The 144,179-nt window shown below is 44.5% G+C and overlaps 4 protein-coding genes, 1 non-coding gene and 1 pseudogene across 12 annotated transcripts in view; 4 read left to right on the plus strand and 2 right to left on the minus strand.

Moving 5' to 3' along the window:
• Positions 1–9,639, plus strand: part of topbp1 (DNA topoisomerase II binding protein 1) — a 37,005-nt gene extending 27,366 nt beyond the window's left edge. For 2 of the 4 annotated variants that reach the window (XM_088373296.1, XM_088373299.1), the window contains 14 exons: positions 541–717; positions 839–963; positions 1,033–1,156; positions 1,231–1,377; positions 2,089–2,176; positions 2,256–2,430; positions 2,520–2,749; positions 5,071–5,213; positions 5,285–5,372; positions 5,561–5,724; positions 6,229–6,357; positions 7,013–7,102; positions 7,177–7,338; positions 9,417–9,639. In XM_088373296.1, the coding sequence (XP_088229422.1) occupies positions 541–717; positions 839–963; positions 1,033–1,156; positions 1,231–1,377; positions 2,089–2,176; positions 2,256–2,430; positions 2,520–2,749; positions 5,071–5,213; positions 5,285–5,372; positions 5,561–5,724; positions 6,229–6,357; positions 7,013–7,102; positions 7,177–7,338; positions 9,417–9,545 (1,971 nt within the window). In that variant the 3' untranslated portion in view covers positions 9,546–9,639. The remainder of the gene's footprint in view (positions 1–540; positions 718–838; positions 964–1,032; positions 1,157–1,230; positions 1,378–2,088; positions 2,177–2,255; positions 2,431–2,519; positions 2,750–5,070; positions 5,214–5,284; positions 5,373–5,560; positions 5,725–6,228; positions 6,358–7,012; positions 7,103–7,176; positions 7,339–9,416) is intronic. The other 2 variants (XM_088373298.1, XM_088373297.1) reach the window with 2 other exon arrangements.
• A 7,118-nt stretch (positions 9,640–16,757) lies between these two features.
• LOC148398632 (uncharacterized) lies at positions 16,758–20,167 on the plus strand (annotated as a pseudogene).
• Positions 20,168–28,793: 8,626 nt separating this feature from the next.
• LOC148398633 (microtubule-associated tumor suppressor 1 homolog A-like) lies at positions 28,794–111,888 on the plus strand. Of its 5 annotated transcripts, none has more exons than XM_088372402.1 (18): positions 28,794–28,940; positions 58,115–59,444; positions 59,523–59,969; positions 63,092–63,290; positions 74,019–74,240; positions 79,982–80,197; positions 83,665–83,829; positions 93,567–93,679; positions 93,786–94,097; positions 100,863–100,929; positions 106,555–106,678; positions 106,754–106,844; positions 107,770–107,875; positions 108,008–108,081; positions 108,182–108,274; positions 109,629–109,745; positions 109,820–109,917; positions 110,733–111,888. In XM_088372402.1, the coding sequence occupies exons 2-18, from the start codon at positions 58,329–58,331 to the stop codon at positions 110,944–110,946; spliced, it is 3,774 nt and encodes a 1,257-aa protein (XP_088228528.1). In that variant the 5' UTR covers positions 28,794–28,940; positions 58,115–58,328; the 3' UTR covers positions 110,947–111,888. The 5 variants fall into 5 exon arrangements, with proteins under 5 accessions (XP_088228528.1, XP_088228529.1, XP_088228527.1 ...); XM_088372401.1 differs by lacking the exon at positions 28,794–28,940 and adding an exon at positions 37,316–37,580; XM_088372403.1 differs by lacking the exons at positions 28,794–28,940; positions 93,786–94,097 and adding an exon at positions 37,314–37,580.
• On the minus strand, positions 111,835–114,488 carry LOC148398634 (fibrinogen-like protein 1). The gene is made up of 7 exons (XM_088372406.1): positions 114,327–114,488; positions 113,724–113,892; positions 113,242–113,401; positions 113,065–113,162; positions 112,880–112,968; positions 112,355–112,542; positions 111,835–112,250 (listed from the first exon to the last, which is right to left on the minus strand). Exons 1-7 carry the CDS (start codon positions 114,381–114,383, stop codon positions 112,025–112,027), a joined length of 987 nt encoding a protein of 328 aa, XP_088228532.1. The 5' UTR covers positions 114,384–114,488; the 3' UTR covers positions 111,835–112,024.
• Positions 114,489–114,833: 345 nt separating this feature from the next.
• On the minus strand, positions 114,834–114,919 carry trnar-ucu (transfer RNA arginine (anticodon UCU)). Its single transcript is given in 2 exon segments — positions 114,834–114,869; positions 114,883–114,919. It is a non-coding gene; the product is annotated as a tRNA-Arg (tRNA).
• An 18,136-nt stretch (positions 114,920–133,055) lies between these two features.
• On the plus strand, positions 133,056–142,404 carry LOC148398636 (scavenger receptor cysteine-rich type 1 protein M160-like). The gene is given in 6 exon segments (XM_088372553.1): positions 133,056–133,068; positions 133,330–133,650; positions 133,784–134,085; positions 141,349–141,401; positions 141,403–141,586; positions 142,232–142,404. Coding segments are annotated over 6 exon segments (921 nt in total). The 3' UTR covers positions 142,280–142,404.
• Positions 142,405–144,179: the final 1,775 nt, after the last annotated feature.

Here is a 144,179-nt window from a genome sequence, read left to right on the forward strand (position 1 = left end):
CGGTGATGCCCCTGACCACGATTGTCGTAATGCTAAAAGCGATGTGACCTTGTAATTTACTAGTCGTACTGAAACATACTGAAATATTTTGGCAGAACGCTGTGTACAACTTGTATGGATCAACAAATTCATCAATTGATCCATATATAAGGCGCTCTGCATTATAAGGCGCACTGTGTTTTTTTTTAGTAATTTATAAGCTTTTAAGTGCGCCCTATAGTGAGGAAAATACGGTAAATTATTTCATGATATTGCTGAATAAAAATGGATAAATGATTTATGCAATTTAACAGAAAACATCTCAATTCTAGTTCAGAGATTTATCTATATGTAATGTAATGATAATCAATTTACAAAAGATATAGTGAAATGAGTTTTGAAATACAATATACAGTATTGGTAAAATTCTTTATTTAAAGAAATACTCATCATTTACAACTTAATTCTCCAGAGTTGAAACCATCGTTTTCAAATATAAAAAAAATAAATAAAGAAATGAAAGTTTCTTATTTAACTAAGAGTTCTGTATATTGGCTCCAGGACGCCTTGGCGGCATTGGACACGCCAGGCGGGACCGGCGAGAAGACAGAGACACCACTGACTGACGTCATCAACAGAAACCTGAAGGTGGCGCTGGCTAACAGCACCCGTGGCAGCCACCTTGCTGACATGCAAGTTCTCACTTCCAGCCCGCAGCTCAGCATCGCCAGGAAGGAGGTTGTTAACTGCACTACATTTCTGTATTTTCTTTCCCTGTTTTTGCTCTACCCCTCTCACTTGTTATTTTTACCTTCTGTATATGGTATGAATCTAACTTGGCCAACCTCTGACATTTTAGTATCTCAAGGTGGCAAAAGAGGTGGCCGGCCCACTCACGGGCGTTGTGATCTGCGTGGGGAAGAAGCTGAGCAAGATGCAGAGCGAACTGAACGCTGTGGCCGCCTCACTCGGAGCCGAATACAGGTAGCCACAACTGACTTTTAAGTCTTTGCAAGCAGAGGCATGATGGCAAAAATGTTTTTGTGTGTTAAGATGGGCATGTGACGAAAGCGTCACCCACTTCATCTACCAGGCCCGAGCAAGCGACAACAGTCGGGAATACCAAGGCGTGAAAGAGAGGGGGCTGCATGTGGTCTCGCATCACTGGCTCCAAGCCGTGAGTCGCCTGCTCTGTTGTCTGCGTTCCCTGAAAGACTTCGGTCCCAACATTGGTCTGTTGCCGTCTTTTAGTGTGCCGAGGAGCAGAGGCACGTCCCGGAGTCTCTGTATCCTTTCACCTACAACCCTAAGATGAGCCTGAACCTCAGTCAAGTTCCCAGCAGCTCGCCTTGCACACGAACGCAACTGCAAGAAAACACCGAAGCCTGGGATACCAAAGTAGGCCCAAATGTTGTCATGCTGACATTTACTCGAGTAGATTCATTGGTGCACCCCAATACAAGTGTTGGACATTCACAGCAACAAATGTTTTCATCCCCCCTGTTATGTGGTCAAAATGACCCACTATAAAATAAAAAACAATTTATTGATTTAACACTTTCACAACAGCTGTCGCCTTAACAAAGTGCTTACAGGACATATAACATCAAATAACAATAAGAACAGACCACATCATATAAAACATTGTCAATAATACAAATATAAGATATACACACACGGAACAGCGACAATTTTCCTGAGTTAGTTTCCATGATGAAAATGTTTTGGAAGTGATGAAATCCAACAGAGTATTGTTTATGTCTTATTTATTAACTCATCCTACAAATATGAGCAATTTCTTTAACACAGTAAACACATAAAAATCCAAATGTTAAAAAAAAAATAATTGATGTCGCTCTTAAAAATACCTATAACTGCTTTTATAAAAGGTTGAAACCATAAATACATAACAAATTAGATTCCCAAGTCAACTTTCTAAATGGCTGACAAATGATTTAATTCTGAAACTCTTAACTTAGCTCCTCCTTGACATAGTTACTGCGCGACTGGTTTTACTTAGAGTGGCAGCATTTTGTGGAATCGTGGGACATTTCAGAAAGAGCAACCAAAATTTTGTGACATTAAAGCATTTACGCATTCATCCTCCAGCCTGAGCACAAGGTCGCAGAGGATGCTTCCACCTCTCGCCGTGCAAGTGATGGGAGCAGAGAGCAAGATCAACTAACGGACAAGAATGGTGGATGTTACTCCAGTTCTCTCCCTCAACTTAAAGAAAGCCACACAAAAAAGTCATTTGTTTCAATGTCTTCCACCAGAGGTCACAGAAACGCTGCAGATGAGAGAGAACCTGCAAAAAGCACTCCAAGAAATCATGTCGGCCACAAAGATGACAACTGGCAGGCGGGCGTCGCTACGGCTCTGTCGGACGGGGTCAACAGACTCCACCCCTAACACTTCTGCCGTCAGCAGACGCACTCTGGAAGCATTAAGGTGAGGAGAGAAGGCTGCAGATTAAAAAAGGAGCGCTTGATGACTGAATAAAAGGCGATGTTCCCTCTAACCTTACAACCTCATAAAAGGGTCTCTAGGGCTGCCGCTCTTGATGTCAATGCGGAGCCTTCCCAGAGCGAGCAGATTATTTGGGACGATCCCACGGCCAGGGAAGAAAGGGCCAAGCTGGCCGACAACCTGCAGTGGCCCGGTAGTCCCTCACAGCACTCTGAGCCTCTGGCGCCTCCTCCGCGGGCCCTGGCGCAGTACGACAGACAGCTTAGCGACTCCATGACCGACTCGGAGCTGGTGCAGATGGGTACGCAGTGTTGTCAGAGAAGAGAATTTTCTGCGGATTTACGTGTTTTTTTCCATCGGAAGTATCATTTTCGTGAATCGTGTAGAGCCGTTGAGAAAATTGTTTTTATATATGGGGGGGCTGGCAGAAGTATTCCGACAACAGCTGAATTATTTTCGGCAGCATTTTGGCGCTACTTTCGTCACATAATTTGCCTACTCATTTGCCTAATCAGCAAAGGTTTTCGCCAGCATGGCGAAATTCTTAGAGAAAAAAGACAAAGATCATGCCAGGGAAATAGACAAACGGGATCAAGAACTGCTTCAGATAGGAATGGCTCGAGAGCAGTGTCATCTTACAACTCGGAACACAGTCCGTAACCACCTGCCTGACGGAACATATCCGTAAATTAGATGTCCCGGGGAAGGTTTTATGCATTCTTTGTCAAGATGTGATAAGCTATGAAGGTCGCGGCGCTAGGAACATTAAGGAGCACATAGAAACAAAAAAACACAGAGGTACGTTTTTACTTTTACAAGCACGTTGGTTTAGAAAGTAACATGTTACATGTAAGCTAATATATAGAATATATATATCTCGTATTTTTTGGACTAAAAGTCGCTCCGGAGTATAAGTCGCATCAGCCACAATATGCACAATAGGGAAAAGAGAAAAAAACATATAAGTCGCACCGGAGTATAAGTCGTATTTTGTGGGAAATTTATTTCACAAAATCCAACACCAAGAACAGATATGAACCAGCAACAACAGGCTAAACTATACGGTATGCTAACGTGATATAAACACAAACGAGGAGCTGAGAACGGGCCTGACGTAACATTCACAGTTATTCAAATAACTATAACATAACACGTTTATCAAACCATCTGATCTGTCACTCCAAATCAATAAATCCATCGATCGAATCCTTCGTCCTTTCTGTAAACAATGCCGAGTGTGCGGTGCGGCGCTGACGTTGGACTCATTGTCGTCCGTTGCAGTTTACATTATTCCACAGGCCCATATAACAATATACAGTTGAACCTCGGTTTTCGAACGTCCCGGTTCTCGAACAAATCTGAATTCGAGCGAAAAATTCGAGATTTTTTTGCTTTCAGAGGTCGAGATGAGACGAAAGGACCCGAGAAAACCCGACCACGCGGCCCGGATGGCGACTGACTCCATTTGTTATTGTATTTTTGTTACTTTGAGGATTGTATTAACCCCTAATCATGCCTCCAAAGAAAGCAAGTGGGAGCAGTAAAGCCATCCTAAAACACAAAGACGCTCATAAAGCAATGGAACAGTGAGCGCCCGGCGCGCTGCGGTTGAACGATCAGACCAAATTAAGCTCCCTGCGCAATGAGGTCCACTTAAATTTTGGAAAGTACATCAGGCCTTTAAAAATATTTTCAAAATTTCAGCAACGACTCTGTCACAATAATGCGACCAGCGCGGTGCAGTTGCGCGGTCGGCGGCGCGCTACAGTTAAGCGGTCGGCAGTGCACTGCAGTTGCACGATCGGAAAAAAATGCGCAAATGAAAAAATGCTTAAAAAAGGCGTTTTTTTTTTTTTTTTGTCTTGGAACGGATTAAAATTTGTTCCATTATTTGTAATGGGGAAAAATAGATTCGGAATTCGAATGATTCACTTTCAAACCGCCTTCTGGAACGGATTGTGGTCAAAAACCGAGGTTTGACTGTATAACCCTGTACCAATAATATAAACAACAATTTTATCGAACCATCCGTGTCTCTCCAAATCAATAAATCCATCGGAATCTTCGTCTTCCGTGTCACTTAAAAAAAAAAAAAAAACACAGCTGTTGACTCCGGAACTACATGCGCCGCTGACGTCAGACTAGATATATCAAATAAATGTAATATAAACAACAATTTTATCGAACCATCCGTGTCACTCCAAATCATTAATTCCATCGGAATCTTTGTCTTCCGTGTCACTTAAAAAAAAAAAAAAAACACACACACACACAGCTGTTGACTCCGGAACTATGTGTGCCGCTGACGTTAGCCTCGTCGTCAGCCTCGTTGTCACTTGCGGCTCCAATTATTCCACAGATCTACGTACATATTATAGTCACTCCCCGTATGCCGCCGATTGCGGCCAGGACTAATTTCACATAGTCGCTCCTGAGTATAAGTCGCAAGTTCCACCCAAACTATGAGAAAAAACGTGACTTATACTCTGAAAAATACGGTATGTTAACACCCCCCCCGCTACCTTTCCGTGTTTTTTCACATTTGCCATTCTCATCCCTGTGTTGTGCATGGACCCCCACCCTCAAAAAGATCATCTTGGTCACCCTTCTTTCTCCCATCAGCAGCTTGTGACGTCATCGACCAGCAAATGAGCAAGAACGCCACAGAGCTCCCGACGGAGGAGCCACAGAATAACATCATGACTCCTGACGCCCACAGCATCGCTTTCCCACTCACCAAGCCCATGATAGCTCCTGAGACAAAGGTAAGAGTTCACATATATCGTGATGAGAGGCGGCGTCTGGCAGATCAAAAACCTTGTCTTCCTGCTTTAAGAAGGAGACCAGGACACCACCCAGATTCCAGATGTCTTCACTTGCTCCTCAGGAACGCATTGATTACAGTCACCTCATTGAAGAGCTTGGTGGGTCTTGCTTCCTTTAAATGAGCCCTTGAGAGTTTAAGAAGTTCAGGAGTGTATTTTTTTTCTTCTTAATCTATCAGACAATTTTGGGTTATGGGTCAGATAGAGCTGAATTTTATTTTCCTTGAGAACCAATAGTAGCAGAAGGCTTCATTCGCTCTTATTGCTGTGTTCTGCTTCGCCTGTAGGTGGCATCATCCTGGACAAGCAGTCCTTTGACCCCACCTGCTCCCATATCATCGTAGGCACACCACTGCGCAACGAAAAGTACCTGGCGGCCATGGCAGCTGGCAAATGGATCCTACATAGATCTTACTTGGAGGCCTGTCGATCGGTGGGCCGTTTCATTCCGGTGGGCTCAGCGGCACCTCCACATTTAGACTAGACTAGACTAGACTAGACTAGACTAGACTAGACTAGACTAGACTAGACTAGACTAGACTAGACTAGAATGCCTTTATTGTCATTGTTCCACAGGTGTACAATGAAATTGGAAGCACCACTCTATTGGTGCGTTTTAGGGGGAAATGGGGTGTGGAACATAGATTGGGACAACATAAATAAATCCACATATATAAGGAGGATAGTGTAGAATGTAACTTAGTCCACTGGTGCAGGAATTGGAATTGTTGTATCTAGGGTTGCATGTGTTTTCCAAGTAATAGCAGCAACAGGCAGGTAGGGTGACTTTGCATCAGGAATTGCACAAGATATTATACATATTGTGTTTCAACATATTGATATTGTATTACATGTTGTTAAAGTAACGAGTCATATTGCACTCCAGCTATAAACATTTATTAACACACCATAATTGGGATTACTCTTGATCATGTTTTTTTGTCACGCATTCCAGGAGGAGGACTATGAATGGGGCAGCAGTTCCATCCTGGATGCTTTGCCCTCCATCAGCTCGCAGCAGAGGCGCTTAGCGTTAGCTGCCATGCGCTGGAGGAAAGTCCTGCGAGGACCCTCGGAACAGGGAGTATGTGGCAGCTCAAGTTGAATCATGTCAAAAACATATCATTTTCAAATGTGGCTGATGTTAAAGGGAGGCAGAAATATCTAATTTATAGAAATGTGCACATCAATGCATGTTGATTCAAACAAAACAAGTTAAATCTTGTCACCATATGGATAGAACTTAGTTTCAAATTGTACAAGTACAAGGGGATCAGAAGATCAGGGGATGTTTGAGAATATTAGTCAATTTTCGCACATGTCCTGAGTGTTATTAGTCACCTAAATGTTGAACAGAGGCTTAGATGTACCGAAGTCAATTTCCTTGTTTGGCATGCTCAAACATGGCCAATAAAAATTCTTGAATCTTGAAGTTTTGGACTTTAAAATATTAGATAAATATCTTTCTGGTGTATTCCAATAATTGCAAAAAACATGGTTTTATGAATAAAAGTAACTGTTGTTTTAGTCATTTACTTGCATTCTTAAACAAAAATAGTTTTGGAAGCTGAATGTTAGTTGATTACATTTTTAGGTATAAAAAGATACGTCCTGTTTAAATTCATTTCTGCATTCAAAACCAAAAAAAAAACCATCTCTCAAGTTTAAAGAATCCTTATTGCCATGATGCTGGACAGTCTGGTGTATTAAGCAGCACTCTTGTGGGTTTTTTTTCCCAGGGAGCCTTCAGTGGCTGGACGGTGATGCTGAACATCGACCAGGGCCGAGAAGCTGGCTTCAGGCGCTTGCTGCAGTCAGGCAGGGCCAAGGTTTGGCTGCCACCATCGTCTTCAAAACGACAAAACATTTTGACTAAATCACATTTTACTTTGATTTCCTCCAGGTGATGTTGAGTGCCTCTCCTTCTATGTACAAAGAGGCAACGCACTTGTTTGCCGACTTCAGCCGCCTGCGGCCAGGAGACTTCAGAGTGGACGTGTCAGACGCCTCCGCTCAGGGGGTGATGTGCCTAAAACCCGAGTACATCGCCGACTACCTCATGCAGGTCACTTAATGCACTCCCCTGTCTTTACGTGCAGATTGTTTTAACTAACCCATATATCTCCACTGTTCACATTTTTTAAACCTATTTGCTGTTTTTGTGCTTCTGTCTGATTTAAAACTATTGTTTTAGATCAGTGTTTTTCAACCGGGGTGCCGCGGCACACTGGTGTGCCGCAAAATATTGTCAGGGGTGCCGTGGGAAATTCTCCAATTTGGGTGCCTGTGCGGTGTAGGGCCCGGCAGAGTAATCATGTAGTACTCTTCCATATTAGAGTATATTCCATATTATAAGGTTGCAGCAGCAGGGAGCGATTTGCCTTGTGCTTGCAGATGAGAAAATTGGCGACGCAGGGATGCAGCGGCAGGTATAAGGGATGCCCATGCAGGTAGCATTGACAACGACTTTGTCATTGCATATAGCGAGACGATTCGATAGTGACAGTGATGAAGTTTTTGAAGAGAAAAATGCTGACACTGTACTGCAGTGTTTCCCAACCACTGTGCCGCGGCACACTGGTGTGCCGTGAGAGACGTTCAGCTGTGCCGTGGGATTGTCCAATATTAATTACGGAGCGCATTGTAAACAGGCTCGCCAAACCACTGGTCAGTTCGCGCAAGGCCTGGTCAGCCACTTGCTAATCGTGCATGCGTGGAGAATCTGAGAATCTTGAGATTTCATATTATGTCGTTCTGATTGTATTGCATCGGCACATATTCAGTTTATGTGTGTGTTGCTGAGTGCTTTTGCTAACAGTGACAGACACTATGACGGTTGTAGTGCGTTTGTTGTACAATGGAAATCAGAGCGTGCAGTTCAACCGGAGAACTTGGATTGGTTATTTTTCACATACATAAAATAAACAGTCAAGTCGAGACTCCTCGACTGTGATAGCCACTCAGCTGCTGTCAGAACAGCAGAGCTTCTTTAAAAGTGACTTTGTTTTTATTGTTGCAATATTTATAGACCTAGTCTAAAACAGTAAACAAAATCACGTTGATTCTTTTATTTTAAGCACTATCACTTTAAATAGTTTTTCTTACACTGTCTAAAACCTTTTTAAAAAACTGTCACTTTTATTTAAAAAAAGGAATACAATTTAAAGAATATTTAATATTTATTTCTATTAAATCATTCAACTCTCCGTACATATATAGGAATAGGACTTTACGTCCCTCGTTGTAATATAACTGATTTTAATATAGGAGCTTAACAGAATTTTGTTGGCGGTGTGCCGCGAGATTTTTTCCAATGAAAAGGTGTGCTGTGAATGAAAAGAGGTTGGGAAACACTGGTTTAGATGCCATCTTATGGCATCTAGTGACCAAGAACTTTATCGAAGTGCGGGGTGGGGTTTCATTTAATCAAGCCACAATCCTGTCTAACAGAAAACTAGTGCTTTACTGCTGTCACCTGTAAGATAAACTAACCTTTATTGGTCCAACAATGGGAGAACTTGTATTGTTTCAGCATCAGTTGTGTTTCCCGAAAATAAAACAAAAAACATGCAAAAGATAATGGCAATTCTAAATGTTTTTGTCGGTGACGTCACTCATGGATTTTCAATATTTACTGTCAACTTCACAGACACGTGAACGTCACACAATAATACTCAGTTCCCACCTCTTACAGGCGCATGTTCACATATTTTCATTTTACAACTGTAAGTTAGGTTTTGTATGTTCAAATATGTAATTTTGTTTGTTTTGTGTTTAAAACAAGTTTAAAATATTGTGGAGTGGTAAAACAATCCAAGAAAATGTCTCTCTGAATTACAGATATTCATTTATTGTGGGGGCGGTCTGAAATATGTTCCGAGCTGTGATATATATGGGGGTTCATGGTCAAATCAAATTCTGTCCTATGGCATGTTTTGACATTTTATATATTTTTAACCATGCCTAAAATTGAAATTGAATTGAATCAGTCTCTTTTGTTTGTTTTTCTATTACTGATTAAAAATGGAATGAGTAAATGAATATTAGTCAGATTGTAATGATATTAAGAAGGCAATGGGCCTAGTCCCGTGTCTTGTGAACACTTTGATGTGTCGAGATTTACCATGTTTTCTCTGCCTGCAGGATCCCATCCCTCCCATGGCGCTCTATCTCCTCACTGAGAGTCACCCCGAAGAGGCACCTGGCACGCAGTCACTGAAACGCAAAACAGCAGAGCACACCTCCCGGCCCAAAAAGTCTCGTCTGCTCTAAAAACACCCCCTGACTCTCTTATCCTTCACATGTACAAAATATTGTAAATAAGATTGGTTTGTGTTCTAAAATAAAGTAAGCGTGGCGCATGTGACATCGGTTTGTTGTGTCTTGCTGAGGAGACTGCAGTGTGGGTGCGGGCTGTGATTGGCGGCTCTGAGAGCCCTGCTGAAAATCCAATCCTGAAAATCCAAACCAATCATTAAAGTCCAATGCTTTATCGGTTGCAGTAACAGTGGCGGGTCTGCAGAGGGCGTTACATCATCCAGCTTCTGTTGATGGTTAATTTGCTCTATTTTTTGGGCATGTGGGTTAATTTGATTTATTATTGGGTGAGACATTTCTCATTATCTCAGTTTGATTATCTTTTTGGTCTTCAGCATTCATTCTAGCCTACTGTAGTTTTGGCTTTTTCATGCTGTGCAATAATCACTAGATTGTTTACATGTGGGAAGTAAAAAAAACTGTTAATACTATGTTACTGTATTTAAATCTGTTTTCATGTTTTAGCACTTGAGTATATATTTTTCTGTTTTTGCACTTCCTACACTTGTATCGCAAATCATCTTACTCCACTGAAATCAATGGGAATTCACTTAATGCATTCCAGGACACCCAAAATACACAGCACCTCCACCCCCTCCTTCATTGCGTTTAAATGGCGTAAAATTTACTTGAAGTTTTACTAATTGTGGGCTACCCTCACCCATCTTGCCCGCTAATAACAGGCTGGGTCCACTGTATACTCTAGGCCAGGGTTCACTAACTTTATTTACTACCGTCAGTGTTGACAATCCAGGAGATGGGGCCATGAAATTTCTAGTCCTTACCAACCTTTGAGCCAACACCAAAAATGTCACAAGTGCATGCACAGGCCCATTTTGCTTCCATCTAGTGCAGTGCTTTTTCTGCTATGAAGAAGATATCGCGATTGGCTGGCAACTAGTTCAGGTTGTCTCGCGCCTACTGCCCGATTACTGCTGGGATAGGTTCCAGCATGCCGGCGACACCTGTGGGGACAAGCGGTATGGATGGATGGAAGAAAATATTTCATACGCCCCAGCTCTCCTCAATGACTATAAATTGTATAATGTGTCTATTAAAATGTTAAAAGTACACCTCTGCATGACATTGCATCCTAATTAATGACTTCCCTGGGGTCACACACAGTGTCGGAATATGCCTCCCTGGAGGGGAGGGGGGCTGCCCCACTATTTGAGAACACTGATCTACTCAAAAGTGTTTAACATGTTGCTTGTATGAATACGTAGATGAACAGTACTACTGTCCACTGTCAGTTGATACAACATTTCAAGTAAATTAAACATTTTTGGACCATCGAAGGGAAATTAGACAATTTCCCATGACATCCACACTGCTTTGACAGCCATGTTAATTATAGGACCTTCATAATAGTAACTCAGGCTCAAAACACCTATTCAGAACTCCTTCACTATAACGTTGCCCATATTATTTCCCATTTTAATCTATTATCCAGCACACCCGGGAGCCTCACGAGAGTAAGCGGTTCAGAAAATGGATGGATTGATGTTTCTTTTATTTATTTGGTATGATGCTGGAGCCTATCCCAGCAGTCATTGGGCAGTAGGTGGGTGACACCCTGAACCCGTTGCCAGCCAATCGTAGGGCACACAGAAAGGAACAACCATCCGCACTCACACCTAGGGACGATTTGGAGTGCTCAATCAGCCTACCATGCATGTTTTTGGGATGTGAGAGGAAACCGAAGTGCCCGGAGAAAACCCATGCGGGCACGAGGAGAACATGCAAACTCCACACAGGGTGGGCCGGAGGTGGAATCGAACTCACATTCTCCTAACTGTGAGGCAGATGTGCTAAAAAGTGCACCACCGTGCCGCCCTTGAACTAAAACTACTACTACAACATCGGTGCAAAATGTGCTGCCATCATTCATTCATCCATCCATTTTCTGTAGAGCTGATCCCAGTTGACTTGAGGCTAGACAGGTTGCCAGTCAATGGCAGGGACATACAGACGTGTACGTACAGTCACATCTACAGGCCATCTTCAATTAAACTAGCATGTGAGGTGTTTTTTTTGTAAATTTGAGATAAATTCTATGCAGGAAGGAGGAGCCCAGATTTGAACTCCACTTTGAAGGGTTAAAGGGTGTTTTTCAGAAAGCAAATGTATGTCAAGTGGGGCTCGCCGTCAGGAATGATTGGAGCAGGGCGACCAAGTGCAGCTTCAACCAGGGTTTATTAAAAGGGAAAGGGAGTTGGAAGGGAGGTAGGTGGGGAAAGGGAGTTGGAAGGCAGGTAGGTGGGTGGGGAAACGAAGACACAGACGGGATAAAGACTCACGGCCAGCAGAAGACAGAAATCCACTCGGACACAGATAAAATTCTGACCGTGAGCCTCCAGACAAGACAAGTCCAAGGTGGCAGCAACAGTCTGAACCGCGCACAGCGGCAAACGGGGAAACAGAACCGTGCGCAGCGGCAATCGGGGAAACAGAACGGCAATCGGGGAGTCAGAACCGCAATCGGCGGCATTTGGGGAGTCAGAACCGCAATCGGCGGCATTAGGGAGGCAGAGCTGTGCGCAGCGGCAGGAATCAAGACGTGCAGTAACCGTTGGAACGGGGGTCGGGTGATGATCCTGGTCCGGCGCCGCTGGATCGAGGTTCAATGGCGGCCGCAGGTCCGGCGACGCCGAGGCCCGATGGCGGCCGCGAGTCCGATGGCACTGGGACGCCCTCCGACGGTAGCCACGGGTCCGGCACCGCTGGGGCGCAGTCCGGCGATGGCCGCGGATCCGGCGGCGCCAAGGTGGGTCCCGATGGCGCCCGTGGGTCCGGCGTCGCAGACGGGGGCTGGTGGCAGAGGTTGGTCGGACGGGAGACAACAGTAGACACCGACAGGGAGAAACACACAGGCAGGGCTTAAATACATAAGGTAACAAGAGGAAGCGGGTGCCAGACATTACGGTGTTGAAAGGGGTGTGGCTGAGGGAAGTTCCCGGCCGAGCGTGCTCTGGCACGGGCGTGACACTTGCCAGTCTGTTGTCTTGAACAAGACCACTGATGCAGCTCTTCAGCCCTCAGAGCATCTCTATCATTGCAGAGGATGAAATACTCGTAATTGGACCCAGAGCCGTGCTTTACCATTAGGCAGACCAGGCAACTGCCTGGGGCCCCCACTGACCAGGCCACTAGGGGACCCCCGAAGGCCGACAAACTTTACTCCACAGCAATGTCTCAATGTGGCAAAGACGCAAACGCAATGACCGCAGCAACAATTTATTATTAACTGTTTATAAATTGACATTTATAATTAATTCCTTCGTTTCAAGCCTTTTTTGTATTTCTTTTTTTTACTTAACTACACGATATATGCCTGCCATATAGTCTATTGTACTCTAATTTTGTCAGCTCTCTGTTGTCCCCTAAATAAACTATGCCAAGAGCGCTTCTGGTGCCAGCAGGGGCACGCTTTGTTCGCGCACCAGGGGGCCCCCATAAACTTGTTTGCCTAGAGCCCCCAAAAGTCTAGGCCCAACCGTGATTGGACGTTCATATCTGGCTCATTTTCCCCGCTTTTTACAAATACAGTCGTATGCATCACCAAACAGGCAAACGTGTGAGGAGCGTCCTGGGCATGTACAGTCGTATGCAAAAGTTTGGGCACCCCTGATCATTTTCATGATTTTCCTTTATAAATCATTGGTTGTTCGGATCAGCAATTACAGTTGAATATATCATATAGCAGACAAAACAGTGATATTTGAGAAGTGAAATGAAGTATATATGATTTACAGAAAGTGTGCAATCATTACTGTGGTGAATAGTCTTTGTTGCTTCGCTGGTCTCCAAAAAAAGACTCGTGACACACTGCTGACTGGGAAAATATTTTATTCAACCGATGTCAGAGTGAAGTCTCTCCAAAATTCGAGTGGCCCCAAAGCATAGATGTCAAAACAGCCCAACAGCAAAGAATCTCGCCCCTGTCAGGCCCATAGCTTTTATACCTGGCAAGAAGCTGATGTCATGGCTTTTTGCATCTCAGTCTACAACTTGTTTTTGATGCCCCTAAAAGGGCATGTACTAGGGGATCTTCCCTGGTCGCGGACAAAATGGTTCATCCATATTCTAAGTACCTATACATTACTGAAACTAAAGCCTCTCTGCGAAGCCAAAATAGCTTATGGTAGTCTCACTGCTGCTAGTTGACCTTCTATGGCAACATACAGACATGCATGGAGTCCAAATTATACCACATTACCTAAACAAAAGTAGGCACGTGCATAAATATGGGCACCCCAACAGAAAAATGACATCAATATGTAGTAAGTAGATCCTCCTTTTGCAGAAATAACAGCCTCCAAACACTTCCTATAGCTTCCAACGAGAGTCTGGATTCTGGTTGAAGGTATTTTTTACCATTCTTGACAAAATATCTACAGTTGAGTCAGGTTTGATGGTTTCCGAGCATGGACAGTCCGCTTTAAATCACACCACAGATTTTCAATAATATTCAGGTCTGTGCACTGATGGCCATTCCAGAACGTTGTACTTGTTCCTCTGGATGAATGCCTTAGTAGAATTTAAGCAGTGTTTGGGATCGTTGTCTTGTTGAAGTATCCAGCCCCTACGCAACTTCGTCACTAATTCTTGGACATTGTTTGCAAGAATCTGCTGAATCCATGTGACCTTCAACTTTAACAAGATTGCCAGTACCTGCACTGGCCCCACAGCATGATGGAACCACCACCAAATTTGACTGTGGGTAGCAAGTGTTTGTCATGGAATGCTGTGTTCTTCTTCCTCTATGCATACCACCCCTTATGTCCAAATAACTAAATTTTAGTTTCATCAGTCCACAGCACCTCATTCCAAAATGAAGCTGGCTTGTCCAAATGTGCTTTAGCATACCTCAAGTGACTCTTGTTTGTGGCATGTGCGCAGAAAAGGCTTCTGCCGCATTATTCTCCCATACAGCATCTCCTTGTACAAAGTGCACTGAATAGTTGAACGATACACAGTGTCACCATCTGCATGAAGATCATGTTGTAGGTCTTTGGAGCTGATCTGTGGGTTGACTTTGACTGTTCTCACCATCCTTCACCTCTGCTTATCTGAGATTTTTCTTGGCCTGCCACTCCGGGCCTTAACCAGAACTGTGGTTGTGGTCTTCCATTTCCTCACCATGTTCCTCACAGTGCAAACTGACAACTGAAATCTCTGAGCTAGCTATTTGTATCCTTCCCTTAAATTATGATGTTGAAAAACCTTTGTTTTCAGGTCATTTGTCAGTTGTTTTGAGGCTCCCATGTTGCCACTCCTCAGAGAAGATGCAAAGAGGAGAACAACTCGCAACTGGACACCTTAAATACCCGTAACTGGAGATGTTTTGTAAAGACGAATGGTCAAAATACCTTCAACCAGAATCCAGACTCTCATTGGAAGTTATAGGAAGCGTTTGGAGGCTGTTATTTCTGCAAAAGGAGGATTTTTCTGTTGGGGTGCCCAAATTTATGCACCTGCCTACTTTTGTTCAAGTAATGATTGCACACGTTCTGTAAATCCTATAAACTTCATTTCACTTCTCAAATATCACGGTGTTTGTCTGCTATATGACATATTTAACTGAAATTTCTGATTCGAACAACCAATGATTTATAAAGGAAAATCATGAAAATGATCAGGGGTGCCCAAACTTTTGCATACGACTGTACATGCCCAGGACGCTGCTCACATGTTTGCCTGTCTGGTGATGTTTTACCGATTCACAACCACGGTCCATTGGGCGCTGTTGAACTTGACTGCCCTTACACCTGTTTATGGACCCCGTGGAGGCTATTTTGTGTGTTTTGGGGTGTTCTTTAGTATTGAGGGGGGTTGGTTGGCCGCTGTTACTTTTTTCCTTTGTCTTGTTGCTTTGCTTTGATGGCTTTTAACTTTCGTACTTACTGGCTTTCTTTGTGGCGCCGTTGTGTGGCAGCCTTATAGGAGCCTATTGAGTTGCGCTCATGTCATCTGTGTGTCTTTTATGTACCCGCTCTGTGGTATGAATACTGCTGGGGCCTGTATTTCCCCAACCCCTAGGATCAATAATGTTTCAATCAATCAATCTATGTGCTTGACCTCAGGTAACCCAAGAATCTTGAGCATTTTTAATGTGTCTTGAGGACAACAAGCCACTGACTGAAAGGTTGTCGACTGACACTGAAAATGAGTGAATCACAATCCTTATTAATTATTGAGGTTTAATTTTTATTGTTTGTTTTTGCTCCCTCTCCACACAAATTGGCTCTTGTTGCACATTACCTCAGATTTATACTATGTTCAAAGATTGAATAACAATAAATGATATACAGTAGCGCTATTTTCCTTTTGTATAGTATTATACCGGCTTTAAGATGCTGTGCTTCATGTCTAGTTGCATAACACGTACTCTGTATGTTATCTGTAGAAGTACTGCACAGAGGTTCATACCTTGTTTTGTATATTTAGTATTATGCTGGAGTTATTTACTTTTCCTTATATTTTGCTATTGTAATCTGCAGTTTTTTGTACATTTTGTGTTTTATAATCACATATTATTTAGGTAAAATACTTGTTTAAAATTCTTTTTTCTGACATTAGATCATTATAGATATGGTGTTGTCACGCCCACCTCTCAAAATCCAACCCTAACGTCCCCGTTGTCAGAGGTGGTAACAGGTGTTAGGTTACGGATTTTAGTTATTGATCTGACTCCAAATTGCGATCAACACTCAACACATAAATTGCTATGTCCTAATCCACACACTGGCGCACCTAACAATTTTGCGAGTTCGTTCTGTCAAAGAGAAGACCAGTAGATCAATTAGACCAAATTTACCAATTATTTATTCCTGACAAAGCGCACTAATACAGGCCTGGGTCCCGGGTCCCGGGTCCCTCACACTAAAACTCGTGCGTTTTTGTGACCACCAAAAGACGACACATTCTTCCGGGTTGCCCAGTTTTAAAGAAACACAATATGAATATTAAAGCATGCAAAATATTGTGAGATGATTGGTCGATGGCCATCTCCTCCCCGTCCAGGTGTCGCTGAGGTCAGGCGGTTGGGTTTTCCCCTCAAAGCCCGGCCTCATAGACTTGCTGTTGTTCTCGTTCCTCACCGACCTTGAGGTGGTCTCCTCCGGTACTCCCTATCCGGGCCTATTCCACAACACTTCAAAGAAAACAAGTTCATGCAGTTTGCCTGCACATTCTTCGCCCCCCACCAATCCACACGAGCACTCCAATACTAGATATTAATATGATTATAAGTTTAACACAACCTTAAAAAATATGTTTGCAAACTCCCAAAAGCACATTTCCCTTTACAGGTCAAGCTGGCAAATAGGGCAATGGTAAAGCTCATGGGCCAATCACCCGTGTAGTGGATTTAAAAACGATTACAGAAACATTGATGAAGAAAAAGAAACCCCACAACGTAGGAGATGTAGACTCTTCAAGCATACAAGCTGAAGAGGAAATGAAGCCGCATACTGAAAACCATTTGGAGAGGGTGCGGTGGAATCTGCTATCCCCTAGGAAACCGACCAACATAGCAACCTGGAACATCAGGACCATGTTCGCAGCAGGGAAAACAACAGTCATTGCTGGAGAGATGAGAAGATACAAGGTTTCCATTCTTGGCCTGTGCGAAACCAGATGGACCCATACAGGTGAAGTCAAACTAGCCAGTGGCGGGTACATTCGCTACTCTGGACATGCAGAGGAAGCAGCACCACACACAGAAGGAGTGGCACTCATGCTCTCCAAAGAAGCACAACAGGCCCTCATCAGTTGGGAGCCCATCAGCTCAAGAATTATCACTGCAAGATTCCAAACCACCCATAAAAGAATCAACCTTCAAATCATACAGTGCTATGCACCTACCAACAATGCAGAGGAGGAAATGAAGGATAATTTCTATAACCAACTACAACATCTACTCCAGTCCAGGAAGGAAAAAGACCTAACCTTACTCATGGGCGACATGAATGCCAAGGTGGGAAACAACAACAATGGATACGAACTGGCCATGGGAAGACATGGACTTGGCACCATGAACAAAAATGGGGAAAGATTTTCAGACATATGTGCTGACACCAACCTGGTCATAAGAGGCACCATATTCCCCCATAAACCCATTCATAAAGCCACCTGGATATCTCCCGACCACACTACCGAAAACCAGATTGACCACATATGCATCAACCGGAAGTTCAGACGATCTTTCCTGGATGTGAGAGTAAAGAGGGGGGCAGACGCTGGATCAGACCACCACCTACTGGCTGCAAAACTCCAACTCAAGCTAAAGCACCGCAATACCCCTGCTGGGAACAGAACAAAGTACAACATCCACCTCTTCCAGGACATTGGAACAACTGAGCTGTATAAAACCACCCTCCAGAACAGGTTTCAAGCCCTGCAAGAACAACCAGTGAAGGAATACTGGAACAGCCTGAAAAGTGTATGGAAGGAAACCTGTCTAGAAGTTTTAGGGAAAAGGACAACAGATCATAAACCTTGGTTGTCAACAGAAACCTGGAAAAAAATAGAAGAAAAGAGGGCCAAAAAGGATACACTGAACAAATGCAAGACACGAGCGAGAAAGGCCGCAGCCTACAAGGACTACGAGGAAGTAAACAAGGAAGTAAGGAAAAGAAAGGGACAAGAAAAACTACATTGAGGCACTGGCTAAAGAAGCACAGGAAGCAGCAGCACAAAAGAAACTTTACATGACCACCAGGAAACTAGCTGGGAAGTTCTGCTGCACGCTACGCAGAAGGGGGTAGCGAGTTCAGGGTCCTAACAGCCTGGAGAAAGAAGCTGTTGGCGAGTCTGGTGGTGCGGGAGCGCAGGCTCCTGTACCTCTTCCCAGAGGGCAGAAGAGAAGAAGAGATCTCACCAGCAGCACACCAACTCAAAATCAATTGCGCCCCCCCAACAAGATCTGAGGTAAAGAGGGCTATCATGATGCTCCAACATGGCAAAGCCACAGGGCCAGATGAAATTAAAGTCAAAGTCAAAGTCAGCTTTATTGTCAATTTCTCCACATGCCAAAGACACACAAAGAAACTGAAATTTCGTTCCCCCCTATCCCACGGTGACAAGACATGGCCCACAACAGACAAACAAGTAAACGTAGTAAACGTAAATCCCAGCAGAGGCCCTACAGGCGGATGTTGAAACTACAACCACCATGCTCCACACACTCATCAGGAAAATATGGGAGGAGGAAGAAAACATACCAGCAGAATGGAAAGATGGGCTTATTGCTGTCATCCCCAAAAAAGGAGACCTAAGAGACTGCAACAACTACAGAGGCATCATGATGCTATCAACACCGAGCAAAGTGCCAAGCCGCATCATCTTAGAAAGACTACGGAAAGGGGTTGACGAGGAGCTCAGAGAAAATCAAGCTGGTTTCAGAAGTGGAAGATCGTGTATTGACCAAATTGCTACCCTTAGGATCATCATAGAACAATCGAGAGAATGGAACACCCCAGCTTACGTAAATTTCATAGACTTCGAAAAGGCGTTTGACAGCATAGACCGGAAGCTATTATGGAGCTTAATGGCACATTACGGAATACCCCATAAGTTCATCAACATAATCAAAAGCTCATATCAGGACATGCAGTGCCAAGTGCTGCACCAGGGACCAACACAGAAAACATTCACTGTGCTCACTGGAGTGAAACAGGGATGTCTACTTTCCCCCTTTCTATTCCTCCTATGCATTGACTGGATCATGAAACAAACTAACCACAATAAAAAGACAGGCATCCAATGGACTTTGACAGAACAACTAGAAGACCTGGACTTTGCTGACGATATTGCTCTACTCTCACACAGCCACCAACAGATACGGGAGAAAACTCAACTACTCGAAAAAAGAGCAGCTGGACTGGGACTAAAAATAAACGGAGCAAAAACCAAAGTAATGCGAGTAAACAACAAAAACACAAACCCCATTAGCCTCAGGGGCTGCCCACTGGAAGAGGTAGACAAATTAACATACCTAGGAAGTGTAATTGCAGTGGACGGTGGAACGGAGGAAGATGTGAAATCAAGAATAGAAAGCAAGAACAGCATTCAACATATTAGAAAAGATCTGGAAAACCAAAACCATTTCACTCGATACTAAACTCAAAATCTTCAACTCCAACGTCAAAACAGTGCTGCTATATGGAGCAGAAACATGGAGAACCACCAAACACATCACCGCTAAACTGCAAACCTTTACAAACCACTGCCTAAGACGCATCCTCAGGATCTTCTGGCCCAACCGCATCAGCAACACCAGCCTATGGGACCGCACCAAACAAGAAACAATAGAGATACGGGTTTTGAGGAGGAAGTGGAGCTGGATAGGACATACCCTGAGAAAAAACAACATGGCTATAGCCAAGCAGGCGTTAACATGGAACCCACAAGGCAAGCAGAGGGAGACCCAAAACAACTGGAGAAGGAGCACAGAGCTGGATGTCAAGAAGATGGGACTGTCGTGGAAACAGCTGGAGAAAATGGCACAAGACAGACGAGGGTGGAAACTCTTCATCGATGGCCTATGTTCCAAAAGGAATGGAAAGGCTTAAAGAAAGAAAAGAAGTTGTCACGTGCAGGCGCCGCTGACCGCCCGACCACGTCCCCTTGTCACCGGAATCACCGCCACCTGGCACGGGCTCATTGAGAGCGCTATATCAGTGCAGCCAGCGCAAAATCTCCGTCAGCTTGTCCCGTGATGTCCGTGTGTGCACTGGTCCAATTACGCTTGACTGTCTGAATTGTTCATACTCGATACTTGTCCCGTTTGTCTTGTCCGTCCTTCTCCCCAGTCAGCCGCTATCCTCTTCAGATCACTCCTGTCTGCGATCGGCTCCTGGTCCGCCATCCAGCCATCCCTACCCGACGAAACCTCCTTCGCCCGTGCACCGCTCCAGCCCTCCACCGCTCCCCTTCCCCTTGACAATAAACTGTGTCACCGCACTTGGCTGTACTGTCCGTCCGTTACAGGTGTGGGCATCAATTTTGTTCAGAATTAATTTTTAGAACATGTCTACAAAACTTCACTTCTTTCTTTGATAGTCTAGCCCACATACTGTGCCTTGAAAAATACTAATGTTTTGAGTGTATCTCGTGTACTGTGTTAAGAAATATATAGAAAGTACGATGTTTCATGTACTATGAATTGAGAAGTGTAAAAACTGAGTGTTGCACATACTATGTGTACTGATCTCCCTGTGCGTTATGTTAGGTTACGGATTTTAGTTATTGATCTGACTCCAAATTGCGATCAACACTTAACACATACCGTAATTTCCGGACTATAAGCCGCACCGGACTATAAGCCGCACCAGCTAAAATTCAGGGATATTTTTGTTTTTTTCTTACATAAGCCGCACTGGACTATAAGCCGCACGTGCACATGAGTTTTTTACAAAGAAAGACAGTACACAGAAAGCCGTAAAAATCCATAAATACGCCGCGCCGCCATTTAAGCCTCAGGGTTCAAAGTAACCTTCTGAATAAAATGCATTAAAAGTTCACATTCATTACAACTTGTTTTTGGTGAGCAAAATGTCAGAAGAATTGAATTTAAATGCTGACTGCTTTGTGTAATCTCTGAGTCACATGGCAGAGTAAGAGAAAGGGTTTAGAGCCCTTTGACGCAGGTCACCTAGCGTGCATTCCTATTAAAGCTCATTATAGTCACAAGCAACACAGCCAGAATAAACAGCAGCCATAGTAATGTTTCAAAATAGTATTTTTGTTGTTGTTTTTTTCTTCAAGATAACGCACAACAGTGGTCCACAGCCTTTTTACGAGTGTATAAAAGTGATCAAGTCATCACAAAAAAATTATGAAAAAAATCTTATATAAGCCGCACCTGACTATAAACCGCAGGGTTCAAAATTTTGGAAAAAAGTCGCGTTTTATAGTCCGGAAATTACGGTAAATTGCTATGTCCTAATCCACACACTGGCGCACCTAACAATTTTGCGAGTTCGTTCTGTCAAAGAGAAGACTAGTAGATCAATCAGACCAAATTTACCAATTGTTTATTCCTGACAAAGCGCACTAATACAGGCCTGGGTCCCGGGTCCCTCACACTAAAACTCGTGCGTTTTTGTGACCACCAAAAGACGACACATTCTTCCGGGTTGCCCAGTTTTGAAGAAACACAATATGAATATTAAAGCATGCAAAATATTGTGAGATGATTGGTCGATGGCCATCTCCTCCCCGTCCAGGTGTTGCTGAGGTCAGGCGGTTGGGTTTTCCCCGCGAAGCCCGGCCACATAGACGTGCTGTTGTTCTCGTTTCTCACCGACCTTGAGGTGTTCTCGTCCGGTACTCCCTATCTGGGCCAATTCCACAACACTTCGAAGAAAACAAGTTCATGCAGTTTGCCTGCACATTCTTCGCCACCCACCAATCCACACGAGCACTCCAATACTAGATATTAATATGATTATAAGTTTAACACAACCTTAAAAAATATGTTTGCAAACTCCCGAAAGCACATTTCCCTTTATTCCCTCTCATGACCTCATTTATGAGGTCATCACCCGTTACTCTAGCAAACAGCTACCAGCGCGCTGTCGATCCTTCCTTCCCCCCGCGGCTCATGTTGAGTCACCAGCGTATATTGGCCCATCGGTGGCCACGAGCCAACGGTTTTCCTGATCAATCGGACAGTGAGTGACCTAATACATGGAATACAACAACAACCGCATAAAATCATTATTGTAGTAAAAATAGCCACAGCAACAAGCACAGACATGATGAGGCCTTTCCAGCTTCCGAACGTTTTCATCCAATCAGACCAAATATCGGTGTGTACGCCTGAATGATCTTTCATCTTTTTGTTCAGTGTCCTTAGTCCTTCCAACGCCCTGGTCAGTCGGCCTCCTGGTGCCGTGTTGTTTGGGATGAAAGTACAACATGCATCACCAAACAATCCACCCACACCATGTTCCTTAGTCAATAGCCTGTCCAACGCAATTCTATTTTGGAACGCCATTAACGACGTTGCAGCCAATTGTTCATGAACTGCGGCAAATGATTCAGCTGTATAATTACCCAGTCGTTGGACATTGTAATGAAAGTAATTAGTGCGGTCTACATTTTTATTGGGGGTGATCCATAGGAAGATACTTTCGAATCCCGAGGACACTTGATTAACGAGTTTATACTTATCTGGCACACCCCGGGGCACTCCTATAGTGTCAATATATGTTGGATCGTCGTCGCTCAACCACGGGGGCAAAACGTCTCTTTTGGCTCGCTTCAGGAGCCCCGCCAGTGGGGACTCCAGGTTCCAATTGAGATTCTGTATTTCAATGGGGACAACCACCATAGGCATTATCAAAGACACGAGGGCACAGATACCTGATGCATTCTTCGGCAAGCGATCCTATAATTTGTCATCACCACACCACAACCAGATGTCACTGGTCTTCCTCTGCTCCTTCCATCACTGCTGGGCGAATTCTGGCATGTCCTGTTAAAGCTTGAAAACAAGTGAATTTGGAAAAAACTTTGTATATCACAATTACAAATTGAAACCTACTCACCCATTTCTATTTTACCACTCCCCCCTTTGACACATTCACCCAATGTGTCATTACGTATCAAAAGGAACCTGCAAAGCGTCCCCCCCTCATCACCACACTCATTGTAGCCAGGCCCGTGGAACCTCTAGCTACCATCTGGGCCCCGGGACCATCACCCCAAGTCCTTGAAACTTGACTGTCCACCACACACTCGGCAACACAAACAAAAATCATCGCACTCCTGTGAGCTTATAGCCCTGCTGACAGCGGACATTTGTACACACAAAAACAAAAACAGACATCAAGTATCAAAATAAAAACAGTCATAAAATGAATCCTGGCGCCCGCGGATCATGTCCTGAAAACCACGTCAACAAGTTCATCATAAAAACCAAAAGGGCAAGGGTTAACATATTCTTGTAAAGCCAACACAAACTTTCCACGAACACAATCGACAACCTGCAAGAATGAAAACAAGTTACGCAAGCAACGCGCAATCCGCTCCTTGGCTGGTGGCTGATGCTGCAAAAAAAAAATCAAGTCACGCAGAAAAACAAAGCAGAGCGTGCTATTGTCGCAAACACGTTCAAGCGTCAAACAATTGGTCACTGTCCACCTAGTCCGTCACCCCGTCGGGTGAGCTCAAAGTCGTCACACGTCAAATCGTCCAAAGTCTTGCTGTTCGATACTAGTTCTGTCTTGTCTGACCATATCACTGAAATGGGCCTTCTCCATCACACCGTTTTGTTGTCGATGGTGCCCCTGATTGATCATTGAGCCATGGTTCCGGTCAGAACTCATCACTTACCAGTTCCAGACCCTCCAGTCTGTACCACCCCTTCAGGTGAGAGGAATTTTATCCTCAATTGCAAACACATCACCCCAACTTCAGACCTCTCTGGCCAATCATACTGCGCACACACACTCAAAGTTAGTATGTTAGTGTGCAGTCAAACATTGACTCCTAATAGTAACTCTTCACATTTGGACATACTTGTCAACATGACCTATTGTAAAATCTCCAATTCAATTGTCCATAAACTCGCCCATCAGATTCATCGCAAATTGTCATATATGTCTATCTGGGGGGGCCGACTGTGGGACCCGCGTGTCAGGGGAGCCTCCATAACCTCAGATTGCTCCTACAAACTCGATCTCTATTACTTATCCTAATTAAATTCAATAAAGATGGGTCCGACTATTCCCTCTGGATTTTTACGTCATCATTTGGCTCTCCCCCTTTTTCCTGTTGTCTAGCTCAAAGGTGTTTCTCAGTCTGCTTCTCTTTATTGCCCCTCTTGGCGGGTCTCACTCCCCCCTTTTTTCTCTTCCTAAAAATCCTGCCTGTCACACCATCCAGCACCTCTCCCTGCTTCCTTAAGTCGTCACCTATTTCCACTCCTTTCATCCACTCCCTCGCGCGGTCTGCCCCCCTCTGCAAAGCTGCAGCTCCACACAGGGAGCGCCAAGCCCTCTCCCTAGAATGGGCAGTTTTTAATGTAATTTACGTCATTGCTGTCCAGATCTTCTATCCTCAATCTCCCTTGCTGTCAATCCCTGTTAAAATGCCAAAATGCCCCTGTTCCTCTTGACTGAATCCACTTTAGTCCAAATGTCCTATTCTAAAATGTATCTAACTCAACTTCTACTTCTTAAGCCTGACGAGCCAAAATATCAGATCTCGCTCTTGTTCCTTACCGTTTTAGCCTATTTGTTTTATCCAAATCTGTTCAATCTCTGACTCTAATGCTTTTCTCTGTAGCTCTACGCATTATTCAATTTCTTATCAAATCTCCTCAGTTCTGTCAAACTCAGTGCACAATGAAGCTCCTGTCCACCTTGACCCAAGCTCCACCCAGTTTGGTAACGCCACAGCAAGGAGTGCGATTTGGCCGTCGGACACTTCTTTTGCAGCACCTCACACTCTCAAGTTGGTGTTCTTTTGTGGTTGCTTCAGAGCCAACCCATCCATCACTCTCGAATGAGTCCATTGTTCAAATGAGTCCATTTTCATCTTTGTGAGTTCCTCCGCTTCTCACTGTCTTTTCTCGTCCCCGAGGATGTTGTCTTTCCTCCGGGGTGTATTTGCCCCCTCCAAGCACAACAACAATCTTTCTTTGTCCTTGCCAAAGGTCAAAGGTGCCTCAAAGCCAGGCACCGTTTTGTAGTCGTCCACGGCTGCGGGCGGAGTCTCGGGATCGAGTTTCAGGGATCCTGGCACTGAGAGTGACAGACTGGGACATCAAACTTGTAAGACTATTTCCAAATGTAGCTGCTGCCATCAATTCACTAGTAACGTTTGTTTACCAAATGTCAAATTCTCCTAGTATCAGCGATCTCGTCTTTATATTGTAAGTCCTGCAACTCATCCTATTTCCGAGCTACGTTTAGTCTATAGTTCCAATTTAATGCGACAGTACATTGTGTCTTCAGTATCATTATTCAAAATTAACTCATCAAGGTCTGCGTTCTACATCTACCCCTGATCTATGTCTTGACCTCTCAAACGTTATTACCTGTGTCATGCTTGCTCAAAAATGTGCCTTAGAATATGGTGCTGTGAATTTCCAATCTCCCCGATTAAATTGGATCCCGCTTCTCAGCTTTCTTTCTCATGCTCCTGTTAGCCTGCAATTGTCCAAATCAAAAATGTTATTTTCTTTTAATTGTCTTTGTTTTGAACCTCTAAATCGCTCGTGTTGCTAACCTATCTTTATCATTATTTACGAGTGAGCCCCCCTTTCTTGAACATTCTCTGATCCATGCCGTCTTCCTCCTCACACGCCCGCACCCACACAGGGTGTGCACATAAACGCACACACCGAGCGCGCACACAACCGCTCAATCTCACTGTTTCAAACATTCACTGAGAAACTCACACTGTCCCTGCCCCGCCCGCAGCCATAGCACCCCCCGTGCGAGGGGGGCGCGGCATCAATGTTGACCGGTTACAGGCTGGCCATTTCCTGCAACAATCATGATGCCGGCCCACCGCCCGCACGAGCATAGCACAGGCCCACGCGCACAGCACAGACTTGCGACTACGCGCTAGTGCAGGCACGCTCATCAGTCTCAACCTCTCAAAGGGCAGGCCAACTTTGCTGTTGCGCCCTTCATCATGTTCACATTCGACATCTTTTAATGTCTTCTACACAACATTTGTTGTCTCTTATTCTCATCCTATCAAGCCACCGTTCTAGTAACTTTCTGTCACACGCCTTATTTTCTCTACTGCCACACCTTGCTCATCTTAGTTTCTCTAACCAACTTAACCACACCATTGTCCACTTCTCAATTTCCCTATTATCGCTCAAAAGCCTCCTAAACATTCTCCATGACTGATTTCTTCCATAGAACACACATCTCACTCACACACACTCATATACACACCCACTCATGAGGATCCTCTGCGCGCACACACACTCTCCCCCCAATTTGGTTCATTTTGGATATTTTAGCGGTCTGATCTCTCACAGGAGGAACTGTTACCACCGGATATTTTTTGAGGAGGCCTCACTTCCCCTCGTGGATCTCTTTATTAGCCCCAGCTATTTGAATACGATCGTCACCGCACCCTTGTCTGCCACGACGAAGCACTAGGTCCCTGAACTATCCGTAGTACGCGTAAGTCCCTGACTTTACCGTACACGTTACACACGTAAGTTCCAAACTTATTCACCGTATGTATCTTAACTTCATGCACACCTTATTTGATCTGAACGACAGTCTCCTCTTAAATTTCCTCTTTCAATTTGCAGCATTTCGACTTATAGTAACAGGTATTCTGCTTACCTTATCGGTGATGAGCTCAGGGTTGAGGAGACGTCGTACCAGCTCAACGTTGTGCGCTTATTCCAAACGGTTCGCCAACAGGGTGACAGTGTCCCTGACACTGTCCGGTGTCTTGGCTAAAGACCACGAGTTGTCAATTACCCTTCTCTTGACATCACGTCCGCGGTCACCAAGAAATTGTTAGGTTACGGATTTTAGTTATTGATCTGACTCCAAATTGCGATCAACACTTAACACATAAATTGCTATGTCCTAATCCACACACTGGCGCACCTAACAATTTTGCGAGTTCGTTCTGTCAAAGAGAAGACCAGTAGATCAATCAGACCAAATTTACCAATTGTTTATTCTTGACAAAGCGCACTAATACAGGCCTGGGTCCCGGGTCCCTCACACTAAAACTCGTGCGTTTTTGTGACCACCAAAAGACGACACATTCTTCCGGGTTGCCCAGTTTTGGAGAAACACAATATGAATATTAAAGCATGCAAAATATTGTGAGATGATTGGTCGATGGCCATCTCCTCCCCGTCCAGGTGTTGCTGAGGTCAGGCGGTTGGGTTTTCCCCGCGAAGCCCGGCCACATAGACGTGCTGTTGTTCTCGTTTCTCACCGACCTTGAGGTGTTCTCGTCCGGTACTCCCTATCTGGGCCTATTCCACAACACTTCGAAGAAAACAAGTTCATGCAGTTTGCCTGCACATTCTTCGCCACCCACCAATCCACACGAGCACTCCAATACTAGATATTAATATGATTATAAGTTTAAAACAATCTTAAAAAATATGTTTGCAAACTCCCGAAAGCACATTTCCCTTTAGTTATGTCTGTACTTCGTGTACGTTATCACAGTTCATCAGCCAGCCAAACTCAGGATTCAGAGCGTCTTGCTCCCTTTATTTCCGTCCAGTGTAAAACACAAAAAATAAAACTGCAAGTGAAACAACAAAAACACTTTGTTTCTTCTACGAGTATTCTTCTTATAAAGAATAATAAAGTGATCCAACAAAACAATGATAACTTAGAGCCATTGATTCCGTGAGCATAAAGAGAGGAGAAAGATTCGCGTGCATGACGCGAGTAACACTAACTCATCAGTTGTCAAGTCGCTTCAACAGAAATATGCACAATTTTCAGAATAAAATTTCCAGTTTGCTTCCGAACGACAAATAACTCTGTATATGCTTCATTACATAGAAAACATTTCTTAGCTTAAATTATAAATAAAATAAATCAGTTTTAAGTACACAAACAATTCTAACACCAAGAAAACAATTCTGAGGGCAGAACACTCCGAGTTGCGAAATAAAACTGATCGAGTGAATATTTCGGGTACACAATTTAAGGTAATTGTAAATGTAACTTATTTTATGTGAACTTTAAAAGTTTAAGAACAACATAAAAAAATTGTATCACCTAATCTGAAAAAAAAACAGTTCTGTGAAAGAGTTGTATTTTACACAGTGGAGCAAGTTTTCAGTGGTACAGCAAGCGCAGCACAAAATTGTAAGTAGGGATTTGATTGTAACATAATGGTTGACCATGTTTAGCACCTCCTAGAGGCTTTACAAACAAAAACCATTGACTGCTGGAAATCCAAGATTATCTACTTGTGCACATTAGGAATCTACAGTGATTTGATAAAAGGGTGGAAAGGTAATTTAACCTTGCATTTTTATTTACAAATATCTGCTATAATTTAGTTCCAAGTTTGACTGTAGTGGCAACATCGTAAGAACGACGGTCTGCCTGAAACTGAACTTGTTTTCGAATCCCTCTCGAGCCTTCCTGCGTGGAGTTTGACTTGTCTCCCTGTCCGGGTGGTGGGTGTGAGAAATAGGGAAAGCGTAGGCGTGTGCCTGTACATGTGTGGTGTGTGTGTGTTACGTGTCTCAGGTGGCGCTTAGAGAAAGGCTTTAGTTGCGGTGCACATTTTGTCCCAGCAGGAGCAGTTGAATGTCGCGTGCAGCTACTTCGCCTGCCTACTTCAAGTAAATCCTTCTTAGGTCTGCTCAAGACGGTGAGTTAACCTTTCTTGTTTCTTGGTACTCTAGCGACTGTTGTCTTCTTGAGCACCAATAATTTAACGTCGATTCAAAACTTAACCTGGGTATTATGATGTAATTGAAATCTAACAACAACAAACCTCCTTTGAACTGAATAAACGTTGGCGAAACATTTGACGCGAAAGGGTGCAACTCTTTAAGATGATGGGAAGTCAAAGAAAACTAAACCTACAATTCCTGGGTGGAAAATATGACGATGAAAATACTGTGCTTTTTGCAGGGTTCACCGTAAAGGTAGGGGCTATATCAACAACACTTACTAAACTCTAACGTAAATTTTTTAAGTTAATGTCTTTAAGTTAATAATTTACTTGTAAGATGTGGAATACATTGGAACCCCGTCATTCCTCGAAATATGTTGGTTGGACTGCATTTTCAATGACGTCATCATGAAGTATGTTTAGGGATCGCTATGGTCTCTGCAATACCAAATAAGACATGTAGGCTACAGATGTGTTATGTTCTTAAGGTTTTGAAAATTTCAGTATTTCAGTATCCCCTTAAGTTCCCCAATTTGTCAGAAATTCAACAAAGCCCTTTCTGACTGTTGACAATTGAGACAGGATCATCATCAGTATTTGTATTTGTGTGATATCTTTGTTTGGGTGGTGTGCTGTGAGATATTATTATATAAAATGGACAGCTTTGCTCAGTAAAGGTTGGGAAACATTGGTGTAAGCCAGGGGTGGGCAAACTTTTTGACTTGCAGGCCGAATTGGGTTCTAAATTTTGACCGGTGGGCCGAACCAGGAGCAGATGGATGTAGTGTTTGTGTCAAGTAATATAAATGACATGTAAAGGTCATTGCATAAAAGGTTTATGCCTTTAGTAAGTAGTAAAGCATGGATAAAAAAAAGGCTTCTGAAAACAAATGCATTTATTAACAATATTAAAAAAAAAGTATTTCACCAAAAAACTACCATCAGTGATTTTCATTAAATACGACACTGTTATTATAAATAACAGTTTCCATCACTTCAGCGCCTGCAGGTCAGATTTATGAAAGATGTTTATCTTGAAAATCACATCAAAAATCGAAATCACATCAAACGGCAAACATTCTGACCAAATACATCATCTTGAAGAATCTGTGAAAGAATACATCTAAATAAAGTAATAAAGAAATCAAAACGGCAACATGGTGACGGATATCTGAAAATCAGAGTAGAGCTTTAACTCACAAACACCTGGCGAGAAAACGGGAAACACTTCCTTAAAGTCGGCCTTTAGAACTTTAAAAGTTAAGATTGCATCAATGTCCTTGAGCATCCTGCATTGTTTGAAAATGAGAATGGTCGCTAGTTTCAATCCCTGCTATTTGTACAAATTATTTTCAAAATGTATTTTTTTCTATAACAAACTAGAGAAACTCCCCTTCATTTTCAGTGGAAACTGTTGTTGGTCTCCCCTTTTTTTTTTGGTAGTGCATCATAGTCTAGAGTAAAATTTGTTGGAGCACTTTTTAGGATAGATCTGAGGTGTTGGTCCGTTAACCTAGATCTGTGACGGGGCTTTGTTGATGTTCATGTGGCTGAACATCTGCTCACACACGTAGTCGAGCGAAATTGTTCACTCTTCTTTAAACACTGCACTCAGTGTCGACCTTTCTTTTCCTTGGGCCACTCGTTTTAATGGAAGGATTCCAGGGGAAGGTTTGTGGGTAGCTTCAGCGTAAAACTGTATCTGAAAGCTCAGCGCGCGAATTACGAGAATGCTGACGTCACAGCCCACATTCGAAATTCGCCGTTGATAGAAAAGGAGTGCGGTTTGCGCCGGGTCCGTATTACTGAGTACGTACACGCACTTGTGAGTGTGCACTGAGCTTTCTCACACAGCTTCCAGGAGTAAATGCGCGGGCGGGTGTTTCCCCATCTACTGGGGAAACGCAGTCATTGCAGGGAAATTGACCCAAATAAGGTTTACTAATACATAATAAATGACCCCGTGGGCCGGAGGTGGCCTGTGGGTCGTAGCTTGCCTGTGTCTGGTCTAAGCAATCATGTACTGCTTGTGTACAATGGCCATTACTGCTGTCACCGTATTACGGGTTAGATCACAGATTGTCCTTTGCATTGTCCTGTTCTATCTAGATCAGTGGTTCTTAACCTTGTTGGAGGCACTGAACCCCACTAGTTTCATATGCACATTCATCGAACCCCTCTTTAGTGAAAAATAAAATAATATTTTTTCAAATTCAAGACAGATGTTTTTACTCGTGCACAAAAGGAGCTGTGCATAAAATCACCTTGTTCAAAGAACAAAACCAACACAATGCATGAACTCATAACAAATGACATACCTGCAAATCAGTGTGACTTCTGTTACCTTTGTGAGACCAGTTCAGATATGCGTCAGCACGAATTTACACAATAAATCAGGTATGTTCGGACCGCTGTAGTGGAGGCTCTGCCGAACCCCTAAGACCGACTCACCGAACCCCTAGGGTTCGATCGAACCCAGGTTAAGAACCACTGATCTAGATTAAGAAGGAGCAATTCTACACTGAGTCCCTGTCGAGCTCCCTCATGTGATACACCTTAAAAATGCTGTGTTAAAAACAACCTAGTTTGGGTTAAAAATTGGACCTTTTTCTATTACTGTTTATTAACCAATTAGTTTTATTGTTTAATGTAATGTTTCTTGGTTAAAAAACATCCATCCATCCACCCATTCATTTTCTGTGTGGCCTAGTGGTAGAGTGTCTGCCCTGAGACTGGAAGGTTGTTCGTTCAAACCCCGGCCGCGTCATACCGAAGACTATAAAAATGCGACCCATTGCCTCCCTGCTTGGCACTCAGCCTTAAGGGTTGGGATTGGGGGTTAGATCACCAAATGATTCCCAGGTGAGGCTCTGCTGCTGCTCACTGTTCCCTTCGGGGATGGGTTAAATGCAGAGACAAATTTCACCACACCCAGATGTGTGTGTGACAATCATTGGGTCTTTACCTTTACCTTTTTACCAATCGCAGGGCACACAGAGACGAACAACCATCCGTGCTCGCACTCACACCTACGGGCAATTTGGAGTGCTCAATCATCCTCCCATGCATGTTTTTGCGATGTGGGAGGAAACTGGAGTGCCCCAAGAAAACCCACGCAGGCACGGGGAGAACATGCAAATTCCACTCATGGAGGGCCGGAGGTGGAATCGAACCGGCACCCTCCGAACTGTGAGGCGGACGTGCTAACTATATTTAGAATTTAATGTAATTAATTTATTTCAGAAAAAACGCGCTGTGTGTTATGTTATGCATTGTTATAAATTAGGAAATGCACATTTCAAACAAAAATATTACATTAACTAGCAACTCATACTATCTGGATATAGTCGAGACTCATTTTTATACAAGTGCAAGCAGACTTGAATAAAGCAAGGGTCAAGGCAAACGTGAAAGATGTACCAGCAATCGGGCCCGTTTGCTGCCAAAGTGACGCCACCCACGAAGAATACGGCACAGCAAATACTAAACAAATTTGATTGCAGGGCTGCACATACTCTTCTCCCCTCGAGTCGAGTCGTGTGGCTACCTCGGCGTTCACAGGGACCTCGAAGTGTTTATCGAGCGAGGGAAGGGTTGTCTTTAATGCAGAAAGACTTGCCAGACTTAGAGACCCCGTGAGAGTTAGGAAACAATATGGCGTCATTTTGGGGGGGTGGGATTGCTGGAGGTAAAAAGATCTAGTGCGCTCGCTTGAAAATCGACATAAGCATATTTCAACCGTGTTTAGATAGGAATGCAAAAAACAGTGAATATCCGAGTATGACTTTTGTGTCATGCCGTCACTGGTAATGCCAAGTCAACTGTCACGCCCGTGCCACTTCGCTCAGCCACACCCCTTTCGTTACCGTAATGTCTGTCACCTGCTTCCTCTTGTTACCCTGTGTATTTAAGCCCTGCCCGTGTGTTTCTCCCTGTCGGTGTCTACTGTTGTGTCCATTCCTGTTCGTGCCCAGTGTTCCTGTTCGTGTCATCTGGTTTTCCCTCGGTCTGTCTGAAGGCTCATGGTCAGAATTTTAACCCTGTCCAAGGGGACTTCATGTCGGTCAGTCTGTCTGTTTTGCTGGCCGTGAGTCTTCCTCCCGTCTGTGTCGTCGGTTCCCCACCTGCCTCCCTTCCAACTCCTTTTCCCTGCAATAAATCCTGGTTCAAGCTGCATTTGGTCGCCCTGGCTCAACTCCTTCCTGACATCAACGACAGGGACAGTAGAGGAAGATGTACCAGGCACCTCACAAAATCAGAAATATTGTGCTGACTATTTTTAAAATTGGATGGATAGATATTGTTTTCGAAATATAATTTAGTATAGCCAGGCAGCAAGCCTCGCTGTAAACTACTGTAGGTATTACTTCTGCTGCGGAGCCTCATTAAACACCAAATAGCGAAAGATACTGCTAGTATATACCGTAATTTTCGGACTAAAAGTCGCTCCAGAATATAGGTCGCATTAGCCATAAAATGCACAATAACGTGAAATAAAAGCATATATAAGTCGCTCCGGAGTACAAGTCGCATTTTGGAGGAAATTTATTCGACAAAATCCAACACCAAGAACAGACATGAACGAACAACAACAGGCTAAACCAGACCCGGGCAAAATACGGCCCGCGGGCCATACCCGGCCCTTTGTGCGTCTCTGTCCGGCGCGCAATCATAAATTACATTTGATTACAACTTATACAACTTAACAATAAATTTAAAAAAATCAGTGTCGTACATGCACTACAGCTGTTCTGCTTTTATTTTGAAAGGCGGCGCACTTCCGTGTAGCGTGCGTGCATGTGAGCTGTGCGTGTAGGTGAACAGCGCGAAGTAATGCTGCCCTCAAAATGTGTACTGACGCGAAGAAAAGGAAAGTTGACGAGTGCCGTGCTTTCAACAAGACATGGACTGCCAAGTATTTCTTTACAGAACTGAAAGGTAAAGCCGTGTGCCTGGTTTGTGGTACACAGGTCGCTGTGTTTAAAGAATATAATTTGAGTCGCCACGACACAACCAAGCATGAGAAAAAATACATCTGTTTGATAAACAGCGCGCATCAGAGGCTGATGCATTGCTAGCAAAACTGCAAGCCCAACAAGGACTTTTTATCAAACTTCACACCCGCAGAGATGCAGCGGTCAGGACAAGTTTTGTCATTTCCCGCAAAATTGCCAGAAAAAGTAAGCCGTTTACTGACAGAGAGTCTATTAAGGAGTGCTTATTGGACTCTGTTGCACTGATATGCCCGGAGAAAAAGAGCGCATTTGAGAATGTGTCACTCTCCCGACGTACCGTAACAAGGTAGGTTGAGGACACATTGATATGTTTCTATAAATGTGTTGTAATTCACAGTTTGAGGAAAAGTTAAAGAAGTTAAGAATAAATTGTACTGATTAATGATTTTTTTATTTGACCTATACAGCACAATTTCACATAGCCTAATATAAATATAAACAGAATAATTGTAGTCTTCTAATTACCAGTACCAGCTATTTAAAATAAATAATTTAGTGCATATTACAATGGAATAAAGTTGAGCAGGTTTAAATTATCATTGATGTGGCCCTCTGACATAACTCAGGTTTTTCATGTGGCCCCTTGTAAAAATTAATTGCCCACCCCTGGGCTAAACGATAGGTATGCTAACGTGACATAAACACAAACGAAGAGCTAAGAACGGGCCTGACGTAACATTATTTTAGTTATTCAAATAACTATTACATAAATAACACGTTTATAAAACCATCAATCGTCCTTTATGGAAACGATGCCGCGTATGCGCCGCGCCGCTGACGTCTAAATACTCTATATGTTCCACAGACCTATATAACGATATATAAAGTATATATCAAATAACTATCATATAAACAACAATATTATCAAACCATCTGTGTCACTCCAAATCATTAAATCCATTGATCACATTCCGCGTCCTTTGTCAACAGCGCCGCGCGTGCGCCCTGACGTCAGCCTCGTCGTTATTCCACAGATCTAGTATATAACTATATTATAGCGTTAACAAAGTACAAGGAAAGACGTGGGTTTGGTAAATGTCTCTTTATTTAACAAAACAAGAGTTCAACGCGCCAACAAGTACTGAACTGTAACGATAAAAACATATACAAGTTGCTATACGAAATAAAATATATCAAATAACTATAACATAAATAGTTCACCACCACACGGCCCCAAGCACCGGCGTGGACTTCCAGGTGTGTGGCGGCGTGGACTTCCATCCCCGGAGGTGGCACTTCCAGCCGCGGAGGTGGAAGAGAGCTCCATAGAATCGGACCGGGCGTGCGTAAAAGCCATGTCCGAGCCCCATCCACCGTCCCCGGTAGTACGTGAGGCCCTTCGTCATCCTGTGATGGAATCTTTGTCCTTTATGTAAACAACTGCCGCGCCGCGCCACTGACGTCACTTGAAATTCTAATTACAGTAATCCCTTGCTACATCGCGGTTCGTTTATCGTAGTTTAACGTTTTTTTTTTGTTTTGTTATTTTTGAATTTTGAAAATTTGTGAAAAAATTCACATATACCGTATTTGCCGGCGTATAAGTCGACTCGGTGTATAAATCGACCCCCTAAAATTTGACGGAAATTTACGATTTTATGATATATCCTTTGTATAAGTCGAGCTCAATTGTTGCATTATATTAAACTTAAAAATTCAATCAGAAATATGCGAAATTTATTGACGAAATGTGTTCAAAGTCCGGGAGGCCGTGCGCATGCGCAGTGGCCGGAAATAGCTCCAGCCGAGCGGATCGGCTGTTTATAAGCACCGCGGAGGAGATCGCGGAGCCTCATTCGACTTCCAACGGCCGGCGAGCTCGCGCACGCCGCCCGGCACATCCGGGAGGCTGTGCGCACGCGCCAAGTGGCCGAAAATAGCTCCCGCCGAGCGGATCGGCTGTTTATAAGCACCGCGGAGGAGATCGCGGAGCCTCATTCGACTTCCAGCGGTCGGCGAGCTCGCGCACGCCGCCCGGCACATCCGGGAGGCCGTGCGCACGCGCCAAGTGGCCGAAAATAGCTCCCGCCGAGCGGATCGGCACTTTATAAGCACCGCGGATGAAATCGCGGAGCCTCGTTCGACTTCCAGCGGCCGGCGAGCTCGCGCACGCCGCCCGGCACATCCGGGAGGCCGTGCGCACGCTCCAAGTGGCCGAAAATAGCTCCCGCCGAGCGGATCGGCACTTTATAAGCACCGCGGATGAAATCGCGGAGCCTCATTCGACTTCCAGCGGCCGGCAAGCTCGCGCACGCCGCCCGGCACATCCGGAAGGCCGTGCGCACGCGCCAAGTGGCCGAAAATAGCTCCCGCCGAGCGGATCGGCTGTTTATAAGCACCGCGTAGGAGATCACAGAGCCTCATTCGACTTCCAGCGGCCGGCGAGCTCGCGCACGCCGCCCGGCACATCCGGGAGGCCGTGTGCACGCGCCAAGTGGCCGAAAATAGCTCCCGCCGAGCGGATCGGCACTTTATAAGCACCGCGGATGAAATCGCGGAGCCTCATTCGACTTCCAGCGGGCTGCGCACTCGCGCACGCCGCCCGGTTCAAATTTTCTAAGTGCCAACGCACAATGAGATGCATGAGAAACGGCCTTGGTTACCATCACATTTGAAGCGATGAATACGAAGTTAAATTTTATGACTCGGTGTATAAGTCGAGGTCGATTTTTTTCGGTCGATTTTGGATCGAAAAAGGTCGACCAATACACCGGCAAATACGGTAAGTCGCTCCTCAGTATATGTCGCCTGCTCACCCAAACTATGAAAAAAAATCGCGATTTATAGTCCGAAAATTACGGTATTTCATCGGAGATGGGAGAGAATTATAAACTGGTGATGAAAGTGCTTATCACACTATCGAGACAATATCAGGAACAACAATAATTATGACAATGATGATGATGATGATAATAGTTAAATATTTGTACTTTAGTACTGCCACTTTGGCTTCACTAAAACCCCTCTGATCTTTTTCTCTCCTGTCCTTCATTTGACCCGGAACAGGAGGGGGGGGGGGGCATAATTTAGCAGACAGCATTGGCCCCTCCTACGTTTTTGGGTGGACGGTGGACCTTGAGAGGGCTTAGATTACCTGCTAGTCACGCATTCACCTACCCACCAACATCTTGTGTAAACACACAACTGAATCATACATCCCACCCTGGACTGGTCTGTCTGTGTTTGTGTATTGCTTTGCTCTGTCTGTGGCATGCCCAATTTTTTTCCTCCCTCTGAATTGCCAGAAGCAAACCATATAACGCGTTGGCTCGGGCTCACTGCCTCCCCCTTCCCACTTATGAACACGTCACATACTGCGTAGTCTTCCCTCTCTTGCGCCTGCCCACAGCAGTGATAATTTGATGTGACGCATGAGCGTGCAGTGCAGTGTGGATTTGTGTGACTATGTGTGTGTTTATGCGGAGGAGGAATGTCTGTGTATAAGATTGTGTACGTGAGGACACAAAGTCAAGTACTTGCTAGACTGAAGCAGGGAGAGGAGGCGATCTGACGGTGCTTCCATTAATTTTCTCCCCTACACGCACATTTCTTGACTGCACAACTTGAAAGGAATTCTGAGCTAGAAGTTACAGGTTTGGTAAGTTATGTCCTTGATAGGCAAACGTTGCCTTCATGCTTTCTGCATCACTAGTATGTATATGTGATTGTCTGTATGGACATAGTATGTAAGTGTACTTACATTGCATTTGGGAAGTGAATGGTTTATGGACTTTGAAATGTTGACCTGTGCAATGCTAGTCAATCATTTAACATTAACCTGTGTTGGGGGAAAGTTACACATCTCTGCTTTTTGAAAATGTCTTTGATCTTGGAATGTAAATTTCAGGCTTTGATTATGTGGAAGCTTTCAAAGAATTTCTGTAAAGACAGCACACATTTGACATTGGTTACCATCAGTGATAAGTGGATTGGGATCTTAAAGGCGATGCCCGTTTGATGGCCCTGTTGCTGAACACAACTACTGAACATGCACACTAATGTAAATAAGACTTAATCTTTTCAAAATTGTACTATACAGCAGCAGTCCCCAACATTATTCTGTGCAAAAATCACTGGCCATCATTACATTTGTTGTTTCAGCAATGCCTAATGATAATAAATACTAGAATGCCAGAAGTAGAGTTTAGACCTCCACCAAGGATGCACTCTAATAAATGTGAAAATAATTTAAAGAATTTACCATTTGGGTCTGTTTATGTTTTTTTAGTTAGCAGGCTACTTCCTGTTTAATCAAGGATGGGGAATAAACAGGAGGTACCAATATCGTTCTAGGGGTTGGATATTGGCAATTATCATAGTAGTTACTATGTTGACTCACAGGTAATCAAAATGTTATACACCATTATTTAGATACAAATAATGGTAATTAGTTGCTGAGATGTAATAAACTATGCATGCAGCACTTCCATGTTAGGCGAAAGGCAGCTGTCCACCTCCTGTTGAAATGTCAGGACATAATGGAAATGGGAAATTTGCTTTTGATGTATTTTGGGCCTGGAAAAGAACTTGCAATGGATTATTTACAATCCCTGATACACAACCCAAGGTTATCACGCAGAGGTAATTTTACAGTCAGATGGCATTCCAGTACGTTGTAACATATTGACAGCTGAAACTGTTAAGCTATCTGGCCCTTCCCCACAGGGAATGCTTAATGTTTTACCATGCCTAATAAGGCTGTTTGGATTGATCCAAGTATCAGCTAATATCGATCCTTTACATTTATTTCTATGATTTCAGTTATTTTCAAATAATCATTTCGTACATTTTACGTTGAGTCATAGTATTATGCTTTATTTGATATTTTTTATCTACCAGTTAGCTCTTTAATATCTAAAGAAATTTAAGAGAGGCAGGAACTACAGTAGCATATGCAGATTACTACTACTTTGTATATGGTAACTTTCATTACATTATCTTTCCACAGTTAAGAATTTAACAAGAAAGTTGAATTGAACATGTTGTTTAATAGGACAAGCAATCTAAAATTGATTTTTTATTTTTTTTTAATCTAAATCTACTTGGTATCAGTTCAGTATCTGCAATACTGGTGCCAGTATTTATTTGGTATGGATTGATACCAAAATATCAGATATCGCACAGTCCTTTAATGCCCAAGGTCCATCAGTTGTACATTACAAAATGAAGCATTCCTCTTCAAAAGTTCTGTGTATTCATTTGCGCAAACCTGCTTTGTCCTATTAGTTCATGTTTTACAAGTCATAGTGGTAACTTTGACAAAGGCTCATATAAACAAAGCTAGCACTGTCTTCAGACTCTTACACAATATTGTATTGTGTCATGGAAACAAATACTAGTTTTACAAAAGGATTAAATATACAACCAACCATTACACTGAATGTAGTTATAATTAGTGGGAGCGCTGCACTTGTTTCTGCTCGTCAATAAGGCTCATTTACTAAATAAATCCGTAGGATGTTCGTACTGTGCGCACAAATTGAGAATATTCTTAAAATCATTGTCAAATTCAGGACACGTGCGCACCAGCTCATTTTGTTCGCACAACTGTTCGTATGTCGATGAATCAGAATTCATTCTAAATGACCAATTTGTATAAGCCATGCTCATTTCAGTCTGTTTGACAGATCACTGTATTGCGCGAAGGTTAATACGAAGAAATAAAAACAGCTGCGAGAGAAGTTCATAACTTTCTCAGTCTATCCTTTTTTTAAAAGGTTTGTATTGCAAGATCCCTCATTAGTTGTGTGTTCGCATATTCTGTGGATGTTCTTATTTTATTTGCTGAATACACACAAATTCAGGCACAAAGTTATCGATGAATCACTCATTACATCCATATGTATGTTTTCTGCACAAATTGGTCTGCACGTATGTTAGCAAATGAGGGCAATTGTCTCTAGAAAACCGCTTTTTTATTCTAGCACGTCGTTTGCTCGACCCTTTGTCTCATTTTGCCTGTTGCCTATTTTCAAGAAGTTCTGCACATACAGTTTTGCTTTGTTTTTTTTACGAACTTTGAGTTTTCATGGACTTACTGTCTCTGTGTACCAAATAGCCTGTTTTTTGGGGGCCCCTTGTACATTATTTCCCAGTGCTGAATGGTTGCTTTGCATGCTTATGCAAAAACCAAAAGAAAAATCACATACTTTTCATGATACACTTGTAGTATTTGGTTGACATTGATGAGAATCTTGAGCACTTCACTCCATTGATGCCAGTCAAGATGCCACAATGCAGAACTGAGTCGAAACCTTTGTATTTGTGTGCATTTTTGCTTGGTTTCAGCACTAATGCCCTCTGTGCAGCTCACAGCCTGAGCTGCAGAGTTCTGACCATGTATGGCCACTCGATGTGCGCTGGCTTTTTTTAATTTTTTTTTTATTATATCATGAGGGCAAATATTTCTTAGAGAGCAAGTTACCATCTTTGAGGTATTTGTTTAATAGTTAAAAGAAATATCTATTCATTTCTGCTCATCTTTCTGCTAATATTGATGGTGTAATAGTTAAAGAAGATGGGAGATGTTAGCTAGATCTGCACTAGAGTTATTGCAGGACCATTTTGTGATTGGAATGGCAAATAGCCAATCTAATCGTTTGCTACTTTGTGCTTTCATTTGTACATTGCACTATTTTTGTCACTTCTGGGAGAGTGAAGTGATTACTAATTCAATACATTATTAGCATATCGGTCTTGTATTTGCACATACATACCTGAGTGTTTTTACATATTTGTAATATTTTCACATACTCCAATTAATAATTTCCTTGTATTTCTATCATCACCATGCGTATCCACTATTATTTCTGTGGCGCACAGGAGTCCTTTCCTTCATTTGAAAACATGCTGTCATAAACCTTTCATCAGTCATATCACAGTACACTAAAAACTGCCTGTTTAAATCACAAATCAAAATAGACAAGCCTTCAACTGTGAATGTTGGTGAATAGAATGTTAATCATAAACTGACACGAATTTTTGAGTGACTGAGAAGGCTGTTATTTCTATGGCAACCGCTTTTGCTGTGGATGTGATTTCTGTGTAGCTTGGAGTTGCACCACTGCCTCTCATACTCCTGGCTGCATCTCTGCTGACTGCAGAAGTGCTGCTGTAATGTGATGCAGTGGTGTACTTGCCAAATGTTTCGATGAAGTAAAGGTGAGCCTTCTGCTCCCTTACTGTTGTTCTTTGGGTCAGGCTGCAGTTGTAAATAAGAACTTATTCTTAATTGTTTGCCTGGGTAAATAAAGGTTAAATAAAAAAATTTAAAAAATTACTGATCTTTTGGGGGAGGACTCTTCTAGTGTTCTGCCCTCAGAATTGTTTTCATGATGTAAGAAATGTTTTCTATGTAAAGAAGTATACACAATGGTTATTTGTTGTTCGGAAGCAAACAGGAAATGTATTTTGAAATGCACCGGAAGCTGCGCATGTTTTTGTTGAAGCGACTTGACAACTGATGAGTTGAGAGACGTTGGCGTTACTCGCGTCATCTCAGCGAATCTTTCTCCTCTCCTTATGCTCACAGAATCAACGGCTGTAAGTTATCATTGTTTTATTGGATAACTTTATTATTGTTTATAAGATAAGAAGAAAATTTATAGAAGAAACTAAGTGTGTTTGTTGTTTCACTTGCAGTTTCACTCGTTGTGTTTAACACTGAATAGAAATAAAGGGAGCAAGACGCTCTGAATCCTGGCTCAAGTGTTCTATACATGAGTTTGGCTGGCTGATGAACTGTGACAACGTACATGAAGTACATAACGCACAGGGAGATCAGTACAGTGAAAAGCCGTACCACAGTGAGTTGAGGAAACAACGAAAGATTCAAACATGGCCGCCGAAGATGTATCCAGTGTTATCGACATGAAGACGATGGACTTTGAAGAGAATTCGCGTCGACCTTCATCTTCCAAGTCATTGGTCCACAGTCGATCGAGAGCTAGTGCTAACTCCAAGCGCTCGTCATCCTACAATTCCGTTCTGGAGGCAGCTGCCAGAGCTTCGGCTGAAGCAGCGGCAACCAAGGTTGCCTATTCAAGGAAGCAGTTGGAAATTAAAAGGCACCGAGCTAGGCTAGACATACTAGATTTAGAAGAATCAGAAATTGAAAAGGAAGCAGAAGTGGCACGGGTGAGAGCAGAAGTATTGGAAGCAGCTGCAGCTATAGAAAATGAAGATGTGCGAAGCATAAAAAGTCATTTGCCAGCACATGTGGCTCAAAAACGCACTGAAGATTATTTGCAAAGCCAAACACAGCTCAACGCACAGTCCTTTGTAGCCTACAGTGGAGTCTGGCGCCGCAAACCCACGCATAGTCCACCACCTGCGGCAGCTGAGGAGAGGTCCTCACACAACGTCTGCAGACCATCAGTGAATGAGGAACGTGAGGTAAAGGAGCAGTTCCAAGAGGCAATCAACACTCCGTATTATGGCCCCCCATTTCATGGGCCAGTCAGACCTTGTGAGTACAGCCTCCTACGACAGTCATCACCCACACCTACGACACCACCATGCATGGATGACTTCAGGCCTTTGCGTGATAACCTCAGGCCTCTTCAGAGTGACATCGGAACCCTGACTCAGTCTTTACATGCAGCAAGGCACACATCTACCCCAAAGCCACCTGACAGTCCACATATGCAACAAGGTCGGTATTCTCCTCCTCATGCTAGCCCTCCACACATGATAGACTTTGCCAAGTTTCTTGCTCGCAGAGAATTTGTGACTACTGGCCTCACAAAATTTGATGATATGCCAGAGAATTTAAGGGCATGGCAGTCCTCATTCCTAAATGCAACACAAGGCTTAGGTTTATCATATAGTGAGGAGCTGGACCTCTTGGTGAAGTGGCTCGGTAAAGACTCGTCTGAACATGTAAAGAGGATCCGTGCTGTTTATGTCACCAAGCCCAAAGCTGCTCTACAACTATCCTGGGATAGACTGCATGAATGCTATGGCGCACCAGAAATAATTGAAAATGCCCTGTTCAAAAAAGTGGACAATTTTCCCCGTCTGTCTGCTAGAGACAACACGAAGCTAAGATTGCTCAGTGATCTCCTCATGGAGCTATTAGCAGCCAAAAACGATGGATATCTTCCTGGCCTTGCATACCTCCACATGCCTCGTGGGATAAAGCCTATCGTGGAGAAGTTACCTTCAGGCCTGCAGGAGAAATGGCTCGGTGTAGGCTCAAAGTACAAGAAGCGTTACAGGACATCTTTCCCTCCCTTTTCGTTTTTTGTGGACTTTGTGTATGGCCAAGCCAAGGCTCGAAACGACCCAAACTTCAGCCTGTCCATCAGTAGCCAGCCGTACGGCAAAGGTGAGAAAGCTCCATTCAAGCCAAGTGAATTTAAGACTGCTGTATCTGTGTGCAAAACAGACGTGTCTGGTACCACTGATGCAAACACCTTAAACTCTACGGACGATGGAAAGGAAAACAATGATCCGGCTCGCTATTGCCCTGTGCACAAGAAAACACACCCATTGGAAAGATGCAGATCATTTAGAGCAAAAATATTACAGGAAAGAAAATACATTCTTAAAGAACATAAACGCTGTTTTAAATGCTGCGCCCCAAACCACCTTGCCAAGGATTGGCAGGCATCATTGAAATTTGGTGAGTGTGACAGCCAAAGACACAGCTCTGCGATGCACAAAGACACCTCTCTGCCTCCCGATCAATCGGCCCTTCCACAAATAGACACAGTGGCACAAGGCAATTCCCCACTCGAAGTGACGTCACGATGCACTAAAGTTTGTGGCAAGGGCAACCTCCCACGTTCATGCTCAAAGGTGTGCCTGGTGCGCGTCTTCCCTCGGGGACAGCCAGATCGCTCTGTCAAGATGTATGTCATTCTTGACGATCAGAGCAACCGCTCACTGGCCCGCTCTGAAATTTTCCACCTTTTCAAAGTCAAGAGCAGCCTCTGCCATTACCTGATGAAGACCTGCGCCAACACCACAGAGATGATCGGCAGGAAGGCGGCGGGCTTTCAGATTGAAGCAGTGAACAGAGGTGTGTGCCTCGACCTTCCACCTCTCATTGAGCACAGTGAAATAATGAATAACAAATCTGAGATTCCAATTCCAGAGGTAACCCTCACACATGCGCACCTGAAACATCTCGCTCCTCTCATTCCCAAGCTGGATCCTGATGCAGAGATGAAGATCCTGTGCACACACAAAGTGAGTGATCAAGTCAACGGTCCTCATAATGCACCTTTTGCCCAGCGCCTGGACTTAGGCTGGGTCATTATAGGCAAAGTCTGCCTGGACAACGCCCACAAGCCAACCCTGAGCGTCTTCAAAACTCATGTGCTTCAAAATGGACGTCCGTCACTTCTCATTCCTTGCCAAAACAGCATCAGTGTGAAAGAGAAACCATGCTACGGCGGGGAGGACAAGCATAGCCACTTTACACATACGTTGAAAGCATTGCCAGTCGAGGATTAGCTCGGGCAGACTGTTTTCCAACGAACAGACAGTGACAACAAGTGTGCCATGTCCTTTGAGGACGAATTCTTCTTGAAAATTATGGAAAAAGAAGTCGCCCAGGATGAAAGGAATAACTGGGTAGCTCCCCTACCATTTAAGTCATCTTGACCTCGGCTCCCAAATAGAGCGCAAGCCCTGTCTCGTCTCAGCTCTCTACGGCGCACTTTGAGAAAAAACGCTGAGATGAAAGAGCAGTTTTCCTCCTTTATGGAAAAGCTTTTTGAAAACAACCATGCAGAGATTGCCTCATCCATTGACGACACAAAAGAATGCTGGTACCTGCCCTTTTTTGGTGTGTACCACCCCCAGAAGCCTGGGCAAATACGGGTCGTGTTTGATTCAAGCGCCCAACTGAACGGCCTCTCCCTCAACTCAGTGCTTCTCACAGGGCCCGACCTGAATAACACTCTGCTTGGCGTGCTGCTGCGTTTCAGGAAAGATCTCATTGCTGTCACTGCGGACATCCAGCAGATGTTTTATGGATTCCTGGTGAGGCATGAGCACAGAGATTACCTCAGATTTCTGTGGCACAAAGACAATGACCTGTCTAAAGAGGTTCAGGAGTACCGCATGTGGGTACACGTCTTCGGCAACAGCCCATCGCCTGCAGTAGCCATCTATGGACTACGGCGTGCTGCCAAGAAAGGTGAAGCAAGGTATGGCACTGACACAACACAGTTTGTTCATAGACATTTCTACGTTGATGATGGACTCGTGACACTGCCCACCGAGTCTGCTGCCATAGACCTGCTGAAACGTACCTGTGCCTCACTCGCCGAGTCTAATTTGAAGCTGCACAAAATTGCATCAAACAGTGTCACTGTGATGAAAGCTTTCGAACCTGAAAAACTGGCCTCTGGCATTAGAGAGCTGGGGCAGAATGATGATTCTCTCCCTGCGCAGAGGAGCCTAGGCTTATGCTGGGACATTAACACAGACATGCTCACCTTTAACGTAGCCATTGCTGATAAGCCTTACACTCGCCGTGGGGTGCTGTCAGTTGTCAACAGCGTCTTCGACCCGCTGGGTCTGGCCGCCCCAGTGACCATCAAAGGCAGGCTGCTGCTGCGAGAGCTGTCCAGTGGAGTCCAGGATTGGGACACTCCACTCCCTGACGAAAAGGCGAGCATGTGGGAAACATGGGAATCTCACTCAAAGAGCTGAATAGCCTCCATGTGCCCCGCTGCTATGTTTCAATGTCACTCTTGGAGCCAAGGTACACAGAACTGTATGTTTTTTGTGATACATCTAACTGGGCTATAGGGGTGGTTGCATACTTAAGAGCAGTCAGTAAGGAGGGCCATTGCAAAGTGGGATTTGTGATGGGAAAGGCTAGACTGTCACCGCAGCCGGAGGCTACGATCTCATGACTCGAGCTCCGTGGTGCCGTCCTGGCTGTTGAGCTGGCAGAGTTGATCTTGAGTGAACTGGACCACAAACCAGACGCTGTGAAATTCTACTCCGACAGCAAGGTGGTCCTCGGATACATCTATAACGACTCAAGGCGCTTCTTTGTGTACGTGCACAATCGTGTGCATCGTATTCGCCAAACAACCTCTCCTGAGCAGTGGCATTATGTGCCATCGGAACATAACCCTGCTGACTTAGCCACCAGGTCAGTACCTGCATCACAGCTGATGGACACAATGTGGTTCGTAGTACCCGACTTTCTTCACAAGACTCCTAAGCTGGACACGCACATTCAGTTTGATCTGATAGAGCCTGGAAAAGATGTGGAGGTCAGACCGCAAGTGACAGCTTTACTTACGCACATCGAAACCAAGCCACTTACCTCTTCAAGATTCCAGCGTTTTTCAAAATGGAGCTCCTTGCTGAGAGCCGTTTCCTTTCTGATACAGCAGATGCGTTCTCACAAGTCAATCTCCACCTCAGACTCAACAGACACACCACAGCATGCATGCAAAGGCTGGCATCAGTGCAGCGGACCTCGCACTCCTGAGGAGCTTGCAGCAGCCAAGAGACTCATACTAGAGACTGTCCAAAGAGATGTATATCCAGATGAATACGCTGCTCTTAAAGCACACAAAGAAGTTTCTAACTCAAGTCAGATCTTGACCCTGGACCTCTACATGTGTGAGGGCCTGCTGCGGGTCGGAGGGCGCCTCAGGCATGCTTCTCTCGACTCAGAGATAAAACACCCAATCATCCTCCCGAAGCAAAACCAGGTCACCAGACTGCTTGTGGAGCACCATCATGCAGAGGTAAAGCACCAGGGGCGACAATTCACAGAGGGAGCCATCAGGGCAGCTGGACTATGGATTGTCGCTGGCAAAAGGCTAGTCAGCCCTATCCTCTATCACTGTGTGACATGGGAAGGTGGAAGTGCAAAAAATGGCTGACCTCCCTCCGGAGCGACTCGACACCTCTCCACCCTTCAGCTATGTGGGGCTGGATGTATTTGGACCGTGGACAGTGGTGACCCAACGCACTCGTGGAGGTGCGGCAGAAAGTAAAAGATGGGCCATTCTGTTCACATGCATGTGCACCAGAGGAGTACACATTGAAATTATTGAATCGATGGATACTGCCAGTTGCATAAATGCGCTACGGAGATTCTTTGCCGTCAGGGGCCCAGCAAAGCAGCTCAGGTCAGACAGAGGGACGCATTTCGTGGCTGCTAGTGCAGAACTAGGGATGAGGCCCTCACATGAAAAGCAGAACAAGATTTTGAATTATCTGCACAGCAAAGACAGCACGTGGGAGTTCAACCCACCACACGCTTCCCACATGGGAGGTGTGTGGGAACGCATGATTGGGGTTGCACAAAGAATATTAGATTCCATGCTTCTGCAAAACAAACATACTCGCCTGACACATGAGGTCCTGTGCACGCTGATGGCGGAAGTGTCGGCAATAATCAACGTCGGGCCGTTGGTCCCTATTTAATCAGACCTCTGCTTCAGTCTTGCTGTCTCCATCCATGCTACTGACACAGAAGCCAGGCCTGCTTGCTCCTCTGGGCGAGTTTGCGGGGAAAGACCTTCTGAGAGGCCAGTGGAGGCAAGTGCAGGCGCTGGCGAACGAATTCTGGCACCGTTGGAGAAATGAGTACCTGAGCACTCTTCATCCAAGACGTAAGTGGCACGGGACCAGGGCTGTGGACTCGGACTCGGGGACTCGGACTCGGTCGGACTCGGTCATTTTTGCCGGACTCGGACTCGGTGCTGATTTTGACCGAGTCCACCGAGTCCGACAATAAAAAAAATACGTTCAATTTTATTTTCATCATGCTGCTGAGAATGCGCGTAGGAATACTGTCCACAGCCCTGCTTACGATCACTGCGGCCACGTTGAGTTGCACTTAGGCTAATGTTTACATTATGTACCAATGTCAAGGACGATTATGTCACCCAGCTTATATCATTGATGTGTTTCGATAGTTGTGGGGTCGCCACTAATTATTTGTGTTTAGATAAATGTCTGTCAAGTCAGCGTAGAGCGCCTGTTTTCCGGGCTCAAGTTTATCATGTCTGATCATTGCGGCGCGATGAAGGCTGACTTGGTTGAGGCGATTTTGTTCCTAAGAACAAACTCAAGTCGTTGAATTGAAACTTGAAAGTATCTGTTTATTGTATTCGTTTATGTATATGTTTAATAAAGACAAAGCCATCACAAAACTGTTGTAATTATTTAGATTTTGATCTAAATTAGCCTTGAATAAAGACTAAGCAGTCACATGAATTAACAGAAAAAATGGACAGCCGGACTCAGACTCGGACTCGGTGGTCAAGAGGTCGGACTCGGACTCGGTGCAAAAATCCGACCGAGTCCACAGCCCTACACAGGACACACCGCGACCTTCAACCTGGGGACATTGTGCTGCTAAAGCAAACTCAAGTGCCAAGGAATGAGTGGCCAATGGCTATGGTCCTTTCCACCTCCAAGAGCAGCGATGGAAAGGTCCGGAAGGTTGAGTTGAGGACATCATCCCAAGGCATCTTGAAAACTTACCTGCGGCCCATTTCTGAAGTGGTCCTTCTCATGGAAAAGGCGGATTAAAAGTGGACTGAGAAAAAGGTAAGTAGTTTCAAAGGTTAGTGGCATTACATGCCAGACGGGGAGTGTTCTGCCCTCAGAATTGTTTTCATGATATAAGAAATGTTTTCTATGTAAAGAAGCATACACAATGGTTATTTGTCGTTCGGAAGCAAACAGGAAATGTATTTTGAAATGCACCGGAAGCTGCGCATGTTTTTGTTGAAGCGACTTGACAACTGATGAGTTGAGAGACGTTGGCGTTACTCGCGTCATCTAAGCGAATATTTCTCCTCTCCTTATGCTCACAGAATCAACGGCTGTAAGTTATCATTGTTTTACTGGATAACTTTATTATTGTTTATAAGATTAGAAGAAACTAAGTCTATTTGTTGTTTCACTTGCAGTTTCACTCGTTGTGTTTAACACTGAATAGAAATAAAGGGAGCAAGACGCTCTGAATCCTGGCTCAAGTGTTCTATACATAAGTTTGGCTGGCTGATGAACTGTGACAATGTACATGAAGTACATAACGCACAGGGAGATCAGTACATCTAGATATGTACATATATGTTAAATAATGATATATACACATAGGGTGAAAAGTTGCTTTATCCTTATTGAGTTTATTTCATGTGAATGTACATGCTTTGCAGTTTCAGTTTTTTAAAACCATTACGACTATCACTCAAACCAGCTTTACAAGATCTGTCTAATAATGCTGGTGTCATGTAAATAGAAAAACTATCCACCGTTTAGTAGAACCTGAAAGTATCCCTCAATATATATTTACTCTTCTCTTGGCATTTTGGGGAAGCCATACAGAATACTGTTCACGTTTGCTGATTACTGGTGAGTTCCAAAGTACTTCACGGTTCGTGTGAAGTGTGCACTACACAACAGCTAAGCATAATTGCCCGAGCGATCACCGCAAAGAATTATCGTTTCACAGTGCCGTCCGTCACTGGGCTACCTCTGCCACATCTGTGGCCTGTGAGAATGGAGCTCGAACTGCAGTCAATCCTTGTAGCTGGGTTCACTCAGTCACCACTTCCTCATGGACCTTGTTCTATTGCCCAGATCTGTTGAGCCTCTACTTGTTTGAAAGTCCTCTTCCATCTAGCTGTCTTTGAACTGTGAGCTGGTGTGTAACAGAGTTGAGAAGCATGATGGCTTTGCAATGGACTGGGAGATGGATTTACTTCCTTCATGTCAACATTTTCAAGCACACTTCATGGTGGCAGTTTTGCCAGTGATAGTGTGGCTGCTTATCTTATTATGGATACTATATTCCTCTGTGATCTCCAAAAAGGCAGGGAGGGGAAATTCCGGGCTAAATTCAGGCCGATAATCCTGCCCTGTGAACTTAAGTTTGAGTTCAAGAATTTTTTGAGTTGCTTAAGAACACTTTCTCGACAATCTCGGTTAAGTAGGAAAGGTTTGAGATGAGTTCTCTTTTGTAGAAGTGGCTCTGTGTCAGCTACAGTGGGGCAAAAAACTATTTAGTCAGTCACCAATTGTGCAAATTATCCCACTTGAAAGATGAGAGATGTCTGTAATTTTCATCATAGGTACACTTCAACTATGAGAGACAAATAAAAAACAAATCCAGAAAATCACATTGTCTGATTTTTAAAGAATTTATTTGCAAATTATGGTGGAAAATAAGTATTTGGTCAATAATGGCCTCCATCTGGGGCTCCACGCAAGATCTCACCTCGTGGGGTCAAAATGACCACAAGAACGGTGAACAAAAATCCCAGAAAAACACGGAGGGACCAAGTGAATGACCTGCAGAGAGCTGGTACCAAATTAACAAAGACTACCATCAGTCCACAGTACGTCGCCAGGGACTCAAATCCTGCAGTGCCAGACGTGTCCCCTTGCTTAAGCCAGTTCATGTCCAGGAGACATAGTACAGATTTCACAATAGTTCTGAAAGAGTCCGATGGTTTGAGCTCCTGTACCAATTCCGGTATAGTTATTATCATCCACTGTCTCAAATTGTGTCATGGTAATTGTTTTTGTTCTTTTCAAAGACGATTTCCCTTCCCAAAAATGTTTTAGGGGTCTGTAACACAGGTAATGGCATTTCTATTCTTTTTTATAGTAGAGGTTGTTTTAAGAGATGAATGGCTTGATTTATAAGCACGGTTACAAAACTAATTAAACTTGTAAATCAAGGTAGCACTGTATGGTTAGAGTTTAAAAGATTATGCAGAAAACAATGAGAAAGTGAGAATAGCTGTCTGTTTGAGCCAAATTATTAGAAAGTAATTTGGATGAATATTTTCTAGTTTGATCATTCAGAAGAATATTAGGAAAGCTTTAAATTAGTTACCATAATTTTCGGACTAAAAGTCGCTCCGGAATATAGGTCGCATTAGCCATAAAATGCACAATAACGTGAAAAAAACATCTATAAGTCGCTCCGGAGTACAAGTCGCATTTTGGGGGAAATTTATTCGACAAAATCCAACACCAAGAACAGACATGAACGAGCAACAACAGGCTAAACGATAGGTATGCTAATGTGACGTAAACACAAACGAAGAGCTGAGAACGGGCCTAACGTAACATTCAGAGTTATTCAAATAACTATTACATAAATAACACATTTATAAAACCATCTGTGTCACTCCAATTCATTAAATCCATCGATCATTCTTTATGGAAATGATGCCGCGTATGCGCCGCGCCGCTGACGTCTAAATATTCTAAATATTTCACAGACCCATATAATGATATATAAAGTATATATCAAATAACTATCACATAAACAATAATATAATCAAACCATCTGTGTCACTCCAAATCATTAAATCCATCGATCAAATTCTTCGTCCTTTGTCAACAACGCCGCGCGTGCACCCTGACGTCAGTCTCGTCGTTATTCCACAGATCTAGTATATAACTATATTATAGCCTTAACGAAGTACAAGGAAACACGTGGGTTTGGTGAACGTCTCTTTATTTAACAAAACAAGAGTTCAACAAGCCAACAAGTACTAAACTGTAACTATAAAAACATATACAAGTTGCTATACATATAAAATATATCAAATAACTATAACATAAATAGTTCACCACCACACGGCCCCAAGCACCGGCGTGGACTTCCAGGTGTGTGGCGGCGTGGACTTCCATCTCCGGAGGTGGTACTTCCAGCCACGGAGGTGGAAGAGAGCTCCATAGAATAGGACTGGGCGTGCGTAAAAGCCATGTCCGAGCCCCATCCACCGTCCCCGGACAGCCACCCGGCCGAGCGCCGGCCCACGACTTCCATCCACGGAGGTGAAAGAGAGCTCCGTAGAGTAAGACGGGCGTGTGTAAAAGCCATGTCCGAGCCCCATCCACCGTCCCTGGACACCCACCCGGCCGAGCGCCGGCCCCCGACTTCAATCCATGGAGGTGAAAGAAAGCTCCGTAAAGTAGGACCGAGCGTGCGTAAAAGCCATAATAGTTTTTCAAACCTTCTGTGTCACTCCAAATCATTAAATCCTTCAAACTCTTCGTCCCCGGTGTCACTTACAAACAAAGCCGCTAATGATGCCGGTAGTACGTGGGGCCCTTCGTCATCCCATGATCGAATCTTTGTCCTTTATGTAAACAACCGCCGCGCCACTGACGTCACTTGAAATTCAAATTACAGTAATCCCTTGCTACATCGCGGTTCGTTCATCGCAGTTTAACTTTTTTTTCCTTTTTTTTTATTTTGAAAATTTGTGAAAAAAATTCACATACAAGTCGCTCCTCAGTATAAGTCGCCCCCCTACCCAAACTATGAAAAAAACCGTGAAAATTACGGTACGTATAATTTTAGTATTAGTAGGTTTCTATGGGATACGTGTGATTTAGAATAAGAGAAGTGCACAGGCGAGTAGCAATGAAGCACATAGTTTTTTTACCTTATCCGTATCCCGTGCATTATGAGATTGACTATTTTATGTGAAGTCTCTTGTGTTTTTTATTGAGAAGATTATTTTGTTCAGAAATTGATCAAGACGTTGAAGAGTTAAAGAAAACAAAAGCAAACTAAACTGATCCATCAGTACACCACCGAAGCAATATGTATGATGGAAATGCATTGGATAAGGATACGAGTCAGAAAACCTAAAGATGCCCACACGAAGAAGTGGTTTGATTCAATGAACCCCATGAACGAAGTTTGCCACAACACTGTCTCTGTTGCTATTGTATGCATGAAGTGAATAATTTCTGTGGAAACTACAGACAGTTTATTCAGTAGTTATCAACTTCATGCGTTGAATAGTTAAAACATTGGGAAAAAGATAGAAGTAGTAGCAGCACTGCTTCAAGCTCTGTTTGGAATGCAATTAGGTATGAATAGACAGGCAGTGCAGTCTTGAAGATTGCCCCGGGCACATTTTTAAACACTTGGAGGACGACATCCAAGTGATTGCCTGAAGGTTGCCACAGTCCTGTTTTTATGACCCTAATGTGTTGCTGATTGGCTGCGCTTTGCTCTTGGATGGTTCATTTCTGTGGGCTGAGGAAAACTGATACAGATGTCAAGTGAGTTGACAACCTAATTGGTTTAGGTTATCTCCGCCAGTGAAACCTGTGAGGGAACGGACAGTACAGCCAAGTGCGTAGCGACACACTTTATTGTGGAAGGGGATGATGGTAACAGCTGGTGCTGGAGCGGCGATAGGGCTGGAGAGGACAAGCGATTCTGCGGGATTTCCAATAGTCAAGCGAGTCAGTATCTCAGGGACTGATGAGCGAAGCAGCATCAAGGGACAGACTGACACTCAGGTCTGCGCTGGCGGCGCTGATATAGCGCTGTCCATGAGCCTGTGGCAGGTGACGGCGATTCCACTGACAGGGGGGCGTGGTCCTGTCGCCGGTGGCACCAGCACGTGACAGAACCCCCCCCCACAAGGGACGGCTCCCGACGTCCCCAGGAACCAAAAACAAAAAAAAAAAGGAAGGCAATACCCCGGGCGACCAGGTGGGGGGGTCAGCACACCGCCGAAACGTCCGACACCTCGCCAGACGCAGGATCGACGGACGCGGGAGCAGAAGACCCCGGTGCCGGCGGACAAGACCTCCCCGGACCCTCACCCCTGGTCGCCCGCGCCGAGGACCCGGTTGGTCCGGATGGCAGCAATGGAACTCCGTGATGAGCGAACGGTCGAGTATCCAGCGGCTCGGAACCCAGGAGCGGTGCGCGTCGTCATAACCCTCCCAATCCATGAGGTATTGGAGGCCACGACCGCGCCGCCGCGATCGGAGCAGGGAGCGGACAGCGTAAGCCGGGCCCCCATCAATGAGCTGGGGCGGCGGCGGCGGAACGGGCGCCGGCGCCAACGCGCTCTCATGGATGGGCCGCACACGGGACACGTGGAACGTGGGGTGAACCTTCATGGACTCTGGAAGGAGAAGACGGACTGCGGCCGGGCCAACCACCTTCTGAATAGGGAACGGTCCAACAAAGCGGGGCGCCAGTTTGCGGGATCCTGCTCGCAGCGGCAAATCCCGCGTCGAGAGCCACACACGCTGCCCCACTCTGTACTCCGGAGCCGGTGTCCGGTGCTTGTTCGCCTGGCGGGCGTAGCCTGAAACAGAGCGGAGAAGAGTGACCCGGCCCCTCGCCCAGGCACGATGACAACGGCGGACACAAGCCTGGGCCGACGTGCACGCCGCACCACGCTCCTGGTGGGCGAACAAGGGTGGCTGGTACCCGAAGACGCAGTGGAAAGGCGAAAGTCCCGTAGCCGAGCTGGGGAGGGAATTGTGAGCGTACTCTACCCAGGGAAGCTGTTGGACCCACCCGCGCTGGTCCCCGGCGGCCATGCATCGGAGAGACCTGCCTAGTTCCTGGTTCAGGTGCTCCGCTTGACCGTTGGACTGAGGGTGAAACCCCGAGGAGAGGCTGGCCGTGGCGCCGAGGAGTCGGCAGAACTCAGTCCAGAAGGTGGAAGCGAATTGAGGTCCTCCGTCTGACACGATGTCTTGTGGGAGACCGTGGTGACGAAACACCTCCCGCACCATGATGGACGCCGTCTGCTTCGCAGATGGGAGCTTAGGCAGAGGGATGAAATGCGTCATCTTGCTAAAACGGTCCACCACCGTGAGGACCACCGTGTTTCCCTCTGAGGGGGGGAGGCCCGTGACAAAGTCGATTGACAGGTGAGACCAGGGACGCTGGCGGACCGGCAAGGGTTGAAGCAGCCCGGCCGGAGGACGAGTAGACGTCTTGTAGCGGTTACAAATTGAGCAGGCTCTGACGTAATCGCTGGTGTCCACTTGCCAGGTGGGCCACCAGAAACGCTGTGCCACCACCTACCTCGTGCGTGCCGCGCCGGGATAACAGGCCAGGCGTGAGTCGTGCGCCCATTGCAGCACGGACGACCGCAGGCCTTCAGGGACGAACAGGCGACCCTCCGGGCAGTTGCTGGGGCCGGGTTGATCGCGTGATGCGGCTTCCACTTGGCGTTCAATCTCCCATGTAAGAGCCGCCACCCGAACCGAGCTCGGGAGGATAGTGGGAGGCGGACCCTGTCCCTCCTCCCCCCCAGGAAACAAACGCGACAAGGCGTCCGCCTTCGCGTTACGGGAACCCGGTCTGTAGGAAAGAGAGAACTCAAACCGGTCAAAGAACAGAGCCCACCGTGCTTGTCTTGCGTTCAGTCTCTTGGCCGATCGCAGATACTCCAAGTTGCGGTGGTCGGTCCAGACGATGAACGGAGTGGTGGCGCCCTCCAGCCAATGCCGCCACTCCTCCAAGGCCAACTTGACGGCGAGGAGCTCCCGATTCCCGATGTCATAGTTTCATTCCGAGGCTGACAGACGGCGAGAAAAGAAGGCGCACGGGTGGAGACGATCGTCTTGGCGGCTACGTTGAGACAACACCGCCCCGACACCCACGTTCGAGGCGTCCACCTCGACCACGAACTGTCTGTCGGGATCGGGAACCCTGAGGATGGGAGCGGATGTGAACCTCCTCTTAAGCTCCTGAAATGCCTGTTCTGCCCGTTCCGTCCATTTGTACGGGGAGGCGGGGCTGGTAAGGGCGGTGAGGGGCGTGGCCACCGTGCTGTATCCACGGATAAAACGGCGATAAAAGTTCGCGAACCCTAAGAACTGTTGCAATCGCTTGCGTGTTTCGGGAACAGGCCATGACGTGACCGCTTGCACCTTCCCAGGGTCCATTTCGATGGATCCCTCACGCACCACATAGCCGAGGAATTTGACAGAGGAGGCGTGGAACTCGCACTTCTCTGCCTTCACGTAGAGCGAATTCTCAAGGAGACGGCGCAGCACCGCCCGAACATGCTTGATGTGCTCAGGGAGCGAGCGGGAGAAGATGAGGATGTCGTCTAAATAAACAAACACGAATTTGTCCAGCATGTAAATGTGTAGCTCGCCCCCAAGGGTGAACTATTAATAAACGTGAAAACATGTAGGACTTTGCGTTTGGGTTTGTTTGTCCATATGTTTTTTAGTTAACAAGCGACACTGCGAGGGAACGGACAGTACAGCCAAGTGCGTAGCGACAGACTTTATTGTGGAAGGGGATGATGGTAACAGCTGGTGCTGGAGCGGCGATCGGGCTGGAGAGGACAAGCGATTGTGCGGGATTTCCAATAGTCAAGCGAGTCAGTATCTCAGGGACTGATGAGCGAAGCAGCATCAAGGGACAGACTGACACTCAGGTCTGGGCTGGCGGCGCTGATATAGCGCTGTCCATGAGCCCGTGGCAGGTGACGGCGATTCCACTGACAGGGGGGCGTGGTCCTGTCGCCGGTGGCACCAGCACGTGACAGAAACCACCTTTCATGCCAGTGGAATGCATGTTTCAGAGCCTGTTCTCATGAGAATTTGGCAGGATTGTGCGCAAAACATAATTCACTCTTAATTTTCAGAAAACATGATTGCAAACCTGTTCCAATTCTCAATAAATTAGTAAAAGAAAGAAAAGGAAACAACAAAAATAGAAATAATCTATTCCAGGGTTGAGTTAACGCCCCCCCTCCCAAAAAATAAGCACTGTTTATGTAAAATTTTAACATTCCCAACAGTAAACCGTAGTTTAAAACAATTCATTGTCACTTGCCAGATTATTTTTGAGGGAGGATTACTGAAGGCTAGTTAAAACTACATGCAGCTCAACCTTGCAGTGAGCCTGTTAACATGCACATTATCGGATGGAGTGATCAGATTACTTAACTGCTAACATGCACATTATCGGATGGTGTGATCAGATTATTCAAGTACTCATGTCAACTGCATAACCAGATATGCTTTTTTGGAGAACAGTCCTTAACTGTTTATGAGGAATTACTGTAGATAAATACACCTAGAAACTTCTTTGTGCATGTATGCCAATTTATTATAATTATATATCATTTAACTATATTATATAGTTATATATTATAATTATAATGATATTATTGCAATTGTGATTGAAATTGAAATTGGTGGAATGTTCCATGTCCAGTTCTAAGGTCATGTAAAGGGCCAGGTGAATAACATACTGGAAATAGAGACCATAATATTGTGCTTGATGTCACTCGTGTGAAAATCTAGAGGTGTATTTTTCACAATTGCGTTTCAACTTGAAGCATCAATTTGGACGGCACAAAAGTTAGGGGATTCTTATTCAGTGATTCATATGCTCTGTACCTGGAGTTGTCACCCAGAGACCCAACAGTCATTGCTAGATAATGAAGATTGCACACTGTACTTAATCTGATCATCTTTATATACTAGCTGCTCCTCCTTTCATTTTGCCTCTGACCCATATAAACACACAGTCGCACACACACGCACACACATTTACAGTACAGTATAGTTGTAGCACAATTTGTTGATTTATATGGATGAAGAGGGACACTTATTTGGTAAAAATTTGAAACAGTGACCATGCTGTAAATTAATCGATTTGTTGACGTTACATTGAGCTATGCCTCAATCAATTTTAACCTGCAGAGGGCAGCACTGGTCTAGTTATTCATTCATTCAGTAGTCATGCAGACAGACATGCAGGTTCAAATGTAGTTGGTTTTGTAGCATACAGGCTTTTAGCTTGACGTATCCCCATGACAAAATTTGAGAGGGATTGCACATTTGAGACATCTTCTATTTTGTTCTCGTTGTCCATCCAACCACTATTTTATTTTGCTGCCCAAATAACTACATCAGGGCGACACGGTGGAGCACTGGTTAGCACGTCCGCCTCGCAGTTCAGAGGGTGCGGATTCGAGTCCACCTGCGGCCCTCCCTGTGTGGAGTTTGCATGTTCTCCCTGTGCCTGTGTGGGTTTTCTCCGGGCACTCTGGTTTCCTCCCACATCCCAAAAACATGCTTGGTGGGCCGATTGAGCACTCCAAATTGCCCATGAGTGTGAGTGCAGATAGTTGTTCGTCTCTGTATACCCTGTGATTGGCTGGAAACCAGTACAGGGTGTCCCCCGCCTGCTGCCCGATTATTGCTGGGATAGGCTCCAGCACACCCACAACCCCTGTGGGGACAAGTGGTACAGAAAATTGATGGATAGATGGATGGATGAATGAATAACTACATCAGTTTGACAATTAATTTAGTTGAAGTCTGTGTTACACATTTACAAACATTCGACAAATTTCCTTCCTTCTGCTCTTTCAGATGTTTTGGTCTGACGATGAAGCCAATCTCCGAAGCATCCCTGTTGGATACTGAAGTGACGCTCCAAACCTTCTGAGTCCAGACAATGGATTGGACTTTTGATCAAATATCATTGTAGAGTCTGAAGATGTTCACGTTCTGTTTTTTTTGTTCAGCTCAAGGTGGTTGAATTTTTTGCGGTATTGTAGGGTGACTTAATGGTCCTTACAATAAGATGAGTATTTGTAAGCCCAGTGAGAGTGTCGCCGATGAGGAGAAAAGTGACACCAGCATGAAACTCTCTCTTCACAGTGCAGGAGACCACAATGGAAATGCTCTTCCAACTTCCTCATCTTCCTCGCCTTCCATCAGTTTGGGAGAATCATCTCCAGACTTATTGTGCAGTCAGAGCAGCATCAGCAGTGGATATACTGTCAGTCCTCAAGACTATGACATGCTCGAAGTCACCCTGACAACGACTTTATTGACTGAAACAAAAGAAATTGAACAGGATGACATTTTCAACTGTGAGCACGAGGACAAAAATATTTTCGACAAAAATAATGACGGTGCATTTACAAAAATGCAAAAAGCAAATGAGATGTCAGAATCAAATGACAACTCTTTATCAGTTTACCTTGATGCCAGTGCTGGTGAACATCAAGAAACCAGGAATGACAATGACAACCTTGCTCTGTCCCCACCTCTGATATCTGATACTGAGGACCATGGTAATAATTGTGACAACAGAAATAGAAAGAGACATGGCTCATCAACTCCGGACTCAGAAGAAACTGAAATTCTTGTAGCTGATGATATTGCTGATCATGATGATGATGCTGCTGAAGATGAAGCTTTGTATTTTTCAATCAGCTCAGACTTTGGTGCACAAAGAACCAGCACAGCCCATAGAAACTCACTCAATCCAAGCTTGTTTAGCAGAGTGCACTCTGGACTGATACCTGAGCACCAGCTCAATAACAATGAAACTATGAATGATCCGAGATCAGTGGTAGGCGTCGAAGAAGTACAGATTATGTGTCCGCTGACTTCGCTTGGCAAAACATCTGAGGACATTAGTGGCACCACCCACAAATTAACTGTCACTCCCTCTGCAGTCAGTCCTGTCCAAGAAGTCAAGGACAATGTCCGTTTATTAAATTGCACAGAAAAGTATGTGAAACTTTCCAGAAACCCAAGCAGACTAACACTCAAATCAAACATTCCCTTGGCTGGAGCTTCCAAAATGTCAAATGGTGACGAAAATAGGCTATCCAAATTGAACCTTAAAAACATCAAGGCTAAAGTTGGATCACGACCCACACCGTCGCCACCAAAAATAACGGGCCAGGTATTGTGGTTTTGTTTTATCCACATTATGTCTTATTCAATATTTCTTGTTCTGAACTTTTCCTCTTGTTTTTTATAGAATAAGTCTGTATCAGCGATTGAAAGGAAGGCTTCCCCTAGGAAGGAGGAAATTAAGACCTTTTATGGCGGTAAAAGGCAAAGACCATCTAGTGGTACTGTTAAAGTGGCTGATATTCTGAAACCAATCCGAGGACAGAACACTAACAACAATACCAGCCATAAGACAGCAGCCAGTGACTCAAAAAAGTCGAAAAGGCAGAGTTTGGCCTTCAGCGGAACACTTTCACACTGCCTCGGTGCCATGCACACAGAGGTGACTGAAGAGCAATGCACGGTAACAACCAGAAAGCTTTTCCAGGAGCTTTCTGATAAAAGTGTAGTAAATGTAGAGTGTAAGAATCAGAGTTCCATACCTGGTGAAGAATGTGTGGAGGATTATTGGGAGGACGCTGGTGAGGCTCCTCTGACTCTGGTCAATTTGGATGAACCAAAAAATCACTCCTGGGTAAGTACCTTTTTAATAGTGTTTTCATCTGACCTCATCACCATCAGACTTGGGTTAAACTTGATGTTGTTTTTCATCAAATGAGTTCAAGGAAAAAGATCTGTCCTTAGGGCTTATGGATTATGTGTATAGTCACTTTGAAATAGTTTTGTATTGCCATCAGCTGGAATCTATTATTAGTGAGAGCATGCGGAAATTGGGTGGGGTTGTTAGCTCCGTGATGGGCCTTAGAATTTTGAAATTCTTTGTCTTAAAAAACAGCCATTGTCACTCTGTATGAACTAGAGTTGTGGGTTGGATGAAAAACAAATGAAAGGCAACCAAAATTCAAAACTTAAAACCTCCGAATTGACATCATTAAAAGAAAAGAGCACATGCATGTGAATGTGGTCTGTGACCTTCACATCAGTAGTCCCCAACCTTTTTAGCACCACGGACCGGATTACAGAAAATATTTTCACAGACCGCTGTTTGATGATGTCACGATTTTTGCGAAGAAAACTTCTAAAAACAATTCTAGAAAATATAAAATCAAATGTCGAAAGCATCAATAAATCAAATAATCACAGACTGCACATTGTTTATGGATGTTTATGGATGAGGGAATACTGTATGCCAGAGGTCCCCAACCACCGGTAGCGGTCCGTGGGTCATTTGGTACAAGGCCGCATATAAAAAAAAAAATTTTTTTTCATCGACGATCAATTAATTCAGGTCAAGACGCTCGTCCCGACCACGTAACATGTTTCACCAGTCAAGCCCGCAAAGCTACGAATTAGATACTTAATGGTGAGTTTTACTTTTACCGTATTTTTTGGACTATAAATCGCATTTTTTTTCATAGTTTGGGTGGGGGGGTGACTTATATGTGAATTTTTTCACAAATTTTCAAAATTCAAAAATCCGCGATGTAGTGGAACCACGATAAACGAACCGCGATGTAGCAAGGGATTACTGTAAACCGAACTGCAAATGCGGCACGGCGCATACGCGGCGGTGTTTTACATAAAGGACAAAGGATTCGATCACGGGATTTAATAACTTGGAGTGACAGAGATTGTTTGGTAAAATTGTTGTTTATAATTATATGAGCCTGTGGAATATTTTGAAGTGCAACCGCCGTCAGCGGCGCGCACCCAGCCGGCATTGTTGACATAATGGACGATCGATGGATTTAATGATTTGGAGTGACACAGATGGCTTGATAATATTATTGCTTATATAATAATTATTTGCTATATAATTTATATATCGTTATATGGGCCTATGGAATATTTTGAAGTGCAACCGCCGTCAGTGGCGCGCACCCGGCATTGTTGACATAAAGGACGATCGATGGATTTAATGATTTGGAGTGACACAGATGGTTTGATTAAGGTGTTATTTATGTTATAGTTATTTGGATAACTGTCAATGTTACGTCAGGCCCGTTCTCAGCTCTTCGTTTGTGTTTATGTCACGTTAGCATACCGTATCGTTTAGCCTGTTGTTGCTCGTTCATGTCTGTTCTTGGTGTTGGATTTTGTCGAATAAATTTCCCCCAAAATGCGACTTACACTCCGCAGGGACTTATATATGTTTTTTTCACTTTATTGTGCATTTTATGGCTAATGCGACTTATATTCTGGAGCGACTTTTAGTCCGAAAAATACGGTATGCGGTTTTTATTATACATTTATTATTTATTTATATAATTATATAAAGGCCGGTCCGTGAAAATATTTTCTGACATGTAACTGGTCCGTGGCTCAATAAAAGTTGGGAACCGCTGATATATGCGAACACCACAGTATAATATAATAATAAACGTAAATCCACTGTGTATTCTAGGCAACTTTACTCGCAACATCCTCATAACATCATGCCAACAACATATCATGAGTAATGTTGTGTTATGTACACGCCACTGAGGTGTGAAATAATGCAAGTTATTTATTCTTTCTTGTGCGGGCCTGGTACTAAATGATCCACGGACCGGTACTGGTCCACGGCCCGGGGTTTGGGGACCACTGCTCTACACTATCACATGACCATGTGCTGCCTTTCAAGACCTGTGACCTCTGACATGCCTAAAACCTGCCCCAACAGGGTTGTGTCTGCAAAGGGCGTGTTCAAAACTTATCGGCTGTAATGTATTCAAAGACAAACCTACATACAGGAGAAAAATATGTTTATGACTCAAAGTACTCCATGCAACAAGTCTTTTTTCTTTGCTTGCCTTAAATGATCACGATCTTAGCTTAGTTGAATTTAGTATGCAAATATGTCTCCAATTTTTTAGACTTAGATTTAGACTTATCCGTCTTGGATCAATGTGCAGTGGGCATGGGAATGCAAGAATAATTCATTGCCTCTGCCCCCGAAAAGCTTCAAGATAGTGGTTCTTGACTTAGGTGTTTAATTTGCCCAAACTGCAACTCAAAGCACTCAACTGAACTGAAATTAACTCTCCGCTTTGAAATGACATCTAATATCAATAATCTTTTACAAACCTCCTTAAAACTCAGCACCATTTTTTGTTACAACAGCACTGTATTGTAAAATAGGAATGTCAAGAATTTTATGAAATGTAATTCAGCAAAAACACACACTTGCACCACCTGCACTCGCACACAACCGCACACACACCCGCACACACATGCTGCATGCACGCACTCACGCACACATACGCACACACACATGCGCACACACACACACACACACACACACACACACACACACACACACACACACACACACACACACACTACAGTAAATTCACTCCAGATGTGCTGGTGTTGGTGGAGAGAGTCATGAGGAGGGTGGAACATGGAATGCTTGAGCTGAGACTAAAAGAAAAATCAGCCTGGTCAGAGCCTGGATTATTAACACAATGAGATTTTTGTATTCAATCCCTGCTTCCACTTTTTCTCCTCTTCTTTTTCCTCCTCCTTTACTCATTTTACACACACACACTTCCCTCACTCCTCCCCTCTGCTCCTTCCCTGCCTCCCTTCCCTCTTTTCTCATTCCTCATTTCTGACTCTGAGCAGGGAATGGCTAACACTATGGTTTCAGTGCGCAGCTCTGAGCTAGGGCCCCTTGGCTGGAACTCTGTCACTAAGCATAAACTCTTCCTGCAGAAAGTCTCCAATTTGGGGCCCACTGTGAAGCAGCCAGAGAAAAGCATTAGAGTGGATAAGGGACCAGTTCCACCTCCAGGACCAGAGGGCCCCAGGCTCCAACAAAGCCAGACTAATGGACCTATATTGAAGGAAGTTGCTCAGAGTGCCTGGGATGGATCTCCAGTGAGAGTGAGACATGTTCAAAGTCAGAGCCATGGTGAGTCAAAGCTCTTACAGCGCACACCTTTAAATTTATGAAACCTGAAATCAGAAACACAACAATATGCTAGTCATACAATACTTCCGAACTGTGTGTGTACGTATGCGTGTTCTTGCATGCATGCTTGCATGTATGTAATAGAACAAAATTCCAAGTTCCTCTCTGGAGCAGGTTCAGGAAATGAACACTCTGACAGTGGAGCTGACAGTTAAAATACCTTCCACATACCACAAAAACCACACATCCATACATATTGTTTAGCAGCAAGTGCGATGGCTACACTTTTTAGACATGTGACAAGCTGCGGACTGACGCTGAAAGACAGCACATATGGACAGAAACAAGTCTGGATACTTGGAGTTTGTCTGAATTTGCGGCTGGCCATTTGATATCCTGTAGCTGTAGGGTTGCATTAGTGTAGAGATTTCGTTGAAGTCTTTATCAGCATTTACACTATAACTAGTTGGTGTAGCTGAGGTGTAAATGACTCATCATCAAACGGCACGGTGCTTAATATTGAATTTGTTTCTCCACTGCTTTTCCTTCACTGCTGTCGTCCTCATCTTTGTTCTTTTTCTTTCTTTAGTGAAAGTTTCACTCTGTTTATCTGAATAAACATAATGTGACTGTGATGTGATGAGATACTCAGACTCTCAACTTCCTATGCTTGGTGTCTCATACCCTGTAATTTCACTCGTGTGTGTGTGTGTGTGTGTCTGTGTGCGTGCGTGCGCGCGTTTGTGCGTGCGTGTAATGTGGCCCTTCTTTGCCATGGTAACTTACTGTCGGCTGTTGTTTACATTGTGCAAAACACTTATGTCTGTAGAATGAAATTTCTTTGTTATAAAACTCATATTCTGAGGGACAATGACTTGTCTGTCTTGGCCTTGCTAATCCACAACAAGAAACCACTGCCTGTGGACTCCAGAGTAAAATTCCAATCAATAGATTCTTTTGTGCATGCTCAAACACTCTTAATCTGGGTGAGTGATGAGATAATTTTATTACAAATCTATTCTGAAACAATCTTATGGTCACTGGGGTTAGTTTAATTTCCTATTTCAGCATTGTATCATATCCGAGATTGCACTGTATGTTAAGTGTGAAAAACAACATTAACAGCTTCATCTTTCAATGGTCAAATTAACTATATGGCTTCTAAAAATCACACAGTTTACTGTTCTACATGGTAGAGGTAGTTTAAGACAAAACAAACAGTAAGATACTGTCATTACACATCTTTATGCCAGTTTGGACTCTGGGTGGAAGAACCCAAATATATGGGCTGTAAGGGATCAGACAGTACAGCCAAGTGTGCAGCGACAGAGACTTTATTGTGGGAGGGGATGATGGGAATAGCTGGCGCTGGAGCGGTGATGTGGCTGGGGTGGACAAGCAGTTCTGCGGATTTCCGAATTGTAAAGTCAGTTTCTCAGGGACTGATGAGCAAAGCATCACGGGACAGACTGACACTCGGGTCTGCGCTGGCGGCGCTGATATAGCGCTGTCCATGAGCCCGTGGCAGGTGACGGCGATTCCACTGACAGGGGGGCGTGGTCCTGTCACAGGTGCCGCCAGCACGTGACAGAACCCCCCCCCCCCCCACACACACACACACAAGGGACAGCCCCCGACGTCCCCAGGAACCAAATAACAAAAATATAGGAAGGCAATCCCCCGGGCAACCAGGCGGGGGGGTCAGCACACCGCTGAAATGTCCGACACCTTACCGGACGCAGGATCAACGGACGCGGGAGCAGAAGACCTCCCCGGACCCTCACCACTGGTCCCCTCCCCTCCTCAGGCGCCTACGCCGAGGACCCGATTGGTCCGGATGACAGCGATGGAACTCCATGATGAGCGAACGGTCGAGTATCCAGCGGCTCGGAACCCAGGAGCGGTGCGCGTCGTCATAACCCTCCCAATCCATGAGGTATTGGAAGCCACGACCGCGCCGCCGCGATTGGAGCAAGGAGCGGACAGCGTAAGCCAGAACCCCATCGACGAGCTGAGGCGGCGGAACGGGCGCCGGCGCCAACGCGCTCTCATGGATGGGCCGCACACGGGACACGTGGAACGTGGGGTGAACCTTCATGGACTCTGGAAGGAGAAGACGGACGGCGGATGGGCCAATCACCTTCTGAGTAGGGAACGGTCCAACAAAGCGGGGCGCCAGCTTGCGGGATCCCGCTCGCAGCGGCAAATCCCGCGTCGAGAGCCACACACGCTGGGCCGGCGTCCGGCGTTTGTTTGCCTGGCGGGCGTAGCCTGAAACAGAGCGGAGAAGAGTGATCGGGGCCTCGCCCAGGCACGATAACAACGGCGGACACAAGCCTGGGCCGACGGGCACGCTGCACCACGCTCCTGGTGGGCGAACAAGGGTGGCTGGGACTCGAAGACGCAGTGGAAAGGCGAAAGTCCCGTGGCCGAGCTGGGGAGGGAATTGTGAGCATACTCTACCCAGGGAAGCTGTTGGACCCACCCGCGCTGGTCCCTAGCGGCCATGCATCGGAAGGACCTGCCCAGTTCCTGGTTCAGGCGCTGCGCTTGACCATTGGACTGAGGGTGAAACCCCGAGGAGAGGCTGGCCGTGGCGCCGACGAGTCGGCAGAACTCCGCCCAGAAGGTGGAAGCGAATTGTGGACCTCGGTCTGACACGATTTCTTGTGGGAGACCGTGGTGACGAAACACCTCCCGTACCATGATGGACGCAGTCTGCTTCGCAGATGGGAGCTTAGGCAGAGGGATGAAATGTGTCATCTTGCTAAAACGGTCCACCACCGTGAGGACCACCGTGTTTCCCTCCGAGGGGGGGAGACCCGTGACAAAGTCGATTGACAGGTGAGACCAAGGACGCTGGGGAACCGGCAAGGATTGAAGCAGCCCGGCCGGAGGACGAGTCGACGTCTTACAGTTGAGCAGGCTCTGACCTAATCGCTGGTGTCCACTTGCCAGGTGGGCCACCAGAAACGCTGTGCCACCACGTATCTCGTGCATGCAGCTCTGGGATGACAGGCCAGGCGTGAGTCGTGCGCCCATTGCAGGACGGACGACCGCAGGCCTTCAGGGACGAACAGGCGACTCTCCGGGCAGTTGCTGGGGCCGGGTTGATCGCGTGATGCGGCTTCCACTTGGCGTTCAATCTCCCATGAAAGAGGCGCCACCCGAACCGAGCTCGGGAGGATAGTGGACCATGTCCCTCCTCCCCACCAGGAAACAAACGCGACAGGGCGTCCACCTTCGCGTTACAGGAACCCGGTCTGTAGGAAAGAGAGAACTCAAACCGGTCAAAGAACAGAGCCCACCGTGCTTGTCTCGCGTTCAGTCTCTTGGCCGATCTCAGATACTCCAAGTTGCGGTGGTCGGTCCAGACAATGAACGGAGTGGTGGCGCCCTCCAGCCAATGCCGCCACTCCTCCAAGGCCAACTTGACGGCGAGGAGCTCCCGATTACTGATGTCATAGTTCTGTTCTGAGGCTGACAACCGGCGAGAAAAAAAGGCGCACGGGTGGAGACGATTGTCTTGGCGGCTACGTTGAGACAACACCGCCCCGACACCCACGTTCGAGGCGTCCACCTCGACCACGAACTGTCTGTCGGAATCGGGGCTCGGAGGATGGGAGCGGATGTGAACCTCTTCTTAAGCTCCTGAAATGCCTGTTCTGCCCGTTCCGTCCATTTGTACGGGGAGGTGGGGCTGGTAAGGGCGGTGAGGGGCGCGGTCACCGTGCTGTATCCACGGATAAAACGGCGATAAAAGTTCGCCAAGCCTAGGAACTGTTGCAGCCACTTGCGTGTTTCAGGAACAGGCCATGACGTGACCGCTTGCACCTTCCCAGGGTTCATTTCGATGGATCCCTCACGCACCACGTAGCCGAGGAATTTGACAGGAGGCGTGGAACTCGCACTTCTCTGCCTTCACGTAGAGCGAATTCTCCAGGAGGCGGCGCAGCACCGCCCGAACATGCTTGATGTGCTCAGGGAGCGAGCGGGAGAAGATGAGGATGTCGTCCAAATGAACGAACACAAATTCGTCCAGCATGTCTTGTAACACGTCATTTATCAAGGACTGGAAAACCGCTGGGGCGTTGGTGAGCCCAAACAGAACCACCAAGTACTCGTAGTGTCCGCTCGGGGTGTTGAAAGCTGTCTTCCACTTGTCTCCCTCTCGGATGCGGATCAGGTGGTAGGCGTTGCGAAGATCCAGCTTTGTGAAGATGGTGGCACCCTGAAGGCTCTCGAAGGCGGAAGAAAGAAGAGGCTGAAGGTATCGGTTCTTTACAGTGATCTTGTTTATTCCCTGGTAGTCGACGCACGGGCGGAGCGTGCCCTCCTTCTTCTTCACAAAGAAAAATCCCGCTCCCGCAGGTGAAGAGGGACTCCCGGATGTATTCCTCCTTAGCCCGGCTCAGGAGCGGACAGGGAGTAGACGCGTCCCTTGGGAGGGAATGTGCCGGGCAACAGATCGATGGCGCAATCGTAGGACCGGTGTGGAGGAAGAGAAGAGGCCCTGGCTTTACTAAAAACCTCTTTGAGTTCGTGATAAAATGCTGGGACATTGGAGATGTCGGGACTGTACCTGGGCGGGGCTCTGCCGAGTGGGCTGGTGGCCGCCTTCAGGCACACCCGATGGCAGCGTTCACTCCACTGCTGAACAACCCCCACTTACCAGTCCAGCACCAAGGGTGCCCCAGTATAAGCTTCTGTCCTGGGAGGTAAAGAAGAAAAAACTGGATGGTCTCGTAGTGATTGCCGGAGAGCAGTAACTTAACCGGTTCCGTCACGAAAGCCACCTCGCCAATCAGACGGCCATCAATGGCACGTGCGGGAATGGACGGGCTCAGGGGGCAGGAAGCCGACACCCCACTGACGTGCCAGGCTAATGTCCATGATGTTCCCCTCCGCCCCGGAATCCACCAAGGCTGCCACGTTCTGGTCACCCGCCGCAAGCTGGGACTGGGAGAGCTGGTGCTGGTCGAGCTCACGCGGATCCCCCGACGCCGCGTGAGCTCCGGCCTTTTAACGGGCACCCCGCCACATGATGACCCCCCTCCCCACAGTAAAAACATAAGCCCAGTGAGAGGCGTCGACGGTGCTCCTCTGAGGGAACCCGAGCCCCTCCCAGATCCATGGGCTCGGCGGGTGGTGTGGTAGGCGGGTCCCCAGCAGACGGAGGAAGGTGACCACGCGGGTTCCGTGGGGACCTCTGCTCCTGATCGCGCCGCCGCGTCCGGATCCGCCTGTCTACTCGGGCCGCCAAGTCCATCACGCCCTTCAGGGTTCACGGGCGGTCGTAAGAAACTAGTTCGTCTTTCATGTACTCAGCGAGGCCGTTGAGGAATGACGAGCGCCGGCGTGTTCCATCCGCTGCTGCCGGCCAACGTCTGGAACTTAAGTGCGTACTCCACGACCGATCGGCTACCTTGACGCAGTGTCGCCAGTTCCTCGGCGGCGGAGCCCAGGACGAACAGGCAGAGCAATTCCTCCGCGAGGGGGTCAAACAAATCGCAAGCCGGGGCCATCCTTTCGTATTCGGCCAGACCCCACAGCCGCGCCTCGCCCGTGAGGTGGGTTGGGACGAACCTGACCTTGGCAGATTCCGACGCAAACGTGATGGGCTGGAGGCCGAACATTATACGGCAGTTAGTCACGAATGCCCTCACGTGCTTGGGATCTCCGTTAAACTTCTCGATGTTGCCAAGGCGGGGCTCCGGGACGTCCACGAGCCTCCTGGCCTCGGCAGACAGGCGGTGCGGGAGTGCCGTGACAGCCGGGGACGCAGCCACCGACAATCTCTGGAGGGCTTGGGGCCATCTCCTGCTGCTGTAGCTGTTGTTGTTGACCAACCTCGATCAGATTCCGGATGTCGGCGGACAGGCTGCTGATGGCGGTCTCGGCTCACTCCAGTTGGCTCAATGCCGTCTCGTCGCTCGCTGGCTGCATAGCGTTGGTCAGTCTGTACTGTAAGGGATCAGACAGTACAGCCAAGTGCGTAGCGACAGAGACTTTATTGTGGGAGAGGATGATGGGAATAGCTGGCGCTGGAGCAGCGATCTGGCTGGGGTGGACAAGCAGTTCTGCGGACTTCCGAATTGTAAAGTCAGTTTTTCAGGGACTGATGAGCGAAGCATCACGGGACAGACTGACACTGGCGGCGCTGATATAGCGCTGTCCATGAGCCCGTGGCAGGTGACGGCTATTCCATTGACAGGGGCGCATGGTCCTGTCGCAGGTGGCGCCAGCACGTGACATGGGCATACCCTGTCAAATCTGTCCTTCCACATAGTCCACTTACCTACTTTTATATTGAACCTGAAGTTTGCATGCATCTTTGATATATGCTACATGCACTAATCATAAAGGAAAGGAGAGCTATCATATTTCTTTTTCACTGCAGTTTCATTCCGTATGATAACATTCGCATACACCTGTACACTGACCTGATGGCTTAGTTTTCAGTTCAGACCAATCCCGCTCAATGCCTTATAATCTAGAGAAGACGTGGTCACAAAAAGAGCCTGACCAAAAATTATTTGATTGAGTCAGCATTTACACTACACTTTATAAAAAGCAATTTTCTAATTAAATCTGCTTAATCTTCTGAAGTGCCATGAGTTCTTGACAGCCTCTGCTGTCATACTATCAGACATACTTGTCTGCCTTGACTTAAAACACGTGCAGGAGGTGTGTCAGAAGGGAGAATTTGTGTAAATACTAATAAGTGTGCATTCCATGTCATTATGGCTAACTTCTGTAGCTATCAATCGGACCGCCAAGGTCCCCCATGCCAGGGACACCCAATCCTTTTGAATCCTCCTAGACTTTGTCTCCTGACTGGCCTGCAAACGCACGCCTTTGGATACCATCAGAAGAATTAGAAAAAGTGGGCGGGGAGAGGGAGGTCTGAACTTCCATGCTTAAGCTGCTGCTCTTGCAACACTCTGTAAAGAAAGAAGTGATGGCACAATTTTTGGTTGATGTAAATCTAATTTGCAAAATCCTTTCACAGCCACAAAGTTCAAAGCATGTCACTTTGATCTACTGCTGGAGATGGTCATTTGTTGTAAGCTAGGGTCACCGTTTTGTTACCCTAGATGTATTCTCTCTCTCGTGTAACGTCAGAGCTCCAACTTGGTGTCGTGGAGCCACGCCAGCATCTCTGGTGCCAGGTCAAAGAGGCCGGCCTCCGAGGGTGGTCTATATAGGGGGCAGGTGTTGATGATATGGTCGGCTGTCTGCTCGGGGTCTCCGCACTCACATGCCGCACTGTCTGTTAGTCCCCACTGCCACATAGACGTGTTGAAGCGCCCAACACCAGTTCTTAAGCGGTTCAGTGTGGTCCAATGCTGGTGAGGTAGTTCGTCTCCTCCTATGGCACCATCTCCTGGTTCCCAGATATAACGGTGCATGAGGGAGGGGCCAGCTGCCTCCCACTCCTGCTTCCAAGCTGCTGCCAGCCAGGCATCTCTGGAGATGTCTTCAGGGATGGAATTGAGCATCTCTTGTACTGCCATGTTGTAGGGGTGGCGTGCCTTGAGTCTGCTTGGTGGAGCTGGAGTTGTAGTGTTGTGCAGGATGTGCCAGTTGTTATTTTTTGCCTTCCTGGCGAGAACGAGGGTGGCAGCCTCTCGCCGAAGGTTGGCCGGCGCTATTCCCGCGAGGACAGGCAGGAGGGACACAGGGGTGGATTTTAGGCATCCTGTTATAGTTCGGAGGGCGAACTCCGGGTGAATGTTGTCACGGCATGGGGATTTGCCTGGCTTTAGCTTGCTAATGGCCTCACTGAGTTCCTCTGCTGTAAAGGCTCCCGAGAGATTGAAATCGACATTGGCCGCTCTTGAGATGCAAGACACCTCACGCGATATCAGTCGTGCAAAGTCTTTGTCTGCATCCGGGAAGCGGCCATTCTTCAGGAGTTGGGAGGCAATGGAGTCTGCAGTGACTGGGCATCTGTGGGCTGGTGTATTTCTGCCTGTGAGCCGGTTGACGGTCTGCCACGCCTTGCGGCTGGAATGGGTGAAGTGGATCGATTCAATGACTTCTGTCCATCTCGCCTTGCGAGTGGCGTCCAACTTTTCGAGCAGTGCTGCTGCCGTTACGTCCTCCTCTTCTCTGTAGCTGGCTCTCTGGTGTTCCCTCAGAAGGCGGCTACACTCCCCATCCCAGCCTGGGATGTAGTTCCTGTTGTACCCACGTGGGATGGTCTTCTTTGCCGCACGCAGGAGGACCTGGCAGTAGGCTGCATAGGCTGCTTCCACATCTGTGAACCTTTCCGTCTCCTCAGTATACGACTCCCAGTTGGCTTTTCGGAAGTTCCATCTCTTCACAGGCTTCCCTGGCACCGGTTCACCAGTGATGGAACTTTGATGATGGAAGGTCGGTGGTGTGAGCGGGGGAACCTGTCAAGAACACACCTCTCCGATCTTGGGTCATTGCTGCGGCAGATGGCGAAGGCCAGATCCGGGTTGGTGGTGGTGTTCCAGTGTGCAGAGAACAAGGTTGGGGGTTCCTTGGGGTCGTACAGTAGCAGGGCATCAGTGTTGGAGGCCCATTCACACAGCGCCACTCCGCTGGGAGTTGAATGGTTGTACCCCCAGTCTGTGTGCTGGCAGTTGAAATCGCCTGCATAGATTGCGGGTGCAGTTACAGGTGGGAGTGACGTTGTGGTTAGCTCTGATGGTGGGGGCTTGTAGACGTTGATGACTGAGGTTTCCTGGATTTTAGTAACCAGCCACTCGATGTTGGAGCCTGGTGGGGATTGGCTACAGGCCGCCCAACTTATTCCAGTGCGGACGAAGGTTGCCACACCGTGTTGCTTGATGTTGATGGACCCGGCGAGATGAAACCCAGGAATTTTGAGGATGTTGTTGGTCGTGCAGTGCGTCTCTTGTAGGAGCAAGACCGCGGCCCCATTGGAGTCGGCCAGGTGCCGAAGGACTTCGAGTTTGGCGGTGGTATGGCCCTCGACATTAAGTTGAAGCACCGACAGGCCTCGGTTTTCGACGGTCGGGATGACTGCCCGTCCACCGTTCCTTAGTCTGCCGGCTCTGCCTTTGTTTGGCGACATTAGTTTCGCAAGCGGGACTTGCGCCCTGACCTTGCTACTCACAGGGAAGACCGCGTGAAGGTTGTCGTCCATCTTCCCCACCCTAGGTGTATTGCTATGTACATTCATGAAATTATTACATCTTCAAATCAATGATATAGGTTTTCCATGCTCAACTCATTTTTACACTTGTCCTTGAATACAATACTAAAACCAGCCGATGAAGAGCCTTATTTCATGTTAGCAAATGACAAACATTCGAGGGCAGGAACAACAAGCGAGATGTGCATGGGAAAGATGAAAGATAAACAGTGCGGAACATATTTGTTGCCTCCCCCAAGTTATCCTCAATTAAATGACTTGTCTTGAAAAAAGAAAAAAAGTGTGTCTAAACGAGAGCAAAGTGCTCTGCAGATCGAGCTTGCTTAGCTCTTATCATTATTTCTTATCGTTATTTGTAGGAATGTTGGCTAATATAATAGTAATTGGGCCCTTCCTTACATTTCATGTGCCCTGCTAAAGACTGAGGTTTGGAGACAAGTGTGTACTCCTGACTTGTATTGTCCTGTTCTTACTTAACAAAAATTTCTTAAGTAACACAATCCAGCTGCTTTCTCTGGTCTGACATTTCATTAGAATCAAAATTGAATGAAGCCAGATGTTTCCTGCTGGCTTCAGTCACTTAATAGTGCTCTGGCTTTGTCAACAGTGGGTCTCCTGTTTGTGTGACTTAATGTGACTGAGGTGAAAATATGTAAACAGAGTCTTTCTTTGTTTCTTTCTGTCCTTCCTTCTGTCTGTGTCTGTATCCTCTGCCTGTCTTTCTTGCTTTATTGTTTTTTGCTTTCTTGCTTTTTTAATTCCTTCCTTCCTTCCTTCCTTCCTTCCTTCCTTCCTTCCTTCCTTCCTTCCTTCCTTCCTTCCTTCCTTCCTTCCTTCCCAAATCACCTCTCACCGTAAATCCATATTTCAAATGCATTATTTTTCCTTCTTGGGCTTAGGCTTTTGTGTTGTGTTGTCTTCACTGGGCCTTTTCTCCATTGTAAAGAAATTTGCTGTATGGGTGGGTGCGTGTGCAGGTTGTTTGTGAACCCAGCTCGATAAGATTTTTTTTTTTGCATTCTCCATTCCACCCTTGTATTGTCAATGAAATTGAATAAGGTCCATATTTACCCATTTTCCTACTTTCATAATTTTCTGACCTTTCCTTTCCAGTGTTGGTGTTGTTTCTCTTGTGGCCCCTTGCTTTCTTTCTCTCATATCTCTCCCTACTCTCTTGTTCGAGAGGTAGACAGCACACACTTAACTACCGCTCCTCCCCCATTAGCCTAGTGCGGAACCAATCACATGCAGTTTAAAGAGAAAAAAGTTGGTGAGTGAGAGTGAGAAGGGGGGGGGGGCAGCTCGTGAAACTCATGTTGCTGCCTCCAGAGCTGTTTCATTCACTACCAAAACATCACGACCATATACAGCACACTAGAAGTGAAGCTTTGGCCTTTCCATTCACAATGTAGGGAAGCCCAACTACTCCTGCTATTATCATTAAAGTATGAATGTGTTACGTGCGAATATGCTGTCCAAGTATAAACCGAATGTAAAGGTGTTTTACAAATCAGCTCAGAGCTATTGGAAGTGAGTTAGCATCATAACCTCAAATAATAAACAATTCACACTTGCAGGTGTCTCCAAGCCCCGCACCACACCAGAGCAACCAACTTCCCCATCAACCTCTGGCTTTTCAAATTCCAACTCAAAAACGACATCTAGTCTCCAACCAACCTCAGTGGTATGTGGGCGACCAATTTTAAATGCTGCATCCAAGCTTCCTGTTAAAGGATTACCTTCAAGCCTTAATTTTCCAGTGCTAGGATGTAATGAGAATAACGGACCTACAAGCAAAGGTAAGCTCGTGATGCAGTTCTCCGCTTCCCAACCTATTTGTGCGTGCGTGCATGTGTTTTTGTGTGCCTGTGTATGTGCTGACATCAACGCTCTTGTCTTCCTCTGGTGAGGTCAAGGGGCACATCTGGTCAAGATACAGAGAACATTAACACATGTGAGAGGGACTGTTTACCATTTTCAGGACAATAATGCAGTATTATTTGCCAACACTAAGGTTTTTTTTTTTTTAACAAGTGTATGTTTTTATCATGTTCTGAACTTTCACTCTGGAGTTAGCACTCTATTGTTTTATCACTTTAACGCCAAATACACAAAAGTTTTATTTTGAAAGCAAAACAACAAAGTCCATTGTTGGATGTGTTCAGATCAGGCAATAATGATATTAAAAAAATAATTCCCTAGTAAGTGTAGTATATCTTTTATACATGCCAAAGACAAAAATGAAAGATAGGGGAAAAAATTATTACCGTATTTGCCGGTGTACAGGTCGACTCGGTGTATAAGTCGACCCCCTAAAATTCGACGGAAATTTACGATTTTATGATATATCCTTTGTATAAGTCGAGCTCAATTGTTGCATTATATTAAACTTCAAAATTCAATATGCGAAATTTATTGACGAAATGTGTTCAAATTCCGGGAGGCCGTGCGCATGCGGCTGTTTATAAGCACCGCGGAGGAGATCGCGGCCGGCGAGCTCGCGCACGCCGCCCGGCACCAACGGGAGGCCGGAAATAGCTCCAAGCCGAGCGGATCGGCACTTTATAAGCACCGCGGAGGAGATCGCGGCGCCTCATTGGACTTCCAGCGGCCGGCGAGCTCGCGCACCCGCCCGGCACATCCGGGAGGCCGTGCGCACGAGCCAAGTGGCCGAAAATAGCCCCCGCCGAGCGGATCGGCTGTTTATAAGCACCGCGGAGGTGGTCGCGGAGCCTCATTCGACTTCCAGCGGCCGGCGAGCTTGCGCACGCCGCCCGGCACATCCGGGAGGCCGTGCGCACGCGCCAAGTGGCCGAAAATAGCTCCCGCCGAGCGGATCGGCTGTTTATAAGCACCGCGGAGGAGATCGCGGAGCCTCATTCGACTTCCAGCGGGCGGCGAGCTCGCGCACGCCGCCCGGCACATCCGGGAGGCCGTGCGCACGCGCCAAGTGGCCGAAAATAGCTTCCGCCGAACGGATCGGCACTTTATGAGCACCGCGGATGAAATCGCGGAGCCTCATTCAACTTCCAGCTGCCGGCGAGCTCGCGCACGCCGCCCGGCACATCCGGGAGGCCGTGCGCACGCGCCAAGTGGCCGAAAATACCTCCCGCCGAGGATCGGCTGTTTATAAGCACCGCGGAGGAGATCGCGGAGCCTCATTCGACTTCCAGTGGCCGGCGAGCTCGCGCACGCCGCCCGGCACATCCGGGAGGCCGTGCGCACGTGCCAAGTGGCCGAAAATAGCTCCCGCCGAGGATCGGCTGTTTATAAGCACCACGGAGGAGATCGCGGAGCCTCATTCGACTTCCAGCGGCCGGCGAGCTCGCGCACGCCGCCCGGCACATCCGGGAGGCCGTGCGCACGCGCCAAGTGGCCGAAAATAGCTTCCGCCGAGCGGATCGGCACTTTATGAGCACCGCGGATGAAATCGTGGAGCCGCATTCGACTTCCAGCGGCCGGCGAGCTCGCGCACGCCGCCCGGCACATCCGGGAGGCCGTGCGCACGCGCCAAGTGGCCGAAAATAGCTTCCGCCGAGCGGATCGGCACTTTATAAGCACCGCGGATGAAATCGCGGAGCCTCATTCGACTTCCAGCGGGCCGCGCACTCGCGCACGCCGCCCGGTTCACATTTTCTAAGTGCCAACGGCTCTTGCACAATAAAGAGTCCGCCTCGGCTGGTTCCCCGTGTCGGCCACCACAAGTGAAAATTCGGCCTCTTCCCCTGGAAGTCCGGCCAAGTTTGGCGAATATTTTCTAAGTGCCAACGACTCAACCGCCGTAAAGTGTCGGCCTCGGCTGGTTCCTCCGGTCGGCCAGAACAAGTGAAAATTCGGCCTCTTCCCCTGGAAGTCTGGCCAAGTTTGGTGAATATTTTCTAAGTGCCAACGACATTCATTTAGACATGGCGATTGAATGTTTACGTACCAGTAGTTATTGTCGTTGCTTGACGCGCGATGACTCGCACATTCGCTCAATACCCAGTACTTCCCCCTAGCAGTCATCGTCGCTGCCTGGCTTTCGATGTCCGTTATTGAGGTGAGAATATCTGAAATTGTTGCTGAGGATGCGTGTTAATGCGACGAACGCTTTATAATGATTCAGTTTCGCGCTGTTTGATGAGCCTGACGGACGCACACCCACGCACAATGAGATGCATGAGAAACGGCCTTGGTTACCATCACATTTGAAGCGATGAATACGAAGTTAAATTTTATGACTCGGTGTATAAGTCGAGGTCGATTTTTTTCGGTGGATTTTGGACCGAAAAAGGTCGACCAATACACCGGCAAATACGGTATTCTGTTTATATTTACATTAAGCTATGTGAAATTGTGGTGTATAGGTCAAATAAAAAAAACAATCATTAATCAGTACAATTTATTCTTAACTTCTTTAACTTTTCCTCAAATGACAAAGCCGCTGCATCTCTGGGTGTGAAGTTTGATAAAAAGTCCTTGTTGGGCTTGCAGTTTTGCTAGCAATGCATCAGCCTCTGATGCGCGCTGTTTATCAGACGGATGTATTTTTTCTCATGATTGGTCGTGTAGTGGCGACTCAAATTATATTCTTTAAACACAGCGATCTGTGTACCACAAATCAGGCACACGGCTTTACCTTTCATTTCTGTAAAGAAATACTTGGCAGTCCATGTCTTGAAAACACGGCGATCCTTGTCAACTTTTCTTTTCTTTGTGTCAGCACACATTTCTCGGGCAGCATTACTTCGCACTGTTCACTTTCACGCACAGCTCACATACACGTACGCTACACGGAAGTGCGACGCCTTTCAAAATAAAAGCACAACAGTTGTATTGCACGCACGACACTCATTTTATTTTATTTTTTTAAATTAAGTTGTAATCAAATATAATTTACGATTGGCCTCATGCAGGCCAGACAGGGACGCACAAAGGGCTGGATGTGGCCCGCGGGTCATATTTTGCCCAGGTCTGCTTAATACTAATGTCAGCCCTGAGGACTGGAATGTCAAACTTGTTATGCAGAGGTTGGCGAGAACTCTACAATGAATAAATTCATATTTGTGGGAAAAGCTTGATCTGGAAATTAAACAATGGCTTCATTCACCAAAACCTGGGAGCTCTTTGGAACATTATGTTTGCTAACAGATTACTGGCAAACCAATTATTCACCAGTTCTCTGTCACTTTGATTATATTTTCTGAAGAATTAATGGTGGCACAAAATGTTGAATATTAATTAAAGACGAATGACCTCTGGAAGTACACACTTTCCAGGAACAAATCTTTTTTCTAAACAGAAAGTCATTGCAAATGTTAAATTTAGCTAAATTACGAATGTAAATGAATCAAACCCATTTTCCCCATCTTGATTTAAATTTCCCTTCCTTAATCCTCAGTATGTATGCGAAAGTTTCCATTTAAAATATTCTAGTGGTCCCAGCCATTATTCATTTGTTGGTGGATCAATTTTAAATCATACCCTTGTAATGGCTTTCTTGCTGACTACCAGCAGCACTTTCATTAAGTATACATCATTTATACTGGAATATACTGACATACTGCAAGAACAAATACCGTAATTTCCGGACTATAAACCGTGACTTTTTTCCATAATTTTGGACCCTGCGGTTTATAGTCAGGTGCGGCTTATATAAGATTTTTTTTCGTGATTTTTGTGATGACTTGATCACTTTTACTCTTAACACTATTATATACAGTAAAAGCTACAAAACAAACGGACAAATAACTCGTTTTCAAATCAGATGAGTAAAAACTGGTCAAATATTTAAAAAAAAGATATTATTAAAAGTGAAGACAATTTGCAATTCTAGTAATGACACACGAATTTGATGCACAATTTGTCTTCGCGGGCCACATAGAATGATGTGGCGGGCCGTATCTGGCCCCCGGGCCTTGAGTTTGACACCTGTGCTCTAAACCCTTTCTTTTACTCTGCCATATCACTCAGAGATTACACAAAGCAGTGGCGCTGTTTGGACCATCTGCATTGTATTAAAACCCAATCAATCAGCATTTAAATTCAATTCTTCTAACATTTTGCTCACCAAAAACAAGTTGTAATGAATGTGAACTTTTAATGCATTTTATTCAGAAGGTTGCTTTGAACCTTAAATGGCGGCGCGGCGTACTTATGGATTTTTACTGCCTCCGGCCTCCAGGGGGCGCTCTAGCAGGAAGCAAGAGCGAGACAGGCGAAGAAGAGATAATGCGCCGAAGAAGACGTGCTAGTTTGTGTTTACATTTCGCGCATCACGCAGAATGCGATCAAGTCGGACATTACTGAAAGGAAGCCTTTATACACAAACCGTCATCATGGGGGACAAAAGAAATGCATATGATGCCGCTTTTAAGCCAAAGGCAGTCGATGTTGATGACATTATCTTGTGTCTACTCTGAAGCGTACTTATGGATTTTTACGGCCTCCGGTCTCCAGGGGGCGCTCTAGCAGGAAGCAAGAGCGAGACAGACGAAGAAGAGATAATGCGCCGAAGAAGACGTGATCGTCTCGCGGATCACGCACACACCCGCATTCACACAAAGACAGGAAGCTTTTATACACAAACTGTCATTATGGGGGACAAAAGAAATGCATACGATGCCGCTTTTAAGCTACACGTGTCGCTCGCTAGTTTAATGTAATTTAGCGCTTCGTGCATGAGTAAGAGTAGCATGAACAGACCCTCTTCACACTCGAAGAAATGCATAAAACCGACGACGAAAGAGAGACTGAGAAAATGTGAGGCAAAGGATATCTAACGCTATTCCAATTGGACACTAAGGAGGAAGACTTCGATGGTTTCAGTGCACAGGAGGAAGATGAAGACGGCTCTTTTTTTTACTTTTACTGGTATGTTTTTTTTTAACCAGCCCTGTTAGTGCTGTGCTATCATGTTGCTGCTGTGTTGCTGCTGTGTTATCGCCGCGTCTCAGTGACTTTGCTGTGTTACTTCCGTGTGGCTGCGGTATTACTGCCGCGTCACAGGCAGTGTTTGGAAAGAAATGTTAAGGTATGTTATTAAAGCTTTAAAAAAACTTTCTGTGTCCAGTCTTTCTTTGCTAATAAGTCGCGTGCACACTTCCGCGTTGCTGCGGTATTACTGCTGCGTCACAGGCAATGTTTAGAAAGACATGTTCAAGTATGTTATTAAAACTTTCTATGTACTGTCTTTCTTTGTAAAAAACTCGTGTGCACGTGCGGCTTATAGTCCGGTGCGGCTTATGTAAGAAAAAAACTTAAATATCCCTGAATTTTAGCTGGTGCGGTTTATAATCCAGTGCGGTTTATAGTCCGGTAATTACGGTAATGTGTTTTCTCTGTAATTACATCTCTTCTTCAGATCTTTCTGCACACTACCACAAAAAAACTTTCATTTTTGTCCTGTGCAAAGTATTTGTTGTAACATTAAGGGTTGAATAATTTAATAGTTTATTCAATATCCTGTCTCCTTCATGGGACATCTCCTTTAGTTAAGATGATGTTTTGCAACATTTAACAACAAGCTGACAAGCATTTAAACAATCTCTGTCTTTTTCAGCTTCTCACAAATCTTCATGTATCGGTACCAGGTCGGACGAGAGGGCCAGCAGAAGCAATCCTTCCATAGGCAGTCTGAGTGGGAAAAAACCCTGGGGTCCCAGTAGTTCCTGTGACTCTGTTACCTCTTTTAACAGCACTTGTGTTACTGCTGTTCCCAAGTCACATTCAGTCAGAGGGAAAGCTCTTTCGCCGCTGTCCCGAACAACAGCTACAGGTAGGTAGTGTTGGATTTTGTCCACAATTTAGAGAGTGCGTTATCTGCGCCTCACGGCAAAAGCCTTTGCCAATCACCTGTGATCCAATTTGCTCACTGCGTGCTCGTTTGATTTCTTTAGATTTAGGAAAATGCTTAGACACTGAAGCAGAAATTAGACTTACACAGGTTGGTTGAGTTCAATCACAATTCTTGTTCAAAAAGCTCTGTTTTCAGGAAAGTATAATACAGCGCTGGGCCCTTCAAGAGCGGAAAGTCTCCATTCAGAAAAGGCAACGTTCAAGGTTCTTTGGTTAGCTTATATCAGCTGCACATGCCAGTGTGGGCCGAGTTTGATGGGTGATGAGTCTTTTGGGTGGGGCAAGTTCGCCATGGGAGTGGGTGCTGGTTATGGGCGATTCGGTGTGTGTGGGGGCTGTTGTCTTCCATCCCCTTTTCGGCCTTGGCGATCATCTTTGGCCGAGTCCTTGGCTGGCTCCCTCTGGCACCTGCTGGTTTTATCTCCACGTGATCTTCCTGTGAACATTCTTCTCCAATCTTGGACATACACTGTCGTACCTCATTCTTTCAATTTTGTCATTTTGTACGAAATTATGTTAGCTTTTGGCTGTGACATCATTAATCTATTGCTGTTCTTTTGATACTTCATGTCTTTGCTTATTTGTATGTATTTAACCATGCTTCCAACGGTATCTTTTCTTTATTAGGCAAAATATTTCCCTCTGTGCAGAGCGTTCAGTAGTAATCAAAAACTGGCGTCTAGCATTAGTCAAAACATAAGATACAATCAAGTACTGAACGGTCAAGACGACTCTGGCCGTGTCCATGATTTAGAGAAAAAACATCAGGCATGCATTACACAGTTCCTAAAGGGTCATTAAGCTATTTAGGCAATATATCAAAAGTCATTTGTTATTTCAAAGGGCTCAGAAATATATATCAGATCATAAAGTTATAAAAACCTTTCTCATCACCACTTATCAAAAATGTCTAGTTATCTCTTCTTTATTGATTTGGTGTGTAGGTATAATTATATGCTTAAAATGTTTCTTTTATTTATTTAATATGTGAATATACTTGTCTGCTTATGTACTTTATTCAATGAGGTTTGAGCATATCTGTTTTTGTAGCTAGGCAGGACTTTTTGTATTTCGACCTCATTCCTTCACTAGATAAGCACTAGGTGACACATTTTGATGCTTAATAGACTATTCTATATGCTGGACCAAAACCTCTGCTAAATTTTATTCTTTATCTTTTGCACACCTTGAACTTTGAAGGGATGATCCAGCCGTGATATTGTCTATTTTTCACAAACAAGCTCAGTTTATTTACTTTATCAGAATGGAAACAATTATTTTCTATTTTATCCATCTAATTTGGAAAAATGAATAAATGTAATGCCTTTAAAAATGCCCAATTTTAATGATGAATATAGCGACGCCCCCCACCTTCACGTCTTGGAGGAGGCATCAATCCGAATTTGTCCATTCAGAATTCAGCGCTAACAATATTAGAATAATGGTAATCAACTAAACTCTCTACCTAGGGTCATTTCAATCTCTAAAAATATGATCAAACAATTAGCCTTTCCATGGCTGACCTAATCGAGCACGATATGAGCAGCCCCCCTGCAATGAAAGTGCCGCTCCTGTCATGTCTGTTTGTTTTCTTTCATAAGTCACAAAACAATGCGGTCCGAGAAGCTTTTTGTAAGCTGAATTGTTATTAAGTGATTATGCAGTGTATTCAATTTAAATCTGTAGGGATTGATTTGACTTTTATTTCCCTAGAAGTCCACCTATGGGGTACTGCCTTCGCTGCCTATCCAAAAAGGAGGTACTTTAAGTGGTCAGACTCTGCTGAATCGTTGTAAATCCAAGCCTCCGAATCTTATCAATGCCAAATTTTTAAATTTCGACAAGCCGACCCGGTTGTCTTGCTGTTATTTATCTTAAATTGGCGCACACGGGCTGGCAGTGCGACATATGCCGCTGCATCTCTTGCTCTGGCTGGATGATCAGCAGGAAGCCGGCCACGAGAGGTCCAGTGGACAAGATGACCCTGACTGCCTCTTTGGCGGCGGCAAACCCAGTTCTCGGTAGGCTCGGAAATTTTTGTCTGCAACACGGAGCTCGTAATAAGGTGAAATCATTCTGCTTATCCTGTCTTTTTAGTCGTCAAAAACTAATTTGACCTCAACAAGCCATAGGAGCTAGCGCGACCTAACTGCTGTGTTTGTTTGCCTGTCTGACTATGGAGCTGTAACAACTTACTAAATGTCTGAAACCTACGACCAGTCGCCAAAAAAATTCTTATGCTCATTCCTCCTCTTGTTCACTTCGACCTGTAAGAATAATTTTAAAAACGATTAGCACAATATTTGGGATTTTGTGGAGGTCTTAGTGGGTTTTGCTCATAGGAGCTCATATTTGAATGAGTATATCTCAAATATTGACCAGGACACTTTTATATTTTCACAGGTTGAAGTGAACAAAATGATGGGAATGATGCCTATGAATTTTGGTGGCAATTAATCACATAATATTTCTGACTCTAGGTGACAATAGAACATGACAAATCAAACCAGGAAACATTACGAATTAGAAGGCTTGCCTTCCTCTTGTGACGTAGACAGGCTGAGATGGAAAAAAGAAAAGAAAACAGGAAGCCAAGCTCCAAATGTGGACGGGACGGTTTGTCATAAATCCCATCCCCCAAAAGGCTTTAAATCACAGATTCTTTCAGTGGCATGATGTTCTTCAGCTCACGGGAGTGACCCATTACCCTTTACAAGCAGCCATGTCGATCATTCATCTTCCGAACCGCTTATCTTTACGAGGGTCGCCCAGCTGCCTCAGGGCACTAAGTGGGGTACATCCTGAACTGAATCATTTGCAGGGCACACATAGACAAAAACGATTCACACTCACAACCACACCTACACGCAATTTAGTGTGCTCATTCAGCCTATTATCAGTGGAAACCAGAGTACCAGGAGGAAAAACACAGAGGTACGGAGAGAACTTGCAAATTCCACACAGGGAGTCCATATCTTGAGTCGAACTTGCACCTCTGAACTGGGAGGCGAACTTGCTAAACTTTGTGCCACCGTGCTGCCCTCACGGTAGTCATTGTAAGGTTAATTGAACACATGGCTTTACATTAGAAGAGTTGTAAGCAGTAAGTGTGGACTCCTTGCACTCGGTTGTGCATTTTTGGGTTAAGTCAATATCTAATGACAGCTAAACCAACTGGTCCTTTGTGAGTGTCATATCAATGCGCATTGTGCATCTGTGGAATCATAGCCCATTTCTCATAGAGGACAGTTAATTCTTGCACATTGCCACAGGGGCGCTGTATATTATTGGCAAGTCGGAATGTTTTTCCAAATCAACCTGCCTTAACTCTCAGCATTTGGACAAAATCTGCAATAGGATTAAACATCCTCTCTGCTCTCCCCATAGGTGTGAAGGTCCCGTCAGTCAACAACCAGAGCACCGTCAAGACAGCAACGGCTAATCAAACAGCAAAGACGTCATCAACTGTCAATCAGGTGTTGACAAAGCCACCATCTCATTTTCCACTGCAGAGAATCACCTCCGCAAGGCTCAGTGGACTCAGCGGAACAGGTAAGATGTACTTTGTGGTTGTGTGTGTGTGTGTGTGTGTGTGTGTGTGTGTGTGTGTGTGTGTGTGTGTGTGTGTGTGTGTGCGTCTGTGTGTCTGTGTGTCTGTGTGTCTGTGTGTGTGCGCGTGCTCGCTCGCGTGTGTGCGTGTATACATATATTATGCCCAACACATTAAATTACATTGCAAATAAACACTGTAAAAATTTACGCAATTAATCTTGAGCGTTATTTCTCTGCAACAAACCAGGCAGGACAACCAAGTGCAGCATGAATAGTGTTATATTGACCACAGGGGTAAGGGGAGTGGAAGGCTGGAAAGCCGGCGGAGCAGGTGCACCAGCAGAGCTGCGCCGATTGGGCAAGATGAAAGGCGCTGGAACAGGGTTGGTTGCTTGCGAGAAGTAACAGACTGACAGGCAGTCAGGCTGATGAGCAAGCAAATGTTAAGGCGAGTGGCTTAGTCGAATCAGACTGGGGTGAGGCAAAGGCACAGTCAGGGACGAGCAATAGGTCAAGCCGAGCTGGACTTGGGATAGCCGAATGATCGGACAGACGAGAGGCGAGGCGGAGATATGGTCAGAAACATGCAAAAGGTCAGGGCAGCCGGTGTTCAGGGAAGGTCGACAACAAGAATCAACAGGCAACGAGAGCAGGAAAAGTTGATGAGCTGAGAGCAGGTTTTGGTATTCCGTTGATGAGGAACAGGTGGAAGGCAATGAGCGCTTATTAGTATGGGGCGTGGCTTTGAACGATGTGCGTCATAGGCAGGGCGCTGACCAGGGTGCTGGAGGAGCGGGCACGGGATATGCTCAAGCACTCATTTTTATGTTTTTAATCTAGCTTTGTAAACAACATGGCTATAATGCATTGGTTGTCTCTTTAAAGCATTCTTTTTGTCAGTTTTCTGGACTGTTGGAATTCTGACTCAGGGATTTTTATATCTTTCACAACAAAGAGCAGCTTTGGTCCAGTATCTTAATTCATGTACTTTATATTTTCATTATTCTTTCTATGACATTTTTGAAGGAATTGTATGTGTCTTTTAGTCAGAGAAAGGGATTGGCTTCTTTTGGGGTCCTGACCAGTATGTTTGAGGCAGCAGAGAAACATTTATACCAGTGCTCTATTGGGTGCCACTTGAATGAAACTCTGCTTATGTGTGGAGATGACACATGCTGTGATTTTTGTATCAGTTCATACGAGATCATCATTAAAAGTGAGCCAGAACGCTGACTGTTCCATGTAAGTGGAAGTTTATACAAACGTAATTATTATCCTTGTGCAGTCCCTCTGTAATTATTTAACTGCTGCCGGGACACACTCATGCAGGCACAGTTTAGAGCAGAACCACATTTGCAGTAATGTTTAATTTGAATTTCAGCTTTGCATGCTGCTTTATGTGTTTGTGGTCAAATCTTAACATGTTTGATGTTCTGTCATTTAAAAACCAACTGGGAGCTGCTGGAACACTAATTTGAACATTATATTAAGCAATACAACATCCTGGCCTAAAGGATGCAGAGTTAAAATGTCTTAGCAATCATTTCTGACATTGTGTTAGTGAAGCGAGGAACTTTGTTGGCAGCATGCCACCATGCTGTGGCTTTGGGATGAGCTAGAGTGTCTGGCTGTCTCCCCTCTGTGTCCGCCTCTGGAAGTCCCTGTGGGGCCTGTGGGGAGCTACTCGTCACCAAGAAGCTATCGGCCTTGTGTGCAGTGCGCTCACACATAACTTCAGAAGGCCCGCACATGCGTCTGATTCTAGCATCCAGCAGACCTCTGGCGACAGTGGTTTTCAATGTGGGCTTTTCAAGCGGTCTTGTTTCTTTCTTTAACTTTTTGGGGGTAAGTTTTAATGTAGACTTTATTGATTCTGACATGCAGAGGGAGAGCATTTCAAGACTACTTGGGTTGTGCTCTTGAAAAGTCTGACAGCATCTTTTTTGTTTGTTTTGCTGCTTCTGCTAACAATTATGAACAATATCCAGCACAAATATCAACACTTTGGTTTTACAAATAGTAGTGTGGCATTGATTTGGGTTATTGTTTACGAATATCTTAATAAATATTATAGGTACAAATGTCAATATTTATATTAAAATTATTTGTTCAATTGTTTAAGTAGATACACCTGGAAACATATGAACCAATTGTCAATATATGTGTGATCTTAAATGAGAAATGTTACACGTTCCTTTCATGATTTATGCACTCCCCAGTGTGTTAGTCAGTAAGAAAATAAGAAAAATGTACCAACTCCAGAGACTCAAGAATTACAGCTTTTTTTGCACCCCCTATTTTTCGCCTCACTGAAATTAGCTAGTTTTGAGAGGGCAGTCTCATCACATGCAAATAGGACATTCTGTCCTCTATACTGCAGAGGCGGAGCCAATGCCAAGGAAGCCTTCTGTTGCCATGTTGACAAGAGATGGGGCTAGGTACAGGTATGGGCAAACTACGGCCCACGGGGCCGTTTAATCTGGCCCGCCAAACCTGAATAAATTGTATTATTGAACTTGTTTTTGGGTCATTTTCCCTGCAATTAGTATGTTTCCCCAATAGATGGGGAAGCGCCCGCCCGTGCATTTACTCCCGGAAGCCGTGTCAGAAAGCTCGGTGCACACTCACAAGTGCGTGTACGTACTAAGTAGTACGGACTCGGCGCACTCCGCACTCTATTTCCATCGGTGACAAATTTCGAGTGTGGGCTGTGACGTCAGCATTCTCGTAATTCGCGCGCTGAGTTTTCAGATACAGTTTTACGTTAATGCCACCCACAAACCTTCCCCTGGAATCCTTCCACGAAAATGAGTGGCCCGAGAAAAAGAAAGGTGGACACTGAGTGCCGAGTGTTTAAAAAAAAAAAGAGAGGACAATTAGGCTCCACCTTTATTTGGTCAGAATGTTGTCGTTTGATGTGATTTCGCCTCATTAGATAAACATATTTCATAAATCTGACCTGCAGGCGCTGAAGTGATGGAAACTATTATTCATAATAACAGTGTCGTATTTAATGAGAATCACTGATAGTAGTTTTTTGAAATATTTTTTTAATGCTTTTAATAAATGCATTTGTTTTCAAAAAGCTTTTTTGGAATATCCATGCTTTACTACCTACTAAAAGTACAAACATTTTATGCAATGACCTTTACATGTCATTTCTATTCACACAAACAGTACATCCATCTGCTCCTGGTTCGGCCCCTCGATCAAAATTTAGAACCAAATTCGGCCCGCCAGTCAAAAAGTTTGCCCACCCCTGGGCTAGGATTTGCCTAGTTGTTGAGCCCCAAATCTAAAAAAGTGAGCACTCACTACAAAGTGCACACAAGCTTCAATAATGACAGTAGTCATGGAGTTGGGAATTTATCAAGTTTACATTATTAATCAGTTGTGTGTTGCACCTTTAGTAGTACTTCAGTTATCACACTGTCCATGTGTTTTAACTTGTTTTGCAACTTAAACACGGAAAACGTATTTGGGATTTTTGATGCTGTATCCATCAGTAACATGAATCTCTCACAACCACATAATTCCATTTAATTACTAATTATAATGTAAGTCATCAATGTTGTGGTGGATAAATGTTTTTCTGACTGTGTAACTACGTACTGAAACTGTATTTGACTCCTAGCCATGTGATTAGAATAAATGATCCATGTACTTACTTCTATTATCTACTATTGAAAGTAAATGTTTATAGTAGATGTGTTGTGTAAGCAAAAAGCAAGCAATAGGTCTCAGAGAATGAGGGTGAGTGAGGGAGACAGAGAATAAAGAAGAAGGGAAGATTATACAAATCCCACCCAGTCCCCTCCCCCTCCTTTCAATGCCGCATTGCCCTCTGTCTGTATAACCAAAGCATATCGGCTATTCATATCTTACGAGCGGCACCAAAATAGCTTTTCTTGACTGTATCTGAAGGTAACCCTCTGTCAGATCGTTTACGGTACATTTTTTGTGATTAAGTAGAGTTTGTGTTTGGTGTGTAGAAGCGGAGACAGACTACAAATCAGTTGCAGCGTTGAGGATTTCCCCTCCTCCCATTTCTCCCTCCCTCTCAGCACATCAATACTGCCTTGCCCCTTCCTTGTTTGCTCTCTCTCCCTCTCCATCTTTTGTCGGTGGATGTTTCACTACCACCTTGACAGTTGTGGAATCAACAGCTCATTTGGCATCATTTTCTCTTCTTCAATCAGCTACTCAGTTACTCCGACTGCTGTTTTTAGCTGTTGCTGTTTTGTTTTTCCTAATGTGGCTTCTATATGGATTCAGTGCAGGGCATCTGAATGGATTTCCCCTTTTTATTTTCTAGTCATTCTCTTAATCCTGTATTTTTGTTGGACACAATCTGAGATCTGATGCTCTTCGGCAACAATTTAATTCAGGTCATTCGCAAGGGAAATGGGACATTTGTTATTGACATTGTGTTTGTACATATTAATTGGGGGAGATTACAAGAAGCTAACAAGGGCAACTGCTAAAGAAATCAAACAGGTGAGAGGCGCCTTTTGCTGAGACATTTGAGCAGTAGCAAAACAAATATTTCATCTTCCAGCCACGTTGATTTAACCGACGTGGATTTTTAGTGTTGGAGTAAAAGCAAAGAAGATGTTATGGTCTCCAAGACTATCACTGTCCGACTTCCATGTGAAGCTGACAGCCAAAGGACTTTTCCGAAATCTTCAGCTGCTGTCAGGATACAGGAAGAACACAGTGGTCTTTCACGCAGGTCTGGAAATGACACTGTGCTCTGTGTCCCCTCAATCATCCCATCGGCCACAATGTTGTTGTTGTGACTTAAGTACAAACCATTTGAGAAAGTTGTAATCCCCCCCACCATACATTCCTGTCATTTTTAGCCATCTATCTCTTCCATCCTTTTCCCATGACACCTCTTTACCATCTGTTTCCAACCGATGTCAAGCATCCCTTTACTTCGTCCTTATCTACCAGCCGTACATGGGAGATAGGTTGATGGAGGCATTAGTTAGTCATGAAACTCATATTAATTCCAACACAACATGGAGAATCTCTCCCTTTTCTTAAAAAAATGATACCATTGTCAAAAAGGAGTCATAGCACGAGCTGGTGCTAGGTGTATGCCATACACAAAATATCTTATACACACAGTACATAGCTCAGACTGCATCTGCATGTCTTATACAATATTTTTTCACCTCTTTATTTGATTGATTGTATCTGATTGTTGTTTTTCCCTCATCTTAATTTCCAATCTGCCTTCAAAACAGCTACTTGCCTCCCATCTCCTACTGTGCAGCTTTCACATTGGCAGCCATTGTTGCTCCAATCTCACTTTAGCTGTGGGGCTTTTTATTCCTCTGTATACCATTCTATACCTCTGATGTGGCTGTATAGATAAAATAGGGCCATCAGTTGTTGTTCCTTTAGTGTTTCTGCACCTGTCTGTGCACATTTTTCTAAGCTTTCTGCATGAGTGCTTCAGCAGTGGTGTGATGAATTGCTATGACTTTTCTCTCCTTTTAGCTGTGCTACCTACGCCTAGAGGGAAAGCCGCCACGTGACTCACACACACACACACACACACACACACACACACACACACACACACACACACACACACACACACACACACACACACACACACACACACACACACACACACACACACACACACACACACACACACACACACACACACACACACACACACACACACACACACACACACACACACACACACTACTAACTAGGAATGGATCTAGATCTGTCTTTTACTATCTTATCCACTAAAAAGCGTTTCTCATCATCGAGTATTTGCGTGTAACATGGCTGTGCCCCCTCTTGTAGACTTATACACTATTGCCTTTGTCTTTTCAAAGTCAATTTGCAGAAGTTCAGGGTGTGGAATATATCTAACACATATTTGACCACATCTTCGTAGTAATGTTAAGTTTTGTGATGTTGCTTCAGACAAATGTGTCACTTGAGCAGTCTGTCGAAATGTGTATCACATTGGAAATGTAAACAAAAAACAATCTTAGTGTTCAGTCCTTAATCTTTGACTACACTGCTACATCATCATCATTTTACTGTGGTGATCAAAGTCATTCCTCTTGAGCCATCTGAGCCTAGCTGCATGTGTTTGGCTACTATGTCTGAGCTCCACAGACCCACTTCTCCACTGCTGCTTGTTGTCATCATGAAATGTAGGTTAGAGGCTTTATTCAGTGCACGTTCACACACGCACACGCACGCACACACACACACGCACGCACGCACGCACGCACGCACGCACGCACACACACACACACACACACACACACACACACACACACACGCACGCACGCACGCACACACACACACTGCACTGGGATTCAGTCGTGCAAGCTTTAATCTGATGTCGAATTTTCTCTAATGCCGTCGCAGATGAAGGCATTAGAGGATGTATCTGCTAAACTGGCTGGAATATTTTCCAATCTCAACAGAAATCTTCACTAATATTTTTGCCACTGGCCGGAGATGTTCTATGTGAAGATCATGGCCATTGATGTTTATCACTTTTGATCTAAAATCCAGTTCAAAATGTACAGTTCAAAGCAACTTGTGGTGAAGCATTTTCTTAGTTATTAATGATTAAGTCATTATATTTTCTTTATGGTCTGGGAGAAATTTAGTAACATGTTTTTGGAAGATCTTTATTTGTGGCCAAATTAAAAATGAGTTTGTCATCAAGCATTGAAACTAAAAGCCAGTTTGCTCATTAATCTGAATTGTCTTGATTTGAGTGCATCACATGTATAAACAATATACTACTACGTATTGTGTATAAACTGTGTATATGTACACGCTATTACAGTACCTTTATATATAAGCATGGGTGGGTGGAATACACACACGCACACACACACACGCACGCACGCACGCGCACGCACGCGCACGCACGCACACACGCACACACACACACACACACACACGCACTGGGTATGGTCAAATAATTTTCTATGGCATTGTCATTTTTGTCCATAAATTCATTAGTTTTAGTTTGATGACAAATGATTTTGTTGAACAACAGTTCAAAAGAAATGTTCTGACATTGATTTATTATTGCTTTTTGTCTGTTTCAACCTTTTTCATTGACCATTGTAGTTTTTTTCCTTAACATTAACACAGAGTTACAAACTATTTTGTCCACATATCCATTCCATATCTAGTCTGATGTGTATTTTATGCTCTAACACACGTTTTAGCGGTGAAAATCAATGCTACTAACTCCTTCAGAGATTCCCAAATCTTGTGCTTTTCCCCTCCTTTTTTATTCCTTTATACTCATCCCAACATCATACTTCATAAGAAAATAACACCTCGATTCATTTAATTTTCTAAACAGTACAGTATTTTCAAATGTTGTTGTTCTTCTATGTTACATGGCAGTAACAGTTACACTGCAACACTTAGTTACAGTAGCTGAGCAAAGTTGAATAAAATGGGAAAAGACCAAGTTTAATCTAAGGAATGTATTATGGGGATTTTTATGGTTAAGTTAGACCGTGTCGTCAGACCAATACTGACCCACTTTTTTGTTTCATCCAGCAGGTGGCAGTACAAAAGAGTCACATAAAATGGAACCATTACACACAATCATCCATCCATCAATTAGGAAATTAGGAATAAATAAGGCAGATGTACTGTTGTGTCCCATTTTGAATGTTTAGCAAAATCTGTTGAAATTTGAATCCAACTATTCATGGTTTTAATGCAGAAGCCACAATTGTGGAATTGTATTTGTGCACATTGTGACTTTGACACACATCTCCTACCACATTTTGTACATACTGTACACATCAATAGAATAATATACATCCCCTTCCAGTTGTCTTCTTCGAAACTATGATGAACTTGTGCAGTTTCTGAGTAATTTTTATCTTGATATATGTAGGTCAAATGAAAATTTGAGTTGTTTTTTTTAAGCTTAAGTTGTTTCATCTGCCAATGACTCAAAGGGCGGCATGATGCAGGCGTCATACCACAATCTACATTATTTTTCTCTTGTGCCCATAATGTCTCAGTTCTACTGTTTAGATGGAGTTAAACATGCTAGTGTTCCTCTTTTCAGTAGGAGAAAACCTGTTAAACTGTTACAGTTTTTATTGATTGTTTTGAAGCAGCCGTCAACTCAAAATTGACATTTTCAAAACAGTTAATGCAGAGGGCTAAACACATGCCACAGTGGTCAAAATGACACATTTTGTTTGCAAAAGACAATACCTGTCCCAAAACATTTAAAATATGGCACAAAAGCAAATTTTTCCTCCAAACAACTCAACTTTGAAACGTGTATAAGCACTCAATCATTACACAATGGGCAACAAAATACAGCACTATTGTAAATCAGTGCACCATTGCTTGTCATTGCATGACTGTACGTAGCTTACATGCCAGTGCCTTTTGTAGTCAAATTTGCCCTCTTGCAAAACATTCATCCAGAATGAGATATGGTTTGATGCAAATTTCATTGATTACATTTTTTTTCAGACTGTGGCTGACAAATGAAATATTCACACAGATAATACATAGAAATAAAAATAAAATCCATGACTGTGTGAAAAATTAGGAAAATAAAAAAAGCTAATCTTTTACGGTAAAAACAATTAAAATCTATAGTGAGCCTATACTATAGGAGCATAAGAGAAAGCCGCAAGTGATACTCTTCTGTTTCTTCTTCTGAGCCCTTCCAGCTATACCTCCACCTCACACACGGACTCCTCTTCCTCTGACCCCTCTTACTCTTACTCTCACTCTACCTCTCATCTGCCTTTGACCTCCTTGATCCATACTTGCAAAGAATTGAAACATTTTGTGAAGAAGTGTCAGACAGGTGCTTTTAGTGATTACGTAGTGATCAGACAGTTTCTAAGAGCTTGGAGCATCTGATTTCTGTTCAGTAACCACAGCTAAAACAATAGTTTGGACTTCCTGAATGACATCTGTGTTAATTGTTTTGCCAAACGGTGGGAAAACTGTGTTAATCCAATGAGAATGTGTTAACACATTTGCATGAGGTTTCTCCTGCTCTCCTGAGATGGTGATGATGAAGACGGAGAGGTTCCCAGTTTCTTCAAACAGGTCAAAAGAATCAATAAAAACTGTAAATTAGAGTTTGCATGCATTCTAGGGAGCGGGTATTTATGTGCTCCTAATGAGCAGCAATGTGGTATGTTGCTTACAGTGGCACATATGGTGCTCTTCGGATTAATTAGTTTAAAGTGAGTTTTATTTCCAGTCAGGAATCAACTATTTACCTAGTGAAGCCAGAAGAGCCAATAAAGAATTGCCAGCTAGAGAGGGAATCAAATGAAGAGAATGCAGAGTACAGAGATGGACTACTGGGAGACAAACTGAGCCTAGGCAGAGACATTAAAGTTGCTTTCTAATTGCTTTTGTCTGTAATGCACTCCTTAATGCTTACCCAGACTCCATCTCACACAAGCACACATACCACAAACACACACACACATTCTTGCCATCAATACCACACAATCTCATGATGCATCTATTAAGCCTAGGCAGTCAGAAGGGCGTATTCTCTGATGACAGTGGATGAATGAGACAATTTTGTGTGTGCTGTTTGGATCTATTTCCTCTTTTGTCTTGTGTGTGTGTGTGCGTGTGCGTGCGTGTGTGTAAGGGGGTTCAAGCCATGTTGAATATCATGCCTGTCAACCACAAAACAAGAGGATGTTGTTCTTTTGCAGTTGACAAAAACAAGCCCAGGGACGTCCATGCAAGATCCACAAACAATCGCAGCAGCTCACCACTTCCAGCGCTTGCACTAGGAAACAAGCAGCAGAATCTGTCACGACCACAGGTATGCAGTCTACTGATCATTATCTATTAATGTGATAGTGTCAGTTCCTTAAATTTTTTCCCCCCTATTGATTCTTGAAGTCTGAAAATGCGATATTTTTTGCAAGGGTCAAGATGTGGTGAACACCAGTGTGCCAGTGACACCAGTTTCCCCCACGTATGTTTCCATAAATGCTGGGTTGGGAACAACGGGACCCAGTGCACTAGCGTCCAAAGCAAGAACAAGTTCTCGGTCAAGCCCTAAACATGGAATGCGTTTGCAAAGTGCAAGCAAGCCTGCTGTGGTCGCAGCTAAACCGAACCAGAGCAAAGAGATTACGGAGAAAAAAAAACAGGCCGGCCATCTTTGGAAACTTGTCATCCAAGCAAATAAAAAAGTGGAGGCGTTTGCTACGGTGATTCAGCATCTCTTTAATGAGGTACATTTTGCTATTATTTTACTGGTTCTTTTATCACAAACAAATTATTTAGGTTTCATTACCTGATATGTTTTGGCTATCACTTCCGCCTTCATCAGAAGAAATATTAAAATTGACATAATTAAAAATAATTGACAATTGAAAACAAGATGAACATAGTACAACTATTACAAGGTACATTTTGTTTCTCATGGTTTATTATTAGCTCTTTATTATTACTTCACAAAAAGTAGAAAAGACCATCCTGTATAAGAATTCTCAGGGGTCACGTTTTTTTAATGGTCCAGTTTTTTCGAAGGTGAGGGGGAAAAACAAACAAATACAGAAATATAAAATTGTAATTGATTATAAATAACTAAATAAATACATGCCATCATTTGGTTCCGCAACCTGCGCACCCTTCTCTCCTTGTCTATCCATCCTTATTCATACAATCGTGTGTCCGGCTGTCCGCCATAGTCCAAGAGATGAGAAACCAATTTTAATTAAAATGGTGGAGTGTACCGTAATTTCCGGACTATAAGCCGCACCGGACTATAAGCCGCACCAGCTAAAATTCAGGGATATTTTAGTTTTTTTCTTACATAAGCCGCACCGGACTATAAGCCGTAAAAATCCGTAAATACGCCGCGCCGCCATTTAAGCCTCAGGGTTCAAAGTAACCTTCTGAATAAAATGCATTAAAAGTTCACATTCATTACAACTTGTTTTTGGTGAGCAAGATATCAGAAGAATTGAATTTAAATGCTGATTGATTGGGTTTAATACAATGCAGATGGTCCAAACAGCGCCACTGCTTTGTGTAATCTCTGAGTCACATGGCAGAGTAAGAGAAAGGGTTTAGAGCCCTTTGACGCAGGTCACCTAGCGTGCATTCCTACTAAAGCTCATAATAGTCACAAGCAACACAGCCAGAATAAGCTGCAGCCATAGTAGTGTTTCAAAATAGTATTTTTGTTGTTTTTTTCTTCAAGATACCGCACAACAGTGGTCCACAGCCTTTTTACGAGTGTATAAAAGTGATCAAGTCATCACAAAAATCACGAAAAAAATCGTATATAAACCGCACCTGACTATAAGCCGCAGGGTTCAAAATTTTGGAAAAAAGTCGCGGCTTATAGTTCGGAAATTACGGTATATATCAGAGTACAGCATACGGTGGCTGCCAAAGAACTTTACAAATCCTCAGATTCACTTATATATTATCAATTCCTTATTTCCATCGCAGTCAGTGGAAGCAGGGGAGACATTTCTCCAAGGTTGGAGTTGCTGACGGGGTCACAGTCATTGCAGGTCGTCAACACGGGAAGCCCAGCAGCCCAACAACACACACACCACTGTTTCCACTCAGTATTCACTCTTTGTTCTTATCCGCTCCTAGTTCACAACAGCACACTCATGAGCCTGCCATCTTCCTCCAGAACACTTCTCTCTGCATACACTCGCCACACAGACACAGCCGCCGCGCACTAAGCTGTCACAATACCCGCAACAACACCAATAGGTTTGGAGTTTAAAATGACCTACTTTAATCAGGGCTCCACTCTGCATTGTAGCCAAGGGTAGAATCTAACCCAAGTCAGTTATTGCGGTGGCATATAATTTATTATCGGGATCTTCTCTCTGGGGCTAACAACTTTCATTTTTTGCCACTTGCGACTTGCGTGACAGAAAGGCTAACGGCAGCGGTTTCAATAATAACACTCTGTTAGTTTCTACCAGGGCTGTGGACTCGGTCGGATTTTTGCACCGAGTCCGAGTCCGAGTCCGGCCTCTTGACCACCGAGTCCGAGTCCATGTCCGAGTCCGAGTCCGGCTGTCCTTTTTTTCTGTTAATTCATCTGACTGCTTAGTCTTTATTCAAGGCTAATTTAGATCAAAATCAAAATAATGATATAAACTGGATGACAAAATCATCCTTGACATTGGTACATAATGTAAACATTAGTGCAACTCAACGTGGCCGCATTGATCGTAAGCAGGGCTGTGGACAGTATTCCTACGCGCATTCTCAGCAGCATGATGAAAATAAAATTGAACGTATTTTTATTTTATTGTCGGACTCGGTGGACTCGATCAAAATCAGCACCGAGTCCGAGTCCGGCAAAAATGACCGATTCCGACCGAGTCCGAGTCCCCGAGTCCCCAAGTCCGAGTCCGGCAAAAATGACAGAGTCCGACCGAGTCCGAGTCCACAGCCCTGGTTTCTACTCAGTATGGTTCCAAATGTTTCTTATAGCCCATTGTTCCTTCTGTGTTGTGTATGAATGAAACACCTGCATCATATAATTAAATCATCAAATAACTAGCTGATGTAGATAGTGTTATTTGTATGGGTGGATCCTGTAGTGGCACTGAGGAATTAACACAGAGAGGATCTTTGGACTCCGTACCCAGCTGCCAATAACACAATAGTACTTTCACCACGGCATACCCTCTTAGCCCTGCCTCCGCACAAGAAGCTTGCGTTACCTATAGCATGACGAGACAGATCTTTTAATGTATTTTATCATTGTGTTTCTCTTTTGTGAGTTTCCAGACTTTTGACTCTCTTTTGTAAGTTTCCATACTTTTGACCCAGTTTTCATTTCATTTTTCACTTCCATTTGCTTAGCTTTATTTGTCATCAGATTAATTAAACTTAATAAGAAAATGTTTGTTTTGTTCCTTAAAAAGGAGTGGGTGCTATTTTAGACAGGACCAGGATGTAGTCATTCAGAGTCCGGGAAATGGATCACTTACTTGGTATACAATGAATTTACTACTAAGCTCCCTTTATTTGAGCATTAGGTAGGGAATTTTAGATTGATTATAATTCTGCCTAGATGTATTTTGACTTCAGTGCCCTAACTCATAAGTTTTTTAAATTTACTTTGCGCTGCGACCTAAAACTAGTATTACAAAAAAGCTTCAGATAAAGCTCCCCTCAAAAGAAAGAAAAGTGGAGTGACAGTCAGCGATGCATTTGAAATAAAGCCTGTGAAACACAAATATAAAATAACGCCTGTAAATGGCTGCAGAAGGCCAAATTCAAGTCCAAAGCCTCAGACACATAAGCCGGGTGAAGGGTTCGGGTTAGGACCCTTAACACGCTGTTTTTGCCCCTTCATGAACAAGGACATCAAACGCCCCACAATTTTATGTCCTACAAGATTGTCATAGAAGATTATTCATATGTGTGTGAGATGTGTTAATAGTGGATTCGCCATTGGGTCCAGGTAATTTAAAAGGGTTTACCTTTACCAGAAAGTACAATCCTGGTGGATGAATGCCTCAACAAGCCATAGGAACTAGCGGGAGCTAACTACCATGTCTGTTTGCATGACTGCCAATGGAGCTGTAACAACTTTAGCCTCGTTAAATGTCTGAAAACTAAGATCAATCGGCAACAAAATGGATTTGCGCATTCCTCCTATTGTTCACTTCAACCTGTAAAAATAATTTAAAAACCGATTTGCGTAGTACTTTTGATTTTCTGGAGATGATATTGGGTTTTGCTCATAAGAGCTTAAATTTGAGTGAGTAAATCCAGAATATTGTGCCGAAAGCATTCATATTTTCACCGGTTGAAGTGAACAAGAGCATGGACGTGCAAATAAATTTGAATGGCAACCACCATTTCAGACACTCGGTGACAACAGAAAAATCAAAGCCAAATTAAGACAGGAAACTAGACATTACAATGCTTGGCTTCCTCCTGTGATGTAGACAGGCTGAGATGGGGAAAAAACAGGAAGTTGAGCTCCAAAAGTGGGCGGGCCAGTTTGTCATAAATCTTTTCCCCAAAAAGCCCTTAAATCAGTAATGGCATACAGATTCAAACTTGAATTAGCTGTGAATATAATCGTCACGCAGTAGCTTGCTTTTGAAATTTGGCATATTTTAACTAAAACCAAACAATGAATCTCAATGACGTAAGCTTTAACCTGCACAAACAATTAGTAACCAATCTCCACTGCAAATTGTTAGCATGTATCAAAACATTTTATTGAAACAATCAACATATAATAAACATGTCCAAAGTATGTTTTAAAAAAACAATTTTCAACTGTGCCCTTGCACCTGAAATTATTTTAAACAATACATGGTACGATACAGGCGTTGCTTCTTTACCACATGCACGAATTGGAAGCACTTTTTTTTCTCTATGTGCATGGATCACACAACAACCAACACTTACGATTATATGGTGCTTGTTTCAAAATAAGCTGAATAAAAATGAACTGCATACAATTGGCCTGACAGGCAGAAGACTCCCTGCATAGGAACTGCCGATGGGCCATTCTGTTGTCACCAAGTGTATGCGGGCCCTCCGTTTGTCACCCCGGTTTTAGACACTGCACTCTGCGCTATCTTGACGTTGGTAAAAACAGAAATGTATGGAATTTCAATTAATTTTAATGGAACCATTGATATAATAATGAATTGGGTATGAAATTTGGTTACATCGCAAATGAAATGAAACCCGTAAGATAAGATACCACTGTCTGGATTTTTTAAGAATAAGAACTGAACTAATTTATTTGTGATAAATAAATTGCGTTTAGTGTTTTTTCCAGACAGGGGGAAAAAATTAGCTAAATGCTTTTTGGCACAAATGTAGTAGCAAATGTGCATACATACAATATTTACACAAGCAGAACAGAACAGCTGTTACCGTATATACCATGCACCGACTCTCTGAGGAAATGTTTCTCCTTATCTTTTGGAAAATCCCATCCCACTGCCTGTTAAAGTTTTTTGTGTGTTTGCTCCTGACTAGTTTATTGATGGTACAACGTAGATGGGAGGGTGGAGGGTGTTAGTGTAGTGGAGGAATGCAGCTGCTATCACTCTTTGATTTGAAAGCGTGAGATAACATCTCCATGAATTCCATGATTATCTAATCTGCCTCCTGCACTCAAAAGGTGACTGGCGAATAACGACCGAACACTTGATGCCGACACCTTCCCCTGAGGGTTTTTCGGTTAGGCGGTGGCCCTCTTTGCTGTTGTGACAAGGCTTGGAGCTTTTTTTTTTAGGATGGTTGATGTCAGGGTACTTTAAAGCCACATTCTTTGGATTTGGTCGGCTTGTTTGTCTTGCTTGCTGCTATGGGACAGCAAATGCATTCATAATGATGTAGAATTTTACACCATTGACATTCCAATTTGTCCTTTCTGAGCAGTAATGATAAAGAGCCAGAGAAAATGGTGAGGTATTCTTTTGACTGCAGCTTTTCAAGTTTTGTATGTAAATGATTGATGCACCAAGATACCAGAGACAGGGAGTTAAGAATACTTGAGTACTCTAAGAGGGTGAGAGAGACGTGTGTGTCCAAATAACTTGAATTCCTACATCATACGGTATTCCAGACTAGAGGGGGTGGGCCGGATAGAGGGTGGAGGGAGGACAAGCAGCACTTTGGGGAGCAGGTAGTGTGTGGGTGGAGTTTAAATGACTGACTGAGCCATCCACAACACAGGGAAGACGGTGAAAGACATCATGTCTTTTGCCATATGCTGCTGAGACGATGAGGGAGTGAGAATTGAGCTGAAGAGACTAGTGTGTGTGTGGTTTGTGTGCCTGAGTATTTGTTTGTTTGCGTGTGTGTGTGTGCCTGTGTGTATAACTGTGTTTTTTAATTAAACCATCATGGGCTCCACAGCCAGCAAAGCTCAATACAAGGCTCCCCGTGTTCGCAAGAAGAAACGTAAGGTCTGTTTTTCTTTTTAGTGCTCGTCATTGCAGCTTTGGAAACCCTCTCAGAAGTAATGTGACAAACTAGAGGACTCTTTTGAGTGATACCACTTTGTTGTTTGATTTGAATGCTGCTTTTCCATCTGGATTACTAAAAAAAGAGTTCACTATTAATCATGAATGCGTTTAAGTAATAGAGTGCTGAACAAACGCCACCGTGAAGCTTAAACTATCCTTATCGCGTTGGTTAATGAGATGCGATTTTATTACCAGCTTTGTACCACTGCTTGAAGAGGCTAACAGTTGTTTTTCACAGTCAATGTTGGTTTTTTGTTTTTCACTTAAGTGACTCCTCGAGCAACAGATGGACTTTATGGCTGCGTGTGTGTGTGCGCGTGTGTGCAGCCAGGCACAAAAATCCCCTTTTTCTATTGTACGTAAATTGCACCGCTTTTGTGTAGTTATTTTGTGCTTGCGTGTCAGTGAAAGATACAAGAGTGTTGAAAAGTACACTAAACGTGGTCATCTGGTGTATGCAAGGTGTTTTATGCTGTGTGAATAATTAGGTGGAGTCAGCTTCGTGTGTGACGGGGAATTCAGGTTAAAGAGGTTCTGTTGGCAAATTCTCATTTTGTTAGCAGGTGTCAACTTTTTTTGCAGCCTTGAATTTTCTGTAGGAACCGGACACGAGTCATAGTACACACTTTATAGGTACACCTGCAGAAACAAATGAGATCCAATGCAAAAACTATCACAAAAATCAGCTTTTGCCGATATGCCAAATGCTCAGTTTGTCATCGTCAGAGAGGTGTTAGCTCATAATGTGGCATTGCATCTTGCTGTGCTAATATTTATTAATATCATCAAATTTAGCAACGAAATTGCAATCCACTACCACAACAAAGCATATAAACATGTAGTGGAGCTAACATGTCTTTTTATCTCGCCTGTAGAATACTTCATGTTGTGGCAGATGAATGTGTTGTACACAGATAAAAGATTGGATTTTGGAACAAATCTAATGCAATACTGTTTTTATTGTTGAGATAGTTTCTCATGTTATATTGTTTTTTTCTCTTTCTGCAGCATGAAGAGGCTTTCAAGCTAAAGACGGACTTGTCGCTAGAACTGGCAAAGCTGAAAGAGGAGCTGGGTAAGCACCCAAAGAAATGATAATCACAAATAACTTTCACTGTGGACACTGTGCCCATTATTTCAGTTTTTAGCAATGCGCTTCTCAGAAAAGGGAAAAGAGAGCTGTAGGGCAACTGCACAGGCTCTAACCTGCCTTTCATTTCCATACTGTACATACCGTACATGCGCGTATGATTGTTTTATTCAGATTGACTAACAACAGAAAACCCAGGCAACAGAAAACTCAAATTGTGTGCCGGAGTAACAAGATCAAGATATTTTTGGTTGCTCTACGCTACACTTCGTACATGTCGTTCACTGCGCAGTGGCATTCCTTCGCTGGAATAATGTGAGCGCTCTGTACCGTGTCAAGTTGGAAGAGGTGAACCGGGGCACGGCAAAATTGCCCGGACACAAAAGCGTGTCTGCTCACCCAAACTGGATGATTCTAATTACCACTTTGCAGAAGAGAAATAAGGAGTAAACAATACACAGTCAAAAGCCCATGGGGCATTTTTGACATGCACGGCACGTTTGTGGCCATGCCTTTTTATTTATGCAACCATTCATTTATTCTTTTATTCATAGCATTTAGAAAAACAAAAATGCTTCCCTTGATATTGGAAAGACTAAGAAATAATCAAAGTTAAGAAATTTACAGCGATGCAGTTGTGTATTATGAAGTGAGGACATGTCCATGTCAGACCTTGTAGATAAGAGTATTAGCATCAAAGAGCAATGCGATACAGAGCAGAAAAAGGGTCAATATTGAATTTTGGGATTCATATGTGTTTGCTTAGACTAGTGTGAGTATATTTTACCACACCATTTCAGTTTTGTCCTGCGTTAACTCATTTATGCATGAATTTGACTTGACTTACAGCTAAGAATACATTAAACCAGCTCAGTGTCCTTGTGGTATGAGTGTCCGCCCTGGAGCTGGGAGGTCGTGGGTTCGATCCCTGGCTGAGTCATACCAAAAAGACTATAAAATGGAACCCCATGCCTCCCTGGACATTAAGGGTTGGATTGGGGATGCTGTGAGGAGCTGTGTCCCACAGTCATTATTAGCAATGTATAGCTTCTACTATGGAAGCTTGTCTGAGGACAACCTAACTAATACATTAAAACAATTACAGTGTGTGAATGCAGTGTTATTTATCAAGACACTCATATAGAAAGTGTATTCCAAAAATGTATGGAGGTTTTACAGTACCTAAGCATTGCCTAATACTCCATAACTCCAAACTGAAAAGGCCTTTCCTGGTCTCAGACATTTTTCTTTGATGAACACTTCGCACTTTCCACTTTCATTCCACCATTTGTCGCATCGCTGACTATAATGTTTCTTTTACTGCGTGTTTGACCTTTGGCTCATGTCTTTAAACACGGATTTAAAGAATGTTTGCAGTGTATAGACCAGGGGTCTCAAACTCCAGTCCTCGAGGGCCGCATTCCTACATGTTTTCCAAGTTTCCCTCGTTAAACACACCTAATTCAATTATCAGGCTCCTGCAGAACGTGAGGATGAACTGATCATTTGAATCAGGTGTGTTTAACAAGGGAAACTTGGAAAACATGTAGGAATGCGGTCCTCGAGGACTGGAGTTTGAGACCCCTGGTATAGACCATTGCTCTCACACAGACAAACACACACGTACACACACACGCAGACCACACTGTTAGTAAAACCTTCATTCTCTTTCAGTGAGTCTTAACAGGAACAACATGTCATGTCCCATTTGGCGGTTTAATAGTTTTCCTGTGACATGTTACGTCACTGTCTGTTGCAACTGTCTAGCTAAAAAATAATTGTCTTGCTTGGTTTGTTTTGTTTGGCATACTCTGGGCTAAGTAGCCCTGAATGAGTGCTAAAGCATACGTTAGAGAGTTGAGAATAGAAATTGTACATTTATTTAACACAGCCACCTGCCACAACAATACACACATTCATATACACTGTATATTATACAGTATTTTGTCCACTATGTGCATTGAAGCGTGAGCTGGACTATAATATTTCCCTCAGCTGTTATTGACTTTTTGTTTCCATCACCACTGGAGCAGCTGCACGCCCACAAAGCACACACACAGTGAGTTCTATTCAAAGGGTTACAGCAACTGCCGTAGCGACAGCCAGTTGTTACTGCATATACAGTAGTTCAATTACAAGTGAAAATATGATCACAGCTATTGGATGTGGTTAATTTCTAGCTCTCTTTTCCAGTACCACCAGCTGTGTTGTACTGTGTGACACATTGAAGTTAAAGGCACTATTGCATTATCTGTTAAATATTAGTTGATAATATTTGTCAACAATTTTTTAAATCAGTTCTGCAAGAAAGGTTTTCGAGATTAATTTTTCTGAGGGGGGGGAGAACCAAAAGGCTTTTATTGTCATTGTACAACAACAGACAAACTGGAGGTGCAATGAAATTGCAAGTGGCTTTACAGACTTCATACAGTGAGAGCTTTGTGTGTATTTGGTGACCTGTGCATGTGTGCATTTAGGGTAGTGATGGCTTTTGGGAAGAAGCTGTCCCTAAGTCTGTTATTGTTGGATGCACCTGTAGCATCTGCCAGAGTGCAGCAAGCAAAATAGGTGGTAAGTCTCTGATGATGGACTGCGCTCTGCTGAGGCAGCGGGTTGAATGTACGTCACTGAGGGAGGGGAGGGGGCATACCATTATCTTCTGTGATACCTTGGCAATAGAGGATCAGTAGAAGGTTAGCAGCAGATTTTGGATGATGTTGTTTTTTCTGAGCAGTCTCAGGAAGTGCAGACGCTGCTGTGCCTTCTTGGGGACAGCCTTGGTGTTGACCGACCAGGAGAGGTTGGTGGTGGTGCCCAAGAAGGTGAAGGATGTAACTCTCCCTACTGAGACGCTTTTGATGGTGAGGCAAGTTGGATCTGTTCTGGACCTCTTGAAGTCTAGAATGAGCTCTTTTGACTTAGCGGCGTTTAGTGTCAGATTGTTTGCTGTTCACCACTCAGACAGCCGCAGGACCTTATTTCTGGACGCTGACTAGTCACCTCCTGAGATCGACCCCACCGCTGTCGTGTCGTTGGCAAACTTCACGATGATGTTCCTGTTGTGGGCCAGTTTAAAGTTGGAGGTGTAAAGGTTGTAGAGGAAAGGGAGGGGGGCCGTGTTGAATGTTCTGGTGGAAGAGAGGTGGGGCCCAGGTTTGACTGCTGGTGCCTGGTTAGGAAGGAAGTCCTTTATCGAGCTGCAGGTGAGAGGGGGAGCCAAAGCTTACTGACCAGGATGTCAGGAATGATTGTGTTGAAGGCCGGGGTGGGGCAATGACATACCAGCTCTGCCGAACCCCTGAAGCCGACTCACCGAACCCCTAGGGTTCGATCGAACCCAGGTTAAGAACCACTGTGCTAGTCGAAGCAATTCTTTTTGTTGGATGCCTGATACCATTCTTTTACTTTGTTGTTTTCAGGAGACAAGATTTCAACACCGTCACTGAGGCATTTTTTAACGAACTCCCCATCATTGTATGGCTTTTTAGCCCGTGCAATGTTCCAAAACAGTTGATGCGATGCATCTGAGTGCTTCGTAATTTTTTTGAAAAACTGTACCGGTTTTTCTGCCTGACTTTTTAAAGTGTCCTACTTGCACTTGCGAAATTCAGTCCCTTTTGGAAAGTCCTTATCGATATTAGCATGAAGTGAGCTGAAGTGGCGCTGAAGATTTGAAGCTTTGAAATGCGCTAATGACGTCTGACATATCAGGCAGAATGGCTTGCCATTGCGTTAAACAAAAATATATAAACTTTCCCACATGTTAAAAACATCCTGTGTTCATCTTCATATTTTCGTTTAGCTGGATATTTTCTCCCTGCCAATTTGAGAGCAAAATTGACACTATTTGTTTCCTCGAATGGGTTTGCCCCTCCTCCTTTGCGGAATTTCACCTCATGCGCATACGCGTTTGACAGAAATACCATATTGAACTCAAGTGAAGCAACACGCACAAAAAAACCCACAAACACAAATGTTGATATGAACGTAAAAGAGCCGCATGAAACCAGGCAAAGAGCCGCATGCAGCTTGCGAGCCACGGGTTGGCCATCACTGCTCTAGACTCGGGTGCCTTTCCTCTTGCATGCTCCAGAGCAGGGGTCACCAACCTTTCTTAAACCGAGAGCTTCTTCCTGGGTACTGATTAAGGCAAAGGGCTACCAGTTTGACACAGACTTCTGAAATATCCAATTTGCTCAATTTGGCTTTCACTGTGTTATTATTGTCATTTCCGGTTCACATGTAAGTGTGATTTTAACAAGAATAGCAAAAATACAGTCAAACCTTGGTTTTTGACCACAATCCGTTCCAGAAGGCGGTTTGAGGAGCGAATCGGTCGAATTCCGAATCTAGTTTTTCCATTACAAATAATGGAAAAATGTTTAATCCATTTTGAGAAAAAAAAAACCCCGCCTTTTTTAAGCATTTTTTCATTTGCGCATATTTGTCCGATCGCGCAACTGCAGCGCACCGCCGAACGCGCAACCGTAGCGTGTCGCCCACCGCGCAACTGCACCGCGCTGGTCGCATTATTGTGACAGAGCCGTCGCTGAAATTTAGAAAATATTTTTAAAGTCCTGATGTACTTTCCAAAATTTAAGTGGACCTAAGTGCGCAGGGAGCTTAATTTTGTCCAATCGCGCAACAGCAGCGCACCGCCGAACGAACAACAGTAGCGCGTCGCCGACCGCACAACTGCACCGCGCTGGTCGCATTATTGTGCCAGAAAATTAGGAAAATATTTTTAAAGTCCTGATGTACTTTCCAAAATTTAAGTGGACCTCAATGCGCAGGGAGCTTAATTTGGTTCAATCGCGCAATCGCAGGGTGCCGGGCGCTCACTGTCGCATTGCTTCAAGAGCGTCTTTGTGTTTTAGGATGGCTTTACTGCTCCCACTTGCTTTCTTTGGGGGCATGTAGTGGTTAATACAATCCTCAAAGTAACGAAAATACAATAACAACGGAGTCAGTCGGCATCTGGGCCGCGTGTTTGGGTTTTCTCGGGTCCTCCCGGCTCATCTCGCGAGGTTCGACCTCCGAATTTTGTTCGACAACAGAAGCAAAAAAAATCTAGAATTTTTTGTTAGGATTCCGATTTGTTCAAGAACCGGGACGTTCAAAAACCGAGGTTTGACTGTAAAATAAATAGATGCAGCTCACTGACAAGTGCCGCTATTTGAGCTAATTTTAGAACAGTCCTGCGGGCGACTCATGCGGTCCTCATGGGCGACCTGGTGCCCCCGGGCAACGTGTTGGTGACCCCTGCTCCAGAGACTGCACAAAGTACATCGTCCCTAAAGGCGAAACTTCATACTACAGGTTTTGAGTCATTTCAGCAGCTCTCCAACGGCTAATGACAGCCGTCACTGGCCGATCGACTTTGATTTACTTTGATACTTTATTTGGATTTATTCCAAACAGACTGCAAAAAGTCATGCTCCTTCAAAGTGGCCTATTGGGATTGAGTGCACACGTGTCAGTGGCGATGATTAGTATAACTTCCTGATCCACTACGCAAATTAATTTTACATTCAAAGTGTGATAGTATGCAAAGTATTGTTGAAATGTGTCATTGAAAGTCTAACTCAAATCATTCTTGTGTATGTGCAGTTGCATCGTCTCAATGCTGTGACCGTTTGCACAAGGAGAAGGAGGCGGCACGCATAAATTTGGAGGAGGCCTTGAAAAGGCTAGATGAGCAACACAAGGATGAATTGGTGCAGCTAGAGGAGAGGTACCAATTTTTCCACACACAGAACACATAATCGTATGTCCAAAATTCTTATTCTGTCTTGTTTGTATATGTCAGATTGAGGAGTTTTTACCAAACAGAGTGGGACAAAGTCCATCAAACATACCAGGAGGAGGCTGACAAATGTCGCATGTTAATGGAACAACAGGTCAGAGAACTTACACCAATCAGCTTTCTGGCAACAGCCCACCCAAATCAACAATTCACAAAAAAAAAGCCGCATCGGACTACAAGCCGCAAGGTTCAAAGCTTGTGCAAAAAGTAGTGGCTTATAGTCCGAAAAATACAGTATTTTAACAAAACAATTTCAAATTCTTGGGCTAAGGCTAAATTTCTATACGTTCCTTATATTTATGCACACACATTACAAGTGTTACATTTGTCTTAGGGATGTATAGTACATCCATCCATTATCTGTACCCGTGTCCCAATCGGGGTCACGGGCATGCTGGAGCTTATCCCAGCAGTCATCGGGCAGTCGGTGGTGGACACCCTGAACTGGTTGCCAGCCAATCGCAGGACACACAGAGACAAACAACCATCCGCACTCGCACTCACACCTATGGGCAATTTGGCGTGCTCAATCAGCATGCCAAGCATGTTTTTGGGATGGACCTGGAGAAAACCCATGCCGGCACAGAGCAGAACACGCAAACTCCACATAGGGAAGACCGGAGGTGGACTCGCACCTGCACCCTCCGAATTCTGAGGTGTGCATGCTAACCAGTGCTCCAATGGGATGCATTGTACTTTCGTAAAATCCTTAACAAAGCGGTAACAAATGAGCAAAACATGACAAATGACAGACTGCTGCACAACACAAGATTGGATTACAAATTGTTTATTATTGTTGACTTGTGAAAATAACCAACTTTATCCTGACTTGTGTTATATGAAACTAGGGACACAACTAATGACACTGTTGTGCAACAATGATAAACTCACATTGGATCTCACATAGTTTTGATGAATCAAACGATCTGATCTCTGATTAATGTGCACAAAACAAAAAAACATGCTTACAGTGACATCATTTAAAAAATAAGTTACTGATCATCAACTTTGATTTGTAGGTGGAAGAGACGAGGACCAAGAATGAAGCTGAGAGGAAGAACCAGGAAGTGAGTCACCGCCAAATCATTGAGTCTCTCAAACAGCAACATGAAACCTCCCTACAAGGTGAGTCCATCAACCAATAACGCAAAACAGATAACTTAACCCACTTGTTAAACAGTTATACAGTAACATACAGTATCTATACTCATAGGTACATCTCATGTAAATGTTTGTTCATGAATTTGTTCATTTCAGACCTAAAGAGAATTCAGAAGATCGACCTGGAGAACCTGAACAAAACATTAAAGGAAACAGAAACTACTTTTTCTGTAAGACTAGTTTTTTATTTAAAATGTATTATATTTTTTAAGCAAATTCTGCAGCCTAAATATTGTATATCAGTGTTGACAAATGCCTTCCTCCGATCAGGACAAAATAGATGCGCTGTCAGCAGAAAACGCGGCCATGAATGAAAAGCTGAAAGTAGAGGAAGAGAGGCGGATGCTCTCAGATAAGAATCTGGTAATGACTTTCCAGCATCGTACATGACACCACATGACTCTTCTGCTTGTCATTTCACTATTGACTGAATAACAACCAGCACTAAGTTCAAAGAGCAAAACCAAGGTGAAGTGAATATGAACACAGCTGCCCTCTGTTGGCACGCAAACTGATTGCGGCTGCCCATACCTTAACTAAAGCAAAACTCCTGGACAATATTCACTTTGTAACTTATAAAATCAGACTGCAAGGCAAGCATTTCACACTAATGGAAAATCACAACATTAGGTAGACATGCACAATCTAATGCAGGGTTGGGCAATTCATTTTTACAAGGGGCCACATGAAAAACCCGAGTTGTGTCAGAGGGCCACACCTACGATAACTTAAACCTGCTCAATTTTCTTCCATTGTAAAATGCACTAAATTATTTATTTTAAATAGTTGGTACTGGTAATTAGAAGAATACAATTATTCTGTTTATATTTATATTAAGCTATGTGAAACTGTGGTGTAAAGGTCAAATAAAAAAACAATTATTAATCAGTACAATTTATTCTTAAGTTCTTTAACTTTTCCTCAAATAACAGAGCCGCTCCATCTCTGGGTGTGAAGCTTGATAAAAAGTCCTTGTTGGGCTTGCAGTTTTGCTAGCAATGCATCAGCCTCTGATGCGCCCTGTTTATCAGACAGATGTATTTTTTCTCGTGCTTGGTCGTGTAATGGCGAGTCAAATTATATTCTTTAAACACAGCGACCTGTGTACCACAAATCAGGCACATGGCTTTACCTTTCATTTCTGTAAAGAAATACTTGGCAGTCCATGACTTGTTGAAAACACGGCGCTCCTTGTCAACTTTTCTTTTCTTCGCGTTAGCACACATTTAGAGAGCAGCATTACTTCGCGCTGTTCTCCTACACGCACAGCTCACATGCACGCATGCTACACGGAAGTGCGACGCCTTTCAAAATAAAAGCGAAACAGTTGTATTGTACGCACGACACATTTTTTTTTTTTTTTTTTTTTTTTTTTTTTTTTTTTTAAATTACGATTGGCCTCATGCGGGCCGGACAGGGAAGCACAAAGGGCCAGATGTGGCCAGGTTTGATCCAATGAAAGGCAATACACTTAAAAATTACCTGTGCTTCTGTTACTTGCGGCTCCATTAGAGAGCAAAACTATGTGCTGTGTTTAATGATATTCTCTGTGTGTGTGTGTGTGTGTGTGTGTGTGTGTGTGTGTGTGTGTGTGTGTGTGTGTGTGTGTGTGTGTGTGTGTGTGTGTGTGTGTGTGTGTGTGTGTGTGTGTGTGTGTGTGTGTGTGTGTGTGTGTGTGTGTGTGTGCGCGCGCGCGTGCGTGCGTGTGTGTTTGCAGAAGGACTCCCACACTCTTTACCTGGAGCAGGAGCTAGAAAGTTTAAAGGTGGTGCTGGAAATTAAGAATAACCAGCTGCATCAAAAGGAAAAGAAGCTCATGGAAATGAACAAACTGGTTAGTAGCTTTATTTTTAGGCTTATCATCATTTCTACATAAAGGCTAAATATTTATGACTGTATGTGTCCCAGGTGGAGACAAATGTGAAATTGGAGGAATGTCTGACAAAAATTCAACAGGAGAACGAGGACTACAAAGCTAGGATGGACAAACATGCTGCTCTCTCAAAGTGCGTATATATATGTGTCTATGTCTACAGATTGTATGTCGGTTTGTCACCTTTATTTACTAAGCGGTGGTCTTACTTCAAAAACACTTTACAGGTGGGCTCATCAAGACTTTTATTTGTGCTGAGTAGATATCTACACATGCACAAGCACAAGAACACAAAGATCATTTAAAAAAAGAAAGTTTTGTCCTTAATTTTCCTCATTTGAAAATAGTGGAAGATCAGCATGTAATTGTCACCCTGGAAAAAAAAGGTTTATGTAATTGTGTAGAGATGATGAAACTTCACAACACAATTACAGTTCTTTGGCACAACGATGCCTCCAGATGGGGCTCTACAAAAACACATTACAGGTGGGCTCATCAAGACTTTTATTTGTGCTGAGTATATAGCTACACAAGCACAAGAATATAAAGATCATTTAAAAAAAGAAAGTTTTGTCCTTAATTTTCCTCACTTGAAAATAGTGGAAGATAAGCACATAATTCTCACCCTGTAAAAAAAAGGTTTATGTAATTGCGTAGAGATGATGAAGCTCCACAATACAATTACAGTTCCTTGGCACAACAATGCCTCCAGATGGGCCTCTACAAAAATTGACAAAACACTTTTAGGGAGAACAACCAAAGATATTATAATAATAAAATAAAATAATATATTATTCTGTCTACAACGTATATTTCCCAAAAAATGTGAACCATCTCAACTGCATATTTTCAAGAGAAGAAAAAAAAATCAACGCCTGTACATCTTATCATCTCTAGTATGTTCATCTAAAAAAGTATGAAAATGATGTTATGCAACTGTGACTGCAGGCAGCTGTCCAACGAGCAGGCCAAACTCCAGCAGACACTACAGAATGAGTCCAAGGTCAACAAGCGTCTTTCAATGGAGAATGAAGAGCTGCTGTGGAAACTGCATAATGGTGACCTGCTGGGGAGTCCACGCCGCCTCTCTCCTACATCTCCCTTCAGCTCACCACGGAACTCTGCGTCGTTCCCTGCCGCTGCACCCTTATCGCCTAGATAACGATCTCTGTCCTCTAACGGCTCATTCCAAACACCATGCAGATGGATAGAAGATCCAAAAATTGTAGTGTTGGATACGTATCTCATGATGAACTTGTACATTTTAAACTTTCTGCAGTAAAAGACTCGTGCTTTGAAAGCACATCATGGGGCTTGTTTAGCTTTTGACTACCAAATGCCAAGAAACGTCTTCGTTATTCTCAAGAAAATTGCTGGCACTAACTACTCAGGGTTTGTATATAGCACCTCTCATATGTTATGGCTATTCACTTTTTATTTTTGTTATGTTATGTTTTTATGTTTGTATGTAAGGAGGAGGCTGAAATAACTTGGTTGGGATGTGTACCATAACCAAAATCTGTCATTTACATGTTCGTTCTTATTCTCTTTTTCAAGTGAACGGTTTTCTCTCCAAAGAGCGAAGCTCAATCATTGGTCTGCTTCAGACCTTTGGAAGAACTGAATGAACTTCACATGCTAATGTAAGCAAATGCAAACTTTCAACTGACCTAAACCCATAGACTTGAATTTAGATGTGCTTGTTCTAAGTTTGCTCCTTTCAACCTTACTCTACTATGTGGAATGTAATTCTCCTTGGATGTTTCGCAATGTTTGTGCTGGTCAGATTAGACCCCACCTCCCATTTCCTGAAGCAAAATGCTTTTACCTACTATATTCCCGCTGTTACCTAAAATCCCAGGTAAATAAGACTAATTGACACTTTGTAAAATGACCTAAAGCCCTCATTGACTTCATAGCTGATCACTTATAATGTCACATTTGACAAAACGTTCCTACAGCATGAAAACATTTATTGAGAGACACTAGCCTTTTAGTTGTTTTTCTGTCTTAATCCTCAAAAACTTCAACTGTACCCACAATGCCTCAGTACAGTATGGTGTCTTTTATTTTGAAAACAGGATAAATACAGTATGACAATTGATTTTAGTCACGTTTTAATTGTTGCAATCCAACTACAGTGGTACTGTAATACCAAAAATGAAACAACAGAAGCACAGACTACATCATACAAAATACAGTCTGCTTTTGTAACGGCAAAGTTAGACTTGCTTTTCAGCCTATTGGCCAGGTAGGTAATGAGATCGATCAGCTGACGCTTTCTTCGGGTCCAGTGTTCTCGGTGCCTTGACCTGCGGATGCTTAAGGTCAGCAGCTCGTACCATCATCACCACTGATTTGATGGAGTACCACCACCCGTGCCATGTGTACCACACCATGCCATCAGTGGTCATCGCTTGGTATGGTCCTTTGTAGTAATGACCGTTAAGGTTCCCTGAATCGCACCTGAGGACAAGAATGCACAATGTGAGAAGAAAATTACAGTGTAACCCATTTATGAAGATGCTTTTCAGCATGGTGGATTTGTGGGAATGAGAAAACAGTTTGACCTGCTGAACCACCAGCCTGACTTGCTGTGCCTGATGCACTTGCCAGCTCCACCGGGCTTCTTGTCATAGGTGCTGAATTTGACTCCGGCCGAACTGCTGCCTGGAGATGGGTGCTTGGTGGTGTGCAGGTCAGCCAGGGCGTCTCCTGCATTCCCCTTGTACTCCCCCAAATGCAATCGGTACAAGTCCTTCCACACATTCAATGTCAGTAACAGCTCCAAAAATTGTGAAAATTGTCAAATAGTTATATGAAAACCAAAATGAGCAGAGCAAAGGTCCTGACATGGTGTCACAAAAGAGGATGTAGTTGAAATATATCTTTTGTGGCACCAGTCCCAATAATCTACTTCATCGATGAAGCAAAAGGATAGGAGTTGTTGAAGGATTCACACAACAGAACCGTACACATTTGCTTGTGCTTAGAAACTGAAAACTTTAGTCTAAATAAGAGCCGTACTGTTGTGAGAAAAGAAGGAAGGTCGAGGTTACAGATAAGGTGCTTATAAATGGAGGATGTGAGCTTACTGTTTCACTGTCCACTTTAAATTTCTTGTATTCTGCAAAGCTTTCTTTACCATCAAAATCTTCCATGTCAATGCGCAGGTCGTAGTCCCCTAGAAAAGGTTTTATTAAAGATCTGATGTGTGACAAATTACCCTAGAGACAATGCGAATGTGTGCTTGCGCACACAGACGCACGTATGCACACACCTTGTGAGGTGAGATGATGTAGAGCATCATTGCCCATCCAGAATTCTCCATCAGGGGAATGTAGGTCCCCAAACCCATGCTTGTACTCCACCCACGCTCTGCACACACAGAGCATTTACTTAAGACACTTAAATGTTCAATGTTATATTGATTTAGCATTCCCAAAGTCACACACACCTATCAAAGTTCTCTTTGCCATCCCTCCTTCTCTGAAAAACTGTCCATCCTCCTCCATTGTTCATGTCACAGTAGACACTGAGCGCTGTGGGTAAGCCATCGGGGCGAATCGCATACAAGCCACTTGCGACGTTTCCATCAGCAAACACCTCGGAGCAGTCTATGCACACACACATGCGCATGCACACACACGCGCACACGCACACACGAATGCAGTCATGTCTGGAACATTTTGGAATTGTGTTGTGTGCAGTGTTTTAGCTGGAAATATGGTTGATGTTAGAAATTAATACAAAGGTTTTTTGTTTTCATTATTATTCATATTTTGACAAAGTTCTTTCTTGGACTAAAAGTGCCAAAACAAACAACAAAAACTTTCAGCCTGTATCAGCATGGCATCTATGATAAAAAGACATTTAACTGTAGTCCACAGTTATTTAATGTTCTGGGTGTGAGCAGGCAGAAAGAAAAGAGAACTGTACCTCTGTAGGGGTTTTGGGCTCCCAGATGTGAGTTGGGAATGTGCTCTAGCTGCTGAGCCTGGTAGCTGTGGAGCGCCTGAATGTACCTGTGCTGTTCATTGATCACATTTGTCAGCTCCTCAAGCTCTGCCTGCAGGCGGACCACAATCTTTTCACATGGCACAGGTGCCTGGACAAGGTAGCACTGTTTTTTAGTTGAATCAACAATATGCAACAACTGTCCCAAATACTTTGTAACAATGGCACTCTCTACGTGGTTATAATTACTATATTTATTATACAGTATTTGAAATTTTTTTCTTGACCCGAGGAGGCCCATAACACACACTGATTACAACAACAACAAAGCTGAAATGGTTTATGGTAAGTCTGTTTGAAATATTGATGCTGTTTCTTCTTTTTCTCTTAATTGTTACCTAGTTAATAGAAAACACGAACATACATAACATTGCCTTCATTTTCCATTGGATATCATTGGATTGTGCAGATGCACTATCCGATTTAAAACTGCCTAACAAATGCGAGTGACTCGGCGTGGTGACCCCTGACTACAATAATACTGTACACACGCAACAAGTTTAAGAATGAGGTGCGATTTCTTACCGCCACTGACACAGCCATGTGAAAAAGAAAATACATTGATTTTATCAGCCTCCCCATTATGTTAGTCGTCTCCCGACCTGCTGTCTTGTTCTCTGACCTTGTCTACCTTGCGTTCAGCGGTATGACTCACTGCAGCATTGTCCTACATTTGCATGTACGCCATCTACTGGTAAGAATAAACATTGGCACGTTTTGGGTGTCATGCTCGTGAAGGTTCTCAAACGTTAAAATCTCGCTGATATATATGCGCCTCGTCTCGCAAATTGCCATGCCTCGATTTTACAGGCCATTAAATTAGAACTACAAAGAATTAATTCTAAACATAGAATACAAAATGCGACGAAGGTAATCATTATTTAGCTTTGTATTCTTAAGGTTTGATAAAACAAAACTCGAAGAAGGTAATCATTATGTAGCGTTGTATTTAAAAAAAAGTTTGATAGGTTACGTCGCAGTGAGAATGTGCTGATTACTAAAAAATAAAAAGCGTAGGTGCCCAAAAAAATGCGACTCCGGTGGGACTCGAACCCACAACCTTTGAATCACTACGAAAGCCTAGAAGTCCAATGCGCTGTCCATTGCGCCACGGAGCCACCTGTTGATTGCTGTTGTACATAGAATTATATACAGTAGTGATAGCTATAATCGCACGATACTGGGAACTTTTGTTCAAGACGGCCTGATCTCATTTGTCTTTTTTTTTTTTTCTGCCGCTTGCTATATTCACGTCTCCATTTACATGTCAGCTCCTCACACCAGAATTTCCATCGAACAGACGCTAACGCAACTGTCTTGCTGCAGTAGGAAAAATGCATCGTTCGATAGCTACCCTGTCAGCCATAGACGTCTATTAGACGTCTGGTCCATGTATAGACCTAATTTAGACGTCTAAAATTGGTCTCAGTATAGACCTAAAATACACGTCTAAATTAAAAACATCAAATATCATTGTTCGAAATTTTAAAGTTTCAAGTAGCTGTAAGTTGTATAAGTAATGTACAGAAGTTGTTTGGATTTGTGTTTAACAAGCATATTGACCCGTACATGTGAATTGTTTATTTCTGTAACCTGATATAGATGTCTATTTTAGGTTAGCGCTGTATTGTACTTTCCTCAAAACAGAGCTTTCTTAACAAGAATTGTGATTGAACTCAACCAACTGTGTAAGTCTAATTTCTGCTTCAGTGTCTTAGCATTTTCCTAAATCTGAAGAAATCAAACGAGCACGCAGTGAGTAAATTGGATAACAGGTGATTGGCAATGGCTTCTGCTGTGAGGCGCAGATAGCGCGCTCCCTAAATTGTGGACAAAATCCAACAGTTCTTAACCTTGTTGGAGGTACCGAATCCCACCAGTTTCATATGTGCATTCACCGAACCCCTCTGTAGTGAAAAATAAAATTATTTTTTTGAAATTCAAGACATTGATGTTTTTTACTGGTGCACAAAATAAGCCGTGCATGAACATCCCCTTTTGTTCAAATAACAAAATCAACACAATGCATGAACTCACAACAAATTACATACTGGAAAATCAGAATTTACACAATAAATCAGGTTTGTTCGGACCTCCTCAGTAGAGGCTCTGCCGAACCCCTAGGGTTCGATCGAACCTAGGTTAAGAACCACTGCTCTAGCAGAATCCCCTGGCAGGAAGAGCTTCAACTCCCACCTCCGGCAGAGCTTTTCCCCCATCCCGGGGGAGTCCGAGTGGACCATTGTTGAGGCAGCCGAGCGGAGCTGTGGCCGTAAGGTGGTCGGTGCCTGTCGTGGCGGCAATCCCCGAAACCGCTGGTGGACACCGGCCGTAAGGGATGCCGTCAAGCTGAAGAAGGAGTCCTATCGGGATGTTTTGGCCTGCGGGACTCTGGAGGCAGCCGACAGGTACCAGATGGCCATGCGGAACGCAGCTTTGGCGGTTGCTGAGGCAAAAACCCGGGCGTGGGAGGAATTTGGCGAGGACATGGAGAACGACTTCTGGACGGCTTCGAGGAAATTCTGGTCCACCACCGGCGTCTCAGGAAGGGGAAGCAGTGCACCGTCAACACTGTTTACAGTGGAGATGGCGTGCTGCTGACCTCGACTTGGAACGTCGTGAGTCGGTGGGGAGAATACTTCGAAGACCTCCTCAATTCCACCGACACGCCTTCCATTGTGGGAGCAGGGCCTGGAGACTCTGAGGTGGACTCTCCAATCTTTGGGGTCGAAGTCACTGAGGTAGTCAAAAAACTCCTCGGTGGCAAGGCCCCGGGGGTGGATGAGATCCGCCCGGAGTTTTTAAAGGCTCTGGATGTTGTGGGGCTGTCATGGCTGACACGCCTCTACAACATTGCATGGACATCGGGAACGGTGCCTCTGAATTGGCAGACTGGGGTGGTGGTTCCCCTCTTTAAGAAGGGGGACCGGAGGGTGTGAGGGGAATCACACTCCTCAGCCTCCCTGGTGAGGTCTATTCAGGGGTGCTGGAGAAGAGGGTCGGAAGACGAACCTCGGACTCAGGAGGAGCAGTGTGGCTTTCGTCCTGGCCGTGGAACAGTGGAACAGCTCTACACTCTCGGCAGGATCCTCGAGGGGGCATGGGAGTTTGCTCAACCAGTTCACATGTGTTTTGTGGACTTGGAGAAGGCGTTCGACCGTGTCCCTCGGGAAGTTCTGTGGAGGGTGCTTCAGGAGTACAGGGTGCCGAGCCAACTGACAAGGGCGGTTCGGTCCCTGTATCACCAATGCCAGAGTTTGATCCGCATTTCCGGCAGTAAGTCGGATTCGTTCCCAGTGAGGGTTGGACTGCGCCAAGGCTGCCCTTTGTCACTGATTTTGTTCATAAATTTTATGGACAGAATTTCTAGGCACAGCCGAGGCGTTGAGGGTGTCCCATTTGGGGACCTCAGCATTGCGTCTCTGCTTTTTGCTGTTGGCTGCTTCAAGTCGTGATCTCCAGCTCTCACTGGAGTGGTTCGCAGCCGAGTGTGAAGGTGAGGGTCAGCACCTCCAAATCCGAGTCCATGGTCCTCGGTCGGAAAAGGGTGGAATGCCCTCTTCGGATTGGGGATGAGATCCTGCCCCAAGTGGAGGAGTTCAAGTATCTTGGGGTCTTGTTCACGAGTGAAGGCAGGATGGAACGCGAGATCGACAGGTGGATCGGTTCAGTGTCGGCAGTCATGAGGACTCTGTACCGGTCCATCGTGGTGAAGAGAGAGCTGAGCCAAAAGGCAAAGCTCTCAATTTACTGGTCAATCTACGCACCTACCCTCACCTATGGTCACGGGCTATGGGTTGTGACCTAAAGAACGAGATCATGGATACAAGCGGCCGAAATGAGTTTCCTTCGCAGGGTGTCCGGGCTCTCCCTTAGAGATAAGGTGAGAAGCTCGGTCATCCGGGAGAGAATTCACTGGGGAGCCAAGGGGGCGCTAGTCTGAAAAAGTTTGGGAACCACTGCTTTAAACTGTATCTTTAGAACTGTAATAATTTGTAATGAAGATCAGTAAATCTAAGATGACAGATTGCTTACCGATTCTGACATAAAGGGTTTCACATTATTATGACAATATGTGCAAAGCAAGAATGATTTGGGCAAAGACTAGACTTTGTTTTATCTGTATTTCATGTGTGAACTCCATCCATCCATCCATCCATCTTCTTCCGCTTATCCGGGGTCGGGTCGCGGGGGCAGCAGCTTTAGGAGGGACTCCCAGACTTCCCTCTCCCCAGCCACTTCATCCAGCTCATCCCGGGGGATCCCAAGGCGTTCCCAGGCCAGCTGAGAGACATAGTCTCTCCAGCGCGTCCTGGGTCGTCCCCGGGGTCTCCTACCGGTGGGACATGCCCGGAACACCTCCCCAGGGAGGCGTCCAGGAGGCATCCTGATAAGATGCCCGAGCCACCTCATCTGGCTCCTCTCAACGTGGAGGAGTAGCGACTCTACTCCGAGTCTCTCCCGGATGACCGAGCTTCTCACCCTATCTCTAAGGGAGAGCCCGGACATCCTGCGGAGAAAACTCATTTCGGCCGCTTGTATCCGAGATCTCGTTCTTTCGGTCACGACCCATAGCTCGTGACCATAGGTGAGGGTAGGAGCGTAAATCGACCGGTAAATTGAGAGCTTTGCCTTTTGGCTCAGCTCTCTCTTCACCACAACGGACCGGTACAGGGTCCGCATTACTGCCGACGCTGCACCGATCCGCCTGTCGATCTCACGCTCCATCCTCCCCTCACTCGTGAACAAGACTCCAAGATACTTGAACTCCTCCACTTGGGGCAGGATCTCATCCCCGATCCGGAGAGGGCATTCCACCCTTTTCCGATCGAGGACCATGGACTCGGATTTGGAGGTGCTGACCCTCATCCCGACCGCTTCACACTCGGCTGCGAATCGTTCCAGCGAGAGCTGGAGATCACGGCCTGAAGAAGCCAACAGCACCACGTCATCTGCAAAAAGCAGAGACGCGATGCTGAGGTCCCCAAACCGGACCCCCTCAACGCCTCGGCTGCGCCTAGAAATTCTGTCCATAAAAATTATGAACAGAATCGGTGACAAAGGGCAGCCTTGGCGGAGTCCAACCCTCACTGGGAACGAATCCGTCTTACTGCCGGAAATGCGGACCAGACTCTGGCATCGGTGATACAGGGACCGAACCGCCCTTATCAGTTGGCTCGGCACCCCGTACTCCCGAAGCACCCTCCACAGAACCTCCCGAGGGACACGGTCGAACGCCTTCTCCAAGTCCACAAAACACATGTGGACTGGTTGGGCGAACTCCCATGCACCCTCGAGGATCCTGCCGAGGGTGTAGAGCTGGTCCACTGTTCCACGGCCAGGACGAAAGCCACACTGCTCCTCCTGAATCCGAGGTTCGACCTCCCGACGGACCCTCCTCTCCAGCACCCCTGAATAGACCTTACCAGGGAGGCTGAGGAGTGTGATTCCCCTGTAATTGGAACACACCCTCCGGTCCCCCTTCTTAAAGAGGGGAACCACCACCCCAGTCTGCCAATCCAGAGGCACTGTCCCCGATGTCCACGCAACGTTGTAGAGGCGTGTCAGCCATGACAGCCCCACAACATTCAGAGCCTTTAAGAACTCCGGGCGGATCTCATCCACCCCCGGGGCCTTGCCACCGAGGAGTTTTTTGACTACCTCAGTGACTTCGGCCCCAGAGATTGGAGAATCCGCCTCAGAGTCTCCAGGCCCTGCTTCCTCAATGGAAGGCGTGTAGGTGGAATTGAGGAGGTCTTCGAAGTATTCTCCCCACCGACTCACGACGTCCCGAGTCGAGGTCAGCAGCACGCCATCCCCACTGTAAACAGTGTTGACGTTGCACTGCTTCCCCCTCCTGAGACGCCGGATGGTGGACCAGAATTTCCTCGAAGCCGTCCGAAAGTCATTCTCCATGGCCTCACCGAACTCCTCCCACGCCCGGGTTTTTGCCTCAGCAACCGCCGAAGCCGCGTTCCGCTTGGCCATCCGGTACCTGTCAGCTGCCTCCGGAGTCCCGCAGGCCAAAACGGCCCGATAGGACTCCTTCTTCAGCTTGACGGCATCCCTTACCGCCGGTGTCCACCAGCGGGTTCGGGGATTGCCGCCACGACAGGCACCAACGACCTTACGGCCACAGCTCCGGTCGGCCGCCTCAACAATGGAGGCGCGGAACATAGTCCACTCAGACTCAATGTCCCCCGCCTCCCCCGGGACGTGGGAAAAGCTCTGCCGGAGGTGGGAGTTGAAGCTCTTCCTGACAGGAGATTCTGCCAGACGTTCCCAGCAGACCCTCACAGAGCGTTTGGGTCTGCCAGGTCGGACCGGCATCTTCCCCCACCATCGGAGCCAACCCACCACCAGGTGGTGATCAGTTGACAGCTCCGCCCCTCTCTTCACCCGAGTGTCCAAAACATGCGGCCGCAAATCCGATGACACGACTACAAAGTCAATCATCGAACTCCGGCCTAGGGTGTCCTGGTGCCAAGTGCACACATGGACACCATTATGTTTGAACATGGTGTTCATTATTGAAAATCCGTGTCGAGCACAGAAGTCCAACAATAGAACACCGCTCGGGTTCAGATCAGGGGGGCCGTTCCTCCCAATCACGCCCTTCCAGGTCTCACTGTCATTGCCCACGTGAGCATTGAAGTCACCCAGTAGAACGATAGAGTCCCCAGAAGGAGCGCTCTCCAGCACTTCCTCCAGGGACCCCAAGAAGGGTGGGTACTCTGAGCTGCTGTTTGGTGCATAGACACAAACAACAGTCAGGACCCGTCCCCCCACCCGAAGGCGGAGGGAGGCTACCCTCTCGTTCACCGGGGTGAACCCCAATGTGCAGGCGCCCAGCCGGGGGGCAATAAGTATACCCACACCTGCTCGACGCCTCTCACCGTGGGCAACTCCAGAGTGGAAGAGAGTCCAGCCCCTCTCGAGAGGGCTTGTACCGGAACCCAAACTGTGTGTGGAGGCTAGTCCGACTATATCTAGTCGGAATCTTTCTGCCTCGCACACCAGCTCGGGCTCCTTTCCAGCCAGAGAGGTGACATTCCATGTCCCAAGAGCCAGCTTCTGCAGCCGGGGATCAGACCGCCAAGGTCCCTGCCTTTGGCTGCCGCCCAGCTCACATTGCACCCGACCCCTTCGGCCCCTCCCACAGGTGGTGAGCCCATGGGAAGGGGGACCCACGTTTCCATTTCGGGCTATGCCCGGCCGGCCCCCATATGTGTGAACTCAACGTTTGTAAAAGAAAGTGGCAGAGATTGCTGTGTAATATGTATTACTTAATTGTTGCCTGCAATATATTATTCTTTCTCCCTATCTCATGTCAAATTATACTGCTAGTTAGAAAGCCCCCACCCTTGATTTTTGTGTCCTTTTTCTGAGGGGTATTGCAGGAAATGGGGTCAAAATACAAAAAGTCCTGCCTCGCTACAAAAACAGATATGCTCAAACCTCATTGAATAAAGTACATAAGCAGACAAGTATATTCACATATTAAATAAATAAAAGAAACATTTGAAGCATATAATTATACCTACACACCAAATCAATAAAGAAGACATAACTAGACATTTTTGATAAGTGGTGATGAGAAAGGTTTTTATAACTTTATGATCTGATATATATATTTCTGAGGACTTTGAAATAACAAATGACTTTTGATATATTGCCTAAATACCTTAATGACCCTCAAGGAACTGTGGAATGCATGCCTGATGTTTTTTCTCTGAATCATGGACACGGCCAGAGTCGTCTTGACCGTTCAGTACTTGATTGTATCTTATGTTTTGACTAATGCTAGACGCCAGTTTTTGATTACTACTGAACGCTCTGCACAGAGGGAAATAGTTTGCCTAACAAAGCAAAGATACGGTTGAATGCGGTACGACAGTGTATGTCCAAGATTGGAGAAGAATGTTCACAGGAAGGTCACGTGGAGATAAAACCAGTGGGTGCCAGAAGGAGCCACCCGAGAACTCGGCCAAAGATGATCGCCAAGGCCGAGAGACGGGATGGAAGACAACAGCCCCCTCCACACACACACACCAACAGCCCCCCACCAACACACCGAATCGCCCATAACCAGCACCACTCCCATGGAAGCAGACTCTCCTTCGAACTTGCCCCACCCCGAAGACTCATCGCCCATCAATCCCAGCCCACAATGTGCTACTGAATATAAAACTGATCTAACAATCTTGGACTTCGCCTTTTCTGAATGGAGACTTTCCGCTCTTGAAGGGCCCAGCGCTGTATTGCACTTTCCTGAAAACAGAGCTTTTTGAACAAAAATTGTGATTGAACTCAACCAATCTGTCTAAGTCTAATTTCTGCTTCAGTGTCTTTGCATTTTCCTAAATCTGAAGAAATCAAACGAGCACGCAGTGAGTAAATTGGATAACAGGTGATTGGCAAAGGCTTTTGCCGTGAGGCGCAGATAACGCGCTCCCTAAATTGTGGACAGAATCCAACAAGTATTCCTGGGGGCAGAGCCCCCGACATAGAAGCTAATCTTAGGGAGCTGACTCGCAATAGGCCTAGTCAACAGCGTAGTTCCACCAACACTAGCTACTCGGACATAGTGATACACGTCGGCTCCAATGATGTTAGGATGAGACAATCAGAGATCACAAAGAAAAACATAGCGAGGACTTGTGATCTTGCCAGAAAGATGAGTCGGCATCGAGTAATTGTCTCTGGCCCCCTGCCTGGGAGAGGCACTGATGAGAGGTTTAGTAGATTAGTCTCCCTTAATCGATGGATGGCTGGGTTCTGTAAAAAGCAGGGACTGTATTTTATAGATAACTGGTCATCCTTCTGGGGCCGCCCCGACCTGCTGAGGAAGGACGGCCTTCACCCTAACCGTGAAGGCGCCTTCACTCTTTCTAGGAATATAGATTACTGTTTGAGCCTCTCATGACAGGTCACTCTAGAGCAGGCCAGGACACAGGTGATTAGACCACCTGTGAGGATGGGTTTGGAGTCTGTTAAGTTAAAGTTAACTAGCGCTAGGCTAGACTTTCAGCATACACATAGCTCCTCGTGTAGACTAGAGCGCGACAGTTTAAATAGTGCTGCAGTACACATAAACACACTTTCTACTGGGGTAGTAGACAAATCCAATCACTCCGTCCCGACTGGTCTTGCTGATGAAACGGTGCCTGTTTTAGACAACTTCACATGTGTAACAAATATTCATCATCAAATTCCCACAGTCGTTTCATCCCACCGCCCTAATAAACTTTTGAGAGGTGATATTAGGCCTAGAGAACACAATTTTACTCGCATCCCGTTTAAAAATCCTTCGATAGATACGCACCCTGATCAACCGATTACACTTAAATTTGGTTTTATGAATATTAGATCACTTCATACGAAAGCAGTTCTCGTTAATGACCTTATCACGGAACATAATCTAAACGTTTTTGGTCTTTGCGAGACCTGGTTAAAACCTAATGAACTGCTGCCACTTAACGAGGCCTCGCCTCCAAATTTTGTGAGCTCGCATGTGGCACGTCCTCGAAAAAAGGGTGGGGGTGTCGCCCTCATCTCAAATTCTGAGCTTAGATTTAGGCCTCGCTCAATTCACGTATTTAAAACATTTGAAGTTCTCATTGTGCGATCCACTGCGTTACCGTCATTCTATCTTGTTGTTATTTACCGCCCACCCGGGGCTTACTCTGGCTTCCTGGATGAATTTTCAGAATTTGTGGCTGATCTAGTGACAAATGCAGATAATATAGTTATCATGGGTGATTTCAACATCCACATGAATTCACCGTCAGAACCACTGACTTCGGCATTTCAAACTTTAATCGATACGTTTGGTTTTACGCAAGCTGTACAGGCAGCAACGCATAAGAATGGAAATGCCTTAGATCTGGTATTATCCCGGGGACTAGCAACCTCAAATATAGCAGTACTGCCATACACTACTGTTCTGTCTGATCATTTCTTAATAAAATTTGAAATTTTAGTTCCTTGTCAAAGACAAGAGAGCAATCAGAATTATAGCAGCCGTAATTTTAACTCCATGACTGCAACTGCGCTATCTGAGTTACTGTCGCCGGCAACCGCCATGTTTCCCGCATACAGCGGCTCTATTGATAATCTTACAAATGAATTCAATGCGACATTATTAAAAGCCATCGACTCTGTGGCACCGCTACGTTTGAAAACTCGCCGTAGATGGATGATGCTTGAGGTTTTCCATCAGGCATGGAAGGACAGAAGGACTGAAATATAAAGATGCGCTTATTTTAGCAAAAACTCATTATTTTTCGCAAGTCATTAATCTTAATAAAAACAATCCTAAATACCTATTTGATACAGTGGCAAAGCTAACTCTGCGCCAGCCGACCCCCGATAGCTCCTTCCACTCAGCTGACGAGTTTATGAAATTCTTTGCTCAAAAGATTGAGTCCATTAGGGACGAGATCAAGAATACCGTTCCAATCGCTCCGCCGGTTACTAGCGCTGGGGATCATGCAATAACCCTCTCAAATTTTAAAAGCGTGTCCCTTGAAATGCTTACAAAATTGGTTAGTGCGGCTAAACAAACAACATGTTTACTCGACCCGCTTCCAGCCAAACTACTTAAAGAATTATTTCCAATTTTAGGACCGTCCGTCTTAAATATAATCAATCTGTCTGTTTCCTCTGGGATAGTGCCAACAGCCTTTAAAACCGCTATTATTAAACCGCTACTTAAGCGAGCAAATCTTGACCCGGACTGTCTCAGTAATTATAGGCCAGTTTCAAACCTCCCATTCATAGCAAAACTTCTCGAAAAAGTAGTAGCGCAGCAGCTTATTGATTACATGGTCGCTAATAATCGATATGACTCTTTTCAGTCTGGTTTTAGAGCTAATCATTCTACAGAGACAGCACTTGCTAAAGTGACTAATGATCTCCTCATAGCTATGGATTCAAATACGTCGTCTGTATTGTTACTACTCGATCTTAGTGCTGCCTTTGACACTGTAGACTTCGATATTTTATTAGGGCGTCTTAAAAGTTGTGTTGGTATCTCAGGGTCAGCACTAAGCTGGTTCAATTCCTATCTATCAGACAGGACGCACCGAGTGGTCCATGGCAATACGTCCTCTGAGCTTTATAATGTTACATGTGGTGTCCCACAGGGATCGGTACTCGGACCGATTTTATTTAATATTTATATGATTCCGCTTGGGGACATAATACGGAAATATAATATTAGCTTTCAATGCTACGCGGATGACACCCAATTATATATGCCGTTATCGATGACAGATCCGCGGGACTGTTGTAATCTCGAGGCGTGCCTTGCGGAGATCAAGCAATGGATGTCTCTCAACTTCCTTCGTCTTAACCCAGATAAAACTGAGATGTTGATAATTGGTCCTACTCGTTATCAACACTTATTTAAGGAAACCACTATAACTATAGATAACCGTACTATCACTCAGAGTGAGACGGTAACTAATCTCGGGGTAATATTTGACCAAACGCTCTCCTTTCAAAAACACATTAAGAATATAACCAGGATTGCGTTTTTTCACCTTCGTAATATTGCTAAGATTCGTCCTATCCTCTCGACCGGGGATGCGGAAACTATTATACATGCGTTCGTCACGTCGCGCCTGGACTACTGTAATGTATTATTCTCTGGTCTTCCTAAGTCCAGTATCAAAAGTCTACAGTTAGTGCAAAATGCCGCTGCGAGGCTGCTCTCACGGTCAAGAAAATTTGATCACATTACCCCAATATTAGCCAAATTACATTGGCTCCCAGTCCATTTAAGATGTGACTTCAAGGTTCTTCTACTGACCTATAAATCACTGCATGGCTTAGCGCCTTCATATCTCGTCGACCTAGTCGTTCCTTATGTTCCGTCTCGTAACCTTCGTTCGCATAACGCTAGTCTTTTAGTTACACCGAGGGCCAAGAAAATGTCTGCAGGGTCTAGAGCATTCTCTATTCGGGCTCCAGAGCTTTGGAATGCCCTACCAATGGATATTAGAACTACTACCTCAGTAGAAACATTTAAGACACGTTTAAAGACACATTTCTATGAGATGGCCTTTAACTAACTTGTAGTGGCCGATTTGGCCGGAGTTTGTTTTGTCCCCGGCTGGGGAGGGGGTTAGGTGGCTCAAAAGCTGATAGCGGCTAGCTGGATTCTTGGGGACCAATTCAAGATGAAGAAACTGCAGCTCAACCCCCTTGAAGACACTGCCAGGACAGTCGCGGGCACCTCCAACATCCATTTTTTTCATTGATTTTCATATTATGTATTACTTGTGCCCTCTCTGCATCCATTACAACCTGGTGATCCTGAAAGGGGGATCCTTCCATCTGTGGTCCCTTCTCAAGGTTTCTCATTTTCCCCTGGCAGGGGTTTTTTGAGTTTTTCCTTGCCCTTTTGGGAGCTTAAGATCAGGGGATGCTTTGAGAATAATTGTCAATTTTGGCTATGTGAAGCCCTTTGAGACTGTTTGTGATTTAGGGCTATACAAATAAACTTGACTTGACTTGACTGACTTGATAAAACAGATATGGACATCTACGTATTCCATTAGTTTAAATTGCTTGCAATACAATTACAAATTAGTTAACACCTGTGTGATTGATTGATTGATTGATTGATTGATTGATTGATTGATTGATTGATTGATTGAGTGATTCATTGAGTGATTCATTGAGTGATTCATTGAGTGACTGACTGAAGGGCTGAGTGACCGAATGGGCAATCGTTCGATGTCTGTCTATATGTATGTACTATATATGTATGTATGTATTTCGTTATTTGTTTATGTATTTCTCTTTCACATTTTCTTTCTCATCTTCCACTTCTTTCGGCTGCTCCTGTTAGGGGCCGCGACTGCAGAGCGATCGTTTCCATATCTTTCTGTGCCACCAACCATTTGCATGTCCTATCTTTGTCTCTGCCACACTCTCCATTATTTTGGCCAGTAGATTTCCAAGCCTCGCTTCTAACATTCTTTCCGATAACTTCATGCTTTGCTTAATCAACATAATAACACCTCTGTAGCTACTACAGTTCTGCGCATCGCCGTGGTCTGAATTAAGAAATAGAAGTCAACACCTTTCCGGGGAACTTCTCACTTTTTAAGAATCTCCCCTGCCATCTCTCCTTGATAGTTCCATGCTGTCACTGGAATGTCGTCTAGGCCAATTGCCTTCCACTCTCCATCTTTTACAAATGTCTGGGTATGAATTTTATCTATATTTATTTTTCTCACTCATTGGCGGCCCCACAGAGGGACTTGTAGCGGCTCCACAGAGGGACGTGGTGTGCCAACAGAGGGATCCTGGTGGCATCAACAATTTTGGTGACCTCAGTAAAACTGAGGTCAACAGAGGGAGTGCAGGAAATGGGGTCAAAATACAAAAAGTCCTGCCTAGCTACAAAAACAGATATGCTCAAACCTCATTGAATAAAGTACATAAGCAGACAAGTATATTCACATGTTAATGTCACGTGCTGGTGCCACCGGCGACAGGACCACGCCCCCCTGTCAATGGAATCGCCGTCACCTGCCACGGGCTCATGGATAGCGCTATATCAGCGCCGCCAGCGCAGACCTGAGTGTCAGTCTGTCCCTTGATGCTGCTTCGCTCATCAGTCCCGAAGATACTGACTCGCTTGACTATTTGGAACCCCCGCAGAATTGTTTGTCCTCTCCAGCCCGATCGCCGCGCCAGCGCCAGCTGTTGCCATCATCCCCTTCTCCAATAAAGTCCGTCGCTACGCACTTGGCTGTACTGTCCGTTCCCTTACAGTTAAATAAATAAAAGAAACATTTTAAGCATATAATTATACCTACACACCAAATCAATAAAGAAGACATAACTAGACATTTTTCATAAATGGTGATGAGAAAGGTTTTTATAACTTTATGATCTGATATATTTCTGAGCACATTGAAATAACAAATGACTTTTGATATATTGCCTAAATAGCTTAATGACCCTTAAGGAACTGTGTTATGCATGCCTGATGTTTTTTCTCTGAATCATGGACACGACCAGAGTCGTCTTGACCGTTCAGTACTTGATTGTATCTTGTGTTTTGACTAATGCTAGACGCCAGTTTTTGATTACTACTGAACGCTCTGCACAGAGGGAAATAGTTTGCCTAACAAAGAAAAGATACATGATTAAACTAAGAATAAGCAAAGACATGATGTATCAAAAGAACAGCAATAGATTAATGATGTCACAGCCAAAAGCTAACATAATTTCGTACAAAATGACAAAATTAAAAGAATCCAGCAGTACGACAGTCTATGTCCAAGATTGGAGAAGAATGTTCACAGGAAGGTCACGTGGAGATAAAACCAGCAGGTGCCAGAAGGAGCCACCCAAAGACTCGGTCAAAGATGATCGCCAAGGCCGAAAGACGGGATGGAAGACAACAGCCCCCCCTCCACACACACACACCAACAGAACCCCACCTCCACACCGAATTGCCCATAATCAGCACCACTCCCATGCAAGCAGACTCTCCTTCGAACTTGCCCCACCCCGAAAACTCATCACCCATCAATCTCGGCCCACAATGTGCTACTGAATATAAAACTGATCTAACAACCTTGGACTTTGCCTTTTCTGAATGGAAACTTTCCGCTCTTGAAGGGCCCAGCGCTGTATTGTACTTTCTTGAAAACAGAGCTTTTTGAACAAGAATTGTTATTGAACTCAACCAATCTGTGTAAGTCTAATTTCTGCTTCAGTGTCTTTGCATTTTCCTAAATCTGAAGAAATCAAACGAGCACGCAGTGAGTAAATTGGATAACAGGTGATTGGCAAAGGCTTTTGCCTAAATTGTGGACAGAATCCAGCAGTATTTTTCCTCACCTCTGACACCAGATGGGATTACTTTTGCAGACAAGTCAAGGAAATTTCTGTTACGTACCACCAATGCACGAATGATACCACCTGTCTTTCTCCCTAACCCAATGTAGCGCCATCCCTGTTTGAGAGTCTACGTTAGTCTAAGTCTGTTGGGTCGTTTGCAGCACCAGTTGGCCGTACGTGGTAGTGCCCGTAAATGGTTTAGATCAGGGGTCTCAAAGTCCAGTCCTCGGGGGCCGCATTCCTACATGTTTTCCAAGTTACCCTCGTTAAACACACCTGATTCAATTATCAGGCTGCTGCAGAACGCGAGGATGAACTGATCATTTGAATCAGGTGTGTTTAACAAGGGAAACTTGGAAAACATGTAGGAATGCGGCCCCCGAGGACTGGACTTTGAGACCCCTGGTTTAGATCCTATTTGGCTGACAGAATGTTTTATTGCTCTGAGTTGCGCACTGCCCCACTGTAGTCTGGTGTTCCACAGGATTCAATTCTGGGGCCTCTGCTGTTTTCATTCTATCTGCTGCCTTTGGGTTCTGTTAGGTCTAAATACAATTAGACATTAAATCACTCGCTGGAATGAAGAGGAGAAGACAACCAGAACAGGTTTACTCAAGAGGAGAACGATAGAGAAAGCAATCTCAGTTACAACCTCCATCAGTTCTGAGTCCTTACTCCACGTGCCCCTCTTTTTAATGTTGTGGTTGCCCTGGTTACAGAGGCGTTGCTACACTAAAGGAGGGGAGATTGTGTCTGTAGCAACGCTGATTAGCTAAAGAATGTAGTGTGGTGTGAATTAGCACTTCATTGTTGGCTCGTGACCCCCCGCAGAGGTCGTTCTCTTTCCTCAACCAGCCGTCTTCCCTCACAGTTGGCTGACTCGTCCTCGACTGTGATCAAATACCTTGAAGCACGTTGATTGCCGCTTTGCTGTGGAACAAATGCAACTAAACCTTTGCTAACTTTAACTTTGACTTTGACTTTATCTACTTGGTAAATTAACACACAATAATAATAAGTAACTTGTCCTAAACACTTCAACACACATTAAGCAAACGTGAGGTAACTGGTATGCATTTCTTTAAACAAACATTGAATAATATGGGATAACTTTTATGCAACTACTTCTAATGGTATATAACCCTTAACAAAGAAAAACAGGTCTGATAAACTACAATCAATGAACCAAACTTACAGCTAAATGAAAAGGAATGAAGTTCCTGTGAATCAAACAAAGAACATGTTACCTATGCAAATAAGCCCTGCTCATTGTTAGTGAAGGCCTCTTACGGGAACAAAAACACACAGACAACATAAGGACAGGAAGGATACAAATGGCTGACAGGGATCAAAAGACATCCCTATCACTAAAAAGGAAGAACCTAGATAAAAGGAAAGATAAACTCGTAAAGGCAAGGCCTCCAGGTCTGGCAGGCCAAGGCTTCACTTAAAATTATTCCAACAGGTTCCATCTTAAGGAAATTGTATTTCCTTTCACTGCTAAAGAAATAACTGACTAAACTGACTTGTTTAGTGTTGACTTCCGGAAGGGTCACACAACACACCTGCCGCTGATCATCGACGGTGCTGTGGTGGAGAGGGTGAGCTGCACCAAGTTCCTGGGGGTGCACATCAGTGAGGACCTCTCCTGGTCCGCAAACACCTCGTCACTGGCAAAGAAAGCTCAGCGCCGCCTGTACTTCCTGCGGAAGCTCAGGCGTGCATGTGCTCCTCGGGCAGTCCTGTCTACATTCTACCGTGGCACCATTGAGAGCGTCCTCACCAGTTGCATCGCTGTCTGGGGTGGTAACTGCACTGAACAGAACTTGAAGGCCCTGCAGCGCATAGTGAATACGGCTAGTAAGATTATTGGTGCTTCGCTCCCCTCCCTGAAGGACATTTACACCTCCCATCTCGCCCGCAAGGAAACCTCGATTGCCAGTGATGTGAGTCACCCGGCTCACTCTTTGTTTGACCTTCTGCCCTCTGGGAAGAGGTACAGGAGCCTGCGCTCCCGCACCACCAGACTCGCCAACAGCTTCTTTCTCCAGGCTGTTAGGGCCCTGAACTCGCTACCCCCTTCTGCGTAGCGTGCGGCACTGTTGCGCTATTTTCGGGAATGTCTGCTGTACGCGCACTTGCTCCTTTTTTTTTCTGCTCCTCTTATTTATTTATTTATTGTTGTGTTATTTATTCATTATTTATTCAGCACGCTTTTGTTGTACTTGTTTACTTGTTTGTCTGTTGTGAGCCATGTCTTGTCACCGTGGGATAGGGGGGAACGAAATTTCGGTTTCTTTGTGTGTCTTTGGCATGTGGAGAAATTGACAATAAAGCTGACTTTGACTTTGACTTTGACTTTGAATTGATTCATGTCCTGTGGAGCAAAAAAAAAATAAATATTGAGGCCACTTTTGTTCTGTTTGGAAGAAATCAAGCCCTGGAATTGTTGAATTTCGATGATAAGAAAACTGAAGTTACAGTGTTTAGTCCCAGTGGCCCTGGTAAATTTCATCTTGTTAATATAGACTTCCTGGCGCCTTACCCATAACCAATAGTAACGAACTTGCTTTTTCTCATTTTAGGCAGCTGACTAAGGCAAACCCTCTCCTTTCTCAAGAGCATTTTGAAACAATAATTCACTTTGTCTCATCTCAGATCGATTACTGTAATGACCTTTGTTAGAGATTTGCTCACTCTAACTTATTTTGCAAGAACCACACGGGAGACAAGCAAGTCCTTTTAGACACCTGCAGGTGGAGAGTTCACTCGTTCAAAGAATGAAGTCTAACTCTCCCTCCTGCAAGGGCATATTTATTAAGAGAAAGAGTGGGGGCAAGAGTAGACTGAATAGGAAGCCTGTCAGGTTCAGAATCAGCAAAAGGATCAGCAGACAAAACCAGTGAGGCAGAATGTTGAGTCTTTTCTCGCGAGGAGTGCAATCAGACTTACAGCAGTCCCGAAATACACTAAAGGTCTTTTGCACCCCCCGCTCTTTTTATTTAGGAATGCCCTACCCACAGTGTGAGACTAGCCCCTAAGGTGGGGGGAAAGCTTGGGCTTTGTCTCATGAGAGAAGGAAAGAGATTCTATGTGAAAATAGAAGTTACAGATGAGAACCAAAAAGGGTGCAAGGACAGGAGTCTATGTGAAATAAGAAGTCACAGACAAAACACCATGAGAAAAGAGTGAAAAGACAAAATGCTATGTGAAATAAGAAGTCACAGACATAAACAAAACGGTTTGAGCTATCAACAGCTTTCTTGGAGTCCCCGAGGCGTAGAAGGTCAGGAAGCTCCAGACAGCAACGTATGACTGGTGGACATCTGCAAAACGAAACAGCAAGCATACTGTGCAATAATTTTATTAATAAGTACTCATTAGGGAACGCATGATAACATATATATACAATTTACCTATCAAAGCCCTTGTGCTCTAGTCAAAACATATCAGGGGGTGTTTTACGACCTTGTGTAGAATGGGACAAGTTATCTTATTCATTACCGGTTGCATTCCAACATAATCATACGATAAGAATAATCTGGAAAACCCTAACAACCTTTACATGTATTTTGGAGTCAGACAGGGCTCCAAGCGGCTCCAGTTACATAGTTCAAAATGTGACTGCTACTCATAAGAGAAACACATAACTCCCACTACATGTACATTTTAGAGTTCTTTGAAAGATTTTGTTTGTTTTCAGATCTTTAAATGGTCTTGCCTCACCTTACCTCTCTGAGCTCCTTCACCCCTATGGCCCATAAGACCTCTGCCTTTGTACCATATTTTGACTCAGCATGAGACTTGGTTTTGGTTTTACTGTTTTTGATATTTTTACTGTCTCAGTTATTTATTGTTTTACATATGTTTGTTGCTGTATGATTTAATTTTGCTCCGTGTACAGCACATCGTATGCAGTCGTGGTTGCTTTAAAGTGCTCTATAAATACAGTTGAGGTGAGTTGAATTTAGTCTTCAGCGAGATCAACTGTTTCACATTTTAACTTGATAGGATTCATGTTAAATATGACATTGATCACACTATAAAAACATTTAAACATGAGAGTTTAAACATGACAACAATCATGCTATAACATGTAATTACCAGTATCATTGAGACATTAAATTTATCACCTTTTAACTTGAAAGGACATTATATGAAGACAAGCATTTAGACGCATTTCAGCCTTTCTGATATCTGTACAATAATACTTAAAAAAACACCATTAAAATAAAGCCCAAAGCTCATGTATGAAATATATTGACAAAGATGAAAACAAAGAATTTTTCACCATAATTATAGTTGGTTTCAGTTTATAAACATCAAAATTGGTGTCAGTTATATTTTTTTAAGCATGCTTGTTTTTACTGTAATTAATAAATGAAAATGTTTTTCCATTGTAGGTTTTTTGTTAACAATAACGAACCTTGGCACAAAATTTGACCTCTGGATTTGACCCGTAATGGACATAGAACACACATGAGAAGGGGGCTATTAGTGTCTCCGTGTTGGCAGGCATCTTAGCCAATAGCCACTTAATCATTTGGCTGCCCTGTAAAATATGGAACTTAAACAGTGAAATTCATCCATAATTTTTTCTGATGTGGCAGCAATAAATGAACCATATTTTTGATCGCTCTCTCTAATGATCTTTCTTCAGCTTCTAATGATGCCCGTCTGGTGGGAGGAGAAAGCTGGTGCACAGGCCAACTTGATTTAAAACATCAGGCAAAATGGAGATTTGTGACTATGACACAGGAAACCGTATCCACATTTGCACAGGCAGCCTGCAGGCAGATGGATTGTGGCTCTTTAGTCTCCATTCAACACAAAAGCACCAATGTCCACCAGCCAGCATGGGAGATTAATATCTTCTGCCGCGGCTCCGAGTCAACTTTGATGGAATGCTACAATCACAGAATACGCAGGAGAGTGCAGGGAAGAAATTCAACATTGAACATCCTGGAGGTTATCTGTTCAGGTAACTGCATATAACTTCACTTTTATAGCAGCGTTACCTTAAACCAAATCTTTCACAATATGGTCTGAACCACAATGTCTCAACGTATTGCTCCAAACTACCACCAAAGGTCCATTTGTCTGCTTTGTTACAGATTCATTGAGGCTTGTGGGTCATAGCTATTGCTCAGGCAATTTGGAAGTTAAGACCATAAATGGCTGGGCCTCAGTGTGTGAAGAAGGCTTTGACTCAGAAGCAAAAAAAATGGTCTGCAGGGAGCTCGGCTGCGGCCCCTTAGAAGATGCTTGGTCGTTTGGTGGAGAAAAACAAAGAAGGCAGCCTGCATTCCAAAAATTCCAGTGCAAAGGCACTGAGAGTCGCCTCCAAGACTGTACCAGCTCAGACCATGACGACTGTAGACCAGCCCCTGCATTTGCATGCACAAATGTCACGGAACAGAGACAGGACGACCAAGTGCGCACGATCCTTTATTGAAAAGGGGGAAAGGGGAAGTGGAACGCTGGACTTGCGGTCTGGCATGGCTGAGCAGCAGAGCACAGCGCGTAGTTGTAGTCGGAGGCAGGCAGGTTGTCGAGACAGGCGGCGATCAGGAGCGTGGCCAAAGGACGAGCAAGTAGTCAGGGCAGGCGGCGATCAGGCGTGGTCGGTCAGTTTACGGAAGCAGTTGGCAACAGAGATCGTTCAGGGGACAAAAAGGCAGTGGTGTCATGGGCAGGGTAAGGAGACGTACTGACAACCACTGGCAGAATGCACAGAGGTTAAGTAGTGGGCCTAACGAGCTGTAGCAGGTGCTGGCAATTCCTTGATTGGGGCTTGGCTGGGAGTCCGGTGACACAGGAACGTGACACACAAGTACACAAAATATTTCATTTAATGCCTATTTACTTTGATGAATTTGAACATTTGGATTGATCCTCAGAGGCCCAAAAGTATTTGCACTAAAGGCCTAATCTCTCAAATCCCCTTCAGTGCGACCTTCCCGGCAAATTGATAACGGTATTTTCTGTATTCACCTGTGCCTTTTGTTATTGTTAGTTTCGCTTACTCTTGGAAGGTCTTAGCACACCTAGAAATATTGGTCTTAGCAGAAACTAAATGAAGTGGTGAAGAATGGTACCATGCCTGACTTGTGTGCGTGCGGGCAGTGTGTGAGCAATTCGCACTCAGTGACGGTGTAAATGTGGGTTTGACTCCATTTGTCATGTAGCTCTATATGACTGGCTGGCAACCAGTTCATGGAGTACAGTCAAACCTCAGTTTTCGAACGTCCCGGGTTTCGAACAAATCGGAATTCAAACTGACGTCATCCCCCCTCCCCCCCGGTAAAATTTGTCCGACACCTAATGATGTCACAAAAAAGGTTGGGGAACTCTGCTCTAGAGTAGCTTATTCATTATTTAATTTGAACTATTTTAATTAAAATCCCATATTAGCAGTCTTCACGCACAAAAACACTCAATAAAGCACATGGAATCAAAAACTTGTTTTCGATTGTGCGTACCAGTTGGTCTTCCTTTACTAATGACCTCCTGCTTCGACCGAAAATCCATAGCTGAAAATCGTTTGAGTTTGCCTATGTTGCAAAACGAAATGCAAAAAAAAAAAAAAAACTGAATGTAAAACGAAATAAATGGACGACTGCTCCTCAGTTGTTCACTGTAAATTTGAACTGGAGATCATTTATTCTACAGGTGGGATCAGTAGCGCTCCCTGCCATAAGGCTGGAGAACTCTTTTCGTTGCCTCCGTTGGGTCTCTTTTCAAAGAAACATGACGTTACAGACAGATGGCAATAAACACTAGATATTATATACATCAGCTTAACTACGGAAATGAGTTAATATAGCCACAGTTTTTGAACACTTAAACAGCGATATAGAGACCAACCCCCGGTTCGCGGACCTTCACCGGTCCGTGGGTTATTTGGTACCGGGCCACCAAGCTGCACAGGAAAAAAAATAAAAAGTAAAATAAATATATATATCTATATTTTTTTTTTAATGGATGATCAATTCATTCTGGTCAAGACGGTCGTCCCGGTCAGGTGACATGTTTTCCCAGTCGAGCCCGCAAAACTAGTGAAGTGAATTTTGAACTTTATGCGTATCTGTATGTTGCATTAGATGATCCACTAGTAGCAGTAAGACTATCAAAATATTTTTGCTGTACAGAGAAGCTTTAGTTTCAGTAATGTACAAGTACTTAGTAGAAAATAGAAAGGCCGGTTGTCCGTGACTAGGGAGAGCTGAAGGAATGACCTTTTAGGGGAAACAAGCAGACTGAGACTCAAACTGCAGCTGTTACCCAAAGCCGTGACATCAGCTTCTTGTCAGGTATAAAAGCTACGGGCCTGACAAAAGAAGGAGCTCTGAGGGGGCAAGAGGGGCTCGCTCTAGCTCGGGCTCGCTCGCTCTCGCTCGCTCTCTCTCTCTCGGGATTTTTACATCCATGCCTTGGGGCCACTCAACTTTTTGGAAAGACTTCACTCTGACATTGGTTGAATAAAATCTTTTCCCAATCAGCCGTGGGTCCCTGAGGTGTTCATTTGCCTGGAACCAGCCACCGACCACCGAGTGTTTTTTGGGGACCAGCGAAGCCACAAAAGCCATATACCACACTAGCAAAAATGAGTAAGAATTTATTTTGAAAATTGTAAAAAAAAAATTGGCAATTCTCTCCCAATTACATCCGTCGCTGTGTCTCTTGACACAAGACGCTCGTCTCGGTCACGAGACGTCACCCCAGTCGAGCCCGCGAGGCAAGCAAAAATGAGCAAGAAACAGAGAAGTTTGAAAAGCTTCTTTGGAAAGGGAAAAAAGCCCAATAAGGAGACGGAAGAAGAAGAGACTACCACTTCTAAGAAAAGGAAAGCTATATTCAAAAGAACATTTCTGGAGTCCTACTTAAAATATGGATTTATCGCCACAGGTGACTCTGACGCACCAAGTGCACTCGGCACATGTGGCGACAGGGTAGCTAACGAGGCAATGAAGCCTTCAAAACTGCTTCGGCACATGGAGACCAAGCATCCTTAAAAGACAAACCTTAACCTCTTCAGGTGTCATTGTTTCCGATTACCGCCTAGATGGGACCGGCTCGTTTCTGAGAAACAAGGTCGGTGCTCCCAATAATTCAATGTAATGGTGAGTTTTATTTTTATGTGGTTTATATTTGTTTTAATGCCTGTCGTATCATTTTATTTCATCGTATTTATATATTTATTATAAATGTATTATTTATTCATATAAATTTATTATTTATTTATATAAAGGCCGGTCCGTGAAAATATTTCTGACGCGTAACCAGTCCGTGGCGCATAAAAGGTTGGGGACCACTGGCCTATACAGCTGTCAGCATAGGCAGCCGTGTGATTATGCAATCCTCAGAGGAGGCAAGGCAGGAAGTTGCCTCCTCCGAGCAACTCCGCTCCAAAAATTCATCGATTTTGGTACAAAATGGTACAAAACTACTGAAATTATGAGGAAAATGACTTTATATTAAAAACAATTGAATCTGTTTTTTTCCCTATTCATGATGGCAGCGGAGCCACGGTGTCAGGTTCAAAGTGCTAACTAAATATCTGAATAAGAGAAAAGGATCAGCAGACAAAAAACAAGTGAGGCAGAATATTGATTTTTCTCGCGAGGAGTGCGATACAGATTGCTTTCTACAATCTGACTACACTAAAAATCTGTTTACACTCCTCGCTCTTTTTATTTGGAACGCCCTACCCACAGTGTGAGACGATTAGCCCCTGAGGGGGGGGGGGGGGGGGGGAAGAGATTGTGGGCTTCGTCTCGTAAGAAAAGAAACAAAAAGTAACGCACAAAGTGTTGCGTGCAGATATGGCTATATCAGCAAAACAGTTTAAGCAATATTCCGAGAGATAAAAAGGGAAAGTGATGTTCTTTAAGGAAGATCAGAAGGTTCATGACGCATCGTTTGATGTGATCTGTTCTGGTGGATGTCGTTTTTCTGCTGAGAAGTCAGCAGTATCTTGTTTGACACAACCGTCATCTCGCCCCCGACTCAGCCATAATCCTTCTGTTCTGTTACACAAGATAAGAATGAGCAAGGAAAAGCAGCAAGCATACTGAACAGTAACATTATGAATAAGTACTCATTAGAGAACGCATGATAACATATATATACAATTTTTCTAACACACAGTCTCCCTTGCCTACCCCGATCGCACATCCCTGGTATATATTAGGGTTTGGAAGATTCACCGATATGCATCGGAAAATCGATACGACCTGTAAGATGCAGTTGCATCGATTTGCAAACATCTGCATCGATTAAAAACGCACAAAAACTCAAGATGCATCGTATCTAAATTATTTGCATCGATAAAAATTTATTGATATCTATAATTATAACTTTTTAGAAACGGGTCTCGGGGTCTCAGTTACTCCTACTACTGAAGTGTCTGCTCAAGTCTCGGCTCAGGTCTCGCGCGAATAGGCGGGTCCAAACTGGCCTTCCTCGAATTGTACAGAGGCGGCAAGTCAGCCAGATAGCGGGTTAGCATGGAGGAAAACAAGACCGAGATTATACATCTGATGGTGGGTTTTAAGTCTGCAGTGTGGAAAAATTTCGAGTTCTACAAAAGAGATGGAGAGCTGGATAAGACAACGGCCATGTGTAAACTCTACCGGGCAGCTATAAGATACAATGGCAGCACAAGATACACACAGATAATGACACCCCTTATTATTTATTATTATTATTATTTCCAAAATGTGCATGGAAATGGAAAAATATGTAATTTAAGTTATATCATTAACCTTACTTTTCTGTTGTAATGCAATGCAATGAAATGCAATGTCTCCCTTAGTTTTTTTTTAAGTTGTTATAATGGATGGAATTCTCATGGCCTTCACCTTTTTTATTAGCCCATTTTATGTTTTACCTCCTGTATAAACTTAATGCACTTTTAAAAGCTTAACTTGAAAACATGGCTTTGTGTAGGCCCTAAATTGCTCTACAACATGCACTTAAGAGAAATCTTAATTTTTGTTAAAGGTTATGCTTATACCATAAAGTTCCAGAGAGATCTGCAATTAATCACTCTATGTTGTACTTCCTGTGTTTCAAAATAAAAAAGCACAGCCAACTTTAATGCTTCAAGTGCCAAAACTTGAACTATGTATTCCATGGTGTATTTTTCTTCTGCATTGCAATGTATCGTATCGCACTGGATCGCATTGTTTTAAAATTAAATCGTACTGTATCGCACCGTATCGCAGGAGATGGGAGAATCGTATCGCATCTTATCATTGGCAATTCCATGAATCATGAATGCATCGAATCGTTGGCAGTGTATCGAGATGTGTATTGTATCGCTTTGATGGTGAAGATTCCCATCCCTAGTATGTATTATGAAGCTCTCTTACTGTCAAATATAGACTATATTTTAAGCATTTTATTTCCCCATTTCTACAATGTTATAAATCATCCATCCATCCATCCATCCATCCATCCATCCATCCATCCATCCATCCATCCATCCATCCATCCATCCATCCATCCATCCATCCATTATCTGTACTGCTTGTCCCTACGGGGGTCGCGGGTGTTATAAATCAGTCAGCAAAGAAATTTTTTAAACAACTTTTTTACACTACAGCATTACACCATAATCCAAATAATTTTCTGTCTAATATATGAATATCTAATCTAGCAGGCTCACCAAGATCAACAAACTGAGCCGGTTAATATCTTATTTCTTTTAGCGTTTATAGGGCTCTATCATAACTGTTTAGTAATTACACGCTAACACAGCTATATTTAAGCCTTATACGTCACATGTATTTCAATCACATGTAAACATTTCCATCCATTAAATTACTTAAAATTTTACACGAACGGGTAAATCAACTTCTTGTGCTGCACAGTCAAATGCAAATGTAAAAAAATAAGAATGAAGTCACAATACTAATCAAGATTGTTTTTTGAACAGTCAGATTTAAAATATTCACTAATTAAAAAAACTTAAAAATGCATGTTCTCAATGCAAAATAAATGTAATTGAAATACTTGAAAAGATGCTTAAAACGTGCTTATCGTCTAAATAAAACGCACAAAGTTTATGTACGTTTTTTTCCCGCACTATTAGGCGCATCTAAAAAAACTTACAATTTAATCAAAAACCACAGTAGGCCTTAAAATGCAGAGCGCCTTATATATGAATCAATTGATGAATTTGTTGATCCATACTGGTTGTAAACAGCGCTCTGCCAAAATGTTTCAGTACGTTTCAGTACGACTAATAAATTACAAGGTCGCATCGCTTCCCAGCATTACGGCAACCATGGTCAGTGGGCGTCACTGAATAGCTGTTGTACCCGCGAGGCTATTTTATTTCAAAATAGGCTGTTCCGTTAATGTTTCTGAGTACGTTTACGGATCAATATCCAACGGAATCATAAATAAGTAGCACCAATGTGTTAAGTCACTCTTTACTCGGTTACGATCACTTTTATGGGAGAGAGTTTGAGAAACGTGATTGTTTTCAGGGGGCTGCCACGACACTTTGCTGAGGCTCATGGGAGTTTGCGGGTGGCTAATGCCAAAATGATAGCTCCTGCGATATGCACGAGGCTATTTCATTTCAAAATAGGCTGCTCCATTAATGTTTCGAGTAAATTCACGGATCGATATATGTGTTAGATCGAACTTTAGTCAGTTCCGATCATTTTATAGGAGATAGTTTGAGAAACGCTATTGTTTACGAGAGGCTGCCATGACACTTTGCTGAGGCTCATGGGAGTCTGTGAGCTGAGGCTCATGGGAGTTTGTGGGTGGCTAATGCCATAATGATAGCTGCTATACGCACGAAGCTATTTCGTTTTAAAATAGGGTGCTCCGTTATTGTTTCAAGTAAATTTACGGATCGATATGGAAAGAAAACATAGGTAAGCAGTACCAATGTGTTAGATCGAACTTTAGTTAGTTCCGATCATTTTATAGGAGATAGTTTAAGAAACGCGATTGTTTACAGAGGGCTCATTGGTTATTGGCTAGTGGATGCATACCGCAACCCTAGTCAACCTCAGTTTGTTGCAGTATAGCTTCTATTTTATGCGCCTTTTAATCCGGTGTGCCCTATGTATGAAATAATTTCTAAAATAAAAAATTCAATGAGGGTGCGCCTTCTAATCCAGTGCGCCTTTTGATGTGAAAAATAACGTACTTGAAGTGAATAAAATCATTCCATTTGATTTTTTTTTTTCATTTTGTCTGTAACCACAGTAATTTATACATTTGGAATATTGTATTTTGGCATTAAAATTTTATGATAGTGAATTTATGTAGTGATGCCTTTATGTATAAACCTTATGGAAAGTAGTTTCACAAACGCAACAAAATGTTGGTTAATGCACATATCATATTTAATTGAGATTCACATGTTTTAATTGATTAAACTTTATTTATCTTGAAATTCAAATCTATGCTGATGTATTAAAGAATCTGAATAAATGTTAACTTTTTTAAAACATATTAAATAGAATTAAATAGTTTAAAAAATAAGATATGCCATGATTCATTTTTCAGCTCAGCCTACGTTATATACCTAAGTATATAAGGTATATATGGTAAAGTGTCGTCTGACAGTATGCTGCAGTGAAATGACTAAATTATCCCGGGATGCTTTGTTGCTGAAACTCTCTTTTTTGTGCATTCAGATCGTCCGTCTTTCAGACTGACGGGAGGAAAAAGCAGCTGCGACGGTATTGTGGAAGGGAGGGATAACTGAGTGGAGACCACTGGGATGGCATTTCTGGCAAGAAGAACATTCGACTCAGATGTGCACAGAGCTGGGATGTGGCAGTCTTATCTCAACATTGAGACATTTTCAACCCCAAATACTCCCCTCCCTGAAGGGCATTTACGCCTCCCATCTCGCCCGCAAGGTGGCCACGATTGTGTGTGATGTGAGTCACCCTGCTCACTCTTTGTTTGATCTTCTGCCCTCTGGGAAGACGTACAGGAGCCTGCGCTCCTGCACCGCCAGACTCACCAACAGCTTCATTCTCCAGGCTGTTAGGATCCTGAACTCTCTTCCCCCTTCTGCGCAGCGTCCTGTACTTATTTATTGTGTTATTTGTTTATTTATTATTTATTCATCACTCTTATTTATTCATTGATTGTGCCTTCTTGTTTTATTTTTCCTATGTTGTTTCCTTGTATGTACATTGTGAACTATGTCTTGTCACCGTGGGATAGTGGGAACGTAATTTCGATCTCTTTGTGTGTCTTGGCATGTGAAGAAATTGATAATAAAGCAGACTTTGACTTTGACAGCCTGCCTGGATGCTGGAGACTTTTTGCAGGAGTTACATGTGTGATGAATAGGATACGCGTATATCAGAGAAGTTCATTTTTCTGTCTTGTTTAGGTGACTTAAAGCCTGTGAATTAACTTAATTGCATCAATGTTACGTTTCTGATTCGATTAGCGGTTCCTGCTGGACTGTGTTTGGTTACATTTACTGACCTTAGTAGGATTCATGCATGAACTGATTTTTACTGTACTTTGACTGTGGGACTGATTTGCATTTTCTTTTTTCTTCATGTCAGAAAGTGTGCGACTCCTGGATGGAATGGACAGATGCTCGGGCAATCTGATGCTGAAGTCTGCTCACTCATGGGTGCCTGTGTGTCACTCTGTCTTCAGTGCAGAGGATGCATTGGTAGTCTGCAGGGAACTTGGTTGTGGGTTTCCTCAACATTACTATGGCAGGAATCCCAGTGCAACTGACGGACAAGTTTGGAGTCTGGACTTTCAATGCAAAGGCAATGAGGGGGGGATTAAAGAATGCCCCTCGTTGTCATTCAACACAACAGAAGAGCAATGTGGCAAAACTGTCATCACTTGCATCGGTACTGTACAGCAAGACATTTCATATAAAGTCTGAATGTTTTGGATGCTCCTAAAACACATGCTTCAACTCTAAAAATGCCTTGTGCTATTGTTTCACAGCACGTCCAACAAAACCTCATGTCTCCGTGCACACCGTCGTACATGGTGAAAAAAAGTCTGCACTTCTCAAGGGACATCGCTTTGCCATCACCTGCAGCCACATTACACCTTACAGTAAGACTAGGGCTTTGTGTTAGTGGTCTCATCAGTGCGTCTCAGACCTAATTGTCTGATGAAAATGGTATGCTTGCAGCAAACCTTGCTACAGGTGGGACTTGATTAAAGATAATAGAAAACTTTAACAGAACGTTACGTCGAACTCGTACACAGCTAGGGGGAAGAGCAGGCTCCTCTCACAGACTACCCATCTAGTCTTTAGTTTGCATTTTAAAAGTTTAAGTGTAACAAGTAGAAGCAAGTTAACCGTTTGGGGTTGGCTCGTAATAGTCAACCTCTACTTCGCAGATGGCTGGTGTTAGAGATTCGCTCACTCCAACTTATTTTGCAAGAACCACACGGGAGACAAGTACCGTATTTGCCGGTGTATTGGTCGACCTTTTTCGATCCAAAATCGACCGAAAAAAATCGACCTCGACTTATACACCGAGTCATAAAATTTAACTTCGTATTCATCGCTTCAAATGTGATGGTAACCAAGGCCGTTTCTCATGCATCTCATTGTGCGTTGCACTTAGAAAATTTGAACCGGGCGGCGTGCGCGAGTGCGCGGCCCGCTGGAAGTCGAATGAGGCGCCGCCACCACCTCCGCGGTGCTTATAAACAGCCGATCCGCTCGGCGGGGGCTATTTTCGGCCACTTGGCTCGTGCGCACGGCCTCCCGGATGTGCCGGGCGGGTGCGCGAGCTCGCCGGCCGCTGGAAGTCGAATGAGACGCCGCGACCACCTCCGCGGTGCTTATAAACAGCCGATCCGCTCGGCGGGGGCTATTTTCGGCCACTTGGCTCGTGCGCACGGCCTCCCGGATGTGCCGGGCGGGTGCGCGAGCTCGCCGGCCGCTGGAAGTCGAATGAGGCGCCGCCACCACCTCCGCGGTGCTTATAAACAGCCGATCCGCTCGGCGGGGGCTATTTTTGGCCACTTGGCTCGTGCGCACGGCCTCCCGGATGTGCCGGGCGGGTGCGCGAGCTCGCCGGCCGCTGGAAGTCGAATGAGGCGCCGCCACCACCTCCGCGGTGCTTATAAACAGCCGATCCGCTCGGCGGGGGCTATTTTCGGCCACTTGGCTCGTGCGCACGGCCTCCCGGATGTGCCGGGCGGGTGCGCGAGCTCGCCGGCCGCTGGAAGTCGAATGAGACGCCGCGACCACCTCCGCGGTGCTTATAAACAGCCGATCCGCTCGGCGGGGGCTATTTTCGGCCACTTGGCTCGTGCGCACGGCCTCCCGGATGTGCCGGGCGGGTGCGCGAGCTCGCCGGCCGCTGGAAGTCCAATGAGGCGCCGCGATCTCCTCCGCGGTGCTTATAAAGTGCCGATCCGCTCGGCTTGGAGCTATTTCCGGCCTCCCGTTGGTGCCGGGTGGCGTGCGCGAGCTCGCCGGCCGCGATCTCCTCCGCGGTGCTTATAAACAGCCGCATGCGCACGGCC

Source organism: Syngnathus floridae, chromosome 4 (genome assembly GCF_059516105.1).
Source record: "Syngnathus floridae isolate MCC-2025c chromosome 4, RoL_Sflo_1.0, whole genome shotgun sequence".
In the NCBI taxonomy this organism is placed as follows: Eukaryota; Metazoa; Chordata; class Actinopteri; order Syngnathiformes; family Syngnathidae; genus Syngnathus; species Syngnathus floridae.

Coding starts and splice junctions, on each gene's coding strand:
- LOC148398633 (XM_088372402.1), top strand. CDS start 58,329: ATGAGTATTTGTAAGCCCAGTGAGAGTGTCGCCGATGAGGAGAAAAGT. Junction 59,445..59,522: donor CACCAAAAATAACGGGCCAG/GTATTGTGGTTT, acceptor TGTTTTTTATAG/AATAAGTCTGTATCAGCGAT. Junction 94,098..100,862: donor TTCAGCATCTCTTTAATGAG/GTACATTTTGCT, acceptor CTCTTTCTGCAG/CATGAAGAGGCTTTCAAGCT.
- LOC148398634 (XM_088372406.1), bottom strand. CDS start 114,383: ATGGGGAGGCTGATAAAATCAATGTATTTTCTTTTTCACATGGCTGTG. Junction 113,163..113,241: donor GGCAAAGAGAACTTTGATAG/GTGTGTGTGACT, acceptor CTGTGTGTGCAG/AGCGTGGGTGGAGTACAAGC. Junction 112,251..112,354: donor TCAGGCTGGTGGTTCAGCAG/GTCAAACTGTTT, acceptor TCTTGTCCTCAG/GTGCGATTCAGGGAACCTTA.